This window comes from Symphalangus syndactylus, chromosome 22 (genome assembly GCF_028878055.3).
Source record: "Symphalangus syndactylus isolate Jambi chromosome 22, NHGRI_mSymSyn1-v2.1_pri, whole genome shotgun sequence".
NCBI classification, from domain to species: Eukaryota; Metazoa; Chordata; class Mammalia; order Primates; family Hylobatidae; genus Symphalangus; species Symphalangus syndactylus.
The window spans coordinates 27,692,347-27,801,764 of record NC_072444.2 but is presented as its reverse complement, the minus strand read 5'-3'; the positions used below and the strand labels follow the sequence as shown (position 1 = coordinate 27,801,764).

General features: G+C 50.1%; 3 protein-coding genes across 4 annotated transcripts; 1 reads left to right on the top strand and 2 right to left on the bottom strand.

Annotated features, from left to right (window-relative positions):
• Nucleotides 1-7,743: 7,743 nt before the first annotated feature.
• On the bottom strand, nt 7,744-36,829 carry GPR157 (G protein-coupled receptor 157). Of its 2 annotated transcripts, XM_055262488.2 has the most exons (4): nt 36,313-36,829; nt 19,089-19,302; nt 12,992-13,186; nt 7,744-12,103 (listed from the first exon to the last, which is right to left on the bottom strand). In XM_055262488.2, exons 1-4 carry the CDS (start codon nt 36,693-36,695, stop codon nt 11,888-11,890), a joined length of 1,008 nt encoding a protein of 335 aa, XP_055118463.1. In that variant the 5' UTR covers nt 36,696-36,829; the 3' UTR covers nt 7,744-11,887. The 2 variants fall into 2 exon arrangements, with proteins under 2 accessions (XP_055118463.1, XP_055118465.1); XM_055262490.2 differs by lacking the exon at nt 12,992-13,186 and having other exon boundaries at nt 36,313-36,819.
• Nucleotides 36,830-38,193: 1,364 nt separating this feature from the next.
• On the bottom strand, nt 38,194-92,483 carry LOC134735570 (nascent polypeptide-associated complex subunit alpha, muscle-specific form-like). Its single transcript, XM_063631126.1, has 5 exons — nt 92,449-92,483; nt 91,209-92,398; nt 55,310-55,402; nt 54,063-54,198; nt 38,194-45,235 (listed from the first exon to the last, which is right to left on the bottom strand). The coding sequence occupies exons 1-4, from the start codon at nt 92,481-92,483 to the stop codon at nt 54,098-54,100; spliced, it is 1,419 nt and encodes a 472-aa protein (XP_063487196.1). The 3' UTR covers nt 38,194-45,235; nt 54,063-54,097.
• LOC129472131 (uncharacterized) lies at nt 92,393-104,146 on the top strand. The gene is made up of 4 exons (XM_063632001.1): nt 92,393-92,736; nt 92,853-93,027; nt 102,986-103,174; nt 103,286-104,146. Exons 1-4 carry the CDS (start codon nt 92,482-92,484, stop codon nt 103,333-103,335), a joined length of 669 nt encoding a protein of 222 aa, XP_063488071.1. The 5' UTR covers nt 92,393-92,481; the 3' UTR covers nt 103,336-104,146.
• Nucleotides 104,147-109,418: the final 5,272 nt, after the last annotated feature.

Below are 109,418 nucleotides of genomic sequence, written 5' to 3'. Positions count from 1 at the left end.
TCACTCACCTCCATCTCATCCTCTCGTGTGCAAGCCCTATATTCAACTCTCCTTCAACCCTCTATCTCTCTTCATGATGCCCCCTGCCAATCCCCGCATTCTAACCTTCAATGCCAATTTAAAACCTTGACCAACACTCATGCTCTAATCTAATTGAAAGTTCTCTCACCATGTTTTACCACCTTACTTCCACTCACATAAAAGGAGCCCCGTATTGGTTATAGATAGCAGTGCATCAAAAAACCCAGGTATGCCATCACTGAAAGGTATCATGATAATATCCACTTTCTCCCACCTAGAATAGTCATAGAGGCTGCTCCCTTGCCTTTGGGCACATCCTCCCAACAAACAGAGCTAGTTGCTCTAATAAGAGCACTAGCTCTAGCAAAAAATACACAATTTAATATATACACCAATTCTAAATATGCCTATAACATTATTCATTCCAATGCTCAAATTTGGAGTGAGTGGGGCTATCTCATGGCTCAGGGAACCCCTATCACTGATGGAAAACCCATCCATGATCTATTAACGGCAGCTCTACTTCCAGAAAAGGTTGCAGTTATCCATTGCAATGTACATCAATCGGACAAAAGCCACATTTCTTTAGGGAACTATGAGGCTGACTTGGATAAAACATGCCTCAACCAATCACCCAATTCCCCAATATCTATTTCCCCTTATACAACATATCCCTTCTTTTTATCCAGAACACCAGACACAACAACTAATCATGACAGGGGCACAATTCAAACCCTACATACTGGTTCATACAAAATAAATTAGTCCTACCTGACCCTGAATAAACAACTCTTCTACAGGACATTCACAACCTCTTCCACACTAGCCATTCCCCTCTACACCATTTCTTAAGTTTCCATATACACTTAACCCCAGATATAAAAGAAGAGTTAAAAGCCATTTCCCATCAATGCTCTATTTGCCAAAAAGCTTCACCCCACTCCAGTACCAAACCCCCTTCTTTCCCAACCCACCAAGCCAGAGGACACCTTCCAAAACAGGATTGGCAAATTGATTTTACCCATATGCCCCCAGTAAAAAGGGTTCAATTTCTTTTAGTTCTGGTTGATACCTTTTCGGGATGGGTTGAGGCCTTTCCCACAACAAACAAACGAGCTTCTACTGTCGCTTCCAAATTAATAACAGAAATTATCCCCAGGTTCAGGGTGCCTCTTTCTTTTCAATCTGATAATGTTCCTGAATCCATTTCTCAAATTACTCAAACACTTGCAGGGGCCCTACAAATCTCCTGGAAGCTATGCATCCCCTATCAACCTCAGTCTTCAGGAAAGGTTGAGAAAACGAATGGCATTCTAAAAAACACCCTCACCAGGTACTCACTCCAGACACATAAAGACTGGGTTACCCTTTTGCCTTTAGCCCTTCCAAAAATTTGGGTGCTCTCAAGTAAGCCTCTGATGCTCAGACCCTTTGAACTCATGTATAGGAGACCACTCGCCCCTTTTGCTACACCTCAGGGTCAAGCCCCACCTCTACCAACCCCTCTCGTTTCTCCTCTTCTGCATACCATCCACCATTTAATTTGTGAATACGCTGACAAATACTTGCCACAACCCATCGCCAACTCCTCTAATCCCTTCCTACAGCCAGGAGACTGGGTTCTAGTAAAAGATCTCAGCCCTACCTCCAATCCCCACCTCACACCTAAATGGAAGGGACCTTACCAGATCATCCTTACTACACCCAGAGCAGCAAAACTCCAGGGACTCCCCAACTGGTTTCATTTTACTTCTCTCAAGAAAACAGACTTCCGCCGGGCGCGGTGGCTCACACCTGTAATCCCAGCACTTTGGGAGGCCGAGGCGGGCGGATCACGAGGTCAGGAGATCGAGACCATCCTGGCTAACACGGTGAAACCCCGTCTCTACTAAAAAAATACAAAAAATTAGCCGGGCGCAGTGGCAGGCGCCTGTAGTCCAAGCTACTCCAGAGGCTGAGGCAGGAAAATGGCGTGAACCCGGGAGGCGGAGCTTGCAGTGAGCCGAGATAGCGCCACTGCACTCCGGCCTGGGCAAAACAGCGAGATTCAGTCTCAAAAAAAAGAAAACAGACTTCCCTTCACCACATAACCAAACAAATCTAAAACCCCTTCAGCCTTCTCTTACATCTCCATAGGACCAACTTCCCTTCGCCTCACCCAAATCCTGGAGGAAAAGGAGGAGGAGTCAACATAAGTCGCTTATGTCTCTTTCTCTCCCAAACTTTCATCACTTCCTAACCAACCTTACTACAGACCTTCAGTGGTACACTTACGAAACTCCCATTGCACATCCTGATCAGCTCCTCACTGTTCTATGGGACCTATGGCTTCAAGGAGCTTTCCAGGACTTTACTCCTACCTAAATAACTTTTTTCTCTTTTTGCTTGTTTCTTTCAATATAAATTCCCTAATCACATCAACCTCACCAATACAACCACTCCTTACTGCCCAAACTAGAACGCTCTATAAACCTTACACAATCTCTCTTGTGGCAAGCTAACTGTTCCTTTGCTTTGAAGTCCGGGACGTGCTTACCACTGTCTTCCTCAGCGTACACAGCCTTTCCTGCATCCCTTCATGACCTTTTAACAGGAAACATAACCCTAATCTATCAACTCCAAAAAGGAGCTTCGTTTTTGGAAAAAGCTGACCTGCTGGTTGGCAATTATCCCATTTCCAGGGCAGATCAGGCCAACAAATTATTTCAAACCTATTACAACTCCCTACAACGCCTTAAGCCGCAAGGCCCTCCCATTGAAGGGCCCGTAACTAAACACACCCCCCTTTTACAACAAGCCTCACTTTGCTTTTCAGCCTCTGGGGGAGATTTCCCTGTAGGGTTCTTAACTTCTAACTAATGCAGCTGCATTAGCATTGTTAAGCACCCCTCTGACCATCACACTCACCCAGTTGACTACCAAGTATTGCCTGAAGCGAACAGAGCATTCCTGCAACTGCTCCTTTTACTGCCTCTTACCCAGCCTAACCTCTGCTTCCCCTAGTGCTCACCTTTTTCCGTGGCTCAATATCAATGGTGCAACATCCGATTGCATTAGATGTGTAAAAAAAAAACTCCTCCGGATGGGCGTGGTGGCTCACGCCTGTAATCCCAGCACTTTGGGAGGCTGAGGCGGGCCGATCACCTGAGATCGGGAGTTCAAGACCAGTCTGACCAACAGGGAGAAACCCTGTCTCTACTAAAAATACAAAATTAGCTGGGCGTGATGGTGTGTGCCTGTAATCCCAGCTACTCGGGAGGCTGAGGCAGGAGAATCGCTTGAACCCAGGAGGCAGAGGTTGTGGTGAGCCGAGATCGCGCCATTGCCCTCCAGCCTGGGCAACAAGAGGGAAACTCCGTCTCAAAAAACAAAACAAAACAAAACAAACAAACAAAAAACCCTCCTCCTATACTCCTCCTGTATCTCTACTATAGTAGGTGTGTCTCCTTGGCCTCCTCCTTGTCCACCTGGAGTAATGAACCACAGGAAAGAAAAAATATCCCATCTTTAATTCACTTATTTTCTTTCCCTATCTCTGCCTATATTTACGACAAAGGCTTATTCTTTTTGTGTGGCACCAACACATATCTTTGTCTCCCCACCAACTGGACCGGAACCTGTACCCTAGTTTTTCTGTGTCCCACCATTGGCCTAGCTCCTCCTAATCAACCTTTACCCATCCCATCCGTCCAGTATCTTAGAAAAAGGAGGGCCATCCAAGTCATTCCTTTAATGGCCACCTTAGGTATAACCTCTGGGACTGGGTTGGGAGCAGGAGGATTAACCACCTCCTTAACATACTTTAAAGCTCTGTCAACAAAATAGCAGGATTCATTAGAAGATATGGCCCAAAGCCTTATATGAGTCCAAGACCAATATCCAAGACATTTCTCTCAGTGTCATAATTTTTGCAAATGCAGTTTTAGAAGCACTAGGTTTCATTTAAGCCTCAGTATCACTCCATTTTAGATGAACCTGTGGCTGAGTGAGGTCAACATTTTCTCAGAGTAATACAAGGATAAATAATGGGCCAGGTGCAGTGGCTCATGCCTGTATTCCTAGCACTTTGGGAGGCCAAGGCAGGTGGATCACCTGAGGTCAGAGGTTCAAGACCAGCCTGGCCAACACAGCAAAACCCCATCTCTACTAAAAATACAAAAATTAGCTGGGCATGTTGGCATGTGCCTATAGTCTCAGTTACATGGAAGGCTGGGGCAGGAGAATTGCTTGAACCCAGGAGGTGAAGGTTGCAGTAGGCCAAGATCACACCACTGCACTCCAGCCTGGGTGACAGAGACTCCATCTCCAAAAAAAAAAAAAAAAAAAAATGGATAAATGATGGAGTCCACTTCTTGGCCTTGTGGCCAAAATCAAGTATAATAAACAATGGAGCCATAGTTGGAACCCAGTCTCTTTCTAGAGCCTCGTCATTCACAAACCTGGTCGTTGGGACCCACCTGCTTCTCCTTTCCTTGGAGAATCAAAGCCATCCCCTCAGCTTGTCTACCGTAAGATGACTTGATAAACACATGGCTACATTCATCAATATCACTTCAGTATGCCCAGGAGATTCTTGTCCTACAAGACAAATGCTGCAAATAACTTTATGGTTCACTCCAGGAACTTCCTGGAAAGGTTCATCAGCTCTTCAATAGAAAGCATCCAATGATAGCTTAGACTCAAAACTCATTCAACTAGCCACCAGCAAATCCTCATCATGCTGTGCTGACATATGTGAAAGGATTACATCATGATTTGCTAATCCCAAGGAGGCTGAAAGACTCATCTGAAACTATATGTTTTGATCTTCAAAAATATGGACTAAGCGTGGTGGCTCACACCTGTAATCCCAGCACTTTGGGAGGCAGAGGCAGGTGGATCACAAGGTCAGGAGTTCGAGACCAGCCTGGCCAACATGGCTAAACCCTGTCTCTACTAAAAATATAAAAATTAAATTAGCCAGGTGTGGTGGCGTGTGCCTGTACTCCCAGCTACTAGGGAGGCTGAGGCAGGAGGATTTCTTGAACCTGGGAGTTGGAAGTTGCGATGAGTCGAGATCACACCACTGTACTCCAGCCTGGGCGACAGAGCAAGACTCCGTCTCAAAAAAAAAAAAAAGAATAAATACCCCAATGTTGTCTCTCCTACTCTGAGACCCTGCTAGTGAAACTGCCACTGCAAAATTATGACTGAGACGGTGAAAGAGATCTGACCTAACCAACTCCACCTTCCTTCTGACCTCCAAGCTGTTCTTGTTCATTCCCGGGCATGGGCTGAACTAACCTGGGGAGGAACTTAGTTTATAGTTTAGAAAAAAGAAGATAGCAGCCCTTTTCTCAAGGTAGACCCCCTTCTCGTTAGCCAAAAGATTAGAAATGATGGTTTAGCAGTCATGCAGCTGAGGATTCAAGATTCTGACCCTCCCCAAATTGCTCCTAGGCATAACATCACTATTGCAAAACCTCAGGTCAGTGCCTGAGATATTTTGCAGATCCTGCACTTGATGGATCAGCTGGCACCACCCAGATCGATAAACTGGCTTATCTCATCTTGTGGCCCCCACCCAGGAACTGACTCAGCACAAGAGGACAGCTTCGACTCCCTATGATTTCATCTCTGACCCAGCCAATCAGCACTCCTGACTCACTGGCCCCTCCCCATCCACCAAATTATCTTTAAAAACTCGATCCCCAAATGCTCTGGGAGACCAATTGGAATAATAATAAAACTCTGGTCTCCCACACAGCTGGCTCTGTGTGAATCGCTCTTTCTCTATTGAAATTCCCCTGTCTTGATAAATCGGTTTTGTCTAGGCAGCGGGCAAGGTGAACCCACTGGGCGGTTACACTAGGGCCCTGCAATGGGAGTGCCTTTCACTTCCCTGGTAAGCACCAGCTTTGTCTTGTGTACAGGCAGTGCCAACTCCATGGGCCTGTGACCTGTGCAGGTTCCAGGATCCTGCCCACAGAAGGGCAACTTCATATCTGGCTTGGCACAGGGTAAGCACTCAGGAAACGTCAGCTATTAGCTAGTGACGATGTCCTGACCCCACCACGTCTGGCAAATCCTTTTCCTCATGGAGCCTGGATTCTGGACTCTCCTCCAACAGGTGAGTAATTGTTTCTAGACCCACGTGCTTCATTCAGAAAGTGGTCCACCTTTCCCCCAAAGCTTCCCCTGCTATAGCTTTTCCTATGTGCAAGGCCTAAGCCTCAGCTGCATGCTGGGCTGACCCTTGGATACAGCCTGACTCTGTGCCAGGAGCCTGGCAGGCTCTGGGGAAAATGCCTGGTAGAGTGGTCCCTGGAACTTATGGTTTCTGCAGAGACTGTGGCATCCCAAAGACCCGCTTAGAAGTCTATGGGAGCAGAAGGAGGTGACCCTGTGGGATGTGAGCTGCATATGGGCAGAAGCAGGAGGTCGGGCAAGAGGGAACGGTGTGGAGCAGTGTGGAACATGGAGCCTGGATTCTGAATGCATGCTGCATTTGCTGGGGTGAGGAAGGCGAAGAGAACTCTGGAGAAGAGGTCAGGGAAGAGGTGACAAAAGGTCACTGAGGGGAGACAGATGGAAAGGGAAAGGCACATGGCAGTTGATGAGTGGAGGGTCACAGGAGAGGGCCGGGAGGGGATGCTTCCATTTTCTCCCAGGTAAGCACATAGCATCAAGTTGAGAGATGCAAAGACAAAGGCAAGAGAGAATAGTTAACAAACTTCAGGGTGGTCGCCTCGAAGAAGCAGGACCAGGCCTGCTATTTTAGTATTACTTAAGTTTGTGTATGTTGTACCTTAATAACCAAATTCAAGATGCCACTTCTAGAGGCTATTCAATGCAGTTTTTGTTGTTGTTTTGTTTGTTTTTGAGATGGAGTCTCGCCCTGTCACCCAGGCTGGAGTGCAGTGACGTGATCTCGGCTCACTGCGATCTCTGCCTCCCGGATTCAAGCCATTCTCCTCAATGCAGTTTTAACTGCACAAAATCCAGACAGTGGAAGAAAGTTTAGGAGCTTTTGGCAGCAAAATTCCCAAGGTGGAGCAGTTTCAAGAAAACTCTGATCAGTGGGGCTGCATGGCCAGTGCAGACCCGTAAATCACAAAGCAAGGCAGCCAGCTCCAATAGATGCGTTTGGAAGGCTGCTCCCTTCCAAGAAGAGACCCTAGTGTCCCAGCAGTCCCTGACCACCATGAGGCCTGCAGATGCAGCTGCAGCGGGTCACCATGTGCATGATACAACCATGCATGAAGGGTGAAGGGGTCGGCAGCTCAGCCCTGGAGCATCTCTCTTAATCAACTTCAGCCCCAAGTCATGGGTGCTTGGAACTTGGACCTGTTGATTCTCATCGGCTCTATCTAGGCAGCAGGCAAGGTGAACCCACTGGGTGGTTACACTAGGGTCCTGCTATAGGAGTGCCTTTCATTCCCCTGGTAAGCACCAACTTTGTGGACAAAGCCCAGGAATCTGTATTCTAATACCCTCTCCCTATCTCTCCACCCTCATGATCTTTATTAGGCAAACTCAGGGGAAGCTGGCTATGCTAACAGGGCGGCTGCCTCTTTAGCTACATTTGCCAAGAGAGAAGGGCAGAGCTGTCTTCTCCAGGTCTCAGCCTCACGGTAGGCTCTGGAACCACCGCAACACAGGCCGATGCGAGCCACCTGTCCTGCAACTGCCCCCTCCCCGCCCTGCACAACACATCAGGAGGCAATCAGTTTACCAGACACATAGGAGAAAAATAATTTATTTATTTAATTTAAAACAGCAAGACTTCAGCTTCCACCCAGTCAGGGCTTGCATTACAATTTTGCAGGTGCAAAACCTCACACTTTTGATGCCATGACTAGAAGTTTGTAAAAACAATTTTTCTTGTCGTGGACACGTGAAGAGTTCTGTTTGCACCCTCAGCCTGGGCCAAATAATAATCTTTATTTAAAAACAAAACAGAGCAAACAAACCAAAAAAACCTCAAAAGCACAAAGAGGCAGAAAGCGGCTGATAAACCTGGTTAAAAGACCAAAGTTCAGAAAGTGCATGGGAGAGGGACGCTGAGCTGAGGACACTGTTCCGGCTGCAGTACGTGTTATGGCTGAGGTTACACTTGGGTGACTCAGGGATGCAGGCAGATGAACATTAACCACACTAACAGGAGAAAGAAGCCCACTGGGGCTGTGCAAAGTGTCCAAGGAGCACAGCCCCTTTTGCCCTGATCAGATGTAACAGCCCCTCGTTTGAGCCCAGGAGTTTGAGATCTGACTGGGCAACATGGCAAAACCTTGTCTCTACAAAAAAATCAAAACTGAGCCAGGCCTGTGGTCCCAGCTTCTCAGGGAGCTGAGGTGGGGGGATCACTTGAGCCTGGGAGGTGGAGGCTGCAGTGAGCCATGATTGCTTCACTGCACTCCAGACTGGGCGTGATGCTCCAGACAGCAAAACCCTGCCTCACAAAAATAAATAAACTAAAAAGAAGTAACAGAAGTAACAGCCCCTCCTGGACTTGCTTTATTTTTTGAGATGGCGTCTCGCTCGGTCACCCAGGCTGGAGTGCAGTGGTGCAGTCTCGGCTCACTGCAACCTCTGCCTCCTGGGTTCAAGCAATTCTCCTGCCTCAGCCTCCTGAGTAGCTGGCACTACAGGCACATGCAACCACGTCCAGCTATTTTTTTTTTTTTTTTTTTTTTTTGTATATTTAGTAGAAACAGAGTTTCACCATGTTGGCCAGGCTGGTCTCAAACTCCTGACCTCAGGTGATCTGCCCACCTTGGTCTCCCAAAGTGCTGGGATTACAGGCGTGAGCCACTGCGCCTGGCCCCCTCCTGGACTTTTAGGATGTGACTCCCTTCCCATCCAGCCTTTCTGTCTGAGCACTACTCACCCAGCTAGACTGACTTGGTAACTGGATCTAAGAAGGAGGCGATATTGCTGTTTTCGAGGTCGGTGGGCCAGAGGCCTGGGCTAAGGCACTCAGACAAGCCCCCGCCCTGCCCACCTGGTCACCAACCATTCACAGTGATCATTCATCTGTGGCAAGAGGTGGGCAGCGGAGGAAGCGGAATAGAGATAACCGATGTGTAACTTTTTGGAGGTTTTACAAAAGCAGATAGAGTGGCCAATGGCATCAAATAAATGGAACGAGAACTTAAGCCCGGGCACCCGGAGCGGGTGTTTTCTGAGCCCTCAGCTCCCTCTACAGGCCTTTCCTGACCACAGCCAGCCCATTTGGGGAGCCATGTCTCAGCCCTGGATTGGGTACGGCAGGGAGGGCTCCAGACGCCCCTGCTGAGCCGGGTTGATTCTAACACTATTCCTCTGTGGCCTAGTATTGTCTTTTCTCTTTTACCTGTAAATCATGTTCTCTTTTGCAGCAAGCAAATTCCTGAATTTTTGCTCCCTTCTAGAAGCTCAAGTGAGGGTCTTTACCAGAGACATACCCAGAGATTTGTTGTAATGTCTTTCGGGGAATCCAGATTTCACTTACAGAGGCTATTTCTGCCAAGTGGCTTTCCCTGGAGCAGCCCAGAGCTGTTGTTCAATCCTAAAGGGATGTTTGTCTCGCTAATTTCCATCAAGAAATGTGTTTTCTTGGACAGGCACAGTGGCTCATGCCTGCAATCAAAGCATTTTGGGAGGCTGAGGTGGGTGGATCACCTGAGGTCAGGAGTTCGAGACCAGCCTGGCCAACATAGTGAAAACCCATCTCTACTAAAAATACAAAAAATTAGCCGAGCATGGTGGCGCATGCCTGTAATCCCAGCAGCTTGGGATTGGGAGGCAGTAGAATCGCTTGAACCTGGAAGGCGGTGGTTGCAGTGAGTCAAAATCACACCACTGCACACCAGCCTGGGCAATAGAGTGAGACTCCATATCAAAAAAAAAAAAAAAAAAAAAAAAAGAAACAAACAAACAAAAAGAAATCCATTTTCACAGGAAACCAAAAATGAGCATTTTGGACACAGTCTGCTAAATGATTATTCCTTTCCTGATACAGATTTTGGTTTTGAGAGTCAAACAGGGATCGGCAGCACAGCATGACTTTGGTTTTGATTCAGAACCATTTTACTAGGCTCAGGAAATCATGCTTTGTCGAGTTCTGATGGATTCCAAGGGAAATCACCTATCAGGTAAAGCTGTACCTTCTCTCACCAAGACCCTGGAGGTAGCATTTCCACTTCCATTCTTTGCCGATGGCTCCTGTGACTGAACACAGAAGCTGTTTTCTGAAATAAGATGAAAGCGTTTGTGGAAGAGCCACAGAATAAAAATAGAGATACAGGTGCTTACTTTCTTTTCTTTTAAATGTAAATAATCGCTCCATGATCCATGCTGCCACTTACCCCAACTGAATACCAAAACAGCCGAATCCTTTTGAATCCTTTTTTTTTATTTTGAGACAGGGTCCTGCTGTTGCCCAGGCTGGAGTGGCAGTGGTGCCATCCTAGTTCAATGAAGCCTCAAATTCCTGGGCTCAAGGGATCCTCCCGTCTCAGCCTCCTGAGTAGTAGGGACTACAGGCACGCACCACTGCACCAGCTCTGGGCGACAGAATGAGGCTCCTTCTCAAAAAAAAAAAAAAAAAAAAAAGCTGACTCTGAATCTTAAAACCTTCACCTTTAGGAAGGAATAGTATTTGTTTGAGACCGAGTTTCACTCTTGTTGCCCAGGCTGGAGGGCAATGGTGTGGTCTTGGCTCACCGCAACGTCCGCCTCCCAGGTTCAAGCGATTCTCCTGCCTCAGCCTCCCAAGGACCTGGGATTACAGGCATGCATCACCACGCCTGGCTAATTTTTGTATTTTTAGTAGAGACAGGGTTTCATCATGTTGGCCAGGCTGGTCTTGAACTCCTGACCTCAGGTGATCCACACGCCTTGGCCTCCCAAAGTGCTGGGGTTACAGGTGTGAGCCACTGTGCCCGGCCTAAGGAATCGTATTTGGATTACTCATCTCTCCGGCCACTTTACTTACAAAAAACTAAACTAAGAAGTAAATAAGCCAGAACCCCTCCCCACTCATCCCCTTTGGTCTCCCCAAGAACAGGAGGATTCTAAGAAAGGAGCTGGAGAGACAGTGGGGTCTTTGGGGGTTCCCTGAGACACCTCTTCCTGCCCTTGTTCCAGCCTTGGAATTGGAAGGAGGGAACCTGTGTCTGAAGTGACTGACAGGTGGGGACAGGAGCGTGGATTCGGGCCTGTGCTTGACACTCAAACCCAAGCTACAGCAAGGGTTAGCAGCTCACGGAAGGAGAGGCCAGGAGGCCCGGGGAGACTGCTGTCCCTGAGCAGCTGCGCTGGGCTGTGCTCACCCCGGTGGTCACCACGCAACCTCAGGGGAGCCTTCAACCTGGTGAATGGCAACTGGTTCCTCTGTTGAGCAAAGTCTCCAAGGAAAGCTGGGTTCTCCAGAGAATCTTAACACCCTGACCAGCCAGGAATCTGCTCCATGATGTCTGGATGGGGACACATCTCTGGGGCCCCTGACAGCTTATTTAATCACACAGAAGATAGGTGCACAGATGCGGGTCCCTCAAATTGTAAACAGTGCAGTGTGGTCCTCAGGACACCAAGGTTCACCAGGTGGAGGCACCATGGCCGCAGTCGTGGACCACTGGTTTCCCTGAATCTCATTGCTACCCTTATGCAGATGAACACCCACCCCAGTGGGCCAGGACACTGGTACCGGTGGAACTTGCTGCCCGAGGATCTAGGAGGTAGAAGAAGCTGAGCTGGCAGCTGCTCTCCTAATGGAGCCGAGAGCATCAATAGTGGGGGCTTCTGGTGCAGCAGACATGCACTTCTGCCCCTGCAGCAGGGACTCACAGAAGTGCCTATCCCCAGGAAGGCAGCACCTATGCACAAAACTAGAAAGGACAAAAGTTCAGGTGCTTGGAAGTTCCCCTGGGGTCCCTTGGGATTCCTGAGATTCTGCTGGCTTGGAAGGCGCAGGAGCCTTGGGAGTGCCAGCCGGGCTCTTGGTGGGAGGCTGAGAAGAGCAGCAGCAGCAACAGAGAGAGAAGAGCCGAGTTCGGACGGCGCGGGTGCAGAGGACGAACATGATGCAGTTGGCACCTCCCTGAAACGTGTTCCCGATACCCTGCCGGGAGAAAAGGAGCTGTGAACATGGGGCTGGAGTTGGTCTCAGAAACACACGCGCTGTTCCAATTAAGAGAAACGGCTAGGCTGGGTGCGGTGGCTCACACCTGTAATCCCAGCCCTTTGGGAGGCTGAGGTGGGCAGATCACTTGAGGTCAGGAGTTGAAGACCAGCCTGGCCAACATGGTGAAACCCTGTCTCTACTGAAAATACAAAAATTAGCTGGGTGTGGTGGTGGGCGCCTGTAGTCCCAGCGACACGGAGGTTGAGGCAGGAGAATCACTTGAACCCAGGAGGCAGAAGTTGCAGTGAGCCGAGATCCCACCACTGCACTCCAACCTGGGTGACAGAGCCAGACTCTGTCCCCATATCCCCCCCAAAAAAGACAGAGAAATGGCTAACACACACACACACACACACACACACACACACACACACACACACGCATACACACACACACACACACACACACACGCATACACACATGCATACATGCACACACATGGGGTAGCTGGGAAGTGCTGTGGACCCCAGAACCTCCCCCCATCCTCCCCGCCATGGCTGATCTGGGATGACCTTGGCAATGGGCCTTCACCAGGGCTCCAGGTCTTCTTGGCTGGGAAGGACCCAGGATCAGTCAACTCTCCTGGGGCTACTCCTAGGTCACTGGTGAGCACCTCACCACCCCAGACCACACTGATCCCACTCTGCCTTCTCTCTTCAAGGCCCCATCTTGGGCAGAGAGGAAGGCACAGCACAGTGGGGCCAAGCTCCTCCCTGCAGCTGTGCCTTGGCCGACACTGGGGTGCAGCCACTGTGCTGCGGGAAGGAATCAGGCTGTGCCTCCTGTGGGGGCAGGGATGACAAGGGCCAGGGAAGGCAGACCTACATGCAGAACCACCAGCACCGGCGTCCGCACCGCCGGGGAGTCACAGAGGGTCAGCACGAACCGCACGGTGCTCCAAACCCGGAGGCAGATGAAGATGAGCGGGATGAGCACCAGCTTCTTGTCCGCCATGGAGGAGTGGCGCGGCAGGCGGTACTCGTCGGAGAGGATGGGCCGGTACTCAGAGAGTGCTGTGTGCTGTGTGGGGACAGCGAGGGCAGACTTGAGTGGATGGGCACCCTCCCGCCATGTCCACCCAGGCTGCCCAGGTCTTCCCAGGGACTTGAACTAGCTCAGGGAGGTAGCGGAGATGTGTGGTGGAGCCCAGATCCTTCTCCTGAAGCCTGACTGCTAGATCCTCTGCCCAGTCCCCATCTCCACATGGAGGTCTCAAAGTCATCTGAAACAGCTCACATCCAAGACAGAAGACGGATCTCGACCCCTGAGGCCAATGCTCCTTTCCCGGTCTCAGCTCATGGAAACAACAGCTTTCTCGCTGCCCAGGCCAAAGCCTTGGGACTCTGTTTTGACCCCTTCCTTTGTCCCATAGCCCACATCCGATCCCCAGCAAGTCCTGCAGCCCCCTTTTTTTGTTTAAAATAGATGCAGGGTCTCCCTATGTTGCCCAGGCTGATCTCAAACTCTTGAACTCAAGCAATCCTCCTGCCTCGGCCTCTCAAAATGCTGGGATTACAGGCATGAGCTGCCACCGTGCCCACCTCTCACTTCAAAACAGATCCAGACTCTGGGTACTTCTGCCACCTTCTGCCACTGCCCCCGTGTCCAGGCCACGTCACCATGTCTCTGGATGGGCTCCCTCCTCCGCCTCTGCCACCCCGTCCTGCTCCCCACTGCAGTCCATTCTCAACACAGAAGCAGCAGGGCTGCTTGAAAACCCGATTCTGCTCCAGTGAGTCCTCCACTCGGAGCTCTTCAGCGCTCCCCACTCCACACGCTCCTTACCGTCACAGCGGGGCCAACCCTGCAGCCACACCGACCTCCTTGTTATGCTGCAGACACGCAGCACCCCCGCCCCAGGGCTCCGCACTGGCTGCTCCCTTGCTCTGGAATGCCCGTCTCCATCTGTCCCCAGGCTCCCCCTCCCGCCCTCTTCAAGACTTTGCTCAAGCAGCACCATCTGGATAAAGCCTGACACCCCTATTTAAACTGCACAGAGGCTGGGCGCAAAGGCTCATGCCTGGAATCCCAGCATTTTGGGAGGCCGAGGCGGGCAGATTGCTTGAAGTCAGGAGTTCGAGACCAGACTGGCCAACATGGTGAAACCCCATCTGTACTAAAAATACAAATATTAGCTGGTTGTGGTGGCACGTGCCTGTAATCCCAGCTACTTGGGAGGCTGAGGCAGGAGAACCGCTTGAACCTGGGAGATGGAGGTTGCAGTGAGCCGAGATTGCGCCACTGCACTCCAGCCTGGGCAACAGCAAAACTCCAGCTCAAAAATAAATAAGTAAATAAATACATAAATAACCGCACAGGCACTTCCTAGATAGTCCCATCCTCACGTTCCGCTCTTTATTTGAGTCTGTTTCCCATAGATTGTCTCACCCTCAGTCCCAGGATGTCATTCACCCTTGTTCCTCGGGCTAATTGCTTATCATCGTCCTCCCCTCCAGAATGCAAGCCCCCTCCCTGCACAGGGATGGCCTGCTGTACCCCCAGCCCACCCACCTCCTCTCCAGAAGGAGAACAAAAACGTGAGCTTGAGCCAGCCTTGGCTTTCCTCCTGGGAATGTCTTTCATGAGAGGAAGGAGGAGATTCCTTCCAGATCAAAGCTGAATTTGTAAAAATAGATGAAACCGCCCATGATGAAGATGTGCTTTTTTTGGCCAGGAGTGGTGGCTCATGCCTGAAATTGCAGCACTTTGGGAGGTCAAGGCAGGAGGATCGCTTGAGCCCAGAAATTTGAGAGTAACTCGGGCAACAGAGTGAGACACTGTCTCTACAAAAAGTTTAAAAATTAGCTGGGCGTTGGCCAGGAGCAGTGGCTCATGCCTGTAGTCCAAGCACTTTGGGAGGCTGAGGCAGGCAGATGACTTGAGATCAGGTGTTCAAGACCAGCCTGGCCAACATGGTGAAATCCCGACTCTATTAAAAATACAAAATTAGGCTAGGCACGGGCGCAGTGGCTCACACCTGTAATCCCAGCACTTTGGGAGGCTGAGGCGGGAAGATTACTTGAGGCCAGGTGTTCAAAACCAGCCTGGCCAACATGGTGAAACCCCGACTCTACTAAAAATACAAAATTAGGCTAGGCGTGGGTGCGGTGGCTCACGCCTGTAATCCCTCTAGCACTTTGAGAGGCTAAGGTGGTCTGGATTACTTGAGGCCAGGAGTTCAAGACCAGGCTGGCCAAAATGGTGAAACCTGTCTCTACTAAAAATACAAAAAAATTATCCAGGCGTGGTGGCACACGCCTGTGGTTCCAGCTACTTGGGAGGCTGCGGCATGAGAATTGCTTGAACCGGGGAGGCAGAGGTTACAGTGAGCTGAGATTTGCCATTACACTCCAACCTGGGCAACAGAGCAAAACTCTGCCTTAACAACAAAAACAAAATTAGCCAGGTGTGGTGGCACACACCTGTAGTCCCAGCTACTCAGGAGACTGAGGTGGAAGAATAGCTTGAACCCAGAGGTGGAGGTTGCAGTGAGCCAAGATTGAGCCACTGCACTCCAGCCTGGGCAACACAGTGAGACGCTGCCTCAAAAACAAAAAATGCATTTTTGAGCCGGTCCTGTGCCTGGGACGCTGAAGGCCCAGGGGAGGGGAGATGCCCAAGGTATTCTGCCAGCACCTGGTGTCTTGTGGAGTCACTGGTGCATCGTGGTATCTCTCAGCCCCCAATCTTCTGCAACTAACCTGCTCAGAGCCGCCCTCCTCCTCCTCCTCCTCCCCCTCCTCCATCTCCCTCCCCCTCCCCCTCCTCCTATGGCTTTTAGCAGCAGCCCAGGGAGCTGGCAGTCCCGCTCCACCCCTCCGAAACCAGTAAGGGAGCTACAGGGTGGGGCAGCTGCAGGAACTGCCCACTAGCTTGGCTACCGTCTGCTCCTAGTGGTGCCTGTCCCAGCTCACCGATTCTTGGCTCTTTCCTAGCTAGAGGCAACTAACACATTCTCAGCTCCCTGCCCACTTCTATCCCGTTTTTCTGAAACATTTGCTGATTTGGAAAAGAGGACCCATTGTCACCCGTAGGGGTCAGCCTCAGCCCCGCAGGCTTCCTGCCCTGCCAAAGGAAAGGCAGAAAGACACACAAAGGGCATCTGTAGAGGAGAGTCCTGGGCAGGGTCTGGCGGAGCACCCGGGAGCCTTCATCAGGGGTCCCGGAAACTTTCCAGGGCAGTGGAAAAGAAGAGGAGGTGAGAAGGGCATCCATCACCCGGGCAGGAGACCAACTACTAATAAAAGGCTAGAAGAAGACAAAAGATGATTTCATTTTTTCTTTTTTTTGAGACAGGGTCTCACTCTGTCACCCAGGCTGGAATACAGTGAACTCCCAGGCTCAAGTGATCCTCCTGCCTCACTGTCTCAGCCTCTCAAGTAGCTGGGACTACAGACATGAACCAGCACACCAGCTAATTTTTTTTTTTTTGAGACAGAGTCTCTCTGTTGCCCAGGCTGGAGTGCAGTGGCGCCATCTCGGCTCACGGCAAGCTCCGCCTCGTGGGTTCACACCATTCTCCTTCCTCAGCCTCCCGAGTAGCTGTGACTACAGGCACCTGCCACCACGCCTGGCTAATTTTTTTGTATTTTTAGTAGAGATGGGATTTCACCATGTTAGCCAGGATGGTCTCGATCTCCTGACCTCGTGATCCAGCCACCTTGGCCTCCCAAAGTGCTGGGATTACAGGCGTGAGCCGCTGCGCCAGGCCCTAATTTTAATTTTTTTTTTTTTTTTTTTAGATGGAGTCTCGTTCTGTGGCCCAGGCTAGAGTACAATGGTGCAATCTCGGCTCACTGCAACTTCTGCCTCCTGGGTTCAAGTGATTCTCCTGCCTCAGCCTCCTGAGTAGCTGGGATTACAGGCACCTGCCACGGCGCCCGGCTAATTTTTGTATTTTTATTATAGATGGGATTTCACCATGTTGGCCAGGCTGGTCTCAAACTCCGGACCTCCGGTGATCTACCTGCCTCGGCCTCCCAAAGTGGTGGGATTACAGGCGTGAGCCACTGCGCCCAGCCTTAATTTTAATTTTTATTTATTTTTTTGAGGTGGAGTCTCGCTTTGTCGCCCAGGCTGGAGTGCAGTGGCGCAATCTCAGCTCACTGCAACCTCCATCTCTTGGGTTCAAGCGATTCTCCCGCTTCAGTCTCCCGAGTAGCTGGGACTACAGGCGTGTGCCACCACATCCAGCTAATTTTTGTATTTTGGTAGAGATGGGGTTTCACTATGTTGGCCACGCTGGTCTGGAACTCCTGACCTCAAGTGATCCACCCACCTCAGTCCCCCAAAGTGTTGGGATTACGGGCATGAGCTACCGCACCCAGTCCAAAAAGAGGATTTCAGACCAATGGGAAGTCCCACAGCCATCTCCAGCAAGGACTCCACCTGAGGCAGAAGCGGGGTCTAGGGCAGGTGAGAACTGGTTACATTTCCAAGCAAGAAGAAAAGAGAAAACTAAAGGTCTTGACGTGAGAAGACACAACGGGAGTGGAGGGCGGGGATTAGGTGTCCAGATGGCCACAGCCGCAAGATGCATCCTGACTCAGAAATGGCTGCTGGGTGGACAGAATGGCCTACAAGATGGGTACACACCCTCCTACAATTTCAGCCCTGAAAACTCAGAGGGCAAATAGAAACACAGGGACTCATGCCAGCAAGCCTGCAGGATAAGCCTGGAAGTCTGAATTTAGAGCATTTCCTCTGGACCTATCTTACTGTCCCAGCCACTCCTCACATTGAATCTTTGCCCATAGTTACTTGCACTTCTGCCTATCTCCAGGAGGGTGGGATCCATGTCTGAGTCCTCAAGATAAACTCCCATGCTATACAGCACTTTGGTGCTAGGAGATGCTCAGTAAAAACATACTGAATGAGGCCGGGCACGGTGGCTCATGCCTGTAATCCCAGCATTTTGGGAGTCTGAGGCGGGCGGATCACTTGAGGTCAAGAGTTCGAGACCAGCCTGGCCAACATGGTGAAACCCCGACTCTACTAGAAGAACCAAAATTAGCTGGGCGTGGTGGCACGTGCCTATAATCCCAGCTACTCAGGAGACTGAGGCAGGAGAACCACTTGAACGTGGGAGGCAGAGGTTGCATTGAGCCAAGATTGTGCCACTGCACTCCAACCTGGGTGACAGAGCAAGACCCTGTCTCAAAAATAAATAAATAAATAAATAAATAAATAAAACTAAAATAACATACAGAATGAGTGACCGAGTGGATCAAAGAATGGCTTAATCTGTGGCCTTTTGCAGGCATTTGCTTGTGGCCAGGAGGAAGCCCCTAGTTCACATGTGCAGACTGGGAGGCAAGAACAAGGAGGAACTGGGCCAAGGTGTCAGAGGAAAGCCATTCTTTCCTAGGCTCTCCAGCCAGCCCAGCCTACCCATTTCTGAATTCCGGAAACTCCTGCCATTTAGGATATAATAAATCACTAGGAAAAGTTAGGTGAGTTATTTGCATCATTGATTGTGAAATTCCACAGTCATCCCTTACCCTGGGGCAGCCCGGCCTTGGGTCCGTCCTCACCTTTTAGCTAAATTCCTCAAGTTTAAGCAGCCACCACAGGCCGTCCACCAGGGGGCAGGAGAGGGCCATGACCGAGGATACAGCAGCCCTGTCCGCAGCAGCCCTGTGCCCCAACAGGCTCTTAATCGGCTAAGCCTCATTTCCTTATCTACAAAGGAGTAACAGGACCCGGCTCCTAACGGGGCAGCGGGAACCAACACAGGATCCGTGTAACACAGCATGTTGCATGGTGTCTGGTGCACATTAAGTGCCTGGTCCCCCCTGGCCCATCACTGGTTCTGTCCCCAGAGACGCAGCCTGTCCCCTCGGGTGGCCAAACTCAATGCCAGGCCTTGCACCTGGGCACAGGGGTCATGCAGAGGGCCCTGAGCTCTGAGGGCAGCGCCTACCGCTCTGTTGATGTGCTTCCGGACCAGGAGGTACAGCAGAGGCAGCAGCACATATGCCAGCAGTTCCCACAGCTTCCCCGTCAGCAGCATCCACAGGACATGGTCCTTGGCCTCCAGGTCGATCCAGCACCAGCCCACAGACACGTCCGAGGCGTCAAAGCCAATCTTCTTCAGGGCGACGGCTGCCACGGTGATGACCAGCGGGACCCCCCAACTGAGGAAGGAGGAGAGAAAGAGGCATCAGGGTCAGGCCATGGCTCCCGGCAATGTCAGCCCTCGCAAAAATGACGGAGGACGCCCTTCAGAAAGGGGATGCTCTCCGGAGTCTGGATGGCACAGTGGCCCTGGAAAATAAGAAGGGGTAGGTGTTGCCCCGGGAGCCTGGCTGTACTTTAGAATTCTTCAGGGACTGGCATTAGAATGGAGTGACGTGGGACAGCCAGCTCCCAGGGTGTGCCCAGCTTCTTTTGCATACATGTGTGTACAGAGTTCGAGACCAGGCCTGCCAACATGGTGAAACGCTGTCTCTACTAAAAATACAAAAATTAGCCGGGCGTGGTGGTGCACACCTGTAATCTCAGCTACTTGGGAGGCTGAGGCAGGAGAATCGTTTGAACCCAGGAGGTGGAGTTTGCAGTGAGCTGAGATTGTGCCATTGCGCTCCAGCCTGGGTGACAGAGTGAGACTCTATCTCAAAAAAAGAAAAGAGTTTTGTATACATGTGTGTACAGAACACATGGCCAGGCAGGTGTGTGAGTGTTTGCTGCTGTCATGACTGTTGTGAGTCACGTCCTGCTGTCCCAGGGTTCAGGCCTGTGGTGCAGACACCGGTGCTGCGTGAGGCCTGTCTGGTTTCTGTTCCGGGAAGCCTTGGGCACCAGCATGCGAACACCTGTCCATGCTCGTGCAAATGTGCCACAAACGATCAGCACCCCCTGGTCAGCCCTTGGGTTTAGGAGTGCACACATCAGGGGCTTAGGGTTGCCTGGGCGGGGAATTCCAGGGTTCTGCTTACCTTCGGCAGGCTCTAGGAGGGGGAACATGGGCTTTGGGCAGTGCGTCCCTTTGGCCTTGAGGACTTCTTACACAATGGCGGGGAATGGAACCTGGCAAAGGTCAACGGGGACCTTTGAAGGCATAAAGCTCAGGTAGGGGCCCCTCCAAGGGCAGTGTTGGGCTCAGTTTTCTTTTTTCTTTCTTTGAGACGGAGTCTCGCTCTGTCACCCAGGCTGGAGTGCAGTGGCACAATCTCAGCTCATTGCAACCTCCACCTCCTGGGTTCAAGCGATTCTCCTGCCTCAGCCTCCTAAGTAGCTGAGATTACAGGCGTGCACCACCACGCCCGGCTAATTTTTATATTTCTAGTACAGACAGGGTTTCACCACGTTGGCCAGCCTGGTATTGAACTCCTGACCTCAGGTGATCCACCTGCCTCAGCCTCCCAAAGTGCTGGGATTATAGGCCTGAGCCACCATGTCCAGCCCAGGCTCAGTTTTCTAGAGCGCTCTCCCACAGCCAGCCACACAGCCAGGAGTAGGCCCCTTCCCTGTGGTCCTTGAACCAGTCTGTTCCTTACACAGCAGTGGAGTACACAAAGGCTACAGTGGCTCCTGAGAGAGGCATGTAGTGGGGTAGTTAAGAGCTTGGATTTCAGTGTAGTGGGCTTGGATTTTAGTGTAATGGGCTGGATCCAAGTCCCAGTTCTGCCCCTACTCGGGCAAATTATTTAGCCTCAACACGCCAGGTTCTCTGCAAAGTGTAGGTGACGACAGTGACTACAGGGTGTCATTGTAGGGTCGTTATGAGAATAAACAAATACATGTGTGTACAGAACACACGGCCAGGCAGGTATGTGAGTGTTTGCTGCTGTCGTGACTGTTGTGAGTCACGTCCTGCTGTCCCAGGGTTCAGGCCTGTGGTGCAGACACTGGTGCTGCGTGGGGCCCGTCTGGTTTCTGTCCTGGGAAGAAGATACAAGTACCCCTGTCCTAGGTCAGGCGCCTGGAGGGCAAAGCCTTAGGTAAACAGGAATGATACTATGATAACTATGAGATCAGAGTTCAACGTGAATCTGAGGCCAGAATGAGGCCAGGAGAACTGTGCTTCAAGGGGTTCTCCCAAATGCTGCAGGGCTGGCAGAGCAGGCCGGGCAGGGATGAGGATGGGAGGGAAAAGTCAGTTCCCTGGGACTGGGAAGGCCTCATGCAGGACGCTTCCAGAACAGAGGGGCCCTGGCCAACCATCCCCTCTGCAGCATTCTCCCGTCCCCATTGGCCTCTGTAGGGAAGGGCAGGAGGGCTGATGGCAGAGTCACGTCACCCTCAGTGGCCTCGGTGGCAGGAGGCAGCATGTCCTGTTGGAAGTCACAAAGACACAGGAGCAAAAAGACCACAAAAGGCCAGGCGCGGTGGCTCATGCCTGTAATCCCAACACTTTGGGAGGCCAAGGTGGGCGGAACACTTGGGGTCAGGAGTTTGAGACCAGCCCGGCCAACATAGTGAAACCCCGTCTCTACTAAAAGTACAAAAATTAGCTGGGCGTGGTGGTGCATGCCTGTAATCCCAGCTACTTGGGAGCCTGAGGCAGGAGAATCGCTTGAACCTGGGAGGCAGAGGTTGCGGTGAGCCGAGATCATGCCACTGCACTCCAGCCTGGGTGACAGAGCAAGACCCTGTCTCAAAAAACAAAACAAACAAACAAAAAACAAAAACCACACACACACACACACACACACACACACACACACACACACACACACATACCACCCACAAAAGGTAAGAAAGTTTGTTTTAAAACTCATGACGGGCTGGGCGAGGTGGCTCACGCCCGAATCCCAGGACTTTGGGAGGCCGAGACACGTGGACCACCTGAGGTCAGGAGTTCGAGACCAGCCTGGCCAACACGGTGAAACTCCGTCTCTACCAAAAATACAAAAATTAGCCAGGTGTGGTAGTGCGTCCCTGTAATCCCAGCTTAGTGGGAGGCTGAGGCGGGAGAAACCCTTGAATCCAGGAGGTGGAGGTTGCAGTGAGCTGAGATTGCGCCACTGAACTCCAGCCTGGATGACAAAGTGAGACTCTGTCTCAAAAAAAAAAAAAAAAAAAAAAGTAAGCAGCTCTTAAAGTGCCACCATGCCAATCCTCCAGCCATAATGCGCTGTTCCTCGTTACTTTACAGTTGCAGGATTCCGCTAAGGAATTCTGGGAAGGAGGTGAGCACTGTATGTAGGAACAGTCTCCCTTCAGGAGGCTGGTCTGGAGCTGGGGTCACTCAAATAGGGGATTCCCCTCTGAGTTGGGGCTGGGAGGGTCACGGTCGGCACAGCACTCCTTTGGGCTCCCCCTGCATCCCGACAGGCCTTATGGGAAGCCGGGGGACCACACGGACCTGCACTCTGTAACTTTAGGGTTGCAGTACTAAAGCTACAAAGCGGTAGATTTCTTCTGTGATACTGAGTTTGTGCTGGGAAATAACCAAAGGGAAGGTCAAATAGGCAGAGGGTTTTGAAAGGGTTAAGAATGTGGGTTTAAATTAGCCAGGCGTGACAGTACACACCTGTAATCCCAGCTACTCAGGAGGCTGAGGCAGGAGAATCATCTGAACCCGAGAGGCAGAGGTTGCAGTGAGCCGAGATTGTGCCACTGCACTTCAGCCTGGGTGACAGAGCGAGACTCCGTCTCAAAAAAAAAAAAAAAAAAAAGAATAGAAGAATGTGGGCCTGATCAACAGGGAGGGGTTGTTTGAACACACAGAAGGAGTAGCTGTGTGAGGGCCAGAAGCTGCCAGAGGGTGGTATTTGAGAGAGAGGAGGTAAGAGGTAGAATCAGGGAGCCAGTGGGAATGGAGAGGGTGGAATGGTCCAATGATCCTGCAAAGCAGGCTGGGCAAGACTGACTCACGTACAGGCATGGACAGTGGTGTGCTGGGAACATTTCACAGCTGGTTCTCCAGAAAAACATAGACGTATGCATGTGTGCATGTATGCATGTTTACACACACACGTTTAAATGTATAAATTTCACCTGCAGGATGTGAAGCGTACAATTTATAAATAATAAAGTATACAATAATAATACTCCTTCTCTATTGTTCATTTCATGCAGCCAATTGATTCTCACAGAATGCTTTTGTTGATTTCAGCCAAACCCTGGATTTTGCCAACCTGTGGATGCAATCAGCAAATGAAAGAGCTCCGCGGCATGAAGTTAATTGATGCTTTCATTTCCCTTAACGAGATGAAAATGAAATAAGGAAGAAATAGGAAACAAGACATATGTTGGTTGCTCATGTCACTGGTTGGTGACATGAGCAACTTCTTTGTTGAATCAGGTACGAGTTTTCTTCCCCCCACACTGGGAGACTGTTTCCTCAATTTTTTTCTGCTCCATGATCCTGTCTCTTCTCCTTACCTCTTCTTTACAAGCAGGTTTTCTGCCTGCCCCAACACAGCTGCCATCTCTTCTTAAGCTCAGAGATAAGTAACACTTAAGTTTTTTTTTTTTTTTTTTTTTTTTTTTTTTTTTTTTTTGAGACAGAGTCTCGCTCTGTCGCCCGGGCTGGAGTGCAGTGGCGCAATCTCGGCTCACTGCAAGCTCCGCCTCCCGGGTTCACGCCATTCTCCTGCCTCAGCCTCCGAGTAGCTGGGACTACAGGCGCCCGCCACCGCGCCAGGCTAATTTTTTGTATTTTTTAGTAGAGACGGGGTTTCACCGTGGTCTCAATCTCCTGACCTCGTGATCCGCCCGCCTCGGCCTCCCAAAGTGCTGGGATTACAAGCGTGAGCCACCGCGCCCGGCCGTAACACTTAAGTTTAATCTATACCTTTAACGTCTTCTCCATTACTTTCTTAAGTCTAGATCAGGGGTCCAGCAAACTATGGCTCTCAGGCCAAATCTGGCCCACAGTTTGTTTTTTTTTAGATAAAGTTTTATTGCAACACAGCCACACCCAGTCATTTACAGATTGTCTACCGCTGCTTTCAGGCAGAGCTGAGCAGTTACAACTGAGACTGCATGGCCCACAAAGCTGAAAACACTTACTTTACAGGAAAACTTTGCTGACCTCTGCTCTACACAATCAACAAAGCAATAAATCAAGCCTTGATTTGTAGTCTTTGCCAACTTCCATGTGTAAATACTTCCACCATGGCCAATTTCCAGCCACCAACACATGTAGTTGGGAACAGATGCACATAGCACACCGTTATATATATACATTATATATATATATATATATTATATATATATAATATAATTATATATACATATTTTTTCACCACACAGATATGATAGATGCAACAACCTCAAGCATGTAAAGAGCAGAACAGCTATGACACGATGAGCTTTGAGTATTTATGGCTTTTTTTTTTTTTAATTTTATTACTCCCAGCACTTCGAGAGGCCGAGGCGGGAGGATCATGAGGTCAGGAGTTTGAGACCAGCCTGACCAACATGGTAAAACCCCGTCTCTACTAAAAATACAAAAAAATTATCTGGGCATAGTGGCACATGCCTGTAATCCCAGCTACTCAGGAGCCTAAGGCAGGAGAATTGATTGAACCGGGGAGGTGGAGGTTGCAGTGAGCCGAGATCGTGCCACTGCACTCCAGCCTGGGTGACAGAGGAAAAAAAAAAAAAAAGCGTTATTATTTCAGAGACAGGGTCTTGCTCTGTTGCCCAGACTGGAGTGCAGTGGCACAGTCATGGCTCACTGCAGCCTCCCAATCTCGGGCTCAAGTAATCCTCTCAACCTCCAGAGTAGGGGGTACTACAGACACATGCTACCATGCCCGGCTTATTTTTTGCTTTTTGTAGAGACAAAGTCTTGCTTTATTGCCCAGGCTGGTCTTGAACTCCTGGCTTCAAGTGATCTTCTCACCCTGGCCTCTCAAAGTGCTGGGATTACAGACATGAGCCGCCATGCCCGGTCTATTATTTTTAAAAATGGGATCTCACTATGTTTTCTCAAGTGATCCTCCCATCTCAGCCTCCCAAAGAGCTAGGACTACAGGCAGGAGCCCCATGCCCAGCTCTGTTTTTAATATAATCTAGTTTTTAATACTGGTCGTATCTAACAATCAGCTCACAAAATTCCCTAAAATGTAACAAGCTGGCTCCAGGACACCACCAGACATAGGATAAAAACGATAAGGAGATGACAGTGCCCCAGGTTCCTGACTACAGGGTAAGGAGAAAGTTGGTGTATCTGGAACTCTCAGAAGGATAAACAGGGCAGTTCTCCAGCCAGGGGAACACCCTGAGCTGCAGGTAGTCTAAATCTGATAGGTGCTCCACAAACACATGTGTGGCATAAATCCTGCTTTCTAGAAATGCGTATTGCAGTTCTGACATGTATCCGGGCACAGTGGCTCACGCCTGTAATCCCAGCACTTTGGGAGGCCGAGGTGGGCAGATCACCTGAAGTCAGAAGTTTGAGACCAGCCTGGCTAACATGGCGAAACACCACCTCTACTAAAAATACAAAAAAATTAGCCGGGTGTGGTGGTGGGCACCTGTAATCCCAGCTACTGGGGAGGCTGAGGCAGGAGAATCACTTGAACCCGGGAGGTGGAGGTTGCAGTAAGCCGAGATTGCGCCACTGTACTCCAGCCTGGATGACAGAGTGGGACTCTGTCTTAAGAAAAAGCGAAAAAAAAAAAAAAAAAAAAACCACACAAAAAAAACAAAAAAAACACAGTTCTGACATGTAACACCTAACAGTTTTTCCCCCCTTCATAAGGGAAGCCACCACCCCAAAAAAAATAAAGCCAGAACAAGCAACACAGGGCTTAATAACTGCACATATGAAAAAGACCAAGGGATTTAGCTGATTACAACCTAGAAATTCATGTGGTTGGAGGGCTCGTCCTGCTGCTCAGATGTGGGTGGCTCAGAACAGCCAATGGCTGGTGCTGTCTGCCTGTGAGTGGACATCTGCAGTTCACATTCTAAACCTGAGACTGGCAAGCTGGCGCCAGTGCCAGGTCACCTGAGGAGCATGTAAAGAGACGCTGGGCCTTGAGCTATCCTCAAATGGTTAAAAAGTCTTGAAGAGGACCTGGTGGTGGAGAAGTGGTTAGATGCTGGAAGAATGGGTGGGGTCCTGCCCAATCCTAAACCCGGGGGCTGAATAGGCAGCTTCCACCGAGAGAAGGTGAGTGTCCATGTTCAGGGGGTGCCATGACAGGTGCTGGGTGGGGGTGCAAGGTGGGAATGTGAGTTAGAGTAGATGACCGATAAGGCCCCTCCTCTCTAAACCTGTGAATCTGAGGCTGGGAGGAGGCCAAGCTGAGCCTGCCTGGATGGAGGAAGCCTGGGACAGCCACCTCGTGTGTAACTCTGATTTGGCAGGGGCACCACGAGCTTCTCCCAGAGGTACCTGGGCCCCAGTTCCAACTTGTATTTGCCTAGAAATGAAAGCCAGACTCCAAGTTGGCTTCCTCTCCACTCAGAGGCCGTTAAGGGTTCAATTGTGTCCCCTACAAATTTCATGTGTTGAAGTCCTAATCCCCAGAACCTCAGAATGCGAGTGTATTTGAGAGAGAGGGTCTTTCAAGAGGTGATTAAGTTAAAATGCGGTCATCAGAGTGGAACCTAAGCTAATGCTACTCTGTTGTCATAACTTAAGAGGAAAGGCTGGGCATGGTGGCTCACACCTGTAATCCCAGCATTCTGGGAGGCCAAAGGATCACTTGAACCCAGGAGAGTTTGAGACCAGCCTGGGCAACAGAGTGAGACCCTGTCTCTACAAAAAAATATATAAATTAGCCAGGCGTGGTGGCACACACCTGAAGTCCCAGCTACTCAGGAGGCTGAGGTGGGAGAACCGCTTGAACCCAGGAGGTTGAGGCTGCAGTGAGCTGTGACTGTGCCACTGCACTCTAGCCTGGGTGAGAGTGACACCCTGTTTTTTTTTGTTTTTTTTTTGAGATGGAATCTCTGTGTCTCCCATGCTGGAGTGCAGTGGCGTGATCTCGGCTCATTGCAACCTCCGCCTCCCAGGTTCAAGCGATTCTCCTGCCTCAGCCTCCCAAATAGCTGGGATCACAGGCACCCACCATTACACCCAGCTAATTTTTGTATTTTTAATAGAGACAGGGTTTCACCATGTTGGCCAGACTGGTCTTGAACTCCTGACCTCAGGTGATCCACCCACCTCGGCCTCCCAAAGTGCTGGGATTACAGACGTGAGCCACGATGCCCAGCCAAGACTCTGTCTTAAAAAAACAAACAACAACAAAAACAAGAAGTGATGAGCACACAGATCTTTACAAAGGGAAGACCAAGTGAAGACCCAGGGAGAAGATGGCCATATACATGCCAAAAAGAGAGGCCTCAGGAAGAACCAGTCCTGCCCTCACCTGGACCTTGCACGTCAGCCTCCAAAACTGTGAGAAAATAAATTTCTGTTGCCTAAGCCCCCAGGCTGTGGTACTTTGTTAGGGCAGCCTGAGTAAACACCTCAGAGGCTTTCTACAGACTAGGCGGGAGAGACATGTGTCTCGGCAGGGGGTACTATCCCAGCTCCTAGGGCCCCCAGTCTCAGAGGTCAGGGATGACTTGGAAACTCCCTACCCCCACAATGCCCAGATTGGCAAAGCTGGGCCGGGACCCTCCACCAGCTCACACCAGCTCACACCAGCTCATGGAGGAGAAACTGACAAAAAGCCATTCATACTTGTCAGGAGCTTAGCCCTTTTTGGAACTCCTTTTGTTTTTAAATGTCCTCCAGAGAAAGGAAGTGGAAGTACTGCCGGGGATTAGCCAAGCAGTGAATAAACCATCTGCCAGACCTGAATTCCCCTGCATGGTGTCGTGGTGTCGGTCAGACGACCACAGGCAGGCCACTTGTCCCCAGGACAGCAATGCTCTCGGCTTCCCTGCCCTTCAGAGTGGGTCCTTGGGAGTTCCCAGCGCTGCCCAACTGGGGATCTTCTGTTGTGTGGTTCCTGGAACCTGTCCCCACCAGAGTCAGGGTGGGGGCACCTGCAGACAGGGAGACACACCTCCACTTCACACACAAATGGACAGTTATACTGAAAAGCGGCCCACTGGTTTTCAAAGACCCTTAGAATGCCATCCCCGCTGCCAGGAAGGGGTCAGAGGTTAGACTGAAGGGGGCTCAAGGCAGGGTCTGTTCAATCACCTGCTCCCAGCCTGAGATTCCTGTACCTTTTCCCCACCCCAAACCTCATCCTTCCTACAGATCTCTGGGGGTTGGCACCTGCTGGGAGGAAAACAAGCAGGCCCCTTCTCTGGGCCAAACACAATGCCTGGTGTAGGTACCATGAGACCTGGGGATTTTAACATAACTCAGAAAATGCTTTCAGAACCAAACTCTTGTGCAACAATATGCCAATTTAAAAACCTCAGGATGGAGCAGGGCTGGGGGAAGCCCAGCCATAGGGAGTGAGGCCTGGTGAGAGGCTGCCTGGAGGTTTCTTCCCTGGGAACAGTGGACACTTATTGTCCATCTCCAGGGGCAGAAGGGTCAGGACTTGGGAGAAGTTCAGGGAGTCAGCCCCTGGGCCAGGCCACCATGAGGTCACTCTGCAGCTTTAACTGCAGAAGGGGAGAGGAATGTCTAAAGGAACTCTCAGATGCACACTCATGCCCTAGTGCCACCGTCTGTAGCCCTCAGCTCAGGGATGGGCAGCCTGAGCTCTCACACCTCCTGCCAAGTTGCCGGTGCTCAGCCCTCTGCCATGAGCTTCCTGCTGCACACAGGGAAGCAGCACTGCCACCTTCACCAGTCACCTCGGAAAACTTTTATGGGGAAATAAGTGAAACCAGTTCAATGATTGATATTTTCGGGAGTAGTGGCTGACATGGGGTACTATTCATGTGGCCACTGCATCCATCCCTCATTCAGATGCCACTGCCTGGGGAGACGGGCCAACTCTACCACTGGCTTGTCCTTGCAGTGCCATGGTGAGCTCGTTTCAAATTAGAGAACTCAGGCCGGGCACGGTGGCTCACGGCTGTAATTCCAGCACTTTGGGAGGCCGAGGTGGGTGGATCACATGAGGTCAGGAGTTCAAGACCAGCCTGGCCAAAATGGTGAAATCCCATCTTTACTAAAAATACAAAAATTAGCCAGGCGTGGTGGCGCACGCCTGTGATCCCAGCTACTTGGGAGGCTGAGGCAGGAGAATCACTTGAACCTGGGAAGTAGAGGCTGTACTGAATAGAGATCACACCACTGCACTCCAGCCTGAGTGACAGAGCCAGACTCTGTCTCAAAAAAAAAAAAAACAAAAAAACAGGCCAGGTGTGGTGGCTCATACCTGTAATCCCAGCACTTTGGGAGGCTGAGGCAGGTGGATCATTTGAGGTCAGGAGTTTGAGACCAGCCTGGCCAACATGGTAAAACACCGTCTCTACTAAAAATACAAAAAAATTAGCCAGACGTGGTGGTGTACGCCTGTATTCCCAGCTACGTGGGAGGCTGAGGCAGAAGAATGGCTTGAACCCAGGAAGTGGAGGCTGCAGTGAGCCGAGATCGCGCCACTTCACTCCAGCCTGGGTGACAGAGCTAGACTCCATCTCAAAACAAACAAACAAAAAACAAATTAGAGAACTCTGAGGACCTTCCAGAACAGGCCCAGGTTTCCCCTTTTTGCTACGTTGGGACTTCCCGCTCTCCCCAGAGCAGGGTTTCTATGGTAAACATGGGGGGTCACAGACTCTTGCTTCCTCTGTAACTCTAAAGGGTGGATGAATGTGTGTGTGAGAGGCACGGGGGCTAGACCCTACTGGAGTCATATCCACACCCGCCCCCAGCTCAGCGGGGCCAGAAGAAACTCAGAGATGCCCGAGGTGAAGCGGGTCGGCCAGGACCCTTCCTTCTGACCCCCAAATGAGCTGTCCCGACCGTTTAGCTGCCCCCCATGCTCACAGGCCATACAGCTGATGCCTGGCCCCATGGAGGTCCTGGTGGAGGGGGTGGTCACCTCACCCCTGCTGACCCTGGTCTGGCATCACACTGGCGCCCACCACCGTGCAGGGAGGAAGGGCTGCGCTGCTCTTAGAAAGGCAGGTCCCCTTATGTGGGAGGTGGGGAAATGACCCCCTCCCCAGCAGCTCTGGCCTCCCTCAGGTGGGCACGGTAAACACACAGCCACTCAGGCACACCACATGAAAGTCAAAGACAGGACGTCTGTGGCATCTGCCTCACCAGCTAAGACAGAGTAGAAAAGGACTCCTTAAACACGGGGACTTCCCCTGAACACTGAGTATCTCACACAACCTTAAAAAAGCAACTGCCACCAAAAAACTCAAAATGCTGTCAGAATCAGTGGACACGAAACCCTTGGGTGAAAGCTGGAGACGTGATAGGCTTTCGAGCCACCAATGTCGCTCAGCAAGACACTTCTTAACTACAAAAGGGAAAATAGTTAACTTGCAGTGCAGGAACTTGGCAGATATCACCTTAGCCCAGAGATGAGAGTTAACATCACTGGTAAGGGAATACGTCCAAGTTGCTGGCCACCAGGTAGAAAGCAATGAGAAAAACATGTTTCTGGGATATCCTGCCCAAAAATGCACAACCTGAACCCACTTATGAGGAAGCAGCAGACAAACCCGAATTGAGAGGCCTTCTATAAAATAATGGGCCTGAACTCTTCAAAAATGTCAGTATCATAAAACACCAAGAAAGGTGGGAGAACTGTTTCAGATGGAAGGAGAATAAAGATATATGAAAATTAAGTCAACATACAAGCCAAGATTTTCCTTTGCTATCAGGGACACTGTTAGTCCATGGACAAAAATCTCAATAAAGGCCGGCTGCAGTGGCTCACACCTGTAATCCCAGCACTTTGGGAGGCTGAGGTGGGTGGATCACTTGAGGTCAGGAGTTTGAGATCAGCCTGAGCAACATGGTGAAACCCCATCTCTACTAAAAATACCAAATTAGCCGGGCATGGTGGCACATGCCTGTAGTCCCAGCTACTTGGAAGGCTGAGGCAGGAGAGTCACCTGAATGCAGGAGGTGGAGGTTGCAGTGAGCCGAGAGATGACACCATTGTACTCCAGCCTGGGCAACAAGAGTGAAACTGTCTTGGGTGGGAGGAAAAAAAAAAAAAAAAAAAAAAAAAAAAAATATATATATATATATATATAAAATATATATATATATATATATATAAAATATATATGTATTTAATTTTAAATATATACATTATATATATTTAATATTAAATATATATTTAATATTATATATTATATTTATATATTTTAAATATATATTTAATATTAAATATATAGTTGCTATTAATATATTTAATATTTTATATTTTATATATAATTAAATATATATACATATATTTAATTTTAAATATCTATACATATATTTAATTTTAAATATCTATACATATATTTAATTTTAAATATCTACACATATATTTAATTTTAATTTTTTTGAGATAGGGTCTTGCTCTGTCACCCAGGCTGGAGTACAAAGGCACAATCTCAGCTCACTGCAACCTCTGTCTCCTGGGCTCAAGCGATCCTCTCTCTCATCTCAGCCTCCTGAGGAGCTGGGACTACAGCCACACACCACCATGCTCGGCTAATTTTTTAAATTTTTTGTAGAGACAGGATTTTGCCATGTTGCCCAGGCTGGTCTCAAACTCCTGGGCTCAAGTAATCCATCCACCTCAGCCTCCCAAACTGCTGGGACTACTGGCGTAAGCCACCATGCCCATCCTAAAAATAAATTATTGTTGAAATTGTATCTCAGTTTTTAAAACCTGTTACAGCCAAAAGACAACATAGACTCCTAAAAGGAGTCTTGGACTGGGTCAGAAGTAGATTCTAACTCTGAGCCTCTCCCTTACTGAAGGGAGACCCCCTGAAACTACTGCTACAGAATAAAAGATGAAATGCTCCTGATTATTGTAAATACAAAATTGCATGCAGGATTGTGTAAAGACAATGCCAGGTTGGACTGCCAGAATGAGCCAACAGCACGTGATGTGCTTCCCCCTGCAGAGAGCCTATGGATGGACGTGCAGTCAGGGAGGTTTCACATCACCAAGATTCCTATCCCAGAAAAGCAGATGTTCATAGCTCTGGGAATGGAATGTGACCCTTGTGGAGAGCCTATAAACGGACACATGGGGGGCACCTGTCCATATGGACAAGATAGGGCTATAAACGCCCTCACCTATAAACACCCCACGGCTCTTCTAGGCTTCTTTAGGGTTACAGCATACTCCCTTCTGAGAATTTCTGGTCTAACCGGTTGTCTAGCTTCACGTCCTGTTGCTATGGATTGTTTGTAACCAGCTTTTGCTGCAACTCTTACTGCTGATTAATATCTTGCTAATCATAGGTTATGGAAAGACTGTGTTTCTGTTTTAAGGCTCTGTTAGAAATTACTGATGCACACACTATATTGTAAACTCTTATCCCTGTATACTGTACTTCTGCATACAGATGTTATGTTAAAGAATTACTTTATCCCCATGTGACCATCTCACCTCATAATCAAATGACCCTAAATCCCTCACTAACCTACCCCCGCCCTCACTAAACTTAATAATAAATGCTGGTATGTCCAGTGCATTGTTGGCACTGTGGAACCAGAAGGCGGTGACCCCCGTAGACCCAGCTTTCACTATTTTGTGTGTGTCTATTATTTCTCAACCTGCCGATCCGCCTGGGAACAAAGAGAGCCCCATTGCATTGTGGGCTGCTGGCCAGATCCTGCAATACCTTACTAGCTATGTAGCCCTGGGCCATCACATCTGCTATGAGGGTAATCACCCCACCCATCCATTCTGTTGGGTTACTTTTTTTTTCTTTTTCTTTTTTGTGAGACAGGTCTCACTCTGTCACTCCGGCTGGAGTGCAGTAGTGGTCTCGCTCACTGCAGCCTCAACCTCCTGGGCTCAAGTGATCCTCCTGCCTCAGCCTCCCAAAGTGCTGGGATTACAGGTGTGAGCTACCACTCCTGGCCCTGTTGGGCGATTGGTGATTAGCGAGCTAATGAATGGAACGGCACTCTGCAAACATCAGGGGCCAGACACAGCTCATGCTGAAATATGATTTCCTGAGGATGAGGTCTAAACTGCCCTCCTCTCTCTGTAAAGGGGGCTATGCAGGTGCTCTCCTGGGAACTTGTGCACGTGCAGGATTCTCTCTAACCTCCTGCCTTTATGTGGCTGTAATCAGTGTTAGCGATGGTTTCTGTCACTTTGCATTGTATCATATCATTAAAAAAAATGACTTACAGAATTCAAAACCAGTATCTAAGAGCTGAATACCATTTCAGAAGGGGAGGGTAGACTCTTAAGTTCCTGTTCCCCCACTGTTGGACATTGAGGTCACTTCCAAATTCTCACCATAAGTGCCTCACAAACACCTTTGTACATACAGCTTTGTACACATTTTAGATTATTTCATTAGACTAGGCTCTGGTAAATAGGATTATTGGATCAAGGGGTATGAACCAAGTACTTTCTACAAAGACTATTTCAATTCACACCATCAATAATACTGTAGAAAAATGCCAGTGAAACTGGCATTTATCATGTTTGTATTCTGCCTTACTTTTTTTTTTTTTTTGATATGGAGACTCACTCTTATCACCCAGGGTGGAGTGCAGTGGCGCGATCGTGGCTCACTGCAACCTCCACTTCCCAGGTTCAAGCGAGTCTCCTGCCTCAGCTTCCTGAGTAGTTGGGACATGCACCACCACGCCCAGCTAATTTTTGTAATTTTAGTAGAGACGGGGTTTTGTCATGTTGGCCAGGCTGGTCTCAAACTCCTGACCTCAAGTGATCTGCCCACCTTGGCCTCCCAAAGTGCTAGAATTTACAGGCATGAGCCACCGTGCCCAGCCCTGCCTTACTATTTTTTCCTTCTAATTAAATGAGGAAATGGTACCTTATTGTTATAACTTGTATTGCTTTGAGTATTAATGGTATATGACATATATTTATCAACTGCTGTTACTATTTTGCTTGAGTATGTCCTTTGTCCATTTTTCAGGATATTTGTGGGTTTAAAACAATTCCTAAATGCACATTAGAATAAGGATGTCAACCTTCTCTGTTGTCATATTTTAAAATACTTTCCAAAACTGAAAGCTTTGAAGAGGACTGACTTCCAGTAGTATGAAATGGTTAAAAAGTGGATAATCATGTAGTCTATGCCTCAAGGTGATATTTCTCACATCAATAGATCCTGCAAACAATAAACTAATATTCCAAAGAAATACACTGGAGAGTCCTTAGTAAGGTCATTGGCAATACAGTCTGGGAAGATCTAGGTTAATAGATGAACCTGTTAGACAGGTTTAACCAATTCCCTTAGACTAGCGAAGTCTGAGTGCTGAGAACTCCAGAGAATAAACTGTCAAACTCCCTCTCTAGCTTGGATACAGGTAATTTTATTTTCTTTGAAGATGCAGGCAGGTCACATTCAACAGACAAGATGAATACGTTGCTTGTTTTTTCTTTTCTTTTTCCTTTATTTATTTTTTTTCTTTTTCTTTTTTTTTTTTGAGAGAGGGTGTTGCTCTGTCTGCAGTCATAGCTCACTACAGCCTCGACCTCCCAGGCTCAAGCGATCCTCCCACCTCAGCCTCACAAGTAGCTGAAACTACAGGCATGCACCACCATGCCCAGCTAATTTTTTAATTTTTAGTAGAGACAAAGCCTCACTGTGTTGGCCAGTTGAACTCCTGGGCTCACGCGATCCTCCTGCCTCGGCCTCCCAAGGTGTTGGGATTACGGGTACAAGCCACCACACTGGGCCTACTTCTTTATCAAAGAAGCCCTTCCTGAACAACACAGAAAACCCCCCTAGAGGGTCCCTAATGAGAACCGAACAGAAAAACCCCCAACTCAGGTTTGCTGGGCAATCCTTCTTTTCCACAGAAGCTGGACCAGGTTCTGTTATCATTTAAAAAAATACTGTATTCAATATTTTTAAAGACAAGAAGGGAAAGATAACAGGTTCTTGCAAAGAAAGGTGCAGCCTCGACTCCCTTCAAGCACACGTTATCTCCCGTGTACTCGGGGCCCACACCCAGCCAGCCATCACGGGACCCAGACAGGGTCAGATGGGATGCTGCCGGGAAGACAAGGCAGGGCCCTATTCCATCTGCAGCATCTAAGCCACGGTTTGGATGATGTGTTGCAAAGATTTTTCACTTGTACAGCTGAGAAGCAGGTCACTTAGTTTCTCAAGGACCAGCCGGCCTCAGTGCACAACTGAAGGTCAAGCGACTCTTACAGCCCTGTAGCCTCGCCGTGTGACACCCAGGTGACCTGTCTCTGCGAAAGTGCTGACTGTGCTCGCAGTTCTTGGAAGGCACTTAAGTTTTTTAATAGAAAGGACCTATAATTAGGGCAGTATCTGATGCTCTGATCTGGGAGAAGGAGAAAAGGAAAACAACCCCTAGGATTCCTGCCCTCAGTTCAGCACAGCACAGGACGCCATGAGATTTTCAAAACCTGACATTCCCCAGGGAAGGGCCGACCCTCTTCAGCGAGGCTTACTTGAAAGATGCTTGAACCGCAGAGTAAGGTCTCGGCTTTTCCCCACTCTCAGAGAGACTCCAGGCGGACTCCCAGACTCCCAGACCAGCCCTCCGCCCCTGTCCTCAATCTCAGAATAGCTGAACTCTGCGAAGTCAAGATCACCTAGAACAGAAATACAAGGGGCTGGGGCCTGAGGCTAGAAACGACCAAAGACAGAATAAAAAGGAAAGTCCTTTGTAAACTGTACAGCAGAGACACGGCAGCTCGGGAGTGGCGGAGTGCACCAAGCTCACTGTGGCTTGGGGTGGGGTGGTGGCGTGGGACTGGGAGTTGCCGGCTCTTCAGCCCGGGACAGTTACCTAACTCGTCTCCCAGCCTGTTTCCCTATGGGCAGCAGAGACGGCCAGGACACAGTGAAGCAGGTCACAAGCGGCTCAGAGTGTCCTCCCCAGCCCGGTCCAAGGAACCAGGGCCCGACTCTGGGGGCGAACTCTGTCCCCACTACCCCAAGGGGCTGTGCCCTGGGGCAGGCACAGAGGGGCTCCCTCGGGAGCGAATCTCGGGCAAGTCTGGCCTCCTCCCGCTGGCCCAGGACTGCGTTGGGGGCGCCAGCAGGCACGGCTTGCTGTGGGTAGGAGGGGTCCAACCTAGACACGGCCTCTGGGAGGGCAAGACCGGGAGAGGTCGGCCTGTGTCGGGGGCTCCCGGAAAAGCAGCGCCACCGCCACCCACCTGACGACATGGAAGGCCCAAAGCAGGCGATCTGTGCGGGGCCCACGCGCGGCGCGGACGATGCTGAGGTACAAGTAGAGCGCAATGGCCACGGTCCAGAAGAAGGAGCTGGTGTTGGCGAAGGTGGACAGCGCGCCCTGCAGCACGCAGTCCCACGACGGGCCCGCGAAGTCTTGCAGCACTCCGTAGAAGTAGGAGGCGGCCGAGAGCAGGTCGGCCAGCGACAGGAAGAGCAGCAGGCGCCGTGCCCGGCTGCGCAGGTCGGGCCACAGGGCGTGCGTGGCCACCAGCAGGCCCGAGCCGAGCGCGGAGAGCGCGCACGACAGCAGCACCACGGCGCGCTCCGACGGCATCAGCTCGGTGGGCGGCGCGAGCGACTGCATGGCGTGGGGGGCCAGGAACCGGAGCGCCGCGAGGACAGAAGCCGGGCCGCGCGTGCGGCCACCGCCGCCGCCGTCTGGGCAGCGAGGCGCCCTAGGCTCGCGTCCAGGCGCCCGCCCCGCCCGCGTCCGGCCGCTCCCCCGCCCATCTGGGCCCCAGGCCCTGAACCCCGCCCACGCCCTGAGCCCCGCCCACGCTCCGCGCCCCGCCCCTCCCCTGTACCCCGGCCTTTAAGCCCCGCCTACACTCCCAGCCCCGTCCCGCCGTCCAGGGCCCTGAGCCCCGCCCATACGCCCCCCTCCCCCCCGCTCCTGTGTCCCCGCGTTGAGACCGGGACTTAGAGCTCCGCCCACGCGCCCCGATCCCTGTCCACAGAGCCTAGAGCCTCACCCACGCGCCCCGCTCCGCCCACGCACCCCGCCACGCCCCTGTGTTCCCGGCCTTGACCCCTGCTCCGGTGCCCTTCCTCGCCCCTTTGCCCCGGGCCCTGAGCCCCGCCTCCGCCACGCCCCTGCGGCTTCTAAGCTCCACCTGGTGCCCGAGGCTCCTGAGCCCCGCCCACGCCCTCACACCACGCCCCTAAGCCCCTAGGCCCCTAAACCCTACCTCAGGGCACCCCCAGGTCCCGGCACCCGTCCCTCAACGCTCCTCTAGGCCCACCCCTGCTCTTGCCAGGTGTCTGGGACATCCAGTCCTGTGAGAGGAGGACTGGCATTTTTAGGACTAGTATTATTTTCCCTCTTTTCAGCCAGCTTCTGTGTGTGTTGTGAGTGGAAGGGCGTGAGGATCAGAGGCATTCTTTCCACTAGCAACAGAAACAACTCTGGGGTATGATCCTCCTTCCTCGAGCTGTGATCCCGACGTGTTCACAAGTTGGTGGTGGTGACTTGGGGAAGCCGGTGTTTCCACCTTTTCTTAAAATAAGCATGCTATTTTTAAAAAAACATAGCTAACTAGGTGTGATTTTTAAAAAATGAAGTGCTAGGCCGGTCATGGCTTTTTCTTGTTTAAAAATTTCAAACTTTGTAATTAAGATGTAATTCACATACCATAAAATTGGCCCTTTTAACCAAACAATTCAGTAGTATGTTCACAAGTTTGTGCAACCATCATTATTATGTAATTCTACAACATTGTCATTACCCCCAAAAAGAAATCCTTATCCCTTAGCTGTTAGCCCTAAGTTCTTCCCTACAGCCCTGGCAACCACTCTTCTACAGTGGATTTGCTTATTCTGTACATTTCCTGTAAATAGAATCATACGCTCTGTGGCCTTTATGTCTGACTTTTTTAACTTAGCACGTTTTCAAGGTTCATCGTAGCATATGCAGTGCTTCATTCCTTTTACTGCCCAATAATATTCCATTATATGGATATAACACATTTTTTTTTTTTTCTAGAGACAGAGTCTCCCTCTGTTGCCCAGGCTGGAGTGCAGTGGCAGTCCTCCTCTCACAGGACTGGATGTCCCAGACACCTGGCAAGAGCAGGGGTGGGCCTAGAGGAGCGTTGAGGGACGGGTGCCGGGACCTGGGGGTGCCCTGAGGTAGGGCTTTAGGGGCCTAGGGGCTTAGGGGCGTGGCGTGAGGGCGTGGGCGGGGCTCAGGAGCCTCGGCTCACTGCAACCTCTGCCTCCCGGCTTCAAGTAGTTCTCCTGCCTCAGCCTCCCGAGTAGCCGGGACTACAGGCACGTGCCGCCATGCCCGGCTAATTTCTGTTCTATTTTAGTAGAGATGGGGTTTCACCGTGTTGCCCAGGCTGGTCTTGAACTCCTGAGCTCAGGCAATCTGCCTGCCTTGGCCTCCCAAAGTGCTAGGATTACAGGCATGAGCTACTGCGCTCGGCAGGATATACCACATTTTACTTAGCTATTATTCATCAGGCGATGGACATTTGGGTTGTTAACACTTTTTAACTATTAAGAATAATACCACTATGAAAATTTGCATACAAGTTTTTTTGTGGGTGTATGTTTTCAATTCTCCTATGTGTATACCTAGGAATGGAGTTGCTGGGCCATACGCAACTTTATATTTCACCTTGTGAGGAACTGCCAAGGTGTTTTCCAAAGTGACTGTACCTATCATTTTACATTTGCACTAGCAATGTATGAGGGTCGCAATTTCTCTACATTCTTCTGAAACTTTTTTTTGAGACAGAGTCTCTGTCGCCAAGGCTGGAGTGCAGGCACAACCACAGCTCACTGCAGCCTCAAATTCCTGGGCTTAAGCAATTCTCCCGCCTTGGCCTCCCCAGTAGTTAGAACTTCAGGTGCATGTTACCATGCCCCACTAATTTTTTTTTTTTTTTTTTTGAGACTGAGTCTCGCTCTTGTTGCCCAGGTTGGAGTGCAGTGGCACGATCTTGGCTCACTGCAACCTCTGCCTCCTGGGTTCAAGCGATTTTCCTGTCTCAGCCTCCCAAGTAGCTGGGATTACAGGTGTGCACCACCACAACCTGCTAATTTTTGTATTTTTAGTAGAGACAGGGTTTCGCTGTATTGGCCAGGCTGGTCTTGAACTCCTGACCTCAGGTGATCTGCCTGCCTCAACCTCCCAAAGTGCTGGGATTACAGGTGTGAGCCACCTTGCCTGGGCCCCACTAATTTTTTTTTTGGAGATGGGGTCTCACTATATTGCCCAGGATGGTCTCAAACCCCTGCCTTGGCCTCCCAAAGTGCTGGGATTACAGGCATGAGGCCACCTCACCCAGCCTTCCAACATTTTGTATTATCTTTGTGATAATAGCCATCCTAGTGGGTGTGAAGTTGTTCCTCATTGTAGTTTTGATTTGCACTTCTCTGATGAATAATGACCTCAAACATCTTTCCATGTGCGTATTGGACATTTGCATATCCTCTTTGGAGAAATGTCTGTTCAATTTCTTTCTTTCTTTCTTTCTTTCTTTCTTTCTTTCTTTCTTTCTTTCTTTCTTTCTTTCTTTTCTTTCTTTCTTTCTTTTCTTTCTTTCTTCTTTCTCTTTCTTTCCTTCTTTCTTTTTCTTTCTTTCTTTCTCTTTTTTCCTTTCCCTTTCTTTCTTTCTCTCTCTCTTTCTCTCTCTCTCTCTGTTTCTTTCTTCTGTTTCTTTCTTTTTTTTTTTTTTTTTTTTTGAGACTGAGTCTCGCACTGTCACCCCGGCTGGAGTGCAATGGTGCGATCTTGGCTCACTGTGACCTCTGCCTCCTGGGTTCAAGCGATTCTCCTGCCTCAGCCTCCCAAGTAGCTGGGATCACAGGCGCCAGCCACCATGCCCAGATAATGTTTGTATTTTTAGTAGAGATGGGGTTTCACCATGTTGGTCAGGCTGGTCACAAACTCCTGACTTAGAGTGATCCACCCGCCTCAGCCTCTCAAAGTGCTGGGATTACAGGCGTGAGTCACCACACCTGGTCAATTTTCTTTCTTAGTTTTAAATTGGTTTGTCTTTTTGTTGTTGAGTTGCAAGAGTTCTTTATATATTCTAGATATTACACCCTTATCAGCTATATGATTTGCAAATATTTTCTCCCATTTTGTAGTTTGTCTTTTCACTTTCTTTTTTTTTTTTTTTTTGAGACGGAGTCTTGCTCTTTCGCCCAGGCTGGAGTGCAGTGGCACAATCTCGGCTCACTGCAAGCTCCGCGTCCCGGGTTCACGCCATTCTCCTGCCTCAGCCTCTCCGAGTAGCTGGGACTACAGGCGCCCGCCACCACGCTCGGCTAATTTTTTGCATTTTTTTAGTAGAGACGGGGTTTCACCGTGGTCTCGATCTCCTGACCTTGTGATCCGCCCGCCTCGGCCTCCCAAAGTGCTGGGATTACAAGCGTGAGCCACCGCGCCCGGCCTTCACTTTCTTGATAGCGTACTTCAAAGGAAAAAAGTGTTTTTTGAGGATGTCCAATTTGTCCATTTTTTTCTTTGGTTGTTTGTGCTTTTGGTGTCACATCTAAGAAACCATCACCTATGCCAAACTCATGAAGGTTTGCATCTATGTTTTGTTTCTTTCCGATACCTCACTGTTCTGGTTACTGTAGCTTTGTAGTAAGTTTTGAAATTGGGAAGTGAGTCTTTCAACATTGTTTTTTCTTTTTTTGGGAGAGTCTTACTATCTTGCCCAGACTGGAGTGCAGTGGTTTGATCTTGGCCCACTGCAACCTCTGCTTCCCAGGTTCAAGCGATTCTCCTGCCTCAGTCTCCCGAGTAGCTGGGACTACAGGCGCCCGCTACCATGCCTGGCTAATTTTTGTATTTTTAGTGGAGGCAGGGTTTCACTATGTTGCCCAGGCTGTTTTCGAACTCCTGATCTCAAGTGATCTGCCCGCCTTGACCTCCCAAAGTGCTGGGATTACAGGTATGAGCCACCACACCCCACCCTTCAACATTGTTTTTCTTTTCCAATATTTTGGCTATCTGACGCCCCTTGCGATTCCCTATCAATTTGAGGATCAGTTTTTCCATTTCTGCAAAAGGAATGGAAAAGATTGATAGAGATTGCTTTGAATCTGTAGATAAAATGGAGAATAATGCTATATTAATAATATGAGATCTCCTTATCCATGGACCAAGGATGTCTTTCCATTTATTTAGCTCTTCTTTAAATTCCTTTTAGTGATGTTTTGTAGTTTTTGGTGTACATTAGGTTTGATCTTGCATTTGATTCATAGAAAGCAAAGATTATCTTTGTATATCTGACTTTAAAAAAATTGTTTTGGCTGGGCACAGTGGCCTGTAATCCCAGCTCTTTGGGAGGCTATGATGGGAGAAACACTTGAGAGGCCAGGAGTTTAAGACCAGCCTAGACGACTTAGTGAGACTCCATCTCATACAAAAATAAAATAAAGGCTGGGCATGGTGGCTCACACCTGTAACCCCAGCACTTTGGGAGGACGAGGCAGGCAGATCACCTGAGGTCAGGAGTTCCAAGACCAGCCTGACCAAAATGGTGAAACCCCATATCAACTAAAAATACAAAATTAGCCAGGCATGGATTTAGGGCGTAATCCCAGCTACTTTGGAGGCTGAGGCAGGATAATCGCTTGAACGCAGGAGGCGGAGGTTGCAGTGAGCCGAGATGGCAACATTGTACTCCAGCCTGGGCAATAAGAGTGAAACTCTGTCTCAAAAAAATAAATAAAAATAAAAATAAATTGTTTTATGAAATATGCATATTGAAAAGTGCCTAAAATACAAATGTACAACTTATTAAATAATTATAAACAGCCATCCAGAGCAAGAAATATAACATTCCCAGCATACCACAAACCTCCCCAAACACCCCTTCCCCCTCAGTCATTTCCTTGCTGGGTTTTTTGTTTTGTTTTGTTTTGTTTTTTTTGCGCAGGCTGGTCTTTAACTTCTGGGCTCAAAGGATCCTCTGGCCTCAGCCTCCTAAGTAGCTGGGACTACAGACAGGAGCCACCACTGGAGGCTCTTGCTTTTACCCATCCATGTATGCATCCCTGAACAAAACAGTGTCATTTGCCTGTCATTGAACTTTATGTAAGTGGAATCATACTCTCCGTTCCCTTTTGTGTTTTCTGTTTTTTGTTCAACATTATTTTTGTGAGATTCATCCATCTTCTTACAACTAAATGCAATTCATTCATTTTCCCTACTGTATAGTATTCCATTGTATAAACAATTCCATGGTATAAATAATTGTGTACTTATCCATTCTATTGCTTTTGAACATTTGGGTTGTTTCCAGGTTTTGGCTATTATAAGCAATGCTGGAATAAGCATAGATTCTTTTTTAATGAGAAAAAAAGTTACTACACACAGTTATCAGCAGTGTGAGCAAACATGTGTGGAGTTTGTTCTGCAGAGAGTTAAGAGCGGTTGCTTTCCTTCCAAGTCACTTGTGATCGTTCAAAAGTCCCCTGACCTCCTCCTGAGAGGACCCCAGACCATAAACAGAACCTGGCTGAGAGTTCTGTCAGTGAAACCTCTCAGCTTTTCACTGATGGAAATAGCTTCAAGTTTGGCTTTTGCAATCAGCCTGGGGCTTTGGACTATGGCAAGGCAAGAGTCTGGAACGGATTCTGCCTCCCTAGAGCTCGGTCATTTAATCCTTAGGGTATTTGGGAGAGGGGGGAGGAGATGGGGCACAGGAGAGGTCTTGTAGCAACCTGCTTTGTCAGCAGATCAATTTTGACTATATCTTTCCTGCTTTATTGAGATTGAAGTGCTTTGCCTAAATCTCCAGGTGAGCGGTTGGCTATTTTACAAGCATATTTTTAAAAAATTTTTTTCCCCACCTCCCACCTCGCTTACAGACAGTTTTGATCAGGAAATTGCTTGGCTTTCTTTGCACTGGAAAACAACATTCAAAGAACTTTCATACTTCCTACACCTAGGGAAAAAATGTGAAAGACATGCAATGATACAGCTTCAAATTGCTTAGATTTAAACGTGAAGCTAATTTTACACTGTCCAGGGTCACGGACGTTGTCTAGACGGGTCCAGGCATTTATCAGGAGGTGGGAACTGTGACTCCCGCCACAGCTGCTGAGTGAGCTCAAGGAGCCCAGCATGATCTCCACTAAAGGAGCTTGGGGTTCCTGACCCTGGGACTCTCAGAGCTCCTGGGGCTCCACTCCTCCTTGGGGGACTCTGGGGAGGTCTAACTGAGAAGAATAAACCAAGAGAAACCCCAGGCTCTGAGCTGTCTCTGATGATCCCTGCCCCATGTGGCATGTGATGTCCCATTAGCCACATTTTCAATTTCCAGTCTTTCGGGCCCCCCTCTCCAGCCTCATCTTTGGGGGAATTGGTAAGAAACCCAGATGCATCTTCTTTGGACCCTGAGTTGTTTCTCTAGTAGCTGTGCCAAGCCAGCTGGCAGTTGTCTGCCGCTCCATGTCCAGCGTCCAAAGGGGCCGTGTCCCATGTCCTCACACATCATCACAACCTCGCTTCACCCCAGTTTCCTGGCTGCAGAGCTAGGGCCCAGACCCAGAAAGGCCCCATCACAGTGGCGAGCAGCCCCCGGAGAAGGGTAGTTTTGGGGTTGCTTTCTCCTCCTCCTCCTCTCACCCCAGGAACTGGCACAAGATTCTCCTCTGACAAGTACAATAGGGGTGACAGTTTGGAGTCTCTCATTTGGAGGAATCTGAAATGAATTTTCTGAGGTCGACTCCAACATAAGTCACAAGCCACAAATGTGGTTTTTAAAACTGGAACAGAAGAGGGACTTTCAGCTTGGGCTGGCCACCTTCCTCATTTCCCTGTTCGAAAGGTGTGTGTGGCACAGGCTCTGCCACCGATCACTGTCCAAATCATGAAGAGAGGGAAATCATGGTTCTCCTTCCTGCCTGGGGACCATGGTGAGTTTATTAGTCAGGGTTCTCTAGAGGGACTGAACTAATAGGATAGATGTAAATATGAAGGGGAGTTTATTTTTTTATTTTTTGAGATGGAGTCTTGCTCTGTTGCATAGGCTGGAGTGTGGTGGTACAATCTCAGCTCACTGCAACTTCCGCCTCCCAGGTTCAAGCGATTCTCCTGTCTCAGCCTCCTGAGTAGCTGGGACTACAGGCTCACGCCACCATGCCCGGCTAATTTTTGTATTTTTAGTAGAGACAGGGTTTCTCCATGTTGGACAAGCTGGTCTTGAACTCCTGTCCTCAGATGATTCACGGGTCTCACCCTCCCAAAGTGTTGGGATTACAGGCGTGAGCCACCACGCCCGGCCAAGGGGAGTTTATTAAGGAGTTTTTTGTTTTTTTGTTTTTGAGGCAGAGTCTCATTCTGTCGCCCAGGCTGGAGTGCAGTGATGTGATCTCTGCTCACTGCAGGCTCCGCCTCCTGGGTTCACGCCATTCTCCTGCCTCAGCCTCCCGAGTAGCTGAGACTACAGGCACCCACTACTGCACCCAGCCAATTTTTTTTGTGTGTATTTTTAGAAGAGACAGAGTTTCACCGTGTTAGCCAGGATGGTCTCGATCTCCTGATCCGCCCGCCTCAGCCTCCCAAAGTGCTGGGATTACAGGCGTGAGCCACCGCACCCGGCCAAGGAGTTTTAACTCACACAATCACAAGGTCCCACAATAGGCCGTCTACAAGCTGAGGAGCAAGGAAGCCAGTCTGCGTCCCAAAGCTGAAGAACTTGGAGTTCAATGTTTGAGAGCAGGAAGCATCCAGCATGGGAGAAAGATGTAGGCTGGGAGGCTAAGGCAGTCTAATCTCTCCACGTTCTTCTTTTTTTTTTTTGAGATGGAGTCTTGTGCTGTTGCCCAGTCTGGAGTGCAGTGGTGCCACCATGTCCGGCAATTTTTGCATTTTTAGTAGAGACAGGGTTTCACCATGTTGTCCAGGGTGGTCTGGAACTCCTGACCTCAGGTGATCCACCTGCCTCAAAGTGCTGGGATTATATACAGGTGTGAGCCACCTTGCCTGGCCTTCTCCATGTTCTTCTGCTTGCTTTTGTTCTGGCCGAGCTGACAGCTGATTAAATGGTGCCCTCCAGATTGAGGGTGGGTCTGCCTCTCCCACCCTGCTAACTCAGATGTTGATCTCCTTTGGCAACATCCTCACAGACACACCCAGGAACGATACTTTCCATCCTTCAATCCAATCAAGTTAACATTCAATATTAACAGTCACAGTGAGCAACCGTCAACCTCCAGCATCCCCAAGGGGGCCCTGCAACCCCTGGGCATGTTCACGTGACCATTGGGCCACACAGATAAAGAGTAGGGCAAGCCTGGCCAGCACCGTTGCTGGAGTCAGGAGCTTCCTCTTCAAGGGGCCCCATCTGGTGGGTATATTTCCCTCCAGGAGCCCTCGGGTCTTAATGGGATGTGTTTAACCTCTCCCTGATCACCTTGAGCCTTGCCCTCCCCACCCCACACATTGAAGGCTGCTGCCCCCGCTTGCTGTGCACCCGGCCCTCTGACCTGCACACACCATAGAAACAGCCTGGTCCTGGTGGCTCTTCCACTGCAGCAGCTCCCGGTGTGGCCACTGCCCCACAGTTCCTAGCTGCCTGGGTGAAGAGGAGCCAGACTAATGAAAGAACAGCTAAGCCACTAAAGGGAAAGGTTATTTTCTTCTCTACCTTTACTCAGAGCCTTGTTTTGCAGGTAAGACTGGCTTATGCTGCTGGTACCAGAAGAGAGGTTTCATGAGTTAGTGGAAGACCCAGGGTCTACCCCTGAACTTCTGTCCGGGCCACATTTGATGGACAGAATTTTTTTTTTTTTTTTTTTTGAGACGAATTTTGCTCTTGTACCCCAGGCTGGAATGCTGTGGCAGGATCTCAGCTCACTGCAACCTGCACCTCCTACGGTCAAGCTATCCTCCTGTCTCAGCCTCCTGAATAGTTGGGATTACAGGCACACACCACCATGTCCAGCTAATCTTTGTATTTTTAGTAGAGATGGGGTTTTACCATGTTGGCCAGGCTGGTCTTGAATGCCTGATCTCAAGCCATCCACCCGCCTCGGCCTCCCAAAGTGCTGGGATTACAGGTGTGAGCCACTGCGCCCGGCCTTGATGAGCAGAATTCTAAAGCTCCCCCTTCCCCAACCAAGGTTCCTGTCTCCCAGTTTTTCAACCAAATACCAAACTAGGTACTGATGTGTTTTGTTTTTTTTTTTTGAGACGGTGTCTAGCTCTGCTGCCCAGGCTGGAGTGCAGTGGTATGATCTTGGCTTACTGTAACCTCTGCATCTGGATTCAAGCGATTCTCCTGCCTCAGCCTCTTGAGTAGCTGGGATTATAGGCATGCACCACCATGCCCGGCTAATTTTTTTTTTTTTTTTTTTGAGATGGGGTCTCACTCTGTTGCCCAGGCTGGAGTGCAGTGGCATGATCTCAGCTCACTGCAACCTCCGCCTCCTAGGTTCAAGTGATTCTCCTTCCTCAGTCTCTCGAGTAGCTAGGACTACAGGCTCTCAACACCATGCCCGGCTAATTTTTGCATTTTTAGTAGAGGAGGAGTTTCACCATGTTGGCCAGGCTGGTCTTGAATTCCTGACTTCCAGTGATCCACCCGCCTCGGCCTCCCAAAGTGCTGGGATTACAAGCATGAGCCACTGCACCTGGCCAGCATTTTGAAGATGTAATTAAAGTCTCATGGCTGGGCGGGCGGATCACTTGAGGATCCTTGAGGTCAGGAGTTTGAGACCAGCCTGGCCAGCATGGTGAAACCCAGTCTCTACTAAAAATACAAAAAATTAGCCGAGCGTGGTGGTGCATGCCTACAGTTCCAGCTACTCTGGAGGCTGAGGTGGGCAAATCGCTTTAACCCAGGAGCTGGAGGTTGCAGTGAGCGGAGATCATGCCATTGCACTCTAGCCTGGGCAACAAGAGTGAGACTTCACCTCAAAAAAAAAAAAAAAAAAGTCTCGTGTCAGTGGACCTTAAGATATAAAGATTAACAGAATGTGTGGTGGCTCATGCCTGTAATCCCAACACTTTGTGAGGCTGAGATAGGAGGATCGCTTGAGGCCAGGAGTTCAGCCTGGGCAACATATCGAGACCCCTATCCCTACAAAAAATTTAAAAATTAGCCAGGTGTGATGTCACACACCTGTAGTCCCAGCTACTTGGGAGGCTGAGGCAGGAGAATCACTTGAGACCAGGAGGTCGAAGCTGCAGCAAGCTGTGATCAGGCCACTGCACTTCAGCCCACGCAACAGAGTGAGACTGTGTCTCAACAAAACAAAACAAAAAAACAAAGATTACCCAGGTTGGTCTGGCCCAATCAGGTGAAATCTATGAAAGCAGAGTTTGGGGCCAGGTGTGGTGCTCACACCTTCATCCCAGCAACGTGGGAGGCTGAGGTGGGAAGATGGCTTGAGGCCCGGAGTTCAAGACCAGTCTGGGCAACATAGCAAGATCCCATCCCTAAAAAATTTAAAAATTAGCCAGGCGTGGTGGTTCACACCTGCAGTCCTAGCCACTCCATCACACCTGTAGTTCTAGCCACTTAGGAGGCTGAAATAGGAGGGTTGCTTGAGCCCAGGAGTTCCAGATTACAGCGAACCATGATCGTGCCATTGTACTCCAGCCTGGGCGACAGAGTGAGACCCTGTCTCAAAAAAAAAAAAAAAAAAAAAAAAAAAAAAGAAAGAAAGAAAATAATTAACTAATTAAAAGGAGGATTTTATTTGGCTAGTATCGAAAAAGGAATTCAGGGAGATTTAGAGCATGAGGGGAATTCTGTAAGCAGAGAGGTTTGGGGCAGTGAGGAGGAGAGATCATGCAGGGCCCAAAGTCAATGTGAGGATTTCAGCTTGGACACACCAAGGGACACGGGAGTCACTGCAGGGCTGAGCAGAGGTGTGCCATGGGCTGCTGTGATTGAACACCAGTGGGCAGGCCGAACACGGTGGCTCACAACTGTAATCCCAGCACTTTGGGAGGGAAGGCAGGCAGATCATCTGAGGCCAGGAGTTCGAGACCAGCCTGGCCAACATGGCGAAACCCCATCTCTACTAAAAATATAAAAAAATAGCCGGGCATGGTTGTGGGTGCCTGTAATCACTGTGGGAGGTTGCAGTGAGCCGAGATCACACCACTGCACTCCAGCCTGGGCGACAGAGCGAGACTCCATCTAAAAAAAAAAAAAAGAAAGAAAGAAAAGAAAAGTGCTGGAATTATAGGCATGAGCCATTGCACCCGGCCCATTTTAACCATTTTAAAGTATACAATTCAGTGGTGTTGATGACATTTGCAATATTGTGCAACCATATTTCCAAAACATTTCCATCACCTCCAACAGAAATCCCATACCCTTAAGCAATAACTACCCATGGCCTCCTCCCCGCAGCCCCTGGTAACCCTGATTCTACTTTTTGTCCCCATGAATTTTCCTATTCTGGATGTTTCATGTGAGTGGAATCCTACAATGTTTGTTCTTTTTGTGTCTGGCTTATTTCTCTCAATATAACGTCTTTGGGGTTCGCCCATGTTATAGCATGTGTCAGAATTTCATGCCTTCTTATGGCCACAAAATATTCCATTGTGTGGATAGACCACCTTTTGTTTATTATTCATCTGTTCCTGGACACCTGGCTGTTTCCACCTCTTGGCTATGGTGAAAAGCGCTGCTATGAATAAGCAGTGGCTCTTAATACTGGTTGAGGGGGAAGATAACAGGAATGAGCATCTCCCCTCCCCAGGAAGCCCTTCAGAATCTTCCAGAGGATGTGAGATTTCTTTTGCTTTGTAAAAGCGTACTGAACACACATCAGCTAAACTAGGCTGAAAACTCTTGACTTTAAAGTAGATGGGATTAAAAGGAAACTTTCAATAAGTACTACATATCAGTTACGCACAAAACATTGTTACATATTACATAATGTATTCAATAGGAACATCTTACTTAAATGTTGAGCTAGGCCAGGCACTGTGGCTCTTGCCCGCAATCTGAGTACTTTGGGAAGCCAAGGCAGGAGGATCACTTGGGCCCAGGAGTTTGAGATCAGCTTGTGCAACATAGTGAGACGCCCTCTCTACAGATAATTTAAAAAATTAGCCGGGTGTGGTGGCTCACACCTGTAATCCCAGCACTTTGGGAGGCTGAGGTGGGCGGATCACTCCAGGTCAGGAGTTCGAGACCAGCCTGGCCAATGTGGTGAAACCCCCATCTCTACTAAAAATACAAAAATTAGCTAGGCATGGTGGTGGACACCTGTAATCCCAGCTACTTGGGAGGTTGAGGCAGGAGAATCACTTAAAGCCAGGAGGTGGAAGTTGCCATGAGCCGAGATCATGCCATTGCACTCCTGCCTGGGCAACAAGAGTGAAACTCCATCTCAAAAAAAAAAAAAAAAAAAAAAAATTAGTCAAGTTTGGTGGCACATGCCTATAGTTCCAGCTACTCAGAAGACTGAGGTGGGAGAATCGCTTGAGCCTGGGCAGTCAAGGCTGCAGTGAGCCGTGGTTGTGCCACTGCACTCCAGTCTGGGTGACAGAGTGAGAGCCTGTCTCAAAAAAAAAAGAAAAGAAAAAAAAAAGATGAGCTGGTAGAATATGTTCTGTGTATTGTTGGCCTGTCATCTGTCCCTGTAGAATGCATGCTTGCTAAGGGCAGATATCTGGTCTATATTGTGTAGCGTCTGCCACACACAGTAGGCCCTCAATCAATCTTTGTGGAACACATAGTGGGAATATGGAGCAGCCAGATGACAGGGAGGTGCAGTGGGCCCTTGGCTGCCTTTCTAAGGCAGGGTCTCAGCTGGCGGTCCAGCACCTGCAGGGCGACCGGGCACTTCTTTGTTTTTACCGACTTCTCATAGCAATCGCCCATTTTCTTTATTCATGAATAAAGATCGGCAATAAGTTTCAAGAGGTTGTATTGTTTTGTTTGCTTTGTTTTGAGACAGGGTCTTGCTCTGTTGCCCCCGCTGGAGTGCAATGGTGCGATCATAGCTCACTGCAGCCTCGAACTCCTGGGCTCAGGGGATCCTCCTGCCTCGGCCTCCCAAAGTGCTGGGACCACAGGTGTGAGCCACCATGCCTGGCCTTTGGGAGGTTTTTGTTGTTTGTTATAGTAGTACATATGATTCTGTTAACAATAGAAATTGCAGATTTTTTATATGTTGGAGTTGTTGCAAAATATCATGAATTCTCCTCACTACTTTTTAAATTATAGTTATTAGACCAGTTGTTTTTGGATATTATTTAATGTGCTAATACTCTCATCGGCACATTACTGCTATCTACTATGACATACTACTACTGTCATATCTACCATGCTGTACCAAATTTGGCTTTATCAAGTATTTCAATCATTGTATTTCACTATGATTGGTTAGCTTTGTAATCCCATGTAATTTATGCCTTTATCCTGAGAATCCAGCGAGTTCACTAGACTGACAAAGGGGTTTGTGGTATAACCAAAGTTATGGGCCTGCTCCAAAGGCTTGCCTAGCTTCCCCCTAGTCAACCCCACGACACACACTGTCCTGGCCCCACATTCACACCCAGTCTGCACGTCACGACTGGTTTATACCAGTAGTGCTGCCTTCTCACCACCAGGAGGCACTGCTTCACCCGAGTCACAGGAAGCCCTGGGCAGGTTAGGGCTTCCTCCCTCCCGCCTTCATCCTAACAGGGGCTGGCATCAGAATCCTCTCGGAGCTTTTTTTTCCTTACTGCCATCTCCCCTTCCTTTTTTTTTTTTTTTTTTTGAGACAGAGTCTCACTCTCTCGCTCTATCGCCCAGCCAGGCTGGGGTGTAGTGGCACGATAGCTCACTGCAACCTCCACTTCCTGGGTTCAAGAGATTCTCCTGCCTCAGCCTCCCGAGTAGCTGGGACTACAGGTATGCACCACCACCTGCTAATTTTTGTATTTTTAGTAGAGACAGAGTTTCACCATGTTGGCCAGGCTGGTCTTGAACTCCTGACCGCCAGTGATCCTCCTACCTCAGGGTCCCAAAATGCTGAGATTATAGGCATGAGCCACTGTGCTCAGCTGCTCCTTCCTTTTTTCCTTCCTTCCTTCCTTCCTCCCTCCCTCCCTCCCTTCCTTCTTTCCTTCCTTCCTTCCCTTTCTTCCCTTCCTTCCATCCCTCCTTCCTTTTCTTCCTTCCTTCCCTCTCTCCTTCCTTCTTCCCTCCCTCCCTCCTGTCTTCCATCCTTCCTTCCCTTCTCCCTCTCCCTCCTTCCTTCCTTTTTTCCTCCCTTTTAACTTTTTGTTATGAAAAATTTCAAACATACAAAAGTATATGAACCCCCAGAGAGCCATCAGCGACTGCAGTGATCATCTCGGGGCCCAAGTCATTTCGCACTCTGTCTGGGAGCCCTCTAAAGATACAGATGCTTGCCCTGCCCTATATGGGCGATCAGAGCCTTAAGGTTTACAGAGCTCCTGGGCTGTTTGGGAACCACTGTCACAGCCTGGCCCCTGCATCCCAGACCCCTGGTGACCGCGCAGGGGCTTCCAGCAGCCATTCCCACACACATGAGCACCTTGCCCATGTCTGCCCCAAGCCCTGGGCTCACACTCCTGTTCTCTTGCTCAGGCGCCACAGGAATTGGGGAACAGTTGACTCCCGTTCCCTGCGCAGCCTCTTCCTGTGGCTCTGAAAGCCAGGGTGAAGTAACACCCATCAGCCTTGCCCTTGAGCAAGCAATCACAGCCACATTTCGCCGGCACGAGGCTCATGGTGTGGCCTCTTCCTGTGATGGAGGGGCAGGCCCTGGGTTGGCAGCATCTCTGTGTTTCAGACTGAAAGACATTGTCAAGCTATTAAAGCTTGGTTCTGAGTGTCCAGAAAGATCCCTGTTATGAGCTGAATTGTCGCCCCTCCCCATCCATATGCTTTTTAAAAATTTTTTATTTCTTTTATTTCTTTTTTTTGAGACGAAGTCTCGTTTTGTCACCCAGGCTGGAGTGCAGTGGTGCAATCTCGGCTCACTGCAACCTCTGCCTCCCAGGTTTAAGTGATTATCCTGCCTCAGCCTCCCTAGTAGCTGGGATTACAGGTGCCCATCACCACGCCCAGCTAATTTTTGTATTTTTGGTAGAGATGGGGTTTCACCATGTTGACCAGGCTGGTCTTGAACTCCTGACCTCAGGTGATCTGGCCACCTCCGCCTCCCAAAGTGCTGGGATTACAGGCATGAGCCACCACGCCCGGTCATACTTTTTAAAATTTTTTTGTAGAGATGGAGTCTCACTATGTTGCCCAGGCTGGTCTCGGCCACTTAAGGTGCTGGAATTACAGGTGTGAGCCACCATGCCCAGCCCCCCATTCATATTTTGAGACCTTAGCCTCCATTACCTCAGGATATGACTGTATTTGAAGACAGGGTCTTTAAAATGTAAAGTTAAAGGTAAGTTAAAATGAGATCGTTAGGGTGCACCCTAAACCAATATCATTGTGTCTTTAAGAGGAAACATGGGCCCAGTGCGGTGGCTCATGCCTGTAATCCCAGCACTTTGGGGGGCCAAGGTGGGCAGATCACGATGTCAGGAGATCGAGACCAGCCTGGGCAACACGGTGAAACCTCATCTCTACTAAAAATACAAAAAAATCAGCCAGGCATGGTGGCGCACGCCTATAGCCCCAGATACTCAGGGTGAAGGGGGGAGTCAGTTGAGACTGGGAGGTTGAGGCTGCAGTGAGTCCAGGTCATGCCACTGCACTCCAGCCTGGGCGACAGAGTGAGACCCTGCCTCAAAAAAAAAAAAAAAAAAAAAGGAAACATGGATACAGATAAGAACCCAGGGAAGACCAGGGGAGACACAAGGAGAAGACAGCATCTCCAAGCCGAGCAGAGAGGCCTGGGGGGGCCGCATGCGGTGGCTCACACCTGTAATCCCAGCACTTTGGGAGGCCAAGGAAGGTGGATTACTTAAGGTCAGGAGTTTGAGACCAGCCTGGACAACATGGTGAAACCTTGTCTCTACTAAAAATACAAAAATTAGCCAGGTGTGATGGGCCACACTTGTGTTCCCAGCTACTTGGGAGGCTGAGGCAGGAGAATCACTTGAAACTGGGAGGCGGAGGTTGCAAATGGATACAACTCACTAAACCAGTAAGGTCCCTTCCTGCATCCTGAGGAACTACCTGCAGTTTCTGACGGGGACCAGAGGCAGCCTCTACACAGGGCCTGGGGCTCTCTATGTGTGTGTGTCCCGGGGCAGCCCTGGGTTTGGTGAGAGGGAGGATTCTGATCTCACTCAGCCCTACTCACTCTGACCCTCTTGGGAAGTGGGTACCAAGCCCTGATCCTACTCGGGCTGGTGCAGGATGGTGGGATCCCTGTGGCCTGCAGCCGAGCCCTGTGGAAGGCCGCTGGACAGAAACAGCTCCTCCGTTCACAGGACCCTCATCCAAAAATCATCGCATATTTCAACATAGCCACACCCCAAACGTGGACCCCTTAGGCACTGGGCCCTGTGTGGCTGTCCAGGTTGCACACCCGTGAAGCCAGCTCTGCTACTGGGGTACAGCAAAGAGAGGAACAGGCAGGCCAAAAGGTGTCCAGGGCACAGTGACGTCACCAGGAGCCACTGAGTCATCAGAAGGGCCTTTCATCAGTCGGCTGCCTGGTCTGATCTGAGTGAGGTGGAAGCTTCCAAGACCAGACACAGGGAGACTCTGTGAGGCTCCCACATTGTTCATCGTTTCTTCTCATCTCTCCTCCCCTGACCAGATTCCTCTCTAACCAGATTCATTTCAGGAGTGAGTGACTGCCGGCCGAGAAAGACAACCCCCTCAAGGTTCCTAATTTAAAGACAGATGGGATCAGCTGTGATTTCAGTCGCAGTTATGAAAATTAGAGCCAGGTGTGGTGGCTCACACCTGTAATCTCAGCACTTTGGGAGACTGAGGCAGGAGGACTGCTTGAGTCGAGGAGTTCAAGACCAGCCTGGGCAGCATAATGAGACCCACGCCCCCTTGTCTTTAGAAAAAATGTAAACATTTACCAAGTGTGATGGTGTACACCTGTAGTCCCAACTACTTAGGAGGCTGAGGTGGGAGGCTCGCCTGAGCCCAAGGGGTCAAGGTTCCAGTGAGCCGTGATCGCACGCTGCACTTCAGCCTGGGCAACAGAGCAAGACCCTGTCTCAGGGGAAAAAAAAAAAAGGAAAAGAAAATTAGACTAAGACATGCTTTGTTTTGCAATGGTGCAGCATCAAGGGGTCCTGGCAGGGAAGAGGTGGCACCAGCCTGCACCACTGCTGCAGAAATACTCGGGAGTACACAAAGCACTTCTTGGCTGGAGTCCAGAGGCCTTCATATTTAGTTTACTCTGATGTTTTCAGTTCCAACAGAGGAAGAGGAAGGGACTGGTCCACAGTGGCCTCAGGTAATGCTCAGCCTTGGGGGATGATGAACACAATGAGGGGCACTTGGCCTGAAGAGTGAGAGTCCATTTCTCCTTCTCCTCCTCCTCCTCCTCCTCGTCTTCCTCCTCCCCCGTCCCCCTCCTCCTCCTCCTCCTCCTCCTCCTCCTGCTCCTGCTCCTTCCCCCTACCCTCCCCACACGGGAGGTGTATCAGTTAGTGAGTTTCAGCCCGGGAGGGTGGCTCATGCCTGTAATCCCAGCACTTTGGAAGGCCGAGCCAGGCGGTTCACTTGAGGCCAGGAGTTGGAGACCAGCCTGGGCAACATGGTGAAACTGTCTCTACTATTAACAAAGCTACAAAAATTAGGCATGGTGGGGTGTGACTGTAATCCCGGCTACTCGGGAGGCTGAGGCAGGAGAATCGCTTGAACCCAGAAGGCGAAGATTACAGTGAGCCTAGATTGTGCCACTCTACTCCAGCCTGGGCGACGGAGACTCTGTCTCAAAAAAATATTATTTCTTGAGGTCAGGAATTCAAGATCAGCCTGCCCAACATGGTGAAACCCAGTCTCTACTAAAAACACAAAAAAATTAGCTGGGCGTGGTGGCGCACGTCTGCAATCCCAGCTACTTAGGAGGCTGAGGCATGAGAATCGATTGAATCTGGGAGGCAGAGGTTGCAGTGAGCCGAGATCTCACCACTGCACTCCAGCGAAACTCTATCTTGAACATAAATACATACAGCAAGCTCTCAATGGGGCCGGTGAGCTGTGAGCGAGTTTCCTCTGCACGCTAAGCTCTTGATGACTCACATTCCATCAGGAAGTTGGAGTCATCTTGACCAGGGAAGGGCAGGCATCTTGGTGGGGAGCCCCTGGACTGTACCTGGTAGTGTATCAGGTGCCGCTAGGAGAGGAATGGAAGCTGGGCAGCAAAACTCCCTGATGCCCGCTAGTCCTGAGCATCTCTGGAAGCATCCTGCCAAGTGCAAGGCACAGGGTAAGTGCTGAATTAATACTTGCATTTTGCTTGGATCCCCACCCCACCCACCAATTTTAACCACGGATCCTGACGAGAGCTAAGAAGAGTACCAAAGGTCATTTCTGCTTTTTTTTTTTTTTTTTTAATGTATCACAGCTACTACAATTTGTATTTTGTATGTTTACAAAAGCACATGCTTGGAAAACAGAAAAGAATTTGGTTTTAAGTATTCCAGGAAATTACAGTCTAATTGCATCAGTTTCCAACTGTGCCTCAGTTTCTAGCCTGGAAAATAGGGTTGTATTACAATTAACTCTCTCTGACGTGTGATCAGGGTTCCTAATTTTTTTTTTTTCTTTTGGCTTTTTGTTTGTTTTTTCTTTTTGAGGCAGAGTTTCGCCCTTGTTGCCCAGGCTGGAGTGCAATGGTGCGATCTCAGGTCACTGCAACCTCCGCCTCCTGGGTTCAAACGATTCTCCTGCCTCAGCCTCCCAAGTAGCTGGGATTACAGGCACCCGCCACTACGCCCAGCTAATTTTTGTATTTTTAGTAAAGACGGGGTTTCACCATGCTGGCCAGGCTGGTCTCGAACTCCTGACCTCAGGTGATCTGCTCACCTCGGCCTCCCAAACATTACAGGCGTGAGCCACCGCGCCCGGACTCTATTTGGTTTTAAAAGCTCTCTAGGGTTCCCTCTGCCCAGACAGCAAAATTAGGGAGTGACATAACCTACAGCACAGTTGTCAAAGGGGCCCTTAATTATTCACCCATCCCAGAGGCATCGTTTGAAGAAAGTGCCTTCTTTAAGGGCATTGGCTGCCTAGATGTGTTCAAATATAAATGTGTGTGTGTATACTTACATTTTTAATAGACTTTTATTTTGGAATAATTGTAGATTTACGGAAAAGCTGCAAAGTATAGTACAGAGAGTTCCCTCAAATTCTTCGCCCAGTTTCCTCTAACATTCGCATCTTACACAGCCATGGCACATTTGTCAAAACTAAGAAATTAACACTGGTATTACTTTTAACTAAAGGCTTTTTTGGATTTTACCAGTTTTTTCACTCATGCCTTTTTTTGTTCCAAAATCCAACCCAGGATATCACACTGCATTTAATCAAATGTAAATACGTATGCTTTAACTTTTTTATTTTAAAATAATCATAGATTTACAGGAAATTGCAACAACAACAAAAAAAGTACAGAGATTCTGTGTACCCTTCCCTCAGTTTCGTTCAGTGGTAACTCCTTGTATAACTACACAATATCAAAACCATGAAATAGATATTGGCACAGTCCATAGATGGTATTAAATATACATGTATATATATATTTTTTAAGTCGAAAATATTTTTAAACCTCGCTTTGCCTCACAGCCAAGAAGATCAAATACTTTCTCCAAAAACATAGAATTTGTATCTAACTCCACTTGCTTCCAAACTCAAGTCCAACCATGAAATTATTGATCCCTCTCTCTAACCCTCCAACTACAGGCAAGAATCTGCCCATACATTCCCCAAAGCAGGAGTGCACTCTGCCACAGGCCTAGATGCCGTCAACCTCCTGGACCTTGAACTCCCTAAATTAATGGCCTCTGTGTAAGTATGTGTAAGCAGCCCCTCTCTGTCCCAGTCCATCCTAAAATCACTCCCTTGGAGCCACCACTGCCCCTCTCATCTTCTAGAATTTCTAGAAAGATAAAGAGCTAGATAACCATCTAAGTACCTTTCTTCTGCTGTTAGCTCTAAAGACAACTGAATCTATCCTAGCTAGGATGTACTCTAAGGAACGCAGAAGTAGGCCGAGTGCAGTGGCTCATTCCTGTAATTCCAGTGCTTTGGGAGGCCGAGGTGGGCGGATCACCTGAGGTCAGGAGTTTGAGTCCAGCCTGGTCAACATGGCAAAGCCCTGTCTCTACTAAAAATACAAAAATTAGCTGGGCATGGTGGCGGGTGCCCGTAATCCCAGCTACTCGGGAGGCTGAGGCAGGAGAATCACTTGAACTCCTAAGGCAGATGTTGCATTGAGCTGAGATGGTACCACTGGCCATTTCAAAAAAAAAAAAAAGAATGCAGAAGTAAATTAAATGACCACAAAGACGTTACTTTTTTTTTTTTTTTTTTTTTGAGACAAGAGTCTGGCTCTGTCGCCTAGGCTGGAGTACAGTGGCGCAATCTCAGCTCACTTCAATCTGTGCCTCCTGGGCTCAAGCCACCCCCTGACCTCAGCCTCCTGAGTAGCTGGGACTACAGTCCTGCCACTATGCCTGGCTAATTTTTGTATTTTTTGTAGAGATGTTGCCCAGGCTGGTCTGAAACTCCTGAGCTCAAGGGATCCATCCACCTCGGCCTCCCAAAGTGCCGGGATTATAGGCATGTGCCACCGTGCCCGACCCAGACATCGCTTTTATCTGAAGCAACAACTGTCTGCTGTTTCTGTTTCCTTACTAATTACCCAGGAACTTTTACAGGTGAACTCTGAGAAGGACAATTTTTATTGTTTTTATGTCAGCATAACTAAAAGCAAAGCTGGATAGGAAGAGGTTACTTGAAAATGATTTCACCTGAACTCAAATGAATAGGCTGGCTACTGCATAAAGCAACAGAGGGGTCCCTTTAATTTAAAAGCTCAGGACTCTGAATCAATTGCTGGTTGGGAGAAGGTAGAGACATTCTTTACTTCTGCCTAAAACTGGGGAAAATGGTGTAGACTTCTGCTCTGAAGTGGTCCTCAGTGCTGCTTCGGTCAGAACTCCCGAGAGGCATCTGAGTGCTGGCCTGTCGCTGCGGCTGGCATTCCAGGCATTTCATTGGCCCCACTTCAGCCCACGCCTGGCTCCACGGGGCTGGGCAGCTGAAGGGAGTTTGTGGCAGAGTGGGCATGGGGCACAGCCCGTGCAATGTGCGTTACAAAGGGGCTCTCTCTGAAGCAAGTCCTCTGCACTCCAGTCTATTTGAGGAAAAAAAGAACAGTTCCCATAGGGATGGGGTTTGCTGAAGCAACTAGCTGCCTGGTTTCCTCTCTAGCATTGAGAGGGAGGGAGGGCTGGCTTAACTGGGGGACGGCCTTCTCATCTGGACTGTGTCAAGGCCAAGGTTAGGCTCCAAATCCCAGAAAACCTCTCTGCAGGGCCTTCTGACTTTCAGAGTGGTGAGAATGGAAGCAGGCTCCCTTCCCCTCCAGCGCTAGGGAGCCCCACAATCAGTGAGATGGAAAGAAAGATGGGCCCAGGCAGGGAGGCGGGAGCAGGAGAGGTGCCCAGGGCAGTGGCTGGAAGGGCAACGGGAGAAGAAGCAGAGGCTGGGGGTGGGGGTCACAGCAGGTGCTGTCTCTGGCCTGTGTGAAAGGTATTAGAAGACCCCATCCTTGGTGCCACATGGACCCCAGAGGCTTGTCTTAGTCCATGGGGTCTGAGGTGTAAGACACTGACATTTGGCGTCACCTCTTAGGCTTGGATGAATTTCAGAAAGTGCTAGACTGGAGAACAGTGGAAAAAATCAATGGAACGAGATCTGGAGCACTCACTGCTCAATGTCAATGTCAGAGAACACAACGACACCAATGGGAGGAGGGTGAGGACCAGAGGCTGATCGCAAGAGCTCTGTTGGAGTGCAGGACCCACTAACGGGTTATCTCAGGCTTCCTGGAGGCCACGGCTGTGCCTTGTGTTCCAAGACTGGGGAAGCCACCACTGTGTCTTCCCTCTCCATCCTCCGGTGACTTGGGTCCAATTCCTGTTGCCATGGCAATCAGTCCAGCTGGCCTCACAGTTCACTGGCCTCAAAGTTGGCATCTGTAGGTGAAGCCAGTGGGACCCAGAGAACTTAATTCTTCTCAACTGAGCTGTCTTGGAGGAACTTTTCTCATCAACCACTGGAGCAGAGAACGTCACCAGCGTCTCATTGACGTCAACATCCTGGGCCTGGCTCTAGCTGAAAAGGAAAATTCTCCCCAAGGCAGACACATCTCCCGAAGCCCACACAGGCACTTTCTATGATTGCACTGGAAATCTGTCTCCTGGGGACAGGGAGCGCATACGCTCACGATCAAGTCACAGTGTGGAGCAGGCTCCAGGACGCCACGTTCATCTCTAAGAACAGGAGCCGGTGGTTGGGCGCAGATTCCTGAGCCAGATTGCTTGGGTTCAAAACCTGGTCACTTTTTATTAATTGCATGCTTAGTTACATTTTCTGTTTGTACTTCTGTTTCCTTCTCTGCAAGACGGGGCTAATCACAGACACTTGTTCATGATGTAATACACTTAGAATGCTTAGGACAGGCCTTCCTGCATAGTAAGTGCTCTGCAAACACTGGCTACTATTCTCCCTACGTGCAAACTTCTCCCAGCCAAAAGCCGCCCACACCAAGCCCCTGTGCCTTTTTCCTTCCGCACCCACGAGCAGGCTGCTCCTGGGGCCCTGGAGCTCACTTTCCCAGCCGCCCTCACCACCCACCATGGCGCAGAAGAGCTTCCGAAGTCCTGGCGTCTCCCACTGGTCTGGGCATCTCTCGCCTCATCTTCCCTCTCCGGCCCCACAACGTGCAGCACTTCTAGGGCAGTATACTTGCTGATTGCTTCCTTACTATTGCTCACAACAACCAGCTAAGACACTGCCAAAGAAACACTCACAGTTGGCCGGTCCACGGCATCTGGAGGGGACTCGGGGGACAGGCCTGTCCTGCCTCTCCCCAGCACCTGTTGATAAGAAGGAAATGTGGGGAGGAAAGAAAGGATGCAGGAGGCTGAGGCGGGAGGATCGCTTCAGGCCAGGAGTTCGAGACCAGCCCAGGCAACATAGCAAGACTCCATCTCTACAAAAAAATTTAGAAAATTAGCCAGGCATGGTGGTATGCGTGCCTGTAGTCCTAGCTACTGGAGAGGCCAGGGCAGGAGGATTGCTTGAGCCCAGGAGTTGAGGCTGCAGGGAGCTGTGATTGCACCAGTCTGGGTGACAGGGTGAGACCCCGTCTCTAAAAATAAAAATTGGGTGATGGTTCACACGTGTGATCCCAGCAATTTTGGAGGCCAAGACAGGAGGATCACTTGAGGCCAGAAGTTCAAAACCAGCCTGGTCAACATAGCCAGACCCCACCTTCAGCAACTGTCTCTACAAAATGAAAATAAAAATAATGAAAAAGAGAGGATGGAGGAGAAGGCTGAGACCAGTAACAGATTCCAAAAAGACTAATAGACAAGGAGAAAAAAAAGTCAGCACTTCCCTGGAAGAGAAAAAATTCGAAAAGGACAGTGGTTGAAAAGTCAGCATGTCTGCGTGAAAGGGAAGCAATGAAGTAGCGCCAACTCCTCCCCCATCCCGGGCACCGTTTAGGGAGAGGATCAGAGTTCTGCCAGAGAATCAGAACCAGAAGGAGATATAGATTAAGTTTATTTCAAGGAATCGGCTTACGTGATTGTGGGGGCTGGCTAGGCAAGTCTGAAATCCAGAGGGCAGGCCAGCAGGCCGGAAGCTCCCCGGAGGAGCTGACACTGCGGTCCCCAGGCAGGATTTCTTCTTCTTCAGGGAAACCTCAGTTCCGCTCTTGAGGCCTTTCAACCGATTGCATGAGGCCCACCCACCTCGCAGAGGAGAACCTTTTACTCACAGCCAGTGATCGTCAGTGCTGACCACATCTACAACACACCTCACAGTAGCACACAGGCAAGCGTTTGGTTGAATCATGGGTATCATAGCTTGGCTAAATTGACAAGGAAATTGCCCATCACAGGGTTTAAGATCTAGCGCTTTAAGATCTAGTGACTTCTTGTTGTTTTGTTGTTATTGTTTTTATAGAGATGGGGTCTCGCCATGTTGCCCAGGATGGTCTCAAACTCCTGGGCTCTAGTGGTCCCTCTGCCTCGGCCTCCCAAAGTACTGGGGTTATAGGCATGAACCACCATGCCAGGCCAAGATCTAGTGACCTTGGATATGGACCACCATGGAACAGTTCCTCTTCCATGTGGGTGTGGGGGCATGAAGGGCTGTTTTCAGGAGGATCTAAGTCACCTCTACCCCAGCATGGGAAGTCCCAGAAACTTGAGTTCCAGGTAAGTTAGTGCGGAAAAAAAGCAGGCTCATGAGCCAGTGCTGTGTCTCTCTGTGCAAGGGGAAAGAGCCCCTCTGAGGCCTCCACACACATTCAGCAGGACACAGGACACAGAGGTCAGCCTGTTGTGGCCACTGTGAAATGTCCCGTTGGAGTTGACAGGAGCCTGCTCTGACCTCAGGCCTCCTCCTCCAAACAGGTGACCCTGTAATGCTCTGGTTAAAAAGCAAGCCAGCTGGACTGTGTTATCTTTTAGTGTGGGAAAAATGCTCTTAGGCCAGGCGTGGTGGCTCACACCTGTAATCCCAGCACTTTGGGAGGTAGGTGGATCACTTGAGGTCAGGAGTTCGAGATCAGCCTGGTCAACATGGTGAAACCCCATCTCTACTAAAAAAAAAAATACAAAAATTAGCTAGGCATGGTGGCACGTGCCTGTAGTTCCAGCTACCTGGGAGGCTGAGGCAGGAGAGTTGCTTGAACCTGGGAGGCGGAGGTTGCAGATCACGCCAGTGCACTCCAGCCTGGGTGACAAAGCGAGACTCTGTCTTAAAAAAAAAAAAAGCTCCTAATATGTCAGATTTTAACCCAAAGGTAAATTCCAGCAGGGCATGCTCATCAGCTAGAGCGGCAGGTCTCAGCTTCGCTGTGTAAGCATCAGCTGGGGAGCTTTTGGTAAAATGCAGATTCCCAAGTTCAAACCTAGAAGTTTCAGACATGGCAGCTCTGGGGTGATGCCAAAAGTACATCCTGCAGTTGCTGTGTCCCCAAGTCAGCACAGAGACAAGCAAAAACTCAAAGCTTCCTCTCTCCCTCAACTCCCAGCCAAGACTGGACGGGGCGGGGGACTCTGGAATCCTGAAAACAGATAGCCACATGGAAATAGTGACCACAGCACACTTGAACTTTGTGAGCACAGCAGAAGTGTGTGGGATGGGCTGGCCCATCCAGAGATGGGGTGCAAGAGGTGGGAATGTGGCCTCATGGTGGCTCCTGGCTTCAGCCCCAGCACTGCCACCAGAGGGAGGGCAAAGATCAGTGGGGATGGTGGGAGGGCCGTGTGTTTTCAGGGGTGGGCATGGCAGGGGTCTCAGGCAAACACTAACACAGTGAAGCACAACTGCCAAGGCTTCCAGCCAGCCCGCTCCTCAGGCTCAGAAACGGTCCCAGAGGAAAAGATGGTTCAGAAGAGAGAGAGAGTAAGATCCTGGGGACATCCGAGCCAAACCACACGCACCTTCCACTGCTCAGCAGCCCCTGCCCCAGACTTCCAAACAGAATTCCATTTTCTGAATCCAGACAGCCACCTGGGTGAAGGCATCTGCCCATGAAGGCTGCTGCCCCAGGCACCAGGAGGTCAGGAGGGGGCCGTTTCTCTTCCTCCTGAGTCAGGACCCTCAGAAGGAGAAGAAAATCCTCCTAGTCAGAAAGAGGAGGCTCTGACTTTAGGGACAATCTTTCTAGTCAGAGAGAGGAGGCCTGGATTCTGTGGACAATCTTTCCAGTCAGAGAGAGAAGGCCTGGACTTCAGGGACAATTTTTTCCAGTTAGACAGAGGAGGTGGTGGTGGTAGTGCATGCCTGTAGTTCCGAGCTACTCAAGAGGCCAGGGTGGGAGGATCACTTGAGCCCGGGAACTGAGGCTGCAGTGAGCCACTGCGCTCTAGCCTGGGTGACAGAGCAAGACTCTGTCTCTAAAAATAAAAATAAAAAACTGGATGGTGGCTCACATGCATAATCCCAACACTTTGGGAGCCCAAGGAGGGAGAATCACTTGGGGACAGTCTTTCCAGTCAGAGAGAGGAGGCCTGGACTCTGAGGACAGTCTTTTCAGTCAGAGAGAAGAGGTCTGGACTCTGAGGGGCATCTTTCCAGTCAGAGAGAGGAGGCCTGGACTCTGAGGACAGTCTTTTCAGTCAGAGAGAAGAGGTCTGGACTCTGAGGGGCATCTTTCCAGTGAGAGAGAGGAGGCCTGGACTCTGAAGACAATCTTTCCAGTCAGAGAGAGGAGGCCTGGACTTTCAGGACAGTCTTTCCAGTCAGAGAGAGGAGGCCTGAACTCTCAGGACAGTCTTTCCAGTCAGAGAGAGGAGGCCTGAACTCTCAGGACAGTCTTTCCAGTCAGAGAGAGGAGGCCTGGACTTTCAGGACAGTCTTTCCAGTCAGAGAGAGGAGGCCTGGACTTTCAGGACAGTCTTTCCAGTCAGAGAGAGGAGGCCTGAACTCTCAGGACAGTCTTTCCAGTCAAAGATTCTAGGCCTGGACTTTGGGGACAACCTTCTCTGTCAAGAGAGAGGAGGCCAGGATTTTAGGCAATGGGGAATAATTAATCTATACATGAAAATTGATTGTGTTCCACAAAATACAAAACACACCAAGTCAGCAATCTTTAACCAAGTCAGACTTCCCTGGAGTCACAACCTGAGGACAGAGATTTAAACGATGTTCCTTGCTACAGAAAGGCCTTCGCTCTAAGTATCAGGTCCAGCTTCTGCTGCATTAAACATAAGACGTATAAGGCCCCAGGCCTGATGTGTCTTGCTGCCCAGCCAGCCCTGCTGGTCCAGCAAACCAGGAGGAATTCGAGAAAACCAGAAGCCATCTTTAGCAGGGAACAGAACTCCGGGGGGTTGTGAGCTCCTTCAGCATAAAAGAAAACGTTGATTCTGGCCGGGTGTGGTGGCTCACACCCGTATATCCCAGCACTTTGGGAGGCCGAGGTGGGTGGATAACTTCAGGTCAGGAGTTTGAGACCAACCTAGGCAACATGGTGAAACCCCCGTCTCTACGAAAAACACAAAAACTAGCCAGGCATGGTGGCAGGTGCCTGTAATCCCAACTACGCGAGAGGCTGAGGCAAGAGGATTGTTTGAACCCATAAGGCGGAGGTTACAGTGAGCCGAGATGGTGTCACTGCACTCCAGACTGGGTAACAGAGCAAGACTCTGTCTCAAAAAAAAAAGAAGAAGAAGAAAAGAAAATGCTGATTCTGGTAATGATGCTCTCACGTGGTATGATTCCCAGAAACACAGGAGCTCTCACCATCACTGGGATGTGAACATTCACTCAGGAAACCTCCTCAGCCCCACAGCACATCTCCCAGAAGCATGACGGTCCCCTCCACGTCCAACACACAGCCACCGAGAGCCTCTGACCCACGGACACCGTGCTGGGTGTTCACCAGTCATGGCAGGGGGACAGACAGGTGTCCTGGGCCTTGGAGAATCTAATGTCCATGGAACAGACACAGGCAAGAAATCACAGCTGGGCAAAATTACAATGGGGAGCAGTGCTAGGGAGGAAAGACCCCTAGCTTCTCTTCCAGAGGAGAAGGTGGTCTGGGACATCGTCCCCATGGCCTCATCAATGAGATCAGGGAAGGGTAACGGAACACGCCGCACCACGGGCATCAGGGTGGGTGAAGTAGGGCTCGGGGAGGGAGGACCAGCAGCCTGGGAGGGGCGTGTGGTGGCTAAAGTTGCCGAGGAGGCCAGGGTGTTGAAGCAACCAAGAAGGTGGGGACAAGTGAGGCAAGAGAAGTGGGCGACCTCACAGGCCTCCACGAAGAACCCGCCTTTGTTTTAGGAGCAATGGGAAGACACAGCATGCTTAGGGGTGAGGGATCTCTTTCCAGAACTGTTCTAGAAGCCTGGTGGCGGGGACTGGTAAATATACTGAAAACCAAACCAAACAAAACGAAGCCCCATACCCTCACCCCCCACCACGGGCATGCTTCCACCACGACAGCAAACATCAGGTTGTGGGTGTGTGGGGTCACGACCTCATCCTCTGCTCCCATTTCCCCAACAGCATCTAATGCACAGTGGACACGCGGCAGACCCTTCATATGTGACTACGTCCCAAGGATCTTTATGTGTTGGAGAGGCCTGCTTTGGAGGTCACCTGGATCCAAAAGGCACGGCTTAGCTGGCACCATCTGCATAAGCAGATGAAACCTCAGACGTCCCTCTGATCCAAACACAATATGACTATATGAGAGCGAAGAGGTTGCTTTAATGTCCTCTAACAGGTTAAAGGCCAGCACAGCTAAAGTAGGGGCCACAGGTGATGGATTCAGAAAGAAAAGCCACTTTCGTGACCGAAACTGGCTAAGGCTGGGCCGGTAGCTTTTCATTTAGAAGTATATCCTGGCCCGGTGTGGTGGCTCACGCATATAATCCCCAACACTTTGGGGGGCTGAGGAGGGAGGATTGCTTGAGGACAGGAGTTCAAGACCAGTCTGGGCAACATTGCAAGGTGCTAGCTCTACAAAAAATTAAAAAGTGAGCTGGGCATGGTGGTGCGCGCCTGTGAGGCAGGAGGATCACCTGAGCCTGGGAGGTGGAGGCCGCAGTGAGCCGTGATTGCACCATTGCACTCCAGCCTGGGTGACAGAGCAAGACCTTGTCTCTAAAAAAATAAAAATAGGCTAGGCACGGCGGTTCACACCTGTAATCCCACCACTTTGGGAGGCCGAGGTGGGCGGATCACCTGAGGTCAGGAGTTCAAGACCAGCCTGGCCAACATGGTGAAACCCCGTCTCTACTAAAAAATACAAAAAAATTTAGCCGGGTGTAGTGGCACATGCCTCTAATCCCAGCTATTCAGGAGGCTGAGGCAGGAGAATCACTTGAACCTGGGAGGCGGAGGTTGCAGTGAGTCAAGATCATGCCATTGTACTCCAGCCTGGGTGACAAGAGCCGAAACTCCATCTCAAAAAAATAAATAAAATAAATAAAAAATAAAAATATCTCCAGAAAGCAAAGTCGTCCTCTTTCCCTCTGCAGGGCAGTTCAGTTGTTTCCTCGAATCCCCTCTAAACCACGAGTGCTAGTGAAGGGCCCATCGTGGTGGAAGGAGGACAGTGCTGTGGAGGAGCCAGGCTCCCAGGCTTTGAGAGGAAGCTGCGGATGTTTAACACCAGCTCAGAGTCCCCTTGAAGGAATTTTTCTGCCACTATGTCATCTCCTCTTGAAACCCTGGCCTGGGCCAGGTGCGGTGGCTCACACCTGTAATCTCAGCACTCTGGGGGGCCGAGGTGGGCAGATCACCTGAGGTCAGGAGTTTGAGACCAGCGTGGCCAACATGGTGAAACCCCGTCTCTACTAAAAGTACAAAAAATTTGCTGGGAGTGGTGGTGCATGCCTGTAATCCCAGTTACTCAGGAGGCTGAGGCAGGAGAATAGCTTGAACCCAGGAGGCAGAGGTTGCAGTGAGCTAAGATCATGCCACTGCTCTCCAGCCTGGGCGACAAGAGCAAGACTCTGTCTCAAAGAAAAACAACAACAAAAAAGAAATTCTGGCCTGGCCTGGAAGAAGCTGGTGGCTAAGAGGGGCTTCAGAGACTCCATCCAGATCTGCAGCTGATTCTGTCCAGGTTGGAGCCATGGCAGACAGGAGAGTGGCTGTCTTGGGGACGGGGTCAAAAAGATGGATTTGGAAGTTTTGAGCCTCAAAAATGACTGATAGGTCCGCGGCTACTGGAAGAAGCTTTCACTGGCTGTGGGGGGTGGGGGGCCACCACCCTCATGTCCCCAGGAGACAGGAGAAAACTGCAGCAGGTTGCTAGTTGCCCTATTGATGATGTGTTAGAATGCTGTCCCTCTGCTGATTCCCGTAGCGTCCCTGGGTAAATGGCAGAGAGCCTTGCTGGCTCTTTGGGGCCACCAGCCAAAAGCCTGTTGCCTTTGCCATTTGCAGAGCGAGAGACTCATTCATCTCACACCTCTTAATATTTAAGACTCTGTTTTTCCCTTTTTCTGGTTCTTATGGATGGAGCCTTAAGCAGCCAACTCTAGGAGGCAGCAGGTTCATTTAAAATAAATAAATAAATAAATAAACAGGAAAAAAGGCTCAAACACCTAAAAACCAGCAGCCCAGCTGCTTACTGGGAAGAGGGGTCTCCCTGGGCAGTGAAAGGTGAAGAGTAGATGCTAGGATTGTTGGAAATTACCACTGCATTGAGAATCTCTTTTTTGTTTTGAGATGGAGTTTCACTCTTGTTGCCCAGGCTGGAGTGCAATGGCACATTCTTGGCTCACTGCAACCTCTGCTTCCTGGATTCAAGCAATTCTCTTGCTGCAGCCTCCCAAGTAGGTGGGATTACAGGCAGCCACCACCACACTCAGCTAATTTTTGTATTTTTAGTAGAGACAGGGTTTCACTATGTTGGCCAGGCTGGTCTTGAACTCCTGCCCTCGGGTGATCTGCCCACCTTGGCCTCCCAAAGTGCTGGGATTACAGGCATGAGCCACTGTGCCTGGTGAGAATTTCTTTAAAAAAAAAAAAAAAAAAAATATATATATATATATACACACACACACACACACACACATATATATATATACACACATATATATACATACATATATATACACGTATTTGAGGAGTAAAGGTTATTGTTTTACCCCAAATCAGTTTAAAATCTGAGTAAATTTAAATTTTTGGATGTAGCACATGCTGTTGGTTGCCTGTCCCAAATCCACGCCCCCTCTTCTCCCTGCTCATAGACCCTGATTTGGTTTGGGTAACCCACCCTCCTCCCCTGGCCACGTGCCTCATGAAGCCCTTGAGGTCATCCCTTCCTTTGCCACTGATTGGTTTGGGGCTGGGCACAAGACCCAATTCTGGCCAATGAGGTGTGTAAGAAAGTCAGCATGGGCTTTGGGAAAGGCTTCCTCACTCATGATGAGACCCTGGGAGGAGCCAAATGGAAGAGGAATTGGCAGGGACGAAGCCAATGGGATGAGGGCAGCAGAGCAGAGATACGGAGGGAACCAAAGTCCTTGACATTACTGAGCACCTGGATGGCACCTGTCCTGAAGCTGCCCTACCTCTGGACTACTTGATTTGTTACTTTTTTTATTTTTGAGACAGGGCGTTGCTCTTTTGCCTAGGTTGGAGTGCAGTGGCACAATCCCAGCTCACTGCAGTCTCCACCTCCTGGGCTCAAGTGATTCTCCCACCTCAGCCTACTGAGTAGCTGGGACCACAAGTGCACGCCACCACACCTGCCTAGTTTTTTTGTTTTGGTTTGGTTTGGTTTGTTTGTAGAGATACCCCACGTCTGCCTGTGTTGCCCAGGCTGGTCTCCAACTCCTGGGCTCAAGGGATCCTCCTGCTTCAGCCTCCCAAAGTGTTAGGATTATGGGCGTGAGCCACTGCACCTGGCCTTAAAAAATGTTTACTGTTCTGATTAAGTCATTTTAAGTAAGGTTTTCTCTTACTTGCAGCTGAAGGAATCCTAACTGGTATATCCCATAGTCTAAGCAACTGTGTCATCATCAATTACCTTGGAATTTTTTTTTGTAAAAAAGCAATTCACTTAACAAACAGCATCTCTGTCACAAAGGGTTCGGTAACAGCAAAAACTGTTCCCCTGTCCTGTCCCTGCAAAGAATGCCATGCAACGGGGGTTTCAGACAAGCATTGTATCTGCTCTTACATCTCCCCTTCCCAGTAAAGTGTTTGGGTGATGTTCCATGGCAGGAGAACAGATAGAAGAAGGCACAGCCTGGTTCAAGGAAGAGGGCAAATGCGTTTTCAATGATGCCAAACTGGGCAAAACTAGTCCTAGTTTCAGGTGGGGTGTCCTGGGCTTGTTCACTGAAACAGACCTGGGCTGCTTTTCTTCCTGTCCTCAGGCCAGAAATCCCCCATAAATTTGTCTAAGGGAACCATCACTGGCCAAGATACAGAGGGGGCAAGAACGCAGGAGACGGAGTCTTCTTACCAGGAAAGGTGATTACAAAACTTCAAACAATCTCCATGTAAAATCCAGCCCCAGTAAGGGACTGTAGCATAAATTTGAATTTTGGAGGGAGTCCAGCCCTCCACGTGTTTCTCTGAGTAGGAACTGGGAGAGCTTCCCCCATACAGCCAAGTCCTGTCGCACAGCAGTCCCCCAACCACCCTGTCTCTGCCCCAACCCCTCCTTATGGAGGCAAACAGGCCACCGAACTACAGCCTCCCACTGCGTTCCGTCGGCAGTCACAGGAAAACCCTCATGGCTTCCGGGCTTTGCCTCCCCAATTTGCCACCCAACACCCAGGCTCTATAAGAAATCTGCTTTCAGAATCAAAGACCTGAAAATTAGAAATGCTTTTCTAATGCCGAGGCCAAATTTCCTCCACACAAAACACCACAAATCCCTCTTCAAACAAATTCGTGTGATTTCCCCCCAATCTCAATGGCCTTTTTCTTGGGTTGTAAATGTTCCCTAAAGTTGTCAGTGAATTAAACCAGAAAAAAAAAAGAAAGAAAGAAAGAAAAGAAAGAAAAGGGTGGGTTACCTGCTCTGTGGGCCAAAGAAGGACCTTGGATTGATCGGATGTCAGCTCTGGTCCTGCAGCTTCCCCAGGCTGGCTCCACCTGTCTGACCTGTTCGGCTGGCTGCCGCCTCTGGGCCTGGCACAGCCGCAGGGAGCGGGGCTCGCTGCCAGCACCCAGGCCCCTCCATAGGTGTGCATTCACCTGCCGAGAGGTGCAGGCACACAAGTGCCCTCCCCTCTCTGCTCCCACCATGTGACCTGCCCCCCAGCTGGACAGGCACTGGAGCATCTCCCATCGGTGTCACCAGAATTTCAAACCTGAAGCTGGCAGAGAGAAAGAAGAAAGGGAAGAAGAAGAGGGGAGGGGGACAGAGGAAAAATCCTGGCCCCCACAACTAACCAACAGTCCTTCCGTGATGTCGTGGAGGTCAGGCCAGGTGGGGCCAGCAGCCCCGTCACGGTGATCGTCAGGGTCAAATTCCAGGGCTGCTCTTTCCCCCTGGGTGGCTATTTTGGGAAAGCAGCTTTCCTCCAGCAGTCGACAGACTAGCTACTATGGACGCTGGAATCCGGAAGACTCCGAGCTCTGCCAGGGCCCAGCACAGGTAAAGGTACCGAGGACAGCCCTGGGAGCAAAGAAACAGTTCCAGCTGCTGCAGGTGCCCCAGAACTCCGCTCTGATCACACACAGTCCCACGAGTCCCTCCTGTCCCTACCCTTCAATAAGGATCACCCAGCACTTGGGGTCCTGTCTGGCTTGGAAGAGGACGTGGGGCTTGAGGTATTACCCAAGGTGTTGAGGGGGTACAGCTGGAGGGGCAGGTGGCATCAGGTCTAGTGGTAAGGCCACTATTTTCCTGCCACCCAGGACTGAGAGCCCTTAGCAGCCAGATTTAGCTTCTCTTCCCTTTCACTCCCTGGCCCCTGATGGCCATCAAGCTCAAGTCGATACTGAACAACTGAGCACACAGCACAGCCTGGGTGTGAGGTCACAGACTCTGTGCCTGGGATTGGGGCGGGCCAGGCATCTGACTCTGAGTTTCAACCGCTGCTCAAGTTCAATCATGTGCTTCTAAGCTGCCAATCAAGCCAAACCTCTGGGAGTCACTGAAGAATAGAAACAGCAAGGCCAAGAGGAGGGTTGTGGTGCCCTGTGGTCTTGATAACTTGGGTTTTGAATGCAGGGTGGATGTTAAGATATAAAGCCCTTCCTAGGAAACCAGAACACATCCTCCTAAGGAGGCAACAAAGCAGGGCAAGGAGCCCAGGAGAGGACCCGTGATGGAATTCAGACAGAGCCCAACCTCCTTCCTACCAGGGTACAGCCTTGCTCACGGGGCGCGGGAGGAGAAGGCTAACTGCTGCTGAGTGTGGCCAGGCAGGTCTTCAGCTACTGACCTCAGGGCGGTGTCCACCCCTTAGAGCAGCACTGAGCTTGAAAGTGAAGCCCTGGCCGGGCGCGGTGGCTCACACCTGTAGTCCCAGCACTTTGGGAGGCCGAGGAGAGCGGATCACCTGAGGTCAGGAGTTCGAGACCGGCCTGACCAACATGGAGAAACCCCTCTCTACTAAAAAAAAAAAAAAAAGAAAGAAAGAAAGTGAAGCCCTCTCTCAAACCCAGCACTGGCTCTGCTGCCCCAAGAGGGTCCTGCAAACACACAGGCCTTGCCCAAGGGGCCTGATGTGCAGGAGAGGGACAGGGCCCAGGGCAGTGACCCCTAAGGGCTCCATCCTGGGACCTGACTCCTCCTTGCTCATAAACAACCAGGCCTTTGCCTTCTTCCCACACCAGTCTCCGGGTCAAAGGCCTTAAGAAAATCCCCCATGCACTAGCCAACTCAGACCGCCCTGGCCTTTAGATCATCTGCTAGTCACTGGGCTGAGACCCAAACGAGAGGGAAATATTTGGCGATTTCAGGAAACTGAACAGCAAAGGTGTTCACAATCAGACCACCAGCAGGAGTGCGGCATGCCCCTTAAAAACACTTTAAGGAAGTATTTACCAAGGCTGCTAAAAAAGAAGTTGAGGATTTCTGCCTCTGATTTAGTAGAAAATAATCTTTGAAATTTACATACAAAGTCCCATGATAAGTCATTTGGGATCCCCCAGAGGAGGAAGGCTGCTTGTGGTTAGACTGGGTGAGTCAACGAAACAAACAAATGGGCCCGATGAAGTCAGCTTTTTGGAAAAGGAACAAAGAAAACTGCACCCAAGTGAGAGGCAGCTTACAATGGTGAAGCAGTGGTCACAGAAAATCCATTTCCAAAGCCTCTAATCCAGCAGTTTGGGGGATGATTTTGTCACCCAGGGGATATTTGGCAATATCTAAAGACATTTTTGGGGCCAGGTGTGGTGGCTCATGCCTGTAATCCCAGCACTTTGGGAGGCTAAGGCGGGCAGATCGCTTGAGGTCAGGAGTTCGAGACCAGCCTGGCCAACATGACAAGACCCTATCTCCACTAAAAATACAAAAATTAACTGGGCATGGTGGCACATACCTGTAATCCCAACTACTTGGGAGGCTGAAGCAGGAGAATCACTTGAGACTGGGAGGTGGAGGTTGCAGTGAGCTGAGATCGCATCACTGCACTCCAGACTGGGTGACAGAGCAAGACTCTGTCTCAAAAGAAAAAGAAGAAAAAAAAAAACAAACAGACGTTTTTGATTATCACAATTGAAGGGTAGGGAGTGCTCCTGGCTTCTAGTGGGTAGAAGCCAGGAATGCCGCTAAACATCCTACAGTGCACAGGGCAGCCCCCACCACAAAAAATCATCTGGCCCCGAATGTCTGTAGCACTGCCACTGAAAAACTGTTCTCATCCACTGAGAACTCTCTCTCTTCCTTGCAAGTCCTGGGCAAATGGTTGTTTTTAGTAGCCCAGAGGGCCATGGTGGTGACAGCTCCTCCCTGGGCGATGCCAGGCTTCACGGGGTCAGCATCTTTGGAGGGTCCTCTGGGCATAGACCCCAGCTTGGGCAAGCCACTTGGCTGCCCCTGCATGGGTGACCCTGCCTGACTGCCCCTGGCTGCAACAGCCCCTTGCCGAGGCTTCTAGACCCTCAGAACCTCCCCTCTGCTGCTCTGGCTCTCAAGGTCCCACAGTAAAGCCACAGGAACGAGAAGGAGCAATGACAGTTCTCATCATCTCGTCATCGTCACAGCAGACTGGTAGGTGCTTTACAGGTGACAGTGAGCTTTCACATTCGTTGTCTCACCTGAATACATAAAAGCCTCACCCACTGTTAAAGCAATCTGAGTTCTTGACCTGCCAGACCAGTGAAACATGCAGAGGCCACCTGCCCCCGATGAGGACCTGGGGGAGAGGGAGCCGTGCGTTCATCTGGGGAACCCCCAGAGTCCACAGCGTTCATCTGGGGAACCCCCAGAGTCCAGGTGACAGCAGCCTGTTTAGGGGACCTGGGGGAAGCCAGGGTTCTGGCTGCTCCATGGCAGGCCCTGAGGTGGAGGGTCTAGACCCTGACCAGGCACCAGTCCTGCTGAAATGAGGCTCCAGAAATAGATGCACATCACACTCCCTGGAATATTTTCTGGGCAGCCACAAAGTTCAGCAAATAGTCAATGGAAACCATCTCCAAGAAGTGGGTGAACTAGAAGGACACATGCCCAAGGCTGATATGGGACGTGTTTGGGGACTTGGGGAAGAAGCAGGACAGAAATAGGCCCAGCTCATTAACTGCAGAGACAGGGTCTGGCCCTGTCCCCCACTGAGCTGGAGCACAGTGGCATGATCATAGCTCACCAAAGCCTTGACCTCCCTGGCTCCAGCCATCCATCTTCCCCCCTCAGCTTCTCTAGTAGCTGGGACCACAGGTGTGCACCACCATACCATGCCCAGCTAATCTTTTTTTTGTTTTTTGAGACAGAGTCTCACCCTGTCCTTCAGGCTGGAGTGCCGTGGTGTGATCTCGGCTCACTGCAACCTCTGCCTCCCGGATTCAAGCAATTCTCCTGCCTCAGCCTCCCAAGTAGCTGGGATTACAGGTGTGCACCACCACACTTGGCTAATTTTTTGTATTTTTAGTAGAGATGGGGTTTCACCATGTTGACCAGGCTAGTCTCGAACTCCTAACCTCAGGTGATCCGCCCATCTCAGCCTCCCAAAGTGCTGGGATTACAGATGTCAGCCACCGCACCTGGCAACCCGGCTAATGTTTAAAACAATTCTTTTAGAGACAGGGTCTTACTATGTTGTCCAAGCTGGTCTCAAACCTCTGGGCTCAAGTGTTTCTCCAGCCTCAGCCTCCCAAAGTGCTGGGATTACAGGCATGAGCCACCGCATCGGCCTGTTTGAGTTTTTATGAGTATTATTACTTATTTTATAAATCTAAAAGAACATTAGGAAAAAATAAGAATAGGGGCAGAATATCTCGTATCCACACCCCCTTTCTTGGGAAACACAGCCTTGCCTGCTTGGGAAACTCCTGAACTGCAGTCTGGGTTGTGACTCCATGCGTCATTCATCCTGGTCACCAGATCCTGGAAAACCGACCCCAAGTGAGACTCTGAATAAGTCAAAGGACAGAGACCACAGGAGACAGCTCCCGGCACTAAGCAAACGCCTGTCTCCAGCAAACCTCAGGAAATGAAAGAAACAAGTCCACGCTCCAGCCGGGAGCCCCTGCGGGAGGGAGACTGCCCATCTGACACCCCCTAGACCTCCTGCCTGCACTCCCCCTGAGTAGGTGGCCCCCTGCCACTGCCCGTCCCCTCAGACCAAGGCCTTTCCTCGGGAGAGAGGGTGGATGTGGGGAAACACCAGCTCTTCAACGTATCCTGGGAAGGCGGAACCTGGAAGCCCCTTTTGAAGTTTGAGCAAAGAAGGGGAGGATGTGACCCACCAGGCAAGCAGGAGCCACTGACTCCAAGGCGAAAATAGAAACTGCCTCCCTGTAGCTTGGATGCCATTGCAGCTGGAACACAGAGGCTGTTAGGATCAAGATGAGGTTCTGGATCCAGTGCCTGCCTCTGAGGCTGCTGACAAGGAGGAAAGTCACTGCAAAAATGCTTGGCCCAGGCCGGCTTGGTGGCTCATGCCTGTAATCCCAGCACTTTGGGAGGCCGAGGCAGGTGGGATCACCTGAGGTCAGGAGTTCAAGACCAGCCTGGCCAACATTGTGAAATTCATGTCTCCAAAAATACAAAAATTAGCCAGGTGTGGTGGCACACGCCTGTAATCTCAGCTACTCGGTAGGCTGAGGCAGGAGAATCGCAGAAACCCCGGAGGTGGAAGTTGCGGTGAGCTGAGATGGCACCACTGCACTCCAGCCTGGGCGACAGAGCGAGACTCTGTCTCAAAAAAAAAAAAAGAAAAGAAAAGAAAAAGAAAAAAGAAAAAAAGAAAGAAAGGCCAGACGCAGTGGCTCACACCTGTAATCCCAACACTTTGAGAGGCCAAGGCAGGCGGATCACGAGGTTAGGAGTTTGAGACCAGCCTGACCAACATGGTGAAACCCCATCTCTACTAAAAATACAAAGATTAGCCGGGCGTGTGACGTTTGCCTGTAATCCCAGCTATTCAGGAGGCTGAGGCAGGAGAATCACTTGAACCTGGGAGGCAGAGGTTGCAGTGAGCCAAGATCGCGCTACTGCACTCCAGCCTGGGCGACAGAAGGAGACTCCGTCTCAAAAAAAAAAAAAAAAAAAAAGATGCTTGGCTCACCTGGCAGCTTTAAGCTTGGAGCCTCCTGGCCACTGACCTGCTCTCAATGCACACAAGGCACAGCCTCCTGGAATGGTGCCTGCACACCCACTTTATCACCCACTTCCCAACCTACAGAACTGCCATCTAATTTTCCATCTACAACTGTTCCTCCACCTCAGGCCTCAGCACTGTTTCTGCGGCTTCAACTCCTTACTCCTCTCTGCTATGAGAGCTCTGTGCTCCCACCTCTGGCTCTGTCACCCACAGCCAGTGTGAATAACTCACAAGGTGTCACCAAGACCTTCCACCTCCCCAGGCTGTCTGTCGTGCAAAGGGGATTCACACCTAGAGACAGGGCTGGAGCTGGGTGGCCATGAGACTGACCTGGAGGGACAGCTTATATGCTCCACCATTCTTAAGGGCATCTACTTCCCAGCTAACATGTAAAGCAAGAAATTCAGACCAGGCACGGTGGCTCACACCTGTAATCCTAATGCTTTGGGAAGCTGAGGTGGGAGGATCTCTTGAGCCCAGGAGTTTGAGACCAGCTTGGGCAACACAGGGAGAGGCCATCTCTAAAAAAATATTTTAAAATCATCCAGGTGTGCACCTGTAGTCCCAGTTACTCAAGAGGCTGAGGAGGGAGGATCGCTTGAACCCAGGAGTTCGAGGCTGCAGTAGGCTATGATCACACCACTGTACTCCAGCCTGAGCAACACAGCAAGACCCTGTCTCTCAAAATAAAATAAAATAAATGCAATGTGGGCATAATATCATATTTTGAGGACATAGTATACCTTGAAAAATGTCAAGGAAAACGGATAGGTTGATAATATTCAAAATAATCTAAAGTGTGTGTGTGTGTATATGTGTGTGTGTGTGTGTGTGTGTGCGTGTGTGTGTGTCTCTCTAGTTTAAGAATATATGGTGCAGGGCTGAGCACAGTGGCTCATACCTGTAATCCCAGAACTTTGGGAGGCCAAGGCCAGCTGATCGCTTGAGCCCAGGAGTTCGAAACCAGGCAGAGCAACATGGTGAAACCCTGTCTCTAAAAAATAAAAAAAAATTAAAAAAAGAATATATGGTGCAAAGGCAAATAAAAGCAATGTTTCCAGTGGGCTAGATGGAGAAGTCCCTTTGCTGCCTCTCTGGGTCACATGGAAGAAGCACAGTTCCCTGTAGCCCGCATCCGGAGTCCTGGTACTCTGTAAAGGCTGCCAGACCTGGGGGTGAACTGGTGATCCGGGACACAAGGAAGCAGGCAGTGGAAGAGACACAGGAGCCAAGCAGATGCAAATTCACCACACTGGGCCATGCATTCCTGGAGGAAATCTACTTCCTTCCATCCACAGGGAAGGGACTCAACACAGAGTGTTTTTATAAAGAGTGTCAGGACCCAGTGTCTGAATGTGGGGGGATAGCCCACAGCTGGCCCAAGGAACATGTGTGGACCACCAAGTGCTGTCCTCTCTCCTCCTGTCCCCATATAGAGATGACTTGCTTTCCAACCACACCTACAAGTACTGGCTGTCTGCGGCCCTTGCCTGACCCCTGGTTCACGGCAAAACCTACCCTTGGGTGAATGCCAGATGCCCTGGAATTGGAAGGGGTTGGTGCTGTAGGAGACTCATCTTCAGTGGATTCTGCATTTGAGTATGGAATACATTTTCTTTTCTTTTCTTTTTTTTTTTTTTTTTTTTTGAGACGGGGGCTCACTCTGTTGCCCAGGCTGGAGTGCAGTGACGCGATCTCGGCTCACTGCAACTTCCGCCTCCCGGGTTCAAGTGATTCTCCTGCCTCAGCCTCCCAAGTAGCTGGGATTACAGGGGTGCACCACCACACCCGGCTAATTTTTGTATTTTTGCAGAGACGGGGTTTCACCATGTTGGCCAGGCTGGTCTTAAACTCCTGACCTCAGGTGATCCACCCGCCTCGGCCTCCCAAAATGCTGGGATTATAGGCATGAGCCACGGGGCCAGGACTGGAATACATTTTCTATCTGGCTTAAGCCAAAAGAATGAAGCTCTAATGGCTGAATTTCAGCCACAAACTAGCTCACTGAAGGAGACTGGGTGGAGGCAGGCAGCATAAGGGGAGGTGTCCCTGAGCTCACAGAACAGGGCCCTCCTCACTCAGATGCTGGCTGTATGCCCCCCGGGCCTTCTGGGGCCAGCCTCTCTGCCTTGAGGCCCCACCCTTCCAGCTTCACAAGCAACTCTTACTCATCCTTCAGGCCTCGGTTAAGCGCCCTACAACCCCCCTCACTCAGCTATGGGCTCCCAGTGCCCACCCCAAGCATCACACGTCTCCCTGCATCATGGTGGCCAACTCGCTTGTACCACTCTCTCACCAGACTGAGTGTCAGCTTCCTGTTCCTACTCCCAGCACCTAGCCCAGGAGACAGGACATAGTGAGTGCCAGTAAAGGTCTGTTGAGAAAGCACGGGAGGAGGAGTGGGCAAAAAAAGACAGGCAGCATTGCCAGCCAGCCTGCGCTCAGTCAGCGGACTGCACGTTCCAAGCCTGCGAGAGCTTAATCATCAGGCTGAGCCTCAGGTGTTTAGTCTGTCATCAGCACAGAAAACACAGGTGAGGCAGCAGATGGGAAAGTGCTTTAAAAACCATAACTGGGGCCGAGCGCTGTGGCTCATGCCTGTAATCCCAGCACTTTGGGAGGCCGAGGCAGGTGGATCACAAGGTCAGGAGATCGAGACCATCCTGGCTAACACAGTGAAACCCCCGTCTCTACTAAAAATACAAAAAATTAGCCGGGTGTGGTGGTGGGCGCCTGTAGTCCCAGCTACTTAGGAGGCTGAGACAGGAGAATGGCATGAACCCGGGAGGCAGAAGTTGCAGTGAGCCGAGATCACGCCACTGCACCCCAGCCTGGGCGACAGAGCAAGACTCTGTCTCAAAAAAAAAAAGAAAAAAAAAAACTGTAACTGGGCTGGGTGTGGTAGCTCACACCTGTAATTCCAGCACTTTGGGAGGCCAAGGAGGGCGGATCATGAGGTCAGGAGTTCCAGACCAGCCTGGCCAACATAGTGAAACCCCACCTCTACTAAAAATATAAAAAATTAGCCAGGTGTGGTGGCGGACGCCTGTAGTCCCAGCTACTCAGGAGGTTGAGGCAGGAGAATCGCTTGAACCTGGGAAGTGGAGGTTGCAGTGAGCCGATATCATGCCATTGCACTCCAGCCCAGGTGACAGTGTGAGACTCTGTCTCAAAAAAAAAAAATAATAATAACAAAAACAAAACTGTAACTGCAAAGAGTCACACTTCCATTTCAGACCGTCTTTGAGTACACCTAATTTTTTTTTTGAAACTGAGACTTGCTCTGTCGCCCAGGCTGGAGTGCAGTGGCACGATCTCAGCTCACAGCAATCTCCACCTCCTGGGTTCAAGTGATTCTCCTGCCTCAGCCTCCCGAGTAGCTGGGATTACAGGCACCCACCACCATGCGCGTCTAATTTTTTGTATTTTTAGTAGAGATGGGGTTTCCCCATGTTGGTCAGGCTGGTCTCAAACTCCTGACCTCTGGTGATCCACCCACCTCGGCCTCCCAAAGTGCTGCGATTACAGACGTAAGCCACTGTGCCCGGCCAAGTACACCTAATTCATAAGTTGACAATGATTTGGACTTTTCACAAGGTTATTTGGCAAGTTGGCTGCTTGTAACTAGGAATGCCACGCCCTGAAGTCACAATACCGTAAGTGTGGCAGGTTTGTAGTTTCAGCCAGTAGAGTCCACTGTACTGTGGGACTTCAGATATCCAGAAACATGGGGCATCATCCCCTTGTGGATCAGGGTGCCTCACTTCACTTTATCCCTCTTGGCACCTAGCATGATGAGGAGCCAGGGCCGATACCTGAATACCAAGTGAATGAATGAAAGGATGAGAAGTAATCCAAAAGCAGCAGCAATAGCAATAGAAACAGCAGCCCCACTATGCGTCAGGCACTGTTCTTCACCCTTTTACTGCGTCACTCATTGCAGTGGGCTGAAAAACACCCTGGAGAGATAGCCACATCAAATCCCTGCAACCAGAGCATGTGGGTCTTTGCAGAGCTGATTAAGATTTTGAGATGAGACCATCTTGGATGATCTGTGTGAGCCCTAAGACAGGTGTCCTTAGAAACAGAGGCAGAAGGAAATTTAAGACAGTCAGAAGAGGAGAAAACACAGACACACAGAGAAGGCCACTGAAAGACAGAGGCAGAGACTGGAGTGATGCAGCCACCAGCCCAGGAATGCTGGGACCGCCACCAAAGGTAAAAAGAGACAAGGGAGGCTTCTTCCCTAGAGCCTCCAGTGGGAGTACGGCCCTGCTGGATTTCAGACTTCTGGCCTCCAGAGCTGTGAGGGAATAATTTAAGCCATCCAGCAGCCACAGGAAATTATTATACTCCTGGAGTCATGAATAAGCTCATTCACAACTGCAATGGGGTTGTTACAGAGAGGCAGGGTAGGAAAGCAGCCTCTGGGCTGGGCACGGTGGCTCATGCCTGTAATCACAGCACTTTGGTGGCCCACGCCTGTAATCACAGCACGTTGAGAGGCTGAGGTGAGCAGATCGCTTGAGCCCAGGAGTTCAAGACCAGCCTGGGCAACATGGCGAAACCCATCTCTACAAAAAAAAAAAAAAAATTAGCCAGGCATGGTGGCGCATGCCTATAGTCCCAGCTACTTGGGAGGCTAAAGTGGGAGGACGGCTTGAGTCTGGGAAGTCAAGGCTACAGTGAGCCATGATCACCCCACTGCACTCCAGCCGGAGCAACAAAGCAAGACCCTGTCTTTAAAAAAAGAAAGTCTCTGAGCAGCTCAAACTCCTGCGCCCAAGTTCCTGTCCCTCCTCAGAACATACTGTTACCCTCAACATGGTGTTCTGTTAATATCTCATATTCTGTTAATCAATACTCTCCTTGGATAAACACTCTCCCCACTCTCAACTTCACAGCTGAAATTCAATATCAGGTAAATAGCACTACTAAAGCTAAGCTAAAGGAAAGTGATGAATCAAAGCAATACTTTGTTTCCAAATGACCTCTGCCCCCCCATTCTGACATTGGGGTGAGGCCCAGCTTGCCCTTGAACTCCACTGTATGAACTCATTTTTTTTTTTTTTTTTTTTTCCACAGAGTCTCACTCTGTCACCCAGGCCGGAGTACAGTGGCATGATCTTGGCTCACTGCAACCTCCGCCTCCCAGGTTCAAGCAATTCTGCCTTAGCCTCCCGAGTAGCTGGGATTACAGGTACACGCCACCATGCCTGGCTAATTTTTGTATTTTTAGTAGAGATGGAGTTTCACCATGTTAGCCAGGCTGGTCTCGAACTCCTGACATCAGATGATCCACCCTCCTCGGCCTACCAAAGTGCTGGGATTATAGGCGTGACCCACCATGTCTGGCCTGAAGAAGGCTCCCTTGTCTCTTTTTACCTTTGGTGGCGGTCCCAGCATTCCTGGGCTGGTGGCTGCATCACTCCAGTCTCTGCCTCTGTCTTTCAGTGGCCTTCTCTGTGTGTCTGTGTTTTCTCCTCTTCTGACTGTCTTAAATTTCCTTCTGCCTCTGTTTCTAAAGACACCTGTCTTAGGGCTCACCCAGATCATCCAAGATGGTCTTATTTCAAAATCTTAACCTAAATAGGAATGAGGGTTCCTGACCCCACAGTAATTTAGAAGCAGCAACTCAGAAGGGAAGGAAAGGTTTGCTGAAATCAGATTCACCGGCAAGAACAAGGAAAGACAAGTGAGAGAAAGAGAACAAGGGAAGAAATGGAAATTCTATAAACCACACTCGTGACATTTAAAAAAGCCCTGTGACCTGAGGCCAGGGCCTCCAGGAGGTGGCTTCACACAGACACAGCAATGCATGTTCACAGTGACCAGTAAGCTTAGGAAGAAAAGGTAAAATTGTGTTTATTCTGTTTTAAGAAGAGGGAAGCATGAGTTATAGTCTAGAAAGACTTCCAACCAAAAACAATAGAATTGAAAAGTGCCAGTACAGGGAGGATTTTTGTTTGTTTTTGAGGCAGGGTCTCGCTCTGTCACCCAGGAGGGAGTGCAGTGGCACAATCATGGCTCATTGCAGCCTCAACCTCCAGGGCTCAAGTAATCCTCCTGCCTCATCTTTTTGATTTTTTTTTTTTTTTTGTAGAGACAATGTTTCACCATGTTGCCCAGGCTGGTCTTGAACTCCTGGGCTCAAGCAATCCTCCCTCCTCAGCCTCCCAAAGTGCTGGGATTACAGGCATGAGGCACCGCATCCAGCCAGGATGAATCTTTAGCTGTCTAAAACACTCGCTGGGTGTGGTGGCTCACGCCTGTAATCCCAACACTTTGGGAGGCTAAAGCAGGTGGATCACTTGAGGTCACGAGTCCAAGACCAGCCTGGCCAATATGGTGAAACCTCGTTTCTACTAAAAATACCAAAATTAGCCAGGCGTGGTAGCATGCACCTGTAATCCCAGCCACTTGGAAGGCTGAGGCAGGAGAATCGCTTGAACCTGGGAAGTGGAGGTTGCAGTGAGCTGAGATCATGCCATTGTACTCCAGCCTGGGAGTTGCAATGAGACTCTGTCTCAAAAAATAAATAAATAAATAAAATAAAATAAAATAAAAATAAAACACTCAAGGTTTCCCAGGAACCTGTCTGTCTGGTGTTGAGGCTCCTGTCCAGAGGTATCTTGTGCCCCAAAGACAAACCACCTCAAGAGGTGACATTCCACTCCCTCCCATTTTCCTAGTGAAGTGGGGAGGTAGGGTGCAGTGGCCACTGCTTCTGGCCCCCTACCTGCCCTGAGGCATGACTGAGCCCCCTGGGGTTGCCCCACACCCGCCCTCTGCACCTCTGAACTCCAACAAAAGGCTGTTCCCTTTGCCTGCTTGTGCCTGCAGTGGACTCCAGGATGGTCCCCAAGCCCAAAGGGAATGAAGCCACCCACAGTGTCCCAGGCAGAGGCATCCCACCTCTCCTATCTGTTAACTCTGCCCTGGACACAGTGGGGACATAGCCACGTTTGCGTCAACACCGGCACAGTACTGAACGCACCATACAGAAGGAAGTCACTGAAATGTGCTGGATATATGAACACATGAGCAGATGAACTGAGGAATCAATAAATAAGTGGATGAATTTTAAAGTTTTTACCAAATGCCTAAATTCAACACTGGGCTCTCTCTTCCCTTGTTGCTCTGTCTCAAGATCCCGTGGCTCAGTTCCTCTTCTGTAAACTCCTGGGGATCATTTAACCATAGAGGCGACCCTGACTGTATTAACTCCCCAGAGGGCAGGTCCATGGAATCCAGGAGGGAATAAAAAACATATCAGACACGCTGCTGGCATCCTAAATGTTCTTGTAAGTTGTTGACATGACAAGAAACCATCAGGAACACTGTAACTCTCAATGTTCTGTTTCTCCATCGACTTACATACAGTTTCTAACAAAGTTCATTTGACACATATTTAAGGACAAGCACACATGAAGTTAGAAATTGTGGGTGACAAATGATAAGGTGGCCCCTATGGCCACTTCCTCATGGTGTTCATGCCTTTGTGTGACCCCCTTCTTTAGTATGGGCAAGACCTGTGACTGGCTTCTAGCCAACAGAATATGGCATGGATGGCAGAGTGTCACTCAAGGAGTGCGCTACGTTATATAAGATTCCCTCTCCTGCTGGCAGGCTCATGCTGAAGACGCTCTCCCTCACTGGTTTTAAAGAAACAAGCTGCCATGCTGTGGGAGAGCCTAGGGAGGGGGCCACAAGGCAAAGGCCTGTGGGTGGACTCTAGGAGCTGAGAGCAGCGCCAGTCAACAGCCAGCAAGAAGCCAAGGACCCCAGTCGTCCAACCGCAATGAGAAAAATTCCCCCAACAACCTGAGTGAGCTTGGAAGAGGATCTTTCCCCAGCTGAATCACCAGATGAGACCCCAGCCCTGGCTTAGACCTTAATGGCAGCCTTACACAGGACCCAGCTAAACTGTGCCCAGACTCCTGACCCACAGGAACTGTGCGATAATAAATGTGTGTTTCCTAAGCTACTTTGTAGAACTCTGTTACGCAGCAATAGAAAACGAATCTGATGATGATAATGAAGATGTGGCCACGACAACAGTCCCAGACAAGTGTGCGGTTTGTGGTTCTCGTGCCTGTCACCCTGCACCTTTACAGAAGCAGAGCGATCACGTCCACAGACTCTGGGTCATGCTACACATGTTCAAGCCAGGCTCTACCATGATCACACATGTACCCATCAACAAAACCCCTCTAAGCCTCAGTTTCCTACGTGTAAACATGGGAACAATAGCAGCCACCTCAGAGGACTGGTATAGGGATGAAATAAGGTAATATTTGTAAACTGCTTAGCACTTTACAGTAAGGGCTGAGCATACTGCGAGTATTCAGTCAATGTTGGCTATTTGTGTATTAGTTATTTACCTTCTGTTGTCCTGACCAGACTGTGAAGACCATCAGGGTGGCAATGAGTTGTCTAGCTATTGTACCTGGAGGACAGAGCTTTGAACATGAGGTGTATCAGGGAGGATTTGGGAATAAGGACCCATCTTGTGCGATCCTCCTACAGACTCTGGGAGGTAGGCAGGACAGGAATGATTTATTTTAGGATAAGGAAACAGGTTGAGCTGAGGCAGGAGGGCTGCTTGAGGCCAGGAATTTGAGACTAGCCTGGGTGACAGAGTGAGATACCACCTTTAAATTTTTTTTTTTTTTTTTTTTGAGATGAAGTCTCACTCTGTCACCCAGGCTGGAGTGCAGTGGTGTGGTCTCGGTTCACTGCAACCTCTGCCTCCTGGGTTCAAGTGATTCTCCTACCTCAGCCCCCTGAGTAGCTGGGATCACAGATGCATGCCACCGTGCCTGGCTAATTTTTATATTTTTAATAGAGACAGGGTTTCACCATGTTGCCCAGGCTGGTCTGAAACTCCTGACCTCAAGTGATCCACCCGCCTTGGCCTCCCAAAGTTCTGGGATTACAGATGTAAGCCACAGCGCCCGGCCTAAAATTATTATTATTCTTTTCTTATTTAAAAAAAAGAAAATGAATTGAGAGGTGTTATATTCTGGTCATGCACCACTGAGATAATGAAGGGGTAAAATGAGGACCAGCCTGGGCAACATAATGAGACACTACCCCTACAAAAAATTTAAAAAATTAGTTGGGTATGGTGCACATGTAAAGTCCCAGCTACTTGGAAGACTGAGGCGGGAGGATCACTTGAGCCAGGGGAGGTCAAGGCTGCAGTGAGCCGAGATCTCACCACGACATTCCAGCCTGGGCAACAGAGGGAGACCCTGTCTCAAACAAACAAACAAACAAAAAAACAAAAAACAAGGACCAAGTAACTTCCAGACAATGTTCTTTATATTTCTCCACTGCCTTAAAAACAACCTCTAACAAAGTTAATTTGACCCACATTTAAAGACAAGCACAAGTGTGAGCCTCTCATATGGTAATTGGGCTTAACTGGAAATAATTCACTTAAATGAACATAATGAGTGCTGTGTGTGCCATCAAAGCGTGCGAATCTGGCAGCATTTGGAGAAGGTGTGATTCTTCGTGAAGGGGACAGATGAGAGGCAGGGAAGTGTTTGCTGTTTTTTAAAAAATTCAGTGTGGAATGATGTGGCTTATAAGTGGCTCTAGGGGAACGGAAGTTTTGAAGTATTTTAGGGTTCAACAGCATTTGAAGGGATAGGACAGTCCTTGTTAGGTGTCAAAGTTGAGGGGTTCTGGAGAGTTACCAGGACCCATAGTGTAGGCTCAGAGCTGTGGGGCAGCGGGCAAAGTATTATGCCTGAAACCAAAAGGGAAGGGACCGAACGAGAATTATACCTGGTATGAAATATAGTTGTCTCTCAATGTCCCAGGGGGATTGGTCCCAGGATCCCTGTGAATACCAAAATCTGAGGATGCTCAAGCCCCTTTTATACAATTTTGTGGTATTTGTATATAACTACACACATCCTTCACATACATCTTACTCTGTCACTTCCAGTGGTGCAATCTCGGCTCACTGCAACCTCTACCTACGGGGTTCAAGCAATTCTCCTGCCTCAGCTTCCCGAGTAGCTGGGATTACAGGCACGTGCCACCGTATTTATTTATTTTGAGATGGAGTTTTGCTCTTGTAGCCCAGTCTGGAGTGCAATGGCGCGATCTCAGCCACTGCAACCTCCACCTCCCAGGTTCAAGTGATTCTACCGCCTCAGCCTCCCGATTATCTGGGATTACAGGCACCTGCCACCACACCTGGCTGATTTTTGCATTTTTAGTAGAGACGGGGTTTCACCACGTTGGCCAGGCTGGTCTCGAACTCCTGACCTCAGGTGATCCACCCACCTTGGCCTCTCAAAGTTCTGGGATTACAGGCGTGAGCCACTGCTCCTGGCCTTTCCACACACTTTAAATCATTTCTAGATTACTTATAATATCTAATACCACGTAAATGCCGTGTGAATAGTCGTTACACTGCATGGTTTTAAAATTTGTATTATTATTATTTTTTATTAGACAGGGGTCTTGCTATGTTGCCCAGACTGGACTCCAACTCCTGAGCTCAAGCAATCCTCCAGTCTTGGCCTCCATAGGTGCTGGGATTACAGGCATGAGCCACCACAGCCGGCCCATTTATATTATTTTTTATTGTTGTATTATTATTATTATTTATTTTTGTTTTTTCGAACATTTTGGACCCTAGGCTGGCTGAATCAGCCGATGTGGAACCCCCAGGTAAAGAGGCTCGACTGTATTACTTTGAGCCTGTCTCACCTTCTCCCTAAAAGACCATCACAGCTGTCCTCCAACGCCAGCAGGGTCTCTCTACCTCCACCCAGCACTATGAGGCTGGGTGTCCAGGACAGGGGGTGGCTGGGTGGTGGCCAGGTTGTGATAAATTTAACAATTTTTTTAAATTATATATTGACAAATTGTATATATTTATAGGATACAAAGTGATGTCATTTAAAAAATTTTTTTTATTATTATACTTTAAGTTTTAGGGTACATGTGCACAATGTGCAGGTTTGTTACATATGTATCCATGTGCCATGTTGGTGTGCTGCACCCATTAACTCGTCATTTAGCATTAGGTATATCTCCTAATGCTGTCCCTCCACCCTCCCCCCACCCCACAACAGTCCCCGGAGTGTGATGTTCCCCTTGCTGTGTCCATGTGTTCTCATTGTTCAATTCCCACCTATGAGTGAGAACATGCGGTGTTTGGTTTTTTGTCCTTGCGACAGTTTACTGAGAATGATGGTTTCCAGTTTCATCCATGTCCCTACAAAGGACATGAACTCATCATTTTTTATGGCTGCATAGTATTCCATGGTGTGTATGTGCCACATTTTCTTAATCCAGTCTATCGTTGTTGGACATTTGGGTTGGTTCCAAGTCTTTGCTATTGTGAATAGTGCTGCAATAAACATACGTGTGCATGTGTCTTTATAGCAGCATGATTTATAGTCCTTTGGGTATATACCCAGTAATGGGATGGCTGGGTCAAATGGTATTTCTAGTTCTAGATCCCTGAGGAATCGCCACACTGACTTCCACAATGGTTAAACTAGTTTACAGTCCCACCAACAGTGTAGAAGTGTTCCTATTTCTCCACATCCTCTCCAGCACCTGTTGTTATGGGAGAAAATTTTCGCAACCTACTCATCTGACAAAGGGCTAATATCCAGAATCTACAATGAACTCAAACAAATTTACAAGAAAAAAACAAACAACCCCATCAAAAAGTGGGCGAAGGACATGAACAGACACTTCTCAAAGGAAGACATTTATGCAGCCAAAAAACACATGAAAAAATGCTCATCATCACTGGCCATCAGAGAAATGCAAATCAAAACCACAATGAGATACTATCTCACACCAGTTAGAATGGCGATCATTACAAAGTCAGGAAACAACGTTTTTTTTCTCAGCAAATTATCAAGAACTATTTCTCTGTCTTTCAGCCTGGAGGTGAGGGATTTCTTTTTGTGTTTTTCTCTGAGACACAGTCTCACTCTGTCACTCAGGCTGGAATGCAGCAGTGGCATGATCATGGCTCACTGCAACCTCTGCCTTCCGGGTTCAAGTGATTCTTCCGCCTCAGCCTCCCGAGTAGCTGGGATTATAGGCATGCGCCACGGCGCCAAGCTAATTTTTGTACTTTTAGTAGGGACAACGGTTTCACCGTGTTGTCCAGGCTGGTCTTGAACTCCTGGCCTCAAGTGATCCACCCGCCTCAGCACCCCAAAGTGCTGGAATTACAGGTGTGAGCCACCGCACCCAGCCCTGAAGGTGAGGGCTTTCTATTTGCTTTGGGGTTTGGGAAGCCAGTTCACCGCCACTCTCCTTGTGATGATCACGGACGACTGATCAGTGGTCGACCATGTGGCCTAGGATTTTAAACTCGCTTCACCCCTCACTGGTGGTGGATTGCAGAGTAACAGGGGGTGATAGCGACAGTAGTCTTATCCGCCTTTAATTCAAGTCCATTTTAACTAATCTTGTTTTGAGATGAGGTGACAGCCTCGCAGGATGTTTAATGCCAGGATTAGGAATCAATTTGGCTCAACAAGTCAACAGACACCCCCAACCCCCACCACTGTCAGGCCAGCTCTGTCTCCTCTGGCGGACCCTCCCTTGCTGCCCCCACTGTCCCATCTACTGAGTATGGAAACCATCTTCCTCATAAGGAGTTACTGATCTGTCAAGAGGAGGGTGGGCTCTCTGTGCAGAGGAGGCATGGGAATCGGGCAGGAGCTGCTGGGACCATGTGAGGTGAGGTGGGATGGCTGAGGGCCCCAAATGACAGTGCAGAGTAAGAGTCACCTGGTGCCACGGAGGTCACAGTGGGGCCCTGGGTGAGCCTGGTGGGTCAAAAGCTCTGTGAGCGCGAGAGGCAGGAACTTCTACCAAGCCTTCCCCAGGTGGCACTGCCTGCCCCAGGTGCGGTAACCCACAGCCAGGGACACAGGAGAGGGTGTACTCAAACCGTGTCATGCCTCAGCCAGATCCCCTTATAGACCCTTATTTTTCCTTTCGGCATCAACTCAAGGCATTTTACTCCATTTAAATATTTGCAATACTAGTTAATGAAAAAAAATGTAGGCCGGGCGAGGTGGCTCACACCTGTAATCCCAGCACTTTGGGAGGCTGGGGCGGGAGGATCACTCGAGCCCAGGAGGTTGAGACCAACCTGGGAAACATAGCAAGACCCCATCTCAACAGAAAATTTAAAAATTAGCTGGGCATGGTGACACATGCCTGTAGTGCTAACTACTCAGGATGCTGAGGTGGGAGAATCGCTTGAGCTCAGGAGTTCCAGGTTCCAGTGAGCTACGGTTATGCCACTGCACTCCAGCCTGGGTGACAGAGTGAGATCCTGCCTCAAAAAAAGAAAAAAAAAAAAAAAAAAAAAAGCAGTGGTTTTTTTAGGGAGGGGAAGAGATGAATATTTGCAATGCAAAAATCAAACAAGAAACTCCCCAGACCTCACTAGACTACATCAGCATAGAGGAAAGTTCTGATTTAGTGAACACATAAAATATCCATGAAAGCAAAGTGCTTTATCACTGATGCTACCTAATAGTTGCCACAGCACCCTGCTCCCTGGTTTATGCACATTATTGAATTATTTTATCTCATGCCTCTACCACGTAGGTCCTAACATAAGGGCAATTTTTATAGATGAGGAACCAAAGCCAGGAAAGGAAGTCCTATTTCCAAATTAGCACAGCTAGTGACAGAGACGGAGCTAGAAGGCGGCTCCTTAACTCAAAACCCATATCCTTACTGGAACACTGGGGCCCCAGTGGGGTCCCGAGGTGCCTTACGAATGGAGAAAAATGATTGGCACCATGTATGTCAGTGACCCACATGGCACTGCCTCCCAGAGCCTGCACTAAACAGTTCATTCTTACAAGTATGTCAGACAGACAGCTGTAGCTGCAGGACTGATGTGTGCTCTCTGGGAAGGAAGGATCTGCCAACCAAGGCAAATTTCAGGGCTAGACAAGAAAACTTCCTTGTTTTCACGTGATATTCATTACCAAGTATCACATGAGTTGATCTTCAGTCTCACCGCCTTTCTTGCAATTTCTCCAATGCACCAAACACAGGGCCTTTGCACTTACTAACCCTTCTGCCTGAAAAGCCTTCCCCCTCATCTTTCTGTAGGTTTCTCCTCAATGACTCATTGCGTATAGCAAGGACTCTGTAAATATTTGTCACATGAATGAATGAGTCCTGCCTAGTTATTATCTTCTGCATAGATCCGATAACCTCTAGCTGGAGGTAGTGTATCCTATAACCAATGGCAGCATCTTGTTCATCCTTGAGTCCTCCTACACCCCCAGCCCAGGGACCAGTTACAAGGGCAGGTGTAGGGCTGGGGTGGCAATTGGGTGACACAATCAATGGGAAGCACTGCATGGATGCTATGATGAGAAAGACCTGGGGGCCTGTCTAGGCTTAGCATTATTGATTTGCAATGTGTGCCAAGGGCAGGGGTGGGGTGTAAAAGTGTAGTCCTCATGGCCACCACGCCAGCTAGCCAAGGGATCCTGGAGGCCCAAGAGAAAGCTGGATTGGGAGGGGAGAGCAGGGCAGTCCTGGCCAGTTTTGGCCAGCTTGGGGAAGCTCAGGAGACAGGCCACTAACCCATGTGGCAGTAGGTGCCAATGGGCTCAGGGTATCAACGGATGCTGCCCCCAGCTGCTCCCTCTGCTCCTGGATAGTCCTTCAAGGGGAATGTTTGCAAGCACAGGCACCTCCCCTCTTCCTCAGCCATGACTACACAGCATTTGTGGCTCATGCAGGAAGACACAGGGGCTCAGGGCAGTGGCCATTTGTCCCAAAGATATCTCAGAACTGGGCAGAGGCAGAACTGGCTAACATAACTGCAGTGGGCCATTTAGCCCCCTTAACGTGACTTGGTATCTGCTAGAGTTTCACATGCATGTATGCAGAGAGCCCAGCCACCCCTCGGCTCCAGGAGCCTAGTGTGGATGCAACAGGAAGGCCCAGGCTCTGGAACCTTCTGCAGAGCCTAGCTCCTGTCCCCCACCTGACACAGAAACAGGGAGACGCTGAAGCATGTGCCCTGTCGGTGCTACAGGCCCCATCCACGTAACGTGAGGGAGGGGGCCTCAGGAGCACCGGCACCTGCTGCTCCGGCCAGGAGCAAGGAACTCCAGGGACCACCTCCCCTCAGTCTCCTTCCCCACTGGCGGCTCCCAGGCTGGATAGGGCTCCAGCCAGCAGGGGGCGCGCGCGTTCACCTCGGGGCCGGGTTGGCTGAAAGCCCCTCTCCCGTTCCCCTCTTCTAGAGCAGAAGTCTTCCAAAGCCTTGACCTCTTAGACAACGCTACTTTAGTGACCGAAGCACTTTAACTTTCCCTTTCATGTGAGTTTTTTGCAACCGTGGGTGGCTAGTATCAATGCCTCCACCTTCAAGGTGAGGAGAGGAACTGGGGAGGTTGAGCATTTGCTGCAGTATCACCGTGGCCAGCAGCGCAAGAGAGCCAGGGTCCCCATTTGCCATCCATGGACCAGTCAGCCTTCCTCGCCCCACGCTGGAGATAGAGGACGGAAGAAAGAACTAGCCGAGCAAAACCCCAAAAAACGAATCCTTTCTCCCCAGAGATTATAAAATCAAAGAACATTCTGTTGCTTCTTGGAAATTCTTCCCCTTACGGAGGCTACACAATTGAACAGGGTTTTCATTATTATGACTATGATTATTAAAGTTGTTGGTCTAGTTGCCGCCTCCTTCTTTGCAAACTTTCGCACGGACTGAGAAACACAAGCGTTTACCTGGGTGCATGCTGGGACGGGGCGAGCAGGTAGTGCAGGCTTCCAGGCCTCTCTTGCCCCGGAGCTTGGCTGCAGGACTCCCAGAAAATCTCCAAATGCCCCCGATCTGCGTGGTCACCGAGAAGCAGCTCGGCTCGGAACAAGCCCAGGCAAGCCCAGGCAGAGCCCGCCGCCGGGTCCTCCTTCCTGCTGGTGCCACCAGGCCCCGAGGCCGCGACGCGTCTCTCCATCCCGGGATCCGGGGAGCTGGGCTCGCCCCAGACCGACGGGACAGCGGCATCTCCTCCACCTGAAAAGGAAAGAGGACCAGGTGGGGGCCAGGCGGGGCGCATGAAGGCGGCGCCAGCACCGCGCGATCCGAATCACGTCGGTGCGGGGGAGGGGTCCGAGCCTGGCCTCGGCCTAGGGCGCAGATGCGGTGCGCACCGCAGGGGGACGGCGTGGGGTGCGGGGCCAGTCCCGTCGGGCACGGGGTCCTGGTCCTAATCCCCTTCACCGCCGCCGCCCGCCTGGGCTGGCGTTTCGCCAGCGAGAGAGCGTAGTTTGCGCAGCGCCCCTCGCCCACGCCGCCGCTGGGTCGCGGGGCGCGCCTACCCAGAGCCGAGGTCCCGGACTCCCCAGCCATCACGACCCTTCCGGGGACTCCTCGCCCCTTCGCGGTGGGACCAAGGCCCGGGTGGGGCCGGGACGGGGTGAGGGGGCGGGGGACGGTATAAAAGCAAACAGAAACCACGGGGGGCTCGCCGCGACGCCCAGTCCGAGGGCCTCTCGCCCGGAAGAGGGAAGAAACCCACGTCCTGGACGCGGGTGTGGGGGATGTCCCGGGTCTGGCTGGACCTGTTGTCTCTGCGACGTTGCCAGTCCGGAGAGCTGGGAGGGCCAATGCAGCCCCGGATTCAACAAGATGCGAAAGGACTTCTAAAGCCAGGAACCGGCACCCAGCCACGGCCACCGCCCGCCGGCCCGGCGCCCTACCCCCACTCACTGCGCCCCCAGGTTCCGGCGCCGCGGGCTGCAGGGGTGACTTGGCTCGGCGTGCCTCGGGGCACGAGGCTCGGCCCTGCACGGCACTCGGGTCCCGGGGGGCTGGGGTGGGAAGGGACACGGCCGGCGCGCGGCGCTGGGGAGCCGGGTGCGCCAGGCCGGGGACCTTGCGTGGGGCAGGGCTTGGCTCAGCCGAGGGGCCGCGGCTCAACCCCCCTCACCGGCCTTAAAGGTTCCCGGAGACGCAAAGTCGGACGCGGGTCCTGAGCGCGGAGCTGCAGGGGGGAGCATGAGGCAGCCCCCGAGGCGCGCTCCCTGCATTTCCCACCCTTTCCACGCTGCCCTGCGCGCGCGGTCGGGCGCCCTTGGGGTGGGCAGGGAGGCACGGGCAGGTGCAGCGCCGAAGACCTCCCGCCGCCATGGAGAAGGGGCTCCCCACCCACCCTCCTGCCCCAACCATTATAGATCCAGGACAGTGCGCCCTGCGGCCCTTCCGGGACAAACTGCCCCCAGGACAAGCTGCCCCCAGGACCACCGCGCCCCGGTATCAAGCGGACAGCAAATCTCTCGGTGCCTCCTTTTGTAAGGGTTTCTGCCCTCAGGGTTGTTACGGGACGGAAATGGTTTCATCAGAAACAAGCCCTCCTCGCACACTCACAGTTTGCGGGACTCCGAACTGGGCCCCCGAGATCTCCACCTGCGCAAAACGAAAGGGCGGATTCTCCTTGGACTCACGAGGCAACCGCTCCCCGGGGTGAGAAGGGGAGACTCATTCCTCCTGCACTGGGAGAAGACGATTCTTTAGGAGGAAGCCAGGGAAGCGAATGCTACCCAGGTGCGTAATCACATTTGGGCACCCTCGGGGGCCTGAGAGGAGGCCAGGGGTGACCTGCCCCCATTCTCACAGGGGAGGGGCGGTGAGCCTATTCTCAACAGATGTCTGTGATGAGCCCATGTTTTCCAAACTCCTCCGGGATTCTAGAACAGTCCTAGAGAAGCAGTGAGCCAGCTGGCAGGTGAGAACGCCCAGGTGCAGGTGGATGGCTGCAGGTCAGGCCTACTTTTCCTACACCTGTTGCTGGGGGGCAATCCTACACCCACTCTCAGTCCAGGGTGCCTGTCACCACGGGGCAGGTAGGTGAAGGGCTTCTCAGATCCTCAAAGACTCAGAGGGATAAAAGGAGGCAGATGGGTCCTAGAGGCAGCCCATGGCAAGGGAGAGGGCTGCTTTTTTCTTTTTTTTTTTTTGAGATGGAGTTTCGCTTTTGTTGCCCAGGCTGGAGTGCAATGGCCTGACCTTGGCTCACTGCAACCTCCACCTCCCAGGTTCAAGTGATTCTCCTGCCTCAGCCTCCCGAGTAGCTGGGATTACAGGTGCTCACCACCATGCCCAGCTAATTTTTGTGGAGACAGGGTTTCACCATGTTGGCCAGGCAGGTCAAACTCCTGACTTGAGGTCAAACTCCTGACTTGAGGTCAAACTCCTGACCTCACGTAATCCACCGCCTTGGTCTCCCAAAGTGCTGGGATTACAGGTGTGAACCACCACACCTGGCCGAGGTCTGCTTTTGTGATCAGACAAAAGTGGGTTCCAACCCTGACTCACTACATGGCCTGGGCAATGTGCCAGCATCTTCCCAACCTCTCCCTGCACCCCCAAGTAATCTCATTCAATCTTCAAAAAGACCTTTGAGATAAGTCCTAGGACTGCTGCATTTACAGGTGAGGAAATTAGGATCTGAAAGGTAAGACTGGGTTGGCCACAACCAACGCAGGGAGGAGAGCAGGGTGGACCCACGACCCAAGGTGGCGCCCGTCGGTTCTCCAAGCCCTCACTCCTCATGTACCTGCCATCCTGCTTCAACTTTGCAAATTGCTTACACACACTGAGCGTGTGTCCTCATATACACCGATAGCATCAGGCTCCTAGTATGGATGCAGTAAGTATTGTGGAATGAATGAATGAATGAATGAATGAGTGAATGAAATGAATGCACACCTCCCTACCCCCAGGGTGATGATAAGGACTGTGCAAGACAGAGTGGCTGCACACAGTAGGCCCTCTCATGCATGCAGTCGCTCTTCTAAAACATCTCTATGAAGCACCTGTTTTGTTCCAGGCATTGAGGGAACATTGGTTCTCATTGGTCCTCTGTTCTTTGCAGACAGACCTGGGAGCATTCTCCTCGGAGGTCCCCACCATTGTGGGCTCTTTTTCTCTTGCTTTCCTTTCAGAGCCACCAAAATGCCTGGACCTGGGCAGCTAACAGTGGGATGAATCTGCTTTAGAGACACGAGACTGCCAGCTAGAGAATTGAAATAACCTGATTCTTATCCAGTTTTCCATCCAGAGAGGCCATACGAAGTCTAGGCCTCATTTTTTTTCTTTAAACATTTTTGTGTTGACAAAGAATGTTTTATTTTTATTTTTATTTATTTATTTGTTTGAGAGGGAGTCTTGCTGTGTCGCCCAGGCTAGACTGCAGTGGCGCGATCTTAGCTCACTGCAAGCTCTGCCTCCCGGGTTCACGCCATTCTCCTGCCTCAGCTTCCCGAGTAGCTGGGACTACAGGCGCCCGCCACCACGCCCAGCTAATTTTTTTTTTTTTTGTATTTTTAGTAGAGACGGGGTTTCACCATGTTAGCCAGGATGGTCTTGATCTCCTGACCTCGTGGATCCACCCGCCTTGGCCTCCCAAAGTGCTGGGATTATAGGCATGAGCCACCGGGCCCGGCCAAAGAATGTTTTATAAAGGCCTCACTGTCTGCCAAACTCTGTCTCACTTCTCCCCAGCCCTGCCAGGTGTGAGGACACCGAACCCACCCATATCTCCTCTAGAATCCACCCAGCACCAAGACAGCCACATCTCTAACCTTTAACTTACAGGCCACAGTCAAGAGGGCTTTGGAGAAAGGGAACCACAGAGGTAGCACGGACAAGCCTCCACTATCCACCCCTGGTGCAGGATGCCCACAACCCCAGACACGGTGCACAACGGTCCCTCAGGAAGCCTTTCCTTGAGTCCTACATTTAACCACAGAGGCCCAGAGGCCCAGGCGTGGTGGTGACTGCCTGATCGGCCTGCCCCAACCTTTTTTTTTTTTTTCGAGACAGAGTCTCTGTCTCCCAGGCTGGAGTGCAGTGGCATGATCTCAGCTCACTGCAACCTCTGCCTCCTGTGTTCAAGCGATTCTCCTGCCTCAGCCTCCTGAGTAGCTGGGACTACAGGCGCCCCCCATGCCCAGCTAATTTCTGAATTTCTACTAGAGATGGGGTTTCACCATGTTGGTCAGGCTGGTCTCGAACTCCTGATCACAAGTGATCCACCCGCCTCGGCCTCCCGAAATGCTGGAATTACAGGCCTGAGCCACTGTGCCTTGCTGGCCTCCCGCTCTGAGATTACCTTTCCACCTCGGATGAGAAAAATGAAATCAGTAAAGTGCTTGGGAAAGAAACATCTCGATCCAAGCCAATGGGAAAGCCTGGCAAGGAACCCAAGGAGCGCGGATCTCCAGGGAGCCCGTGGCTCCATCTTGTTCAAAAGTGAGAATTTAAAAAGGAGGATGAGCTTGAGACCAGCCAGGGCAACATTGTGAGACCGCATCTCTACAAAAAAATTTAAAATTAGCCGGACATGGTGGTGCACACCTGTAGTCCCAGCTACTCAGGAGGCTGAGGCAGGAGGATCGCTTGAGGCCAGAGTCTGAGGCTGCAATGAGCCAAGATCACACCAGTGCACTTCAGCCTGGACAACAGAGGGAGACCCTGTCTCTAAAAATTAACCAATTAATTTAAATTTTTAAAAATAAATTAATTAGGCCGGGCGCGGTGGCTCACGCTTGTAATCCCAGCACTTTGGGAGGCCGAGGCGGGTGGATCACGAGGTCAGGAGATCGAGACCATGGTGAAACCCCGTCTCTACTAAAAATACAAAAAAATTAGCCGGGCGTGGTGGCGGGCGCCTGTAGTCCCAGCTACTTGGAGAGGCTGAGGCAGGAGAATGGCGTGAACCCGGGAGGCGGAGCTTGCAGTGAGCCGAGATTGTGCCACTGCACTCCAGCCTGGGCGACAGAGCAAGACTCTGTCTCAAAAAAATAATTAATTAATTAATTAATTAAAGGATGAAAATGTCCTGGCTGGGCATGATGGCTCATGCCTGTAATGCCAGCACTTCCAGAGGCAGAGGTGGATGGATCACCTGAGGTCAGGAGTTTGAGACCAGCCTGGCCAACATGTTGAAACTCCATCTCTACTAAATTTACAAAAATTAGCCTGGCGTGGTGGCACATGCCTGTAGTCCCAGCTACTTTGGGGGCTGAGGCAGGAGAATCACTTGAACCTGGGAGGTGGAGGTTGCAGTGAGCCAAGATCGTGCCACTGCACTCCAGCTTGGGTGACAGAGCAAAACTGTCTCATTTAAAAAAAAAAAAAAAAAGGATGAAAATGTTCTGGAATTAGATAGTGGTGATGGTTGTAAAACTTTGTGAATATACTAAAACCTACAGAGTTGTAAACTTTAAGATGGTGAAACTTATGGTATGTAGATTTATCTCAGTTAAAAGAAAAAAAAAGCCACCATTCCCATTCTTCCTTACTGCCTAAAATATATGGCATAAACCCAGCTAGTTACCGGAAAGCCTCAGCACTCTTGATAAACACCAACTCTGCTAACTTAGATGATCTAATTTCGGTAGGGAGTACACAAGATCAGGCATCCCAGGGCTGCAGCGGGTCTCTGCAGGGGGCTGTAGTGGCCACAGCGGCACATCATCAAGAGGCCTGGGCAACCTGTCTCTTACATCCCCTGCAGACAGAACTACAGGGACACAGGGCCCCAGACTGCACCCTGCAGAAGGAAGGGGTCTCAGAGGAAGGGGCTTTCTTCATTGCACTGTGAGATCAGAGAATTGCTTGGTGGGGTGATGGACAGGCCACCGTGTATGCGTGTGTGTGTGTGTGTGTGTGTGTGTGTGTGTGGCGGGGCAGGGGGTGATGCCACATGGCTGGGGGTGCTCCAAAGAACCCACCTAGTACTTACAAGGCCCCATCTCTCAATAAGGAAGCCCAATTTGTTGGGTTCACGAAGAAATTGCCACCAGATTACAAATGGCAAATAAATGCAAGAAGTCAAAATACTGTACAAAGGCGGAAATTACTTTTAGGTGTTTACTTACTGCTTTGCTGACTGGACATTTTAACCAAATGTAGCCTTCAGGTTCTGTTTATTTTCCAGAAGTTTATTTTCCTAAAACCATTCCTTGGCTCATGCATCAAAGCAACCTTTTTCCCAATTAAATTGAGGACAGAGAGAGGTCAATTTATTCTTAGGAGATCGACACTCAATAGATGGAATGATATTTAATACATAAAGATGTATTATTTAGCTGTCATATCGAGTCTGTATTGTATATGTTATGCACTGTTACATGTTTTACAGACTTTCTCTTTTGATCCCCCCCGCAGCTCTGTAAAATCCCTAGTATTATGCCCATTTAGCAGATGATAAACTGAGCCTCAGTGAAGCTTCATTCTCACCACCCTGTCTAAGGTCCTACAGTGTGTAAGCAACAGACATGAGATTTGGACCTCTGCTGGACCCTCAAAGGCGGGGCAGCGAACACTCCCCTCCACTCTGCGCCTCCACAGAACACACAGGGCACCATTTCACAAACGCAGCAGGCACAGAGAGAAACTCCTGCATTTTCATCACAATGCACGGAAACCCCCTGACCTCAAGCCCAGAGAAGTGAGATGCGTCCAGGTCTGTTTGCTGCCTGCATGTTTCATAAATACATCTAACAGGTATGTCCCATTTCTCCAGCTTGAGGTCAAAACAGGCCCAGTTCTCTTTTACTTTTTTTTTTTATTTTTTAAATTTCTTTGAGACGGAGTGTCACTGTCACCCAGGCTGGAGGTCAGCTGCACACTACAACTTCCACTTCCCGGGTTCAAGTGATTCTCCTGCCTCAGCCTCCTGAGTAGCTGGGATTACAGGTGCCCGCCACCAGGCCCAGCTAATTTTTGTGGTTTTTTGTTTTTTTGAGACAGAGTCTCACACTGTTGCCCGGGCTGGAGTGCAGTAGCGCAACCTCGGCTCACTGCAACCTCCGCCTCCCAGGTTCAAGCGATTCTGCTGCCTCAGCCTCCCGAGTAACCGGGATCACAGGTGCATGCCATCACACCCAGCTCATTTTTTTTTTTTTAAATTTTTAGTAGAGATGGGGTTTCACCATGTTGGCCAGGCTGGTCTTGAACTCCTGACCTCAGGTGATCCACCCACCTTGGCCTCCCAAAGTGCTGGGATTACAGGCGTCAGCCACTGTGTGCAGCCCCAATTTCCTTTTAATGACCAAACTGACTTGAAGCTCCACTCCTAAGGACTGTGGGAAGGACGTTTTCCCTGTCCAAGGATCCCCCCACCTAAAGAACCCTGGGAGCACCAGCTTACCCCAAGGCTGCCAGTCAATGTCCAACAGGATAGCCACTAACTACATGTGACTATTTGAATTAATTAAATAAAATTTAAAATTCATTTCCTCATTGTATTCGCCCACCTGGCTAGTAGCTACTGTATTAGACAACACAGATCTAAAGTCTCTGCTGCGTTAAGCCAGCGCCTCAGAAAGCTACAAGCCTGGGGTGCACCCCACATAGGCTCGCTGTCACTGGTTACGTGGAGGGGCCTCACGAGAAAGCCCCATAACACCGCTCTCCACCTGCTGTGCTTACTCTAGGGATCTTGAATGCCGTTCATTCATGAAGCACAGTAGGTATTGGTAGGGGTCTCCATGACAATTCACATTGGTGCTCTGGGATCCCCAAGCAAATGCAACACAGTATGCAGACTTCTTTGGTCACCAAATCATCCTTTGAACTAGTTAAAGGCTGAAGAAGGTCTTTTAATATAAAGCTGGCCAATGTGCTTTGATTATAATACAGCAATCTGAATATGAGCACATGGAAGACATTTGAAGTGCAATAGTGTGACTGAGTCTTAGTAAAATCTTCTGAAAGGTCTGATGGGTCACTTGTGCTGGACAGCTGATGCTGAAAATCTGGCAGCTCACAATAACACTAGAACTAGCGGCTTGGCGCGGCGGCTCACACCTGTAATCCCGGCACTTTGGGAGGCTGAGGCGGGCGGATTATTTGAGGTCAGGAGTTCGAGACCAGCCTGACTAACATGGTGAAACCCTGTCTCTACTAAAAATACAAAAAAAGTATCAGGGCATGCTGGCGCATGCCTGTAATTCCAGCTAATCGGAAGGCTGAGGCAGGAGAATTGTTTGAACTCGGGAGGCGGAGGTTGCAGCGAGCTGAGATCACACCACTGCACTCCAGCCTAAGTGACAGAGTGAGACTCCGCCTCAAAAAAAAAAAAAAAAAAAAAAAAAGGACTAGAACTAGATTCCGTTGGTCCCCGAGACCAGGGGCCTGGAGGCATCTCTCTGCAAACACTGGAGACAGAGGACAGGTCCCCAGGTCCTGCAGCTGCTGAAACTTATGGTAGAAGGAACAGGCCTCCGCTGAGCCGCTGAGGTCTACAGAACCTGAAGGCTGCCCAGCCAGTGCCACCCAGTTTTGCTACCACGAGCCCCAGTCTGAGAGATCCTTCCCTTTCTTGGCACTGGGTCTAGAGAGGCAGCATAAAAGATTGCTTTTGTTCTACTCGTATCTTATCAAGGTCGCAAGTTGACCTCCATGTTGCTAAATCCAATGGTCAGTTTCAAGAACTGTCTGCTGGGCTCATCAATGTAATTTGACACAGCGGGCCCCCTCCAGATCTTTAGAACTCCTGTTTTTACTACTGTGGATCTTTAGATGCCACTCCTTCTTGGTTCTCACCTACTTCCTTGGCCGTTCCTTTTCAGTCTCCTCTGCTGGTTCCTCCTCCAGCCCCCACCCTCTTTGTGTTAGAGGACCCCATGGCCTGGTCCTTGGACCCCCTCTCTACCTACACTCCCTTTCCGCGTGATTTCATCCAGCTTCCTAGTTTTGAACAGCATTTGTACTCTGATGCCTCCCGAGTTACTATCTGCAGCCACCGCTTCTCTCACCTCCAGACTCTGATAGCCAACTGCCAATTCCAAGTCCTGTAGATGTGTGGTAGGAATCTCCATAGTTGTGTTTCCAAAACAAAAGTCTTGATTGCATCCTGCCTACCCAGACTGCTCCTCTGAAGTCTTCCCCATCTCCATAGGTACCAACTCCAACCTTCCAGTGCCTGGCCAAAAACATTGCAGGCCATTCTTGGCTCCTGACTTAGCCTACGTCCAATCCATCAGCAAAGCCTGCTGCCTCCATCTGTAAAATATACTCAGGATCCAAACACTTCTCTGTTTTTTTCTCATCATTTTCATCGCTTCTACTCTTGTCCAAGCTACTATTGTTCTCTTTTTTGACACAGGGTCTCGCTCTGTTGCCCAGGCTGGAGTGCAGTAGTGCAATCTCAGCTCCGCCTCCAGAGCTCAAGCTTTCTGCAACCTCCGCTTCCAGAGCTTAAGCGATCCTCCCATCTCAGCCTCCTGAGTAGTTAGTTGCATGTCACCATGACCAGCTAATTTTTTTAGAGATAGGATTTCGCTATGTTTCCCAGGCTGGTCTCAAACTCCTGGACTTAAGTGATCTGCTCACCTCGGCCTCCCAAAGTTCTGGGATTACAGGTGTGAGCCGTCACACCTGGCTCATGATCATTCTTTTGCCTGGATGATTGTCCGGGCCTCCTAGCTGGTTTCCCGGGGCCCTTGCTTCCCAAAGTCCATCTTCCACATGGTATCCAGGAGCCATCTCACTCTGTTCCCGCCTCCTTGCTGATCTTGGAACGCTCCAGGCATGGACCTATGTCAGGACCCTTTCATTTGCCATTCTCGGCCAGGACTGCTTCTCCCCAGATGCCCATGTGACTTGTTCCCCCTTTCCTCCTGCTCCCTAATCAAATACCTGCCGATTGACAAGGCCTTTTCAGATCACCCCCACCTGCACTTGCTTTCCTGCCTGTCCACATATTTACCATCAGAACAGAATTCTGCCTGTCCGTTTATTGTCTGTCTCCCCCAGCAACTACTAGAATGGAAGCTCCATGTGGGCATGGCTTAGTTTTGTCCACTGCTGGATCTCAGCCTCCAAAATAGTCTACCACCTGGTAAGTGCTGCAGAAACATTTACGAACAACAAACCAGTATTGGCTACTCCCTCTCTGCCTGTGCTCATCTTACCTTCCACCTGAAAGGTTCTCCCCACTCTAACTTCACCCTGCACCCTTCGACCAGTCAATGGTCCCCACACCTTGGCCCACTCCAAACACCTTAAAATCCCTGGACCCAAACTCCTCAGGAGGCAGATTTGAGGTTTCCCCCCATCTTCTCATGTGGCTGCCCTATGATTTAAACTCTTTCTCTGCTGCAGTCCCAGATGTCTCAGTATACTGGCTTGTGGCACATCAGGCAAATGAACCTATCAGATAACAACGGCAGGTCAGATGCCTGAGCATTCAGAAGCAATGGCTGTGGAGCCCCCGTGGGTTCAGAAGGCCTGGTTCCTGTCTCCAGAAGCCTGGCTCTCCTCCCTCCTGGGCCCACTACCTCGGCTTCTTGTTCCTGCGTACAAGGAGTTGCCAAGAAGGCAGCTCTTCCCCTCCCTGAAGCCAAAGGAATGAAACAGACTAGGGCGGGAGAGGCCGCCATCCACCATCATTAGTTGCGGCCATCAGTAACAGCAACAGGACACGGAACCTAAGGCTGTGTCCATCCTGGGCCCCCAGGGAAACGTCAGCGGGAGCGGTACTAAGGAAGTGCTCATCTCTTAGAGCCAAAGGCCCTTGGAGGGGAACAGTAACCATCCCCTCCCAATTCAGAAAATGTTAATATAAGCACTTCATTTCTCATGCAGATAACCACATTAGTCTATTAATAAAAAAGAAAGAAAGAGAGAGAGAAAGAGAAAGAAAGAAAAAAAAGAAAAGAAAAAGGACTCCATACCAGCAGGGTGTAGGAATTGGTCTATAGGAGAAAGGGTCACCCACTGAAAGGTGGGCTGGATAGAATTCCATGCCTGGGCTTTGAGGTCCTGGGATGGAGAAGGCTGTAGAAATGCTGGGATCAGTGGAACCCTCAATAAACAGAGTTCTTGTTAAAGAATCACAGTCATTGGTGGAATGGACTGCCCATCTAAGGTCAATCTACACTAAAGGATGGCAGAGATCAAGAGAAAGAGAAAGAAAAAGCACCCATGGCCGGGCATGCGTGGTGGCTCACACCTGTAATCCCAGCACTTAGGAAGGCCGAGGCAGGCACATCACTTGAGGTCAGGAGTTTGACAGCAGCCTGGCCAACATGGTCAAACCCCATCTCTACTAAAAATACAAAAATTAGCCAGGCGTGGTGGCAGGCACCTGTAATCCCAGCTACTAGGGAGGCTGAGGTGAGAGAATTGCTTGAACCGGGAGGCAGAGGTTGCAATGAGCAGAGATTGCACCACTGCACTCCAGCCTGGGCACTAGAGTGAGACTCCGTCTCAAAAAAAAAAAAAAAAAAAAAAAGGGAAAAAGAAAAAAGAAAGGCACTCAGATCCTAGGACATATAAATACTTCCAACATGAGGACCGCGGGGTAGCACCCATGGGAGGTGCAGGTCACTGTCCTTAGCAGAACCCCTTCTCTACCTTGCCACACCGGCACTAAGCCCTCAATCCTTCTGACGGACACGGCCATGTTTTTGTACATGTTTGCAGCAGTCACTCCTTTCACTGTAGTAAGCTGTGCACTCAGCATCACCCATGTCTTTTCTATAAATAGGAAGAAAGCTCAGAACAGCCCTCAGAAAACTGCATGTTGACAGCACCCAGAGTCCTGGCTGGAAGAGGGAAGGGCACTCACAGAGCTGCTTCGCTGGAGCTGTGTCTCTCCCAACTGCCTTGAAGGAACCTCTTGGGAAGGCAGCAACTTCTGGCCTCTGGGGACCTAAAGAAGCCAAGTGGCAAAGCGGTATGAAAACTAAACCAATTCTAGGGCCAGGTGCACATCAAGGCACTTTGTGGGGCATGTGGCAGGTCTGCTGAAACACAGTGCCCCTCACCAACCTTCTCTCTCCGGCAGGAACCCCCTCCTTTGAGTTAAAAGTGTTGCAGACACTGGGAAATGCCTGAGAGACCTTGTGCCTTAGCAGAGAGAGATGTTATGTGCACCGAATCCCCAACATGCTTTGCAAATGTTTAAGGGAGAAGACAGACATGGGTCAGATACAACACAAACAAGGCTCTCAGGCCACCAGGCTGAGTGAAGGTGCTATACAGAGGCTTCTTGGCCACCTGGGGCCGCTTTGAGCCTATGAGGGATCCTGGGAGGGTAGTGGAGTGAGGACAGCAGAGGAGCACCAAAGACAAACTCAGCCCATTTCACAATTTTATCGTGAGCCAGCCCTATCTTAGCCCTCTTGTTTTGAAGAAAAGCCAAATTTGTATTTTAAAAAATACTTATGCATGATCCATTCCCTATTGTGAAATAAGCACATTTATTACACAGAAGGAAACCTGATGTCTCTCAGACCTTGAGCAGACTATTTACAACATTTGGGCTACAAGGCAAGGTGACCTTCAGACCACGAAGTGGCGATGGCTTGCATAGGGCAAGGCAGGGTCTTTGAGAGAACATGAGACACACAGGCCACCACCATGTTTTAGGGGACCTGGGATTTTGCAACGGGAAGAAATAAGAGGTTAGAAGAATGCATGCTTTAAAACATGTAAAATTTTAAAATAGAACGCTTTCACACACACACACACACACAGACACACTGCAACACAATATAATTATGCCATTTACTAGTAATGATATAAACATATCTGAATGCCCCTTTGAACACAAAGCACAGCTAAATGCCCCACCTCCAGCAGACAGACCCTGAAGCAACACACCCCCAAGAAAACAAGTGACAGATATATAGAATAGATAGATAGATAGATAGATAGATAGATAGATAGATAATTATTTTTTTTTTTGAGACAGAGTCTGGTTCTGTCTCAGAAGGGTCAGGTTGCCCAGGCTGGAGTGCAGTAGCACAATCTCGGCTCTCTGCAACCTCCACCTCCCTGGCTCAAGCTAGCCTCCTACCTCAGCCTCCCAAGTAGCTGGGATGACAGGTGCATGTCAGCATACCCAGCTGATTTTGGTAGAAATGGAGTCTCACTATGTGGCTCAGGCTGCTCACTACGAGCTCAGATGAGCTCAAGCAATCCACCCACCTCGGCCTCCCAAAGTATTGGGATTACAGACATGAGTCACCACGCCCGGCCATAAGTGACAGATATTGACATAAGCCCTGCAATAGGAATCTGAGCCCCAGGATTGGACAGGTCAACTAGCAATGCTTCTAAATACAAGTGATCTGGCAAGCTGGCAAAATGTCTGAGTTTCATTCTTTATCTTAGGTCAAAGTTTCATTCTTGATTTCCATCAAAGAGGAAGGAGAAAAAGGCACAAACTGAACCATCAACTCTGTCACTGAAAAGTGGTCCCCTGGATCTTAGTGCTTTACCACCTTCTTGCCACCCCTATAGTAAAACGCTTTTTATTCTTTTTTTTTTTTTTGAGACGGAGTCTCGCTCTGTCGCCCAGGCTGGAGTGCAGTGGCACAATCTCGGCTCACTGCAAGCTCTGCCTCCCGGGTTCATGCCATTCTCCTGCCTCAGCCTCTCTGAGTAGCTGGGACCACAGGTGCCCGCCACCACGCCCGGCTAATATTTTTGTATTTTTAGTAGAGATGGGGTTTCACCATGGTCTCGATCTCCTGACCTCGTGATCTGCCCGCCTTGGCCTCCCAAAGTGCTGGGATTACAAGCGTGAGCCACTGCGCCTGGCCCTATTCTTTTTTAAAAATTTTCTATTATTATTATTTTATTTAAATGGAGTCTCGCTATGTTGTCCAGGCTGGTCTCCAACTTCTGGCCTCAAGCAATCTTCCCACTCCAGCCTCCCAAAGTGCTGGGATTACAGACATAAGCCACCATGCCCAGCCATGATTTTTAAAGGCAGGCATACTTTATACCTTTTGTACACACTTACAGCTCTGATTCTTTTTTTAAAGATATTTATTTATTTTTGTTGAGATGAGGTCTCGCTATGTTGCTGGTCTTGAAATCCTGGGCCCAAGTGATCCTCCTGCTTCGGCCTCCCAAATAGCTGGGATTACAGGTGAGAGCCACTATGCCTGGTTCAGGCTCTGATTCTTATGTCAGTGAATGCCCAATACATTCTTGTTGGCTTGAACTGAATTATCAAGAAGGTGCTATCAAGAATTCTTTGAGCCAGGTACAGTTGCTGACGCCTGTAATCCCAGCACTTTGGGAGGCTGAGGCAGGCGGATGACTTGAGGCCAGGAGTTCGAGACCAGCCTGGCCAACATGGCGAAACCTGGTCTCTACTAAAAAATACAAAAATTAGCCAGGCATAGAGATGCACACCTGCTGTCCCAGTTACTCAGGTGGCTGAGGCAAGAGAATTGCCTGAACCCAGGAGGCAGAGGTTGCAGTGAGCCCAAGATCACACCACTGCACTCCTGGGTGACAGAGTGAGACCCTGTTTAAAAAAAAAAAAAGAAAGAAAGAAAAGAAAGGAAAGGAAAAAAAGAGAAAAAAAAAGAAAAATAATTCTTTGGCTAGGTATGATGGCTCTCAACTGTAATCCCAGCACTTTGGGAGGCTGAGGCAGATGGATTGCTTGAGCCCAGGAGTTTAAGACCAGACTGAGCAGCATGGCAAAACCCCGTCTCTACAAAAAGTACAGAAAAATAGCCTGAAGCGGTGGTGGGCGCCTGTAGTCCCAGCTACTCTGAAGGCTGAGATGGGAGGATTGCTTGAGCCCAGGAGGTTGAGGTTACAGTGAGCTGAGATCACACCACTGCACTCTAGCCTGGGTGACAGAGCAAGACCCTGTCTCAAAAAAAAATTATTATTTGGGAGATATAATTTTACATCATCAGAGGGTCAAAAAAAAAAACCTCTATTTTGCCTATTGGCCCCATTTGAGACGACCATGGTGAAATTTCTCAGCTAACTTTCTCCACCTCTGTCAAGTTGACCGAGACACCACCTAAATCTCCATGAAGGACCTGGCAGCTTTCCGGCTCTGCAGCATTTTCCCGACGAGTTTGCTGCGCACACGCGGATGCTGACAGCACAGTCTCATGCTTGCCTAAGCCAGAGCACCACCCTCTAGTGTGACACCGTGTGATCTCTATTTTACCATGCAGAAGAGAGGTCATCTCCTGATACAAGAAAATGGGCTGTCTTCTGGATAACCGCAGCAATTCATCTCTGAGTAGCTGAAGGTCATTAGTATGCATTATACAAGTGGAACCGTTTGAGAGAAAAGAGGGAACTCACTGGACACAAAAGTGCACTGAGACTGTGAACAGCAAGCCCCAAACAAGGACACAGAGATAGATCCCAAAGGGAAAGGCTGGAGGGGGAAGGATGCGACCCAGCCGCAGTGGCTGATCCGTGGGGACTCCTCTCTGGGTTCGTGCTGCCAATCAGTAGCATTCCCCAGGCAAGACGTGGGCGCCAGGCCCGACTTGAAACCTAAGGTTGGCTTCAAGATCTTGCAACTGGATCAGAATGCTGAGTTCATCGCTGCTGGTGGGCCGCCGTCACCTCTCCTTAGCCACCCTGTTGAAGGATGGTCGGCCCCTCCTGGGAAAATTGCTACATTTCCTCAGATAACAGATGCACACATGACTAATCAGGCCTACCCTAAGAAATGAGAGCCAGCAGCAGAAGCCACAGCGCACACTCTGTATTGCGAAAATGGAATGTGGGATGACCTAGGAGATGACACAAATGCCGAACGGCAAACTTTCTGTTTCTATGAGTCTAATAACGAAAAACTTTTCTGCCTGAACCCGTGGGATCGAATAAAATGAAAAACCCCATTCTGCTAAACCACTTCGCCCCATGGGAAGCAGCTCGGTTTCCTTCCCATGTCGTCGGGAGCCCTCTGATGGAGGAAGCCTAAATTACAGCGCTCGGGCTCAAGTGCCCCCCGATTTTCCAGAACTGAAAAGAAGAGGAACCATAAAAGAAGCCGAATGTTTTCTCCCCCTGGCACTTTGCCCAGTGACAGTTGTCAATCAGAGGTGCTGCAGACCGACTCGAAGGCAGCGTTCAGTGCCCGGGCACACTGCCTGCTGCTGTTGGTTCCTCCCATGGTTCTCAGAGCGCCAGGTCTCTGTCAACTCCCAGCCCCCAGTTTCCTTACCTTGTCCTACTGCATCTGAGTCAGGATGCCTGATGGGTTGAGCGCTGATGATCTCATCCGTGTCCCACATGTCCCAGGGAATCCCAGGTCTGCCCTGAGCTTCCTGTGTCCTTGGGAAAGTCGGTTAATCTCTGGGCCTCACTGTCCTCATCGCTGAGCTTGGGGACTTGTAACAGATGATTTCTAAGTATCTTCCGGCTTTGAATAGAGCATTTGTCTTGGGTGGCCAGGCTTAAAGTTTAAAGGCATAAAAGGAAAATGGGATCTGATCCTTAATCAGAACTGCTGAGAATGAGAAGAGCAGAGCAAACTACCGACTGCATTGGGTGAAAAGTGAAAATGGTCGGTGGGGAGGTGCCACGGTCAGGATCTGGGGCTGAGGCGCTAGGATCTTGCCAGTGCCTTGGCGCCTTTCTCTGCAGTCCCCGGCCTGTCTCCCTGCTGCTCCCTCTCTTCCGGAGTCTGGTGCTGCCAATTTGCCAGTTGAGCCCCGCCAGCGTCCCATTGCCGGTTCTCGTGGCCCTCATCTTTTCCTTATACCCTCATCCCTGCAGGAGTCGCAGGACCTCAGCTGGCCAGTTGGCTCTGCCTGGAAGGTGCAGGTCTTGTCCTTGTCAGGGAGACTGGCAGCCGCAGTGCTGTGCCTGTCCCAGGCTGAGCAAGAGGCTCCTGGTGTCGATTCTGGAGCAGCCACAGGCCTCAGCAGGCCCCCGAAAGTGATGACATCAGCACAGTACAGCACAGGCTCTGAGGGCCCCACTGCCCCTGCCATCTCCTCCTCCTCCCCCCTCTCCAGTCTCCCTCTCCTCCCAGCACAGTGCAGCCTCCAAGGACAGCCTCCACGGTGGAGATGCTCAAGCTAACGCGTGGGGACAGGAAAAAGCAGCCACCAGGGTGGAGGGTCTCCCAGCGGAAGCACAAGGTCTGCGACAATGAGAGGCATCAGTCACCGAACCATCTCACAACTTCGAACAAGCCCAGAAGAGCGGGCTGGAGAGTGCAATGTGACATCACTTCCCATCTTGCTGGGAGACAGGGCTTTTGCCAAGAACAGGCCCCTGGGGATTCGTCGGGCGACATTTTCGTGCCACTGGCATAAATAAAGACTTGTACCAAAGGCTGCCATTCTGGGCAGAAGGTGCTGTCTAGACCCCCTTAGGGCAGCCCTCTCTGGCCCCAGGCCCCTGGCTCCTACCACCTAAGCGCATCACATCACCCAGGAGGGTCGGCAGCTGCTGGCCCCCACCCACATTCGCTGGCTTGGTTTTCCTCTGCAGGGGAAGCTGGATTTCCTCCACATCCAAGTTCAACTACATGACATCAGGAACACAGCCTTTCTCCCGACACCTTCGAGACTCTATTTGTCTCCAGTAGCTGTCCCAGAAATCATGGGTGGGAGCATTAAAAAATGTAGTCCCAGAGGTCCCCTTGCCCTAGCCCAAAAGGCTGCCTGAGCTGGGGATCCCTTCCTTACCCCCCAATCCGAAAGGCAGCCTGGCCTTCCAAACTGGAGTCCGTGGTTCAGAGTAGGAGAATCCACAGTCAGGGCCCGGGACACGGCTTCCCCTGGCTGGTCTCAAAGCCTTCCTAACCCTCCAGGGGTCCGTCCTGGTCTTCCACGGAGTTTCCCAAAAGCGCGCGCCACACTTGGTGGGCGCTCAGCCCCGAAGCGCCTGTGAACACCGCCCATCCCAGGACGCACGAAGCCAGTTAGTACGAGCACCTAGAAGCAGCACTCCCCATTTGTCATCCTTCCCACGGGGAAGGCTGCCTGCTGCTCCGAGCCCTCGACTCCAATGAAGTACAGTCGTCAAGAAACGGTGGTCTAAATAAAGCCGGAGACTCACTCACTGCACCAATCAGCACCGTGCGTCCGTCTGGATCTCGGCGCCGGCTGCGCGCAGCCGCCAGGAGGTGGCCGTCGGGACGCGAGCGCCGCCCGGAGCAGTGGTGCAGGGTCTCCGCATCGCCGGCT

Coding starts and splice junctions, on each gene's coding strand:
- LOC134735570 (XM_063631126.1), bottom strand. CDS start 92,483: ATGCTCCCCCCTGCAGCTCCGCGCTCAGGACCCGC. Junction 92,399..92,448: donor GCTCCGCGCTCAGGACCCGC/GTCCGACTTTGC, acceptor AGGGGGGTTGAG/CCGCGGCCCCTCGGCTGAGC. Junction 54,199..55,309: donor GGCACCTGATACACTACCAG/GTACAGTCCAGG, acceptor CCCCTGAGACAG/GGTCTTGCTCTGTTGCCCAG.
- GPR157 (XM_055262488.2), bottom strand. CDS start 36,695: ATGCAGTCGCTCGCGCCGCCCACCGAGCTGATGCCGTCGGAGCGCGCC. Junction 19,303..36,312: donor TGGGCCTTCCATGTCGTCAG/GTGGGTGGCGGT, acceptor CTCCTTCCTCAG/TTGGGGGGTCCCGCTGGTCA. Junction 13,187..19,088: donor GGAAGCACATCAACAGAGCG/GTAGGCGCTGCC, acceptor GTCCCCACACAG/CACACAGCACTCTCTGAGTA.
- LOC129472131 (XM_063632001.1), top strand. CDS start 92,482: ATGAGGCAGCCCCCGAGGCGCGCTCCCTGCATTTCCCACCCTTTCCAC. Junction 93,028..102,985: donor GGGAAGCGAATGCTACCCAG/GTGCGTAATCAC, acceptor TTCTATAAATAG/GAAGAAAGCTCAGAACAGCC. Junction 103,175..103,285: donor AGAAGCCAAGTGGCAAAGCG/GTATGAAAACTA, acceptor TCTCTCCGGCAG/GAACCCCCTCCTTTGAGTTA.